Consider the following 144,179-nt stretch of genomic DNA (forward strand, 5'->3'; position numbering starts at 1 on the left):
AATATGAGAGAGTAACACCTCCAGCCCGGGCTGTGAGACTCTCATTGCAGCAGGAAGGTTATATCTGTGACTGTAATATGAGGGAGTAACACCCCCAGCCCGGGCTGTGACACTGTCTCACTGCAGCAGGAAGGTTATATCTGTGACTGTAATATGAGGGAGTAACACCCCCAGCCCGGGCTGTGAGACCGTCTCACTGCAGCAGGAAGGTTATATCTGTGACTGTAATATGAGGGAGTAACACCCCCAGCCCGGGCTGTGAGACTGTCTCACTGCAGCAGGAAGGTTATATCTGTGACTGTAATATGAGGGAGTAACACCCCCAGCCCGGGCTGTGAGACTGTCTCACTGCAGCAGGAAGGTTATATCTGTGACTGTAATATGAGGGAGTAACACCCCCAGCCCGGGCTGTGAGACTGTCTCACTGCAGCAGGAAGGTTATATCTGTGACTGTAATATGAGGGAGTAACACCCCCAGCCCGGGCTGTGAGACTGTGTCACTGCAGCAGGAAGGTTATATCTGTGACTGTAATATGAGGGAGTAACACCCCTAGCCCGGGCTGTGAGACTGTCTCACTGCAGCAGGAAGGTTATATCTGTGACTGTAATATGAGGGATTAACACCTCCATTCCGGGCTGTGAGACTGTCTCACTGCAGCAGGAAGGTTATATCTGTGACTGTAATATGAGGGAGTAACACCCCCAGCCCGGGCTGTGAGACTGTCTCACTGCAGCAGGAAGGTTATATCTGTGACTGTAATATGAGGGAGTAACACCCCCAGCCCGGGCTGTGAGACTGTCTCACTGCAGCAGGAAGGTTATACCTGTGACTGTAATATGAGGGAGTAACACCCCCAGCCCGGGCTGTGAGACCGTCTCACTGCAGCAGGAAGGTTATATCTGTGACTGTAATATGAGGGAGTAACACCCCCAGCCCTGGCTGTGAGACTCTCACTGCAGCAGGAAGGTTATATCTGTGACTGTAATATGAGGGAGTAACACCCCCAGCCCGGGCTGTGAGACCGTCTCACTGCGGCAGGAAGGTTATATCTGTGACTGTAATATGAGAGATTAACACCCCCAGCCCGGGCTGTGAGACTCTCACTGCGGCAGGAAGGTTATATCTGTGACTGTAATATGAGGGAGTAACACCCCCAGCCCGGGCTGTGAGACTGTCTCACTGCAGCAGGAAGGTTATATCTGTGACTGTAATATGAGGGAGTAACACCCCCAGCCCGGGCTGTGAGACTGTCTCACTGCAGCAGGAAGGTTATATCTGTGACTGTAATATGAGGGAGTAACACCCCCAGCCCGGGCTGTGAGACTGTCTCACTGCAGCAGGAAGGTTATACCTGTGACTGTAATATGAGGGAGTAACACCTCCAGCCCGGGCTGTGAGACTGTCTCACTGCAGCAGGAAGGTTATATCTGTGACTGTAATATGAGGGAGTAATACCCCCAGCCCGGGCTGTGAGACTCTCACTGCAGCAGGAAGGTTATATCTGTGACTGTAATATGAGGGAGTAACACCCCTAGCCCGGGCTGTGAGACTCTCACTGCAGCAGGAAGGTTATACCTGTGACTGTAATATGAGGGAGTAACACCCCCAGCCCGGGCTGTGAGACTGTCTCACTGCAGCAGGAAGGTTATACCTGTGACTGTAATATGAGGGAGTAACACCCCCAGCCCGGGCTGTGAGACTGTCTCACTGCAGCAGGAAGGTTATACCTGTGACTGTAATATGAGGGAGTAACACCTCCAGCCCGGGCTGTTAGACTCACTGCAGCAGGAAGGTTATATCTGTGACTGTAATATGAGGGAGTAACACCCCCAGCCCGGGCTGTGAGAATGTCTCACTGCAGCAGGAAGGTTATATCTGTGACTGTAATATGAGGGAGTAATACCCCCAGCCCGGGCTGTGAGACTCTCACTGCAGCAGGAAGGTTATATCTGTGACTGTAATATGAGGGAGTAACACCCCCAGCCCGGACTGTGAGACTCTCACTGCAGCAGGAAGGTTATACCTGTGACTGTAATATGAGGGAGTAACATCTCCAGCCCGGGCTGTGAGACTCTCACTGCAGCAGGAAGGTTATATCTGTGACTGTAATATGAGGGAGTAACACCCCCAGCCCGGGCTGTGAGACTGTCTCACTGCAGCAGGAAGGTTATATCTGTGACTGTAATATGAGGGAGTAACACCCCTAGCCCGGGCTGTGACACTGTCTCACTGCAGCAGGAAGGTTGTATCTGTGACTGTAATATGAGGGAGTAACACCCCCAGCCCGGGCTGTGAGACTCTCACTGCAGCAGGAAGGTTATATCTGTGACTGTAATATGAGGGATTAACACCTCCATTCCGGGCTGTGAGACTGTCTCACTGCAGCAGGAACGTTATATCTGTGACTGTAATATGAGGGAGTAACACCCCCAGCCCGGGCTGTGAGACTGTCTCACTGCAGCAGGAAGGTTATATCTGTGACTGTAATATGAGGGAGTAACACCCCTAGCCCGGGCTGTGAGACTGTCTCACTGCAGCAGGAAGGTTATATCTGTGACTGTAATATGAGGGATTAACACCCCCAGCCCGGGCTGTGAGACTGTCTCACTGCAGCAGGAAGGTTATATCTGTGACTGTAATATGAGGGAGTAACACCCCCAGCCCGGGCTGTGAGACTGTCTCACTGCAGCAGGAAGGTTATATCTGTGACTGTAATATGAGGGAGTAACACCCCCAGCCCGGGCTGTGAGACTGTCTCACTGCAGCAGGAAGGTTATATCTGTGACTGTAATATGCGAGAGTAACACCCCCAGCCCGGGCTGTGAGACTGTCTCACTGCAGCAGGAAGGTTATATCTGTGACTGTAATATGAGGGAGTAACACCCCCAGCCCGGGCTGTGAGACTGTCTCACTGCAGCAGGAAGGTTATATCTGTGACTGTAATATGAGGGAGTAACACCCCCAGCCCGGGCTGTGAGACTGTCTCACTGCAGCAGGAAGGTTATATCTGTGACTGTAATATGAGGGAGTAACACCCCCAGCCCGGGCTGTGAGACTGTCTCACTGCAGCAGGAAGGTTATACCTGTGACTGTAATATGAGGGAGTAACACCCCCAGCCCAGGCTGTGAGACTCACTGCAGCAGGAAGGTTATATCTGTGACTGTAATATGAGGGAGTAACACCCCCAGCCCGGGCTGTGACACTGTCTCACTGCAGCAGGAAGGTTATATCTGTGACTGTAATATGAGGGAGTAACACCCCCAGCCCGGGCTGTGAGACTCTCACTGCAGCAGGAAGGTTATATCTGTGACTGTAATATGAGGGAGTAACACCCCCAGCCCGGGCTGTGAGACCGTCTCACTGCGGCAGGAAGGTTATATCTGTGACTGTAATATGAGAGATTAACACCCCCAGCCCGGGCTGTGAGACTCTCACTGCGGCAGGAAGGTTATATCTGTGACTGTAATATGAGGGAGTAACACCCCCAGCCCGGGCTGTGAGACTGTCTCACTGCAGCAGGAAGGTTATATCTGTGACTGTAATATGAGGGAGTAATACCCCCAGCCCGGGCTGTGAGACTGTCTCACTGCAGCAGGAAGGTTATTTCTGTGACTGTAATATGAGGGAGTAACACCCCCAGCCCGGGCTGTGAGACTCTCACTGCAGCAGGAAGGTTATACCTGTGACTGTAATATGAGGGAGTAACACCCCCAGCCCGGGCTGTGAGACTCTCACTGCAGCAGGAAGGTTATATCTGTGACTGTAATATGAGGGAGTAACACCCCTAGCCCGGGCTGTGAGACTCTCACTGCAGCAGGAAGGTTATATCTGTGACTGTAATATGAGGGAGTAACACCCCTAGCCCGGGCTGTGAGACTCTCACTGCAGCAGGAAGGTTATACCTGTGACTGTAATATGAGGGAGTAACACCCCCAGCCCGGGCTGTGAGACTGTCTCACTGCAGCAGGAAGGTTATACCTGTGACTGTAATATGAGGGAGTAACACCCCCAGCCCGGGCTGTGAGACTGTCTCACTGCAGCAGGAAGGTTATATCTGTGACTGTAATATGAGGGAGTAACACCCCCAGCCCGGGCTGTGAGAATGTCTCACTGCAGCAGGAAGGTTATATCTGTGACTGTAATATGAGGGAGTAATACCCCCAGCCCGGGCTGTGAGACTCTCACTGCAGCAGGAAGGTTATATCTGTGACTGTAATATGAGGGAGTAACACCCCCAGCCCGGACTGTGAGACTCTCACTACAGCAGGAAGGTTATACCTGTGACTGTAATATGAGGGAGTAACATCTCCAGCCCGGGCTGTGAGACTCTCACTGCAGCAGGAAGGTTATATCTGTGACTGTAATATGAGGGAGTAACACCCCCAGCCCGGGCTGTGAGACTGTCTCACTGCAGCAGGAAGGATATATCTGTGACTGTAATATGAGGGAGTAACACCCCCAGCCCGGGCTGTGAGACTGTCTCACTGCAGCAGGAAGGTTATATCTGTGACTGTAATATGAGGGAGTAACACCCCCAGCCCGGGCTGTGAGACTGTCTCACTGCAGCAGGAAGGTTATATCTGTGACTGTAATATGAGGGATTAACACCTCCATTCCGGGCTGTGAGACTGTCTCACTGCAGCAGGAAGGTTATATCTGTGACTGTAATATGAGGGAGTAACACCCCCAGCCCGGGCTGTGAGACTGTCTCACTGCAGCAGGAAGGTTATATCTGTGACTGTAATATGAGGGAGTAACACCCCTAGCCCGGGCTGTGAGACTGTCTCACTGCAGCAGGAAGGTTATATCTGTGACTGTAATATGAGGGAGTAACACCTCCAGCCCGGGCTGTGAGACTCTCATTGCAGCAGGAAGGTTATATCTGTGACTGTAATATGAGGGAGTAACACCCCCAGCCCGGGCTGTGACACTGTCTCACTGCAGCAGGAAGGTTATATCTGTGACTGTAATATGAGGGAGTAACACCCCCAGCCCGGGCTGTGAGACCGTCTCACTGCAGCAGGAAGGTTATATCTGTGACTGTAATATGAGGGAGTAACACCCCCAGCCCGGGCTGTGAGACTGTCTCACTGCAGCAGGAAGGTTATATCTGTGACTGTAATATGAGGGAGTAACACCCCCAGCCCGGGCTGTGAGACTGTCTCACTGCAGCAGGAAGGTTATATCTGTGACTGTAATATGAGGGAGTAACACCCCCAGCCCGGGCTGTGAGACTGTCTCACTGCAGCAGGAAGGTTATATCTGTGACTGTAATATGAGGGAGTAACACCCCCAGCCCGGGCTGTGAGACTGTGTCACTGCAGCAGGAAGGTTATATCTGTGACTGTAATATGAGGGAGTAACACCCCTAGCCCGGGCTGTGAGACTGTCTCACTGCAGCAGGAAGGTTATATCTGTGACTGTAATATGAGGGATTAACACCTCCATTCCGGGCTGTGAGACTGTCTCACTGCAGCAGGAAGGTTATATCTGTGACTGTAATATGAGGGAGTAACACCCCCAGCCCGGGCTGTGAGACTGTCTCACTGCAGCAGGAAGGTTATATCTGTGACTGTAATATGAGGGAGTAACACCCCCAGCCCGGGCTGTGAGACTGTCTCACTGCAGCAGGAAGGTTATACCTGTGACTGTAATATGAGGGAGTAACACCCCCAGCCCGGGCTGTGAGACCGTCTCACTGCAGCAGGAAGGTTATATCTGTGACTGTAATATGAGGGAGTAACACCCCCAGCCCGGGCTGTGAGACTCTCACAGCAGCAGGAAGGTTATATCTGTGACTGTAATATGAGGGAGTAACACCCCCAGCCCGGGCTGTGAGACCGTCTCACTGCGGCAGGAAGGTTATATCTGTGACTGTAATATGAGAGATTAACACCCCCAGCCCGGGCTGTGAGACTCTCACTGCGGCAGGAAGGTTATATCTGTGACTGTAATATGAGGGAGTAACACCCCCAGCCCGGGCTGTGAGACTGTCTCACTGCAGCAGGAAGGTTATATCTGTGACTGTAATATGAGGGAGTAACACCCCCAGCCCGGGCTGTGAGACTGTCTCACTGCAGCAGGAAGGTTATATCTGTGACTGTAATATGAGGGAGTAACACCCCCAGCCCGGGCTGTGAGACTGTCTCACTGCAGCAGGAAGGTTATACCTGTGACTGTAATATGAGGGAGTACTGCACCGACACACTTTATTCGAGCAAATACCCGATATGTACCTGGCAGATACCTGGAATAAGCCACTACTAACCTCTGACAAGCCCCGTTGCGTTTGCCTTCCCAGCCTGGGTTCATGCCTGGCTGATGGGCGGCTGATCTGTTAAATGATAATGATTAGGATTTAATAGGCTGCAATGCTTCGCGTGTCTACCAGATGGCATAAATTCATGAATTGTAATGCAGTTTATATATATATACTGTGCAGTATTGCAGCCAGCGGGAATAAAATGCTTCAATCCCTGCTTGGAAAATAACTCAATGTACTCGGGCAGAAAACAGTCACAAACCTCAATACACCCGGGTATACCCGAATTCGTGGGACTAGCCAAACTCGAATAAAGTGTGTCGCCAGTGTAACACCTCCAGCCCGGGCTGTGAGACTGTCTCACTGCAGCAGGAAGGTTATATCTGTGACTGTAATATGAGGGAGTAATACCCCCAGCCCGGGCTGTGAGACTCTCACTGCAGCAGGAAGGTTATATCTGTGACTGTAATATGAGGGAGTAACACCCCTAGCCCGGGCTGTGAGACTCTCACTGCAGCAGGAAGGTTATACCTGTGACTGTAATATGAGGGAGTAACACCCCCAGCCCGGGCTGTGAGACTGTCTCACTGCAGCAGGAAGGTTATACCTGTGACTGTAATATGAGGGAGTAACACCCCCAGCCCGGGCTGTGAGACTGTCTCACTGCAGCAGGAAGGTTATACCTGTGACTGTAATATGAGGGAGTAACACCTCCAGCCCGGGCTGTTAGACTCACTGCAGCAGGAAGGTTATATCTGTGACTGTAATATGAGGGAGTAACACCCCCAGCCCGGACTGTGAGACTGTCTCACTGCAGCAGGAAGGTTATATCTGTGACTGTAATATGAGGGAGTAACACCCCCAGCCCGGGCTGTGAGACTGTCTCACTGCAGCAGGAAGGTTATATCTGTGACTGTAATATGAGGGAGTAACACCCCCAGCCCGGGCTGTGAGACTGTCTCACTGCAGCAGGAAGGTTATATCTGTGACTGTAATATGAGGGAGTAACACCCCCAGCCCGGGCTGTGAGACTGTGTCACTGCAGCAGGAAGGTTATATCTGTGACTGTAATATGAGGGAGTAACACCCCTAGCCCGGGCTGTGAGACTGTCTCACTGCAGCAGGAAGGTTATATCTGTGACTGTAATATGAGGGATTAACACCTCCATTCCGGGCTGTGAGACTGTCTCACTGCAGCAGGAAGGTTATATCTGTGACTGTAATATGAGGGAGTAACACCCCCAGCCCGGGCTGTGAGACTGTCTCACTGCAGCAGGAAGGTTATATCTGTGACTGTAATATGAGGGAGTAACACCCCCAGCCCGGGCTGTGAGACTGTCTCACTGCAGCAGGAAGGTTATACCTGTGACTGTAATATGAGGGAGTAACACCCCCAGCCCGGGCTGTGAGACCGTCTCACTGCAGCAGGAAGGTTATATCTGTGACTGTAATATGAGGGAGTAACACCCCCAGCCCTGGCTGTGAGACTCTCACTGCAGCAGGAAGGTTATATCTGTGACTGTAATATGAGGGAGTAACACCCCCAGCCCGGGCTGTGAGACCGTCTCACTGCGGCAGGAAGGTTATATCTGTGACTGTAATATGAGAGATTAACACCCCCAGCCCGGGCTGTGAGACTCTCACTGCGGCAGGAAGGTTATATCTGTGACTGTAATATGAGGGAGTAACACCCCCAGCCCGGGCTGTGAGACTGTCTCACTGCAGCAGGAAGGTTATATCTGTGACTGTAATATGAGGGAGTAACACCCCCAGCCCGGGCTGTGAGACTGTCTCACTGCAGCAGGAAGGTTATATCTGTGACTGTAATATGAGGGAGTAACACCCCCAGCCCGGGCTGTGAGACTGTCTCACTGCAGCAGGAAGGTTATACCTGTGACTGTAATATGAGGGAGTAACACCTCCAGCCCGGGCTGTGAGACTGTCTCACTGCAGCAGGAAGGTTATATCTGTGACTGTAATATGAGGGAGTAATACCCCCAGCCCGGGCTGTGAGACTCTCACTGCAGCAGGAAGGTTATATCTGTGACTGTAATATGAGGGAGTAACACCCCTAGCCCGGGCTGTGAGACTCTCACTGCAGCAGGAAGGTTATACCTGTGACTGTAATATGAGGGAGTAACACCCCCAGCCCGGGCTGTGAGACTGTCTCACTGCAGCAGGAAGGTTATACCTGTGACTGTAATATGAGGGAGTAACACCCCCAGCCCGGGCTGTGAGACTGTCTCACTGCAGCAGGAAGGTTATACCTGTGACTGTAATATGAGGGAGTAACACCTCCAGCCCGGGCTGTTAGACTCACTGCAGCAGGAAGGTTATATCTGTGACTGTAATATGAGGGAGTAACACCCCCAGCCCGGGCTGTGAGAATGTCTCACTGCAGCAGGAAGGTTATATCTGTGACTGTAATATGAGGGAGTAATACCCCCAGCCCGGGCTGTGAGACTCTCACTGCAGCAGGAAGGTTATATCTGTGACTGTAATATGAGGGAGTAACACCCCCAGCCCGGACTGTGAGACTCTCACTGCAGCAGGAAGGTTATACCTGTGACTGTAATATGAGGGAGTAACATCTCCAGCCCGGGCTGTGAGACTCTCACTGCAGCAGTAAGGTTATATCTGTGACTGTAATATGAGGGAGTAACACCCCCAGCCCGGGCTGTGAGACTGTCTCACTGCAGCAGGAAGGTTATATCTGTGACTGTAATATGAGGGAGTAACACCCCTAGCCCGGGCTGTGACACTGTCTCACTGCAGCAGGAAGGTTGTATCTGTGACTGTAATATGAGGGAGTAACACCCCCAGCCCGGGCTGTGAGACTCTCACTGCAGCAGGAAGGTTATATCTGTGACTGTAATATGAGGGATTAACACCTCCATTCCGGGCTGTGAGACTGTCTCACTGCAGCAGGAACGTTATATCTGTGACTGTAATATGAGGGAGTAACACCCCCAGCCCGGGCTGTGAGACTGTCTCACTGCAGCAGGAAGGTTATATCTGTGACTGTAATATGAGGGAGTAACACCCCTAGCCCGGGCTGTGAGACTGTCTCACTGCAGCAGGAAGGTTATATCTGTGACTGTAATATGAGGGATTAACACCCCCAGCCCGGGCTGTGAGACTGTCTCACTGCAGCAGGAAGGTTATATCTGTGACTGTAATATGAGGGAGTAACACCCCCAGCCCGGGCTGTGAGACTGTCTCACTGCAGCAGGAAGGTTATATCTGTGACTGTAATATGAGGGAGTAACACCCCCAGCCCGGGCTGTGAGACTGTCTCACTGCAGCAGGAAGGTTATATCTGTGACTGTAATATGCGAGAGTAACACCCCCAGCCCGGGCTGTGAGACTGTCTCACTGCAGCAGGAAGGTTATATCTGTGACTGTAATATGAGGGAGTAACACCCCCAGCCCGGGCTGTGAGACTGTCTCACTGCAGCAGGAAGGTTATATCTGTGACTGTAATATGAGGGAGTAACACCCCCAGCCCGGGCTGTGAGACTGTCTCACTGCAGCAGGAAGGTTATATCTGTGACTGTAATATGAGGGAGTAACACCCCCAGCCCGGGCTGTGAGACTGTCTCACTGCAGCAGGAAGGTTATACCTGTGACTGTAATATGAGGGAGTAACACCCCCAGCCCAGGCTGTGAGACTCACTGCAGCAGGAAGGTTATATCTGTGACTGTAATATGAGGGAGTAACACCCCCAGCCCGGGCTGTGACACTGTCTCACTGCAGCAGGAAGGTTATATCTGTGACTGTAATATGAGGGAGTAACACCCCCAGCCCGGGCTGTGAGACTCTCACTGCAGCAGGAAGGTTATATCTGTGACTGTAATATGAGGGAGTAACACCCCCAGCCCGGGCTGTGAGACCGTCTCACTGCGGCAGGAAGGTTATATCTGTGACTGTAATATGAGAGATTAACACCCCCAGCCCGGGCTGTGAGACTCTCACTGCGGCAGGAAGGTTATATCTGTGACTGTAATATGAGGGAGTAACACCCCCAGCCCGGGCTGTGAGACTGTCTCACTGCAGCAGGAAGGTTATATCTGTGACTGTAATATGAGGGAGTAATACCCCCAGCCCGGGCTGTGAGACTGTCTCACTGCAGCAGGAAGGTTATTTCTGTGACTGTAATATGAGGGAGTAACACCCCCAGCCCGGGCTGTGAGACTCTCACTGCAGCAGGAAGGTTATACCTGTGACTGTAATATGAGGGAGTAACACCCCCAGCCCGGGCTGTGAGACTCTCACTGCAGCAGGAAGGTTATATCTGTGACTGTAATATGAGGGAGTAACACCCCTAGCCCGGGCTGTGAGACTCTCACTGCAGCAGGAAGGTTATATCTGTGACTGTAATATGAGGGAGTAACACCCCTAGCCCGGGCTGTGAGACTCTCACTGCAGCAGGAAGGTTATACCTGTGACTGTAATATGAGGGAGTAACACCCCCAGCCCGGGCTGTGAGACTGTCTCACTGCAGCAGGAAGGTTATACCTGTGACTGTAATATGAGGGAGTAACACCCCCAGCCCGGGCTGTGAGACTGTCTCACTGCAGCAGGAAGGTTATATCTGTGACTGTAATATGAGGGAGTAACACCCCCAGCCCGGGCTGTGAGAATGTCTCACTGCAGCAGGAAGGTTATATCTGTGACTGTAATATGAGGGAGTAATACCCCCAGCCCGGGCTGTGAGACTCTCACTGCAGCAGGAAGGTTATATCTGTGACTGTAATATGAGGGAGTAACACCCCCAGCCCGGACTGTGAGACTCTCACTACAGCAGGAAGGTTATACCTGTGACTGTAATATGAGGGAGTAACATCTCCAGCCCGGGCTGTGAGACTCTCACTGCAGCAGGAAGGTTATATCTGTGACTGTAATATGAGGGAGTAACACCCCCAGCCCGGGCTGTGAGACTGTCTCACTGCAGCAGGAAGGATATATCTGTGACTGTAATATGAGGGAGTAACACCCCCAGCCCGGGCTGTGAGACTGTCTCACTGCAGCAGGAAGGTTATATCTGTGACTGTAATATGAGGGAGTAACACCCCCAGCCCGGGCTGTGAGACTGTCTCACTGCAGCAGGAAGGTTATATCTGTGACTGTAATATGAGGGATTAACACCTCCATTCCGGGCTGTGAGACTGTCTCACTGCAGCAGGAAGGTTATATCTGTGACTGTAATATGAGGGAGTAACACCCCCAGCCCGGGCTGTGAGACTGTCTCACTGCAGCAGGAAGGTTATATCTGTGACTGTAATATGAGGGAGTAACACCCCTAGCCCGGGCTGTGAGACTGTCTCACTGCAGCAGGAAGGTTATATCTGTGACTGTAATATGAGGGAGTAACACCTCCAGCCCGGGCTGTGAGACTCTCATTGCAGCAGGAAGGTTATATCTGTGACTGTAATATGAGGGAGTAACACCCCCAGCCCGGGCTGTGACACTGTCTCACTGCAGCAGGAAGGTTATATCTGTGACTGTAATATGAGGGAGTAACACCCCCAGCCCGGGCTGTGAGACCGTCTCACTGCAGCAGGAAGGTTATATCTGTGACTGTAATATGAGGGAGTAACACCCCCAGCCCGGGCTGTGAGACTGTCTCACTGCAGCAGGAAGGTTATATCTGTGACTGTAATATGAGGGAGTAACACCCCCAGCCCGGGCTGTGAGACTGTCTCACTGCAGCAGGAAGGTTATATCTGTGACTGTAATATGAGGGAGTAACACCCCCAGCCCGGGCTGTGAGACTGTCTCACTGCAGCAGGAAGGTTATATCTGTGACTGTAATATGAGGGAGTAACACCCCCAGCCCGGGCTGTGAGACTGTGTCACTGCAGCAGGAAGGTTATATCTGTGACTGTAATATGAGGGAGTAACACCCCTAGCCCGGGCTGTGAGACTGTCTCACTGCAGCAGGAAGGTTATATCTGTGACTGTAATATGAGGGATTAACACCTCCATTCCGGGCTGTGAGACTGTCTCACTGCAGCAGGAAGGTTATATCTGTGACTGTAATATGAGGGAGTAACACCCCCAGCCCGGGCTGTGAGACTGTCTCACTGCAGCAGGAAGGTTATATCTGTGACTGTAATATGAGGGAGTAACACCCCCAGCCCGGGCTGTGAGACTGTCTCACTGCAGCAGGAAGGTTATACCTGTGACTGTAATATGAGGGAGTAACACCCCCAGCCCGGGCTGTGAGACCGTCTCACTGCAGCAGGAAGGTTATATCTGTGACTGTAATATGAGGGAGTAACACCCCCAGCCCGGGCTGTGAGACTCTCACAGCAGCAGGAAGGTTATATCTGTGACTGTAATATGAGGGAGTAACACCCCCAGCCCGGGCTGTGAGACCGTCTCACTGCGGCAGGAAGGTTATATCTGTGACTGTAATATGAGAGATTAACACCCCCAGCCCGGGCTGTGAGACTCTCACTGCGGCAGGAAGGTTATATCTGTGACTGTAATATGAGGGAGTAACACCCCCAGCCCGGGCTGTGAGACTGTCTCACTGCAGCAGGAAGGTTATATCTGTGACTGTAATATGAGGGAGTAACACCCCCAGCCCGGGCTGTGAGACTGTCTCACTGCAGCAGGAAGGTTATATCTGTGACTGTAATATGAGGGAGTAACACCCCCAGCCCGGGCTGTGAGACTGTCTCACTGCAGCAGGAAGGTTATACCTGTGACTGTAATATGAGGGAGTAACACCTCCAGCCCGGGCTGTGAGACTGTCTCACTGCAGCAGGAAGGTTATATCTGTGACTGTAATATGAGGGAGTAATACCCCCAGCCCGGGCTGTGAGACTCTCACTGCAGCAGGAAGGTTATATCTGTGACTGTAATATGAGGGAGTAACACCCCTAGCCCGGGCTGTGAGACTCTCACTGCAGCAGGAAGGTTATACCTGTGACTGTAATATGAGGGAGTAACACCCCCAGCCCGGGCTGTGAGACTGTCTCACTGCAGCAGGAAGGTTATACCTGTGACTGTAATATGAGGGAGTAACACCCCCAGCCCGGGCTGTGAGACTGTCTCACTGCAGCAGGAAGGTTATACCTGTGACTGTAATATGAGGGAGTAACACCTCCAGCCCGGGCTGTTAGACTCACTGCAGCAGGAAGGTTATATCTGTGACTGTAATATGAGGGAGTAACACCCCCAGCCCGGGCTGTGAGAATGTCTCACTGCAGCAGGAAGGTTATACCTGTGACTGTAATATGAGGGAGTAACACCTCCAGCCCGGGCTGTGAGACTGTCTCACTGCAGCAGGAAGGTTATATCTGTGACTGTAATATGAGGGAGTAATACCCCCAGCCCGGGCTGTGAGACTCTCACTGCAGCAGGAAGGTTATATCTGTGACTGTAATATGAGGGAGTAACACCCCTAGCCCGGGCTGTGAGACTCTCACTGCAGCAGGAAGGTTATACCTGTGACTGTAATATGAGGGAGTAACACCCCCAGCCCGGGCTGTGAGACTGTCTCACTGCAGCAGGAAGGTTATATCTGTGACTGTAATATGAGGGAGTAACACCCCCAGCCCGGGCTGTGAGACTGTCTCACTGCAGCAGGAAGGTTATACCTGTGACTGTAATATGAGGGAGTAACACCCCCAGCCCAGGCTGTGAGACTCACTGCAGCAGGAAGGTTATATCTGTGACTGTAATATGAGGGAGTAACACCCCCAGCCCGGGCTGTGACACTGTCTCACTGCAGCAGGAAGGTTATATCTGTGACTGTAATATGAGGGAGTAACACCCCCAGCCCGGGCTGTGAGACTCTCACTGCAGCAGGAAGGTTATATCTGTGACTGTAATATGAGGGAGTAACACCCCCAGCCCGGGCTGTGAGACCGTCTCACTGCGGCAGGAAGGTTATATCTGTGACTGTAATATGAGAGATTAACACCCCCAGCCCGGGCTGTGAGACTCTCACTGCGGCAGGAAGGTTATATCTGTGACTGTAATATGAGGGAGTAACACCCCCAGCCCGGGCTGTGAGACTGTCTCACTGCAGCAGGAAGGTTATATCTGTGACTGTAATATGAGGGAGTAATACCCCCAGCCCGGGCTGTGAGACTGTCTCACTGCAGCAGGAAGGTTATTTCTGTGACTGTAATATGAGGGAGTAACACCCCCAGCCCGGGCTGTGAGACTCTCACTGCAGCAGGAAGGTTATACCTGTGACTGTAATATGAGGGAGTAACACCCCCAGCCCGGGCTGTGAGACTCTCACTGCAGCAGGAAGGTTATATCTGTGACTGTAATATGAGGGAGTAACACCCCTAGCCCGGGCTGTGAGACTCTCACTGCAGCAGGAAGGTTATATCTGTGACTGTAATATGAGGGAGTAACACCCCTAGCCCGGGCTGTGAGACTCTCACTGCAGCAGGAAGGTTATACCTGTGACTGTAATATGAGGGAGTAACACCCCCAGCCCGGGCTGTGAGACTGTCTCACTGCAGCAGGAAGGTTATACCTGTGACTGTAATATGAGGGAGTAACACCCCCAGCCCGGGCTGTGAGACTGTCTCACTGCAGCAGGAAGGTTATATCTGTGACTGTAATATGAGGGAGTAACACCCCCAGCCCGGGCTGTGAGAATGTCTCACTGCAGCAGGAAGGTTATATCTGTGACTGTAATATGAGGGAGTAATACCCCCAGCCCGGGCTGTGAGACTCTCACTGCAGCAGGAAGGTTATATCTGTGACTGTAATATGAGGGAGTAACACCCCCAGCCCGGACTGTGAGACTCTCACTACAGCAGGAAGGTTATACCTGTGACTGTAATATGAGGGAGTAACATCTCCAGCCCGGGCTGAGAGACTCTCACTGCAGCAGGAAGGTTATATCTGTGACTGTAATATGAGGGAGTAACACCCCCAGCCCGGGCTGTGAGACTGTCTCACTGCAGCAGGAAGGATATATCTGTGACTGTAATATGAGGGAGTAACACCCCCAGCCCGGGCTGTGAGACTGTCTCACTGCAGCAGGAAGGTTATATCTGTGACTGTAATATGAGGGAGTAACACCCCCAGCCCGGGCTGTGAGACTGTCTCACTGCAGCAGGAAGGTTATATCTGTGACTGTAATATGAGGGATTAACACCTCCATTCCGGGCTGTGAGACTGTCTCACTGCAGCAGGAAGGTTATATCTGTGACTGTAATATGAGGGAGTAACACCCCCAGCCCGGGCTGTGAGACTGTCTCACTGCAGCAGGAAGGTTATATCTGTGACTGTAATATGAGGGAGTAACACCCCTAGCCCGGGCTGTGAGACTGTCTCACTGCAGCAGGAAGGTTATATCTGTGACTGTAATATGAGGGAGTAACACCTCCAGCCCGGGCTGTGAGACTCTCATTGCAGCAGGAAGGTTATATCTGTGACTGTAATATGAGGGAGTAACACCCCCAGCCCGGGCTGTGACACTGTCTCACTGCAGCAGGAAGGTTATATCTGTGACTGTAATATGAGGGAGTAACACCCCCAGCCCGGGCTGTGAGACCGTCTCACTGCAGCAGGAAGGTTATATCTGTGACTGTAATATGAGGGAGTAACACCCCCAGCCCGGGCTGTGAGACTGTCTCACTGCAGCAGGAAGGTTATATCTGTGACTGTAATATGAGGGAGTAACACCCCCAGCCCGGGCTGTGAGACTGTCTCACTGCAGCAGGAAGGTTATATCTGTGACTGTAATATGAGGGAGTAACACCCCCAGCCCGGGCTGTGAGACTGTCTCACTGCAGCAGGAAGGTTATATCTGTGACTGTAATATGAGGGAGTAACACCCCCAGCCCGGGCTGTGAGACTGTGTCACTGCAGCAGGAAGGTTATATCTGTGACTGTAATATGAGGGAGTAACACCCCTAGCCCGGGCTGTGAGACTGTCTCACTGCAGCAGGAAGGTTATATCTGTGACTGTAATATGAGGGATTAACACCTCCATTCCGGGCTGTGAGACTGTCTCACTGCAGCAGGAAGGTTATATCTGTGACTGTAATATGAGGGAGTAACACCCCCAGCCCGGGCTGTGAGACTCTCACAGCAGCAGGAAGGTTATATCTGTGACTGTAATATGAGGGAGTAACACCCCCAGCCCGGGCTGTGAGACCGTCTCACTGCGGCAGGAAGGTTATATCTGTGACTGTAATATGAGAGATTAACACCCCCAGCCCGGGCTGTGAGACTCTCACTGCGGCAGGAAGGTTATATCTGTGACTGTAATATGAGGGAGTAACACCCCCAGCCCGGGCTGTGAGACTGTCTCACTGCAGCAGGAAGGTTATACCTGTGACTGTAATATGAGGGAGTAACACCTCCAGCCCGGGCTGTGAGACTGTCTCACTGCAGCAGGAAGGTTATATCTGTGACTGTAATATGAGGGAGTAATACCCCCAGCCCGGGCTGTGAGACTCTCACTGCAGCAGGAAGGTTATATCTGTGACTGTAATATGAGGGAGTAACACCCCTAGCCCGGGCTGTGAGACTCTCACTGCAGCAGGAAGGTTATACCTGTGACTGTAATATGAGGGAGTAACAACCCCAGCCCGGGCTGTGAGACTGTCTCACTGCAGCAGGAAGGTTATACCTGTGACTGTAATATGAGGGAGTAACACCCCCAGCCCGGGCTGTGAGACTGTCTCACTGCAGCAGGAAGGTTATACCTGTGACTGTAATATGAGGGAGTAACACCTCCAGCCCGGGCTGTTAGACTCACTGCAGCAGGAAGGTTATATCTGTGACTGTAATATGAGGGAGTAACACCCCCAGCCCGGGCTGTGAGAATGTCTCACTGCAGCAGGAAGGTTATACCTGTGACTGTAATATGAGGGAGTAACACCTCCAGCCCGGGCTGTGAGACTGTCTCACTGCAGCAGGAAGGTTATATCTGTGACTGTAATATGAGGGAGTAATACCCCCAGCCCGGGCTGTGAGACTCTCACTGCAGCAGGAAGGTTATATCTGTGACTGTAATATGAGGGAGTAACACCCCTAGCCCGGGCTGTGAGACTCTCACTGCAGCAGGAAGGTTATACCTGTGACTGTAATATGAGGGAGTAACACCCCCAGCCCGGGCTGTGAGACTGTCTCACTGCAGCAGGAAGGTTATATCTGTGACTGTAATATGAGGGAGTAACACCCCCAGCCCGGGCTGTGAGACTGTCTCACTGCAGCAGGAAGGTTATACCTGTGACTGTAATATGAGGGAGTAACACCCCCAGCCCAGGCTGTGAGACTCACTGCAGCAGGAAGGTTATATCTGTGACTGTAATATGAGGGAGTAACACCCCCAGCCCGGGCTGTGACACTGTCTCACTGCAGCAGGAAGGTTATATCTGTGACTGTAATATGAGGGAGTAACACCCCCAGCCCGGGCTGTGAGACTCTCACTGCAGCAGGAAGGTTATATCTGTGACTGTAATATGAGGGAGTAACACCCCCAGCCCGGGCTGTGAGACCGTCTCACTGCGGCAGGAAGGTTATATCTGTGACTGTAATATGAGAGATTAACACCCCCAGCCCGGGCTGTGAGACTCTCACTGCGGCAGGAAGGTTATATCTGTGACTGTAATATGAGGGAGTAACACCCCCAGCCCGGGCTGTGAGACTGTCTCACTGCAGCAGGAAGGTTATATCTGTGACTGTAATATGAGGGAGTAATACCCCCAGCCCGGGCTGTGAGACTGTCTCACTGCAGCAGGAAGGTTATTTCTGTGACTGTAATATGAGGGAGTAACACCCCCAGCCCGGGCTGTGAGACTCTCACTGCAGCAGGAAGGTTATACCTGTGACTGTAATATGAGGGAGTAACACCCCCAGCCCGGGCTGTGAGACTCTCACTGCAGCAGGAAGGTTATATCTGTGACTGTAATATGAGGGAGTAACACCCCTAGCCCGGGCTGTGAGACTCTCACTGCAGCAGGAAGGTTATATCTGTGACTGTAATATGAGGGAGTAACACCCCTAGCCCGGGCTGTGAGACTCTCACTGCAGCAGGAAGGTTATACCTGTGACTGTAATATGAGGGAGTAACACCCCCAGCCCGGGCTGTGAGACTGTCTCACTGCAGCAGGAAGGTTATACCTGTGACTGTAATATGAGGGAGTAACACCCCCAGCCCGGGCTGTGAGACTGTCTCACTGCAGCAGGAAGGTTATATCTGTGACTGTAATATGAGGGAGTAACACCCCCAGCCCGGGCTGTGAGAATGTCTCACTGCAGCAGGAAGGTTATATCTGTGACTGTAATATGAGGGAGTAATACCCCCAGCCCGGGCTGTGAGACTCTCACTGCAGCAGGAAGGTTATATCTGTGACTGTAATATGAGGGAGTAACACCCCCAGCCCGGACTGTGAGACTCTCACTACAGCAGGAAGGTTATACCTGTGACTGTAATATGAGGGAGTAACATCTCCAGCCCGGGCTGTGAGACTCTCACTGCAGCAGGAAGGTTATATCTGTGACTGTAATATGAGGGAGTAACACCCCCAGCCCGGGCTGTGAGACTGTCTCACTGCAGCAGGAAGGATATATCTGTGACTGTAATATGAGGGAGTAACACCCCCAGCCCGGGCTGTGAGACTGTCTCACTGCAGCAGGAAGGTTATATCTGTGACTGTAATATGAGGGAGTAACACCCCCAGCCCGGGCTGTGAGACTGTCTCACTGCAGCAGGAAGGTTATATCTGTGACTGTAATATGAGGGATTAACACCTCCATTCCGGGCTGTGAGACTGTCTCACTGCAGCAGGAAGGTTATATCTGTGACTGTAATATGAGGGAGTAACACCCCCAGCCCGGGCTGTGAGACTGTCTCACTGCAGCAGGAAGGTTATATCTGTGACTGTAATATGAGGGAGTAACACCCCTAGCCCGGGCTGTGAGACTGTCTCACTGCAGCAGGAAGGTTATATCTGTGACTGTAATATGAGGGAGTAACACCTCCAGCCCGGGCTGTGAGACTCTCATTGCAGCAGGAAGGTTATATCTGTGACTGTAATATGAGGGAGTAACACCCCCAGCCCGGGCTGTGACACTGTCTCACTGCAGCAGGAAGGTTATATCTGTGACTGTAATATGAGGGAGTAACACCCCCAGCCCGGGCTGTGAGACCGTCTCACTGCAGCAGGAAGGTTATATCTGTGACTGTAATATGAGGGAGTAACACCCCCAGCCCGGGCTGTGAGACTGTCTCACTGCAGCAGGAAGGTTATATCTGTGACTGTAATATGAGGGAGTAACACCCCCAGCCCGGGCTGTGAGACTGTCTCACTGCAGCAGGAAGGTTATATCTGTGACTGTAATATGAGGGAGTAACACCCCCAGCCCGGGCTGTGAGACTGTCTCACTGCAGCAGGAAGGTTATATCTGTGACTGTAATATGAGGGAGTAACACCCCCAGCCCGGGCTGTGAGACTGTGTCACTGCAGCAGGAAGGTTATATCTGTGACTGTAATATGAGGGAGTAACACCCCTAGCCCGGGCTGTGAGACTGTCTCACTGCAGCAGGAAGGTTATATCTGTGACTGTAATATGAGGGATTAACACCTCCATTCCGGGCTGTGAGACTGTCTCACTGCAGCAGGAAGGTTATATCTGTGACTGTAATATGAGGGAGTAACACCCCCAGCCCGGGCTGTGAGACTGTCTCACTGCAGCAGGAAGGTTATATCTGTGACTGTAATATGAGGGAGTAACACCCCCAGCCCGGGCTGTGAGACTGTCTCACTGCAGCAGGAAGGTTATACCTGTGACTGTAATATGAGGGAGTAACACCCCCAGCCCGGGCTGTGAGACCGTCTCACTGCAGCAGGAAGGTTATATCTGTGACTGTAATATGAGGGAGTAACACCCCCAGCCCGGGCTGTGAGACTCTCACAGCAGCAGGAAGGTTATATCTGTGACTGTAATATGAGGGAGTAACACCCCCAGCCCGGGCTGTGAGACCGTCTCACTGCGGCAGGAAGGTTATATCTGTGACTGTAATATGAGAGATTAACACCCCCAGCCCGGGCTGTGAGACTCTCACTGCGGCAGGAAGGTTATATCTGTGACTGTAATATGAGGGAGTAACACCCCCAGCCCGGGCTGTGAGACTGTCTCACTGCAGCAGGAAGGTTATATCTGTGACTGTAATATGAGGGAGTAACACCCCCAGCCCGGGCTGTGAGACTGTCTCACTGCAGCAGGAAGGTTATATCTGTGACTGTAATATGAGGGAGTAACACCCCCAGCCCGGGCTGTGAGACTGTCTCACTGCAGCAGGAAGGTTATACCTGTGACTGTAATATGAGGGAGTAACACCTCCAGCCCGGGCTGTGAGACTGTCTCACTGCAGCAGGAAGGTTATATCTGTGACTGTAATATGAGGGAGTAATACCCCCAGCCCGGGCTGTGAGACTCTCACTGCAGCAGGAAGGTTATATCTGTGACTGTAATATGAGGGAGTAACACCCCTAGCCCGGGCTGTGAGACTCTCACTGCAGCAGGAAGGTTATACCTGTGACTGTAATATGAGGGAGTAACACCCCCAGCCCGGGCTGTGAGACTGTCTCACTGCAGCAGGAAGGTTATACCTGTGACTGTAATATGAGGGAGTAACACCCCCAGCCCGGGCTGTGAGACTGTCTCACTGCAGCAGGAAGGTTATACCTGTGACTGTAATATGAGGGAGTAACACCTCCAGCCCGGGCTGTTAGACTCACTGCAGCAGGAAGGTTATATCTGTGACTGTAATATGAGGGAGTAACACCCCCAGCCCGGGCTGTGAGAATGTCTCACTGCAGCAGGAAGGTTATATCTGTGACTGTAATATGAGGGAGTAATACCCCCAGCCCGGGCTGTGAGACTCTCACTGCAGCAGGAAGGTTATATCTGTGACTGTAATATGAGGGAGTAACACCCCCAGCCCGGACTGTGAGACTCTCACTGCAGCAGGAAGGTTATACCTGTGACTGTAATATGAGGGAGTAACATCTCCAGCCCGGGCTGTGAGACTCTCACTGCAGCAGGAAGGTTATATCTGTGACTGTAATATGAGGGAGTAACACCCCCAGCCCGGGCTGTGAGACTGTCTCACTGCAGCAGGAAGGTTATATCTGTGACTGTAATATGAGGGAGTAACACCCCTAGCCCGGGCTGTGACACTGTCTCACTGCAGCAGGAAGGTTGTATCTGTGACTGTAATATGAGGGAGTAACACCCCCAGCCCGGGCTGTGAGACTGTCTCACTGCAGCAGGAAGGTTATATCTGTGACTGTAATATGAGGGAGTAACACCCCCAGCCCGGGCTGTGAGACTCTCACTGCAGCAGGAAGGTTATATCTGTGACTGTAATATGAGGGATTAACACCTCCATTCCGGGCTGTGAGACTGTCTCACTGCAGCAGGAACGTTATATCTGTGACTGTAATATGAGGGAGTAACACCCCCAGCCCGGGCTGTGAGACTGTCTCACTGCAGCAGGAAGGTTATATCTGTGACTGTAATATGAGGGAGTAACACCCCCAGCCCGGGCTGTGAGACTCACTGCAGCAGGAAGGTTATACCTGTGTCTGTAATATGAGGGAGTAACACCTCCAGCCCGGGCTGTGAGACTGTCTCACTGCAGCAGGAAGGTTATATCTGTGACTGTAATATGAGGGAGTAACACCCCCAGCCCGGGCTGTGAGACTCACTGCAGCAGGAAGGTTATAACTGTGACTGTAATATGAGGGAGTAACACCCCCAGCCCGGGCTGTGAGACTCTCACTGCAGCAGGAAGGTTATACCTGTGACTGTAATATGAGGGAGTAACACCCCCAGCCCGGGCTGTGAGACTCTCACTGCAGCAGGAAGGTTATATCTGTGACTGTAATATGAGGGAGTAACACCCCCAGCCCGGGCTGTGAGACTGTCTCACTGCAGCAGGAAGGTTATATCTGTGACTGTAATATGAGGGAGTAACACCCCCAGCCCGGGCTGTGAGACTGTCTCACTGCAGCAGGAAGGTTATATCTGTGACTGTAATATGAGGGATTAACACCCCCAGCCCGGGCTGTGAGACTGTCTCACTGCAGCAGGAAGGTTATATCTGTGACTGTAATATGAGGGAGTAACACCCCCAGCCCGGGCTGTGAGACTGTCTCACTGCAGCAGGAAGGTTATATCTGTGACTGTAATATGAGGGAGTAACACCCCCAGCCCGGGCTGTGAGACTGTCTCACTGCAGCAGGAAGGTTATATCTGTGACTGTAATATGCGAGAGTAACACCCCCAGCCCGGGCTGTGAGACTGTCTCACTGCAGCAGGAAGGTTATATCTGTGACTGTAATATGAGGGAGTAACACCCCCAGCCCGGGCTGTGAGACTGTCTCACTGCAGCAGGAAGGTTATATCTGTGACTGTAATATGAGGGAGTAACACCCCCAGCCCGGGCTGTGAGACTGTCTCACTGCAGCAGGAAGGTTATATCTGTGACTGTAATATGAGGGAGTAACACCCCCAGCCCGGGCTGTGAGACTGTCTCACTGCAGCAGGAAGGTTATACCTGTGACTGTAATATGAGGGAGTAACACCCCCAGCCCAGGCTGTGAGACTCACTGCAGCAGGAAGGTTATATCTGTGACTGTAATATGAGGGAGTAACACCCCCAGCCCGGGCTGTGAGACTCTCACTGCAGCAGGAAGGTTATATCTGTGACTGTAATATGAGGGAGTAACACCCCCAGCCCGGGCTGTGAGACCGTCTCACTGCGGCAGGAAGGTTATATCTGTGACTGTAATATGAGAGATTAACACCCCCAGCCCGGGCTGTGAGACTCTCACTGCGGCAGGAAGGTTATATCTGTGACTGTAATATGAGGGAGTAACACCCCCAGCCCGGGCTGTGAGACTGTCTCACTGCAGCAGGAAGGTTATATCTGTGACTGTAATATGAGGGAGTAATACCCCCAGCCCGGGCTGTGAGACTGTCTCACTGCAGCAGGAAGGTTATTTCTGTGACTGTAATATGAGGGAGTAACACCCCCAGCCCGGGCTGTGAGACTCTCACTGCAGCAGGAAGGTTATACCTGTGACTGTAATATGAGGGAGTAACACCCCCAGCCCGGGCTGTGAGACTCTCACTGCAGCAGGAAGGTTATATCTGTGACTGTAATATGAGGGAGTAACACCCCTAGCCCGGGCTGTGAGACTCTCACTGCAGCAGGAAGGTTATATCTGTGACTGTAATATGAGGGAGTAACACCCCTAGCCCGGGCTGTGAGACTCTCACTGCAGCAGGAAGGTTATACCTGTGACTGTAATATGAGGGAGTAACACCCCCAGCCCGGGCTGTGAGACTGTCTCACTGCAGCAGGAAGGTTATACCTGTGACTGTAATATGAGGGAGTAACACCCCCAGCCCGGGCTGTGAGACTGTCTCACTGCAGCAGGAAGGTTATATCTGTGACTGTAATATGAGGGAGTAACACCCCCAGCCCGGGCTGTGAGAATGTCTCACTGCAGCAGGAAGGTTATATCTGTGACTGTAATATGAGGGAGTAATACCCCCAGCCCGGGCTGTGAGACTCTCACTGCAGCAGGAAGGTTATATCTGTGACTGTAATATGAGGGAGTAACACCCCCAGCCCGGACTGTGAGACTCTCACTACAGCAGGAAGATTATACCTGTGACTGTAATATGAGGGAGTAACATCTCCAGCCCGGGCTGTGAGACTCTCACTGCAGCAGGAAGGTTATATCTGTGACTGTAATATGAGGGAGTAACACCCCCAGCCCGGGCTGTGAGACTGTCTCACTGCAGCAGGAAGGATATATCTGTGACTGTAATATGAGGGAGTAACACCCCCAGCCCGGGCTGTGAGACTGTCTCCCTGCAGCAGGAAGGTTATATCTGTGACTGTAATATGAGGGAGTAACACCCCCAGCCCGGGCTGTGACACTGTCTCACTGCAGCAGGAAGGTTATATCTGTGACTGTAATATGAGGGAGTAACACCCCCAGCCCGGGCTGTGAGACTCTCACTGCAGCAGGAAGGTTATATCTGTGACTGTAATATGAGGGAGTAACACCCCCAGCCCGGGCTGTGAGACCGTCTCACTGCGGCAGGAAGGTTATATCTGTGACTGTAATATGAGGGAGTAACACCCCCAGCCCGGGCTGTGAGACTGTCTCACTGCAGCAGGAAGGTTATATCTGTGACTGTAATATGAGGGAGTAACACCCCCAGCCCGGGCTGTGAGAATGTCTCACTGCAGCAGGAAGGTTATATCTGTGACTGTAATATGAGGGAGTAATACCCCCAGCCCGGGCTGTGAGACTCTCACTGCAGCAGGAAGGTTATATCTGTGACTGTAATATGAGGGAGTAACACCCCCAGCCCGGACTGTGAGACTCTCACTACAGCAGGAAGGTTATACCTGTGACTGTAATATGAGGGAGTAACATCTCCAGCCCGGGCTGTGAGACTCTCACTGCAGCAGGAAGGTTATATCTGTGACTGTAATATGAGGGAGTAACACCCCCAGCCCGGGCTGTGAGACTGTCTCACTGCAGCAGGAAGGATATATCTGTGACTGTAATATGAGGGAGTAACACCCCCAGCCCGGGCTGTGAGACTGTCTCACTGCAGCAGGAAGGTTATATCTGTGACTGTAATATGAGGGAGTAACACCCCCAGCCCGGGCTGTGAGACTGTCTCACTGCAGCAGGAAGGTTATATCTGTGACTGTAATATGAGGGATTAACACCTCCATTCCGGGCTGTGAGACTGTCTCACTGCAGCAGGAAGGTTATATCTGTGACTGTAATATGAGGGAGTAACACCCCCAGCCCGGGCTGTGAGACTGTCTCACTGCAGCAGGAAGGTTATATCTGTGACTGTAATATGAGGGAGTAACACCCCCAGCCCGGGCTGTGAGACTGTCTCACTGCAGCAGGAAGGTTATACCTGTGACTGTAATATGAGGGAGTAACACCCCCAGCCCGGGCTGTGAGACTCACTGCAGCAGGAAGGTTATATCTGTGACTGTAATATGAGGGAGTAACACCCCCAGCCCGGGCTGTGACACTGTCTCACTGCAGCAGGAAGGTTATATCTGTGACTGTAATATGAGGGAGTAACACCCCCAGCCCGGGCTGTGAGACTCTCACTGCAGCAGGAAGGTTATATCTGTGACTGTAATATGAGGGAGTAACACCCCCAGCCCGGGCTGTGAGACCGTCTCACTGCGGCAGGAAGGTTATATCTGTGACTGTAATATGAGAGATTAACACCCCCAGCCCGGGCTGTGAGACTCTCACTGCGGCAGGAAGGTTATATCTGTGACTGTAATATGAGGGAGTAACACCCCCAGCCCGGGCTGTGAGACTGTCTCACTGCAGCAGGAAGGTTATATCTGTGACTGTAATATGAGGGAGTAACACCTCCAGCCCGGGCTGTGAGACTGTCTCACTGCAGCAGGAAGGTTATATCTGTGACTGTAATATGAGGGAGTAACACCCCCAGCCCGGGCTGTGAGACTGTCTCACTGCAGCAGGAAGGTTATACCTGTGACTGTAATATGAGGGAGTAACACCCCCAGCCCAGGCTGTGAGACTCACTGCAGCAGGAAGGTTATATCTGTGACTGTAATATGAGGGAGTAACACCCCCAGCCCGGGCTGTGACACTGTCTCACTGCAGCAGGAAGGTTATATCTGTGACTGTAATATGAGGGAGTAACACCCCCAGCCCGGGCTGTGAGACTCTCACTGCAGCAGGAAGGTTATATCTGTGACTGTAATATGAGGGAGTAACACCCCCAGCCCGGGCTGTGAGACCGTCTCACTGCGGCAGGAAGGTTATATCTGTGACTGTAATATGAGAGATTAACACCCCCAGCCCGGGCTGTGAGACTCTCACTGCGGCAGGAAGGTTATATCTGTGACTGTAATATGAGGGAGTAACACCCCCAGCCCGGGCTGTGAGACTGTCTCACTGCAGCAGGAAGGTTATATCTGTGACTGTAATATGAGGGAGTAATACCCCCAGCCCGGGCTGTGAGACTGTCTCACTGCAGCAGGAAGGTTATTTCTGTGACTGTAATATGAGGGAGTAACACCCCCAGCCCGGGCTGTGAGACTCTCACTGCAGCAGGAAGGTTATACCTGTGACTGTAATATGAGGGAGTAACACCCCCAGCCCGGGCTGTGAGACTCTCACTGCAGCAGGAAGGTTATATCTGTGACTGTAATATGAGGGAGTAACACCCCTAGCCCGGGCTGTGAGACTCTCACTGCAGCAGGAAGGTTATACCTGTGACTGTAATATGAGGGAGTAACACCCCCAGCCCGGGCTGTGAGACTGTCTCACTGCAGCAGGAAGGTTATACCTGTGACTGTAATATGAGGGAGTAACACCCCCAGCCCGGGCTGTGAGACTGTCTCACTGCAGCAGGAAGGTTATATCTGTGACTGTAATATGAGGGAGTAACACCCCCAGCCCGGGCTGTGAGAATGTCTCACTGCAGCAGGAAGGTTATATCTGTGACTGTAATATGAGGGAGTAATACCCCCAGCCCGGGCTGTGAGACTCTCACTGCAGCAGGAAGGTTATATCTGTGACTGTAATATGAGGGAGTAACACCCCCAGCCCGGACTGTGAGACTCTCACTACAGCAGGAAGATTATACCTGTGACTGTAATATGAGGGAGTAACATCTCCAGACCGGGCTGTGAGACTCTCACTGCAGCAGGAAGGTTATATCTGTGACTGTAATATGAGGGAGTAACACCCCCAGCCCGGGCTGTGAGACTGTCTCACTGCAGCAGGAAGGATATATCTGTGACTGTAATATGAGGGAGTAACACCCCCAGCCCGGGCTGTGAGACTGTCTCCCTGCAGCAGGAAGGTTATATCTGTGACTGTAATATGAGGGAGTAACACCCCCAGCCCGGGCTGTGACACTGTCTCACTGCAGCAGGAAGGTTATATCTGTGACTGTAATATGAGGGAGTAACACCCCCAGCCCGGGCTGTGAGACTCTCACTGCAGCAGGAAGGTTATATCTGTGACTGTAATATGAGGGAGTAACACCCCCAGCCCGGGCTGTGAGACCGTCTCACTGCGGCAGGAAGGTTATATCTGTGACTGTAATATGAGGGAGTAACACCCCCAGCCCGGGCTGTGAGACTGTCTCACTGCAGCAGGAAGGTTATATCTGTGACTGTAATATGAGGGAGTAACACCCCCAGCCCGGGCTGTGAGAATGTCTCACTGCAGCAGGAAGGTTATATCTGTGACTGTAATATGAGGGAGTAATACCCCCAGCCCGGGCTGTGAGACTCTCACTGCAGCAGGAAGGTTATATCTGTGACTGTAATATGAGGGAGTAACACCCCCAGCCCGGACTGTGAGACTCTCACTACAGCAGGAAGGTTATACCTGTGACTGTAATATGAGGGAGTAACATCTCTAGCCCGGGCTGTGAGACTCTCACTGCAGCAGGAAGGTTATATCTGTGACTGTAATATGAGGGAGTAACACCCCCAGCCCGGGCTGTGAGACTGTCTCACTGCAGCAGGAAGGATATATCTGTGACTGTAATATGAGGGAGTAACACCCCCAGCCCGGGCTGTGAGACTGTCTCACTGCAGCAGGAAGGTTATATCTGTGACTGTAATATGAGGGAGTAACACCCCCAGCCCGGGCTGTGAGACTGTCTCACTGCAGCAGGAAGGTTATATCTGTGACTGTAATATGAGGGATTAACACCTCCATTCCGGGCTGTGAGACTGTCTCACTGCAGCAGGAAGGTTATATCTGTGACTGTAATATGAGGGAGTAACACCCCCAGCCCGGGCTGTGAGACTGTCTCACTGCAGCAGGAAGGTTATATCTGTGACTGTAATATGAGGGAGTAACACCCCCAGCCCGGGCTGTGAGACTGTCTCACTGCAGCAGGAAGGTTATACCTGTGACTGTAATATGAGGGAGTAACACCCCCAGCCCGGGCTGTGAGACTCACTGCAGCAGGAAGGTTATATCTGTGACTGTAATATGAGGGAGTAACACCCCCAGCCCGGGCTGTGACACTGTCTCACTGCAGCAGGAAGGTTATATCTGTGACTGTAATATGAGGGAGTAACACCCCCAGCCCGGGCTGTGAGACTCTCACTGCAGCAGGAAGGTTATATCTGTGACTGTAATATGAGGGAGTAACACCCCCAGCCCGGGCTGTGAGACCGTCTCACTGCGGCAGGAAGGTTATATCTGTGACTGTAATATGAGAGATTAACACCCCCAGCCCGGGCTGTGAGACTCTCACTGCGGCAGGAAGGTTATATCTGTGACTGTAATATGAGGGAGTAACACCCCCAGCCCGGGCTGTGAGACTGTCTCACTGCAGCAGGAAGGTTATATCTGTGACTGTAATATGAGGGAGTAACACCTCCAGCCCGGGCTGTGAGACTGTCTCACTGCAGCAGGAAGGTTATATCTGTGACTGTAATATGAGGGAGTAATACCCCCAGCCCGGGCTGTGAGACTGTCTCACTGCAGCAGGAAGGTTATTTCTGTGACTGTAATATGAGGGAGTAACACCCCCAGCCCGGGCTGTGAGACTCTCACTGCAGCAGGAAGGTTATACCTGTGACTGTAATATGAGGGAGTAACACCCCCAGCCCGGGCTGTGAGACTCTCACTGCAGCAGGAAGGTTATATCTGTGACTGTAATATGAGGGAGTAACACCCCTAGCCCGGGCTGTGAGACTCTCACTGCAGCAGGAAGGTTATATCTGTGACTGTAATATGAGGGAGTAACACCCCTAGCCCGGGCTGTGAGACTCTCACTGCAGCAGGAAGGTTATACCTGTGACTGTAATATGAGGGAGTAACACCCCCAGCCCGGGCTGTGAGACTGTCTCACTGCAGCAGGAAGGTTATACCTGTGACTGTAATATGAGGGAGTAACACCCCCAGCCCGGGCTGTGAGACTCTCACTGCAGCAGGAAGGTTATATCTGTGACTGTAATATGAGGGAGTAACACCCCCAGCCCGGGATGTGAGACTGTCTCACTGCAGCAGGAAGGTTATATCTGTGACTGTAATATGAGGGAGTAACACCTCCAGCCCGGGCTGTGAGACTCACTGCAGCAGGAAGGTTATATCTGTGACTGTAATATGAGGGAGTAACACCCCCAGCCCGGGCTGTGAGAATGTCTCACTGCAGCAGGAAGGTTATATCTGTGACTGTAATATGAGGGAGTAATACCCCCAGCCCGGGCTGTGAGACTCTCACTGCAGCAGGAAGGTTATATCTGTGACTGTAATATGAGGGAGTAACACCCCCAGCCCGGACTGTGAGACTCTCACTGCAGCAGGAAGGTTATACCTGTGACTGTAATATGAGGGAGTAACATCTCCAGCCCGGGCTGTGAGACTCTCACTGCAGCAGGAAGGTTATATCTGTGACTGTAATATGAGGGAGTAACACCCCCAGCCCGGGCTGTGAGACTGTCTCACTGCAGCAGGAAGGTTATATCTGTGACTGTAATATGAGGGAGTAACACCCCCAGCCCGGGCTGTGAGACTGTCTCACTGCAGCAGGAAGGTTATATCTGTGACTGTAATATGAGGGAGTAACACCCCCAGCCCGGGCTGTGAGACTCTCACTGCAGCAGGAAGGTTATATCTGTGACTGTAATATGAGGGAGTAACACCCCCAGCCCGGGCTGTGACACTGTCTCACTGCAGCAGGAAGGTTATACCTGTGACTGTAATATGAGGGAGTAACACCCCCAGCCCGGGCTGTGACACTGTCTCACTGCAGCAGGAAGGTTATATCTGTGACTGTAATATGAGGGAGTAACACCCCCAGCCCGGGCTGTGAGACTGTCTCACTGCAGCAGGAAGGTTATACCTGTGACTGTAATATGAGGGAGTAACACCCCCAGCCCGGGCTGTGAGACCGTCTCACTGCAGCAGGAAGGTTATATCTGTGACTGTAATATGAGGGAGTAACACCCCCAGCCCGGGCTGTGAGACTCTCACTGCAGCAGGAAGGTTATATCTGTGACTGTAATATGAGGGAGTAACACCCCCAGCCCGGGCTGTGAGACCGTCTCACTGCGGCAGGAAGGTTATATCTGTGACTGTAATATGAGAGATTAACACCCCCAGCCCGGGCTGTGAGACTCTCACTGCGGCAGGAAGGTTATATCTGTGACTGTAATATGAGGGAGTAACACCCCCAGCCCGGGCTGTGAGACTGTCTCACTGCAGCAGGAAGGTTATATCTGTGACTGTAATATGAGGGAGTAACACCCCCAGCCCGGGCTGTGAGACTGTCTCACTGCAGCAGGAAGGTTATATCTGTGACTGTAATATGAGGGAGTAACACCCCCAGCCCGGGCTGTGAGACTGTCTCACTGCAGCAGGAAGGTTATACCTGTGACTGTAATATGAGGGAGTAACACCTCCAGCCCGGGCTGTGAGACTGTCTCACTGCAGCAGGAAGGTTATATCTGTGACTGTAATATGAGGGAGTAACACCCCCAGCCCGGGCTGTGAGACTGTCTCACTGCAGCAGGAAGGTTATACCTGTGTCTGTAATATGAGGGAGTAACACCCCTAGTCCGGGCTGTGACACTGTCTCACTGCAGCAGGAAGGTTGTATCTGTGACTGTAATATGAGGGAGTAACACCCCCAGCCCGGACTGTGAGACTCTCACTGCAGCAGGAAGGTTATATCTGTGACTGTAATATGAGGGAGTAACACCCCCAGCCCGGGCTGTGAGACTGTCTCACTGCAGCAGGAAGGTTATATCTGTGACTGTAATATGAGGGAGTAACACCCCCAGCCCGGGCTGTGAGACTCTCACTGCAGCAGGAAGGTTATATCTGTGACTGTAATATGAGGGAGTAACACCCCCAGCCCGGGCTGTGAGACTCTCACTGCAGCAGGAAGGTTATATCTGTGACTGTAATATGAGGGAGTAACACCCCCAGCCCGGGCTGTGACACTGTCTCACTGCAGCAGGAAGGTTATACCTGTGACTGTAATATGAGGGAGTAACACCCCCAGCCCGGGCTGTGACACTGTCTCACTGCAGCAGGAAGGTTATATCTGTGACTGTAATATGAGGGAGTAACACCCCCAGCCCGGGCTGTGAGACTGTCTCACTGCAGCAGGAAGGTTATACCTGTGACTGTAATATGAGGGAGTAACACCCCCAGCCCGGGCTGTGAGACCGTCTCACTGCAGCAGGAAGGTTATATCTGTGACTGTAATATGAGGGAGTAACACCCCCAGCCCGGGCTGTGAGACTCTCACTGCAGCAGGAAGGTTATATCTGTGACTGTAATATGAGGGAGTAACACCCCCAGCCCGGGCTGTGAGACCGTCTCACTGCGGCAGGAAGGTTATATCTGTGACTGTAATATGAGAGATTAACACCCCCAGCCCGGGCTGTGAGACTCTCACTGCGGCAGGAAGGTTATATCTGTGACTGTAATATGAGGGAGTAACACCCCCAGCCCGGGCTGTGAGACTGTCTCACTGCAGCAGGAAGGTTATATCTGTGACTGTAATATGAGGGAGTAACACCCCCAGCCCGGGCTGTGAGACTGTCTCACTGCGGCAGGAAGGTTATATCTGTGACTGTAATATGAGGGAGTAACACCCCCAGCCCGGGCTGTGAGACTGTCTCACTGCAGCAGGAAGGTTATATCTGTGACTGTAATATGAGGGAGTAACACCCCCAGCCCGGGCTGTGAGACTGTCTCACTGCAGCAGGAAGGTTATATCTGTGACTGTAATATGAGGGAGTAACACCCCCAGCCCGGGCTGTGAGACTGTCTCACTGCAGCAGGAAGGTTATACCTGTGACTGTAATATGAGGGAGTAACACCTCCAGCCCGGGCTGTGAGACTGTCTCACTGCAGCAGGAAGGTTATATCTGTGACTGTAATATGAGGGAGTAATACCCCCAGCCCGGGCTGTGAGACTCTCACTGCAGCAGGAAGGTTATATCTGTGACTGTAATATGAGGGAGTAACACCCCTAGCCCGGGCTGTGAGACTCTCACTGCAGCAGGAAGGTTATACCTGTGACTGTAATATGAGGGATTAACACCCCCAGCCCGGGCTGTGAGACTGTCTCACTGCAGCAGGAAGGTTATACCTGTGACTGTAATATGAGGGAGTAACACCCCCAGCCCGGGCTGTGAGACTGTCTCACTGCAGCAGGAAGGTTATACCTGTGAATGTAATATGAGGGAGTAACACCTCCAGCCCGGGCTGTGAGACTCACTGCAGCAGGAAGGTTATATCTGTGACTGTAATATGAGGGAGTAACACCCCCAGCCCGGGCTGTGAGAATGTCTCACTGCAGCAGGAAGGTTATATCTGTGACTGTAATATGAGGGAGTAATACCCCCAGCCCGGGCTGTGAGACTCTCACTGCAGCAGGAAGGTTATATCTGTGACTGTAATATGATTGAGTAACACCCCCAGCCCGGACTGTGAGACTCTCACTGCAGCAGGAAGGTTATATCTGTGACTGTAATATGAGGGAGTAACACCCCCAGCCCGGGCTGTGAGACTGTCTCACTGCAGCAGGAAGGTTATATCTGTGACTGTAATATGAGGGAGTAACACCCCTAGCCCGGGCTGTGACACTGTCTCACTGCAGCAGGAAGGTTGTATCTGTGACTGTAATATGAGGGAGTAACACCCCCAGCCCGGGCTGTGAGACTGTCTCACTGCAGCAGGAAGGTTATATCTGTGACTGTAATATGAGGGAGTAACACCCCCAGCCCGGGCTGTGAGACTCTCACTGCAGCAGGAAGGTTATATCTGTGACTGTAATATGAGGGAGTAACACCCCCAGCCCGGGCTGTGACACTGTCTCACTGCAGCAGGAAGGTTATATCTGTGACTGTAATATGAGGGAGTAACACCCCCAGCCCGGGCTGTGAGACTGTCTCACTGCAGCAGGAAGGTTATATCTGTGACTGTAATATGAGGGAGTAACACCCCCAGCCCGGGCTGTGAGACTGTCTCACTGCAGCAGGAAGGTTATATCTGTGACTGTAATATGAGGGATTAACACCCCCAGCCCGGGCTGTGAGACCGTCTCACTGCAGCAGGAAGGTTATATCTGTGACTGTAATATGAGGGAGTAACACCCCCAGCCCGGGCTGTGAGACTGTCTCACTGCAGCAGGAAGGTTATATCTGTGACTGTAATATGAGGGAGTAACACCCCCAGCCCGGGCTGTGAGACTCTCACTGCAGCAGCAAGGTTATATCTGTGACTGTAATATGAGGGAGTAACACCCCCAGCCCGGGCTGTGAGACTCTCACTGCAGCAGGAAGGTTATATCTGTGACTGTAATATGAGGGAGTAACACCCCCAGCCCGGGCTGTGACACTGTCTCACTGCAGCAGGAAGGTTATATCTGTGACTGTAATATGAGGGAGTAACACCCCCAGCCCGGGCTGTGAGACTCACTGCAGCAGGAAGGTTATATCTGTGACTGTAATATGAGGGAGTAACACCTCCAGCCCGGGCTGTGAGACTCACTGCAGCAGGAAGGTTATACCTGTGACTGTAATATGAGGGAGTAACACCCCCAGCCCGGGCTGTGACACTGTCTCACTGCAGCAGGAAGGTTATACCTGTGACTGTAATATGAGGGAGTAACACCCCCAGCCCGGGCTGTGACACTGTCTCACTGCAGCAGGAAGGTTATATCTGTGACTGTAATATGAGGGAGTAACACCCCCAGCCCGGGCTGTGAGACTGTCTCACTGCAGCAGGAAGGTTATACCTGTGACTGTAATATGAGGGAGTAACACCCCCAGCCCGGGCTGTGAGACCGTCTCACTGCAGCAGGAAGGTTATATCTGTGACTGTAATATGAGGGAGTAACACCCCCAGCCCGGGCTGTGAGACCGTCTCACTGCGGCAGGAAGGTTATATCTGTGACTGTAATATGAGAGATTAACACCCCCAGCCCGGGCTGTGAGACTGTCTCACTGCAGCAGGAAGGTTATATCTGTGACTGTAATATGAGGGAGTAACACCCCCAGCCCGGGCTGTGAGACTGTCTCACTGCAGCAGGAAGGATATATCTGTGACTGTAATATGAGGGAGTAACACCCCCAGCCCGGGCTGTGAGACTGTCTCACTGCAGCAGGAAGGTTATATCTGTGACTGTAATATGAGGGAGTAACACCCCCAGCCCGGGCTGTGAGACTGTCTCACTGCAGCAGGAAGGTTATATCTGTGACTGTAATATGAGGGATTAACACCTCCATTCCGGGCTGTGAGACTGTCTCACTGCAGCAGGAAGGTTATATCTGTGACTGTAATATGAGGGAGTAACACCCCCAGCCCGGGCTGTGAGACTGTCTCACTGCAGCAGGAAGGTTATATCTGTGACTGTAATATGAGGGAGTAACACCCCCAGCCCGGGCTGTGAGACTGTCTCACTGCAGCAGGAAGGTTATACCTGTGACTGTAATATGAGGGAGTAACACCCCCAGCCCGGGCTGTGAGACTCACTGCAGCAGGAAGGTTATATCTGTGACTGTAATATGAGGGAGTAACACCCCCAGCCCGGGCTGTGACACTGTCTCACTGCAGCAGGAAGGTTATATCTGTGACTGTAATATGAGGGAGTAACACCCCCAGCCCGGGCTGTGAGACTCTCACTGCAGCAGGAAGGTTATATCTGTGACTGTAATATGAGGGAGTAACACCCCCAGCCCGGGCTGTGAGACCGTCTCACTGCGGCAGGAAGGTTATATCTGTGACTGTAATATGAGAGATTAACACCCCCAGCCCGGGCTGTGAGACTCTCACTGCGGCAGGAAGGTTATATCTGTGACTGTAATATGAGGGAGTAACACCCCCAGCCCGGGCTGTGAGACTGTCTCACTGCAGCAGGAAGGTTATATCTGTGACTGTAATATGAGGGAGTAACACCTCCAGCCCGGGCTGTGAGACTGTCTCACTGCAGCAGGAAGGTTATATCTGTGACTGTAATATGAGGGAGTAATACCCCCAGCCCGGGCTGTGAGACTGTCTCACTGCAGCAGGAAGGTTATTTCTGTGACTGTAATATGAGGGAGTAACACCCCCAGCCCGGGCTGTGAGACTCTCACTGCAGCAGGAAGGTTATACCTGTGACTGTAATATGAGGGAGTAACACCCCCAGCCCGGGCTGTGAGACTCTCACTGCAGCAGGAAGGTTATATCTGTGACTGTAATATGAGGGAGTAACACCCCTAGCCCGGGCTGTGAGACTCTCACTGCAGCAGGAAGGTTATATCTGTGACTGTAATATGAGGGAGTAACACCCCTAGCCCGGGCTGTGAGACTCTCACTGCAGCAGGAAGGTTATACCTGTGACTGTAATATGAGGGAGTAACACCCCCAGCCCGGGCTGTGAGACTGTCTCACTGCAGCAGGAAGGTTATACCTGTGACTGTAATATGAGGGAGTAACACCCCCAGCCCGGGCTGTGAGACTCTCACTGCAGCAGGAAGGTTATATCTGTGACTGTAATATGAGGGAGTAACACCCCCAGCCCGGGATGTGAGACTGTCTCACTGCAGCAGGAAGGTTATATCTGTGACTGTAATATGAGGGAGTAACACCTCCAGCCCGGGCTGTGAGACTCACTGCAGCAGGAAGGTTATATCTGTGACTGTAATATGAGGGAGTAACACCCCCAGCCCGGGCTGTGAGAATGTCTCACTGCAGCAGGAAGGTTATATCTGTGACTGTAATATGAGGGAGTAATACCCCCAGCCCGGGCTGTGAGACTCTCACTGCAGCAGGAAGGTTATATCTGTGACTGTAATATGAGGGAGTAACACCCCCAGCCCGGACTGTGAGACTCTCACTGCAGCAGGAAGGTTATACCTGTGACTGTAATATGAGGGAGTAACATCTCCAGCCCGGGCTGTGAGACTCTCACTGCAGCAGGAAGGTTATATCTGTGACTGTAATATGAGGGAGTAACACCCCCAGCCCGGGCTGTGAGACTGTCTCACTGCAGCAGGAAGGTTATATCTGTGACTGTAATATGAGGGAGTAACACCCCCAGCCCGGGCTGTGAGACTGTCTCACTGCAGCAGGAAGGTTATATCTGTGACTGTAATATGAGGGAGTAACACCCCCAGCCCGGGCTGTGAGACTCTCACTGCAGCAGGAAGGTTATATCTGTGACTGTAATATGAGGGAGTAACACCCCCAGCCCGGGCTGTGACACTGTCTCACTGCAGCAGGAAGGTTATACCTGTGACTGTAATATGAGGGAGTAACACCCCCAGCCCGGGCTGTGACACTGTCTCACTGCAGCAGGAAGGTTATATCTGTGACTGTAATATGAGGGAGTAACACCCCCAGCCCGGGCTGTGAGACTGTCTCACTGCAGCAGGAAGGTTATACCTGTGACTGTAATATGAGGGAGTAACACCCCCAGCCCGGGCTGTGAGACCGTCTCACTGCAGCAGGAAGGTTATATCTGTGACTGTAATATGAGGGAGTAACACCCCCAGCCCGGGCTGTGAGACTCTCACTGCAGCAGGAAGGTTATATCTGTGACTGTAATATGAGGGAGTAACACCCCCAGCCCGGGCTGTGAGACCGTCTCACTGCGGCAGGAAGGTTATATCTGTGACTGTAATATGAGAGATTAACACCCCCAGCCCGGGCTGTGAGACTCTCACTGCGGCAGGAAGGTTATATCTGTGACTGTAATATGAGGGAGTAACACCCCCAGCCCGGGCTGTGAGACTGTCTCACTGCAGCAGGAAGGTTATATCTGTGACTGTAATATGAGGGAGTAACACCCCCAGCCCGGGCTGTGAGACTGTCTCACTGCAGCAGGAAGGTTATATCTGTGACTGTAATATGAGGGAGTAACACCCCCAGCCCGGGCTGTGAGACTGTCTCACTGCAGCAGGAAGGTTATACCTGTGACTGTAATATGAGGGAGTAACACCTCCAGCCCGGGCTGTGAGACTGTCTCACTGCAGCAGGAAGGTTATATCTGTGACTGTAATATGAGGGAGTAACACCCCCAGCCCGGGCTGTGAGACTGTCTCACTGCAGCAGGAAGGTTATACCTGTGTCTGTAATATGAGGGAGTAACACCCCTAGTCCGGGCTGTGACACTGTCTCACTGCAGCAGGAAGGTTGTATCTGTGACTGTAATATGAGGGAGTAACACCCCCAGCCCGGACTGTGAGACTCTCACTGCAGCAGGAAGGTTATATCTGTGACTGTAATATGAGGGAGTAACACCCCCAGCCCGGGCTGTGAGACTGTCTCACTGCAGCAGGAAGGTTATATCTGTGACTGTAATATGAGGGAGTAACACCCCCAGCCCGGGCTGTGAGACTCTCACTGCAGCAGGAAGGTTATATCTGTGACTGTAATATGAGGGAGTAACACCCCCAGCCCGGGCTGTGAGACTCTCACTGCAGCAGGAAGGTTATATCTGTGACTGTAATATGAGGGAGTAACACCCCCAGCCCGGGCTGTGACACTGTCTCACTGCAGCAGGAAGGTTATACCTGTGACTGTAATATGAGGGAGTAACACCCCCAGCCCGGGCTGTGACACTGTCTCACTGCAGCAGGAAGGTTATATCTGTGACTGTAATATGAGGGAGTAACACCCCCAGCCCGGGCTGTGAGACTGTCTCACTGCAGCAGGAAGGTTATACCTGTGACTGTAATATGAGGGAGTAACACCCCCAGCCCGGGCTGTGAGACCGTCTCACTGCAGCAGGAAGGTTATATCTGTGACTGTAATATGAGGGAGTAACACCCCCAGCCCGGGCTGTGAGACTCTCACTGCAGCAGGAAGGTTATATCTGTGACTGTAATATGAGGGAGTAACACCCCCAGCCCGGGCTGTGAGACCGTCTCACTGCGGCAGGAAGGTTATATCTGTGACTGTAATATGAGAGATTAACACCCCCAGCCCGGGCTGTGAGACTCTCACTGCGGCAGGAAGGTTATATCTGTGACTGTAATATGAGGGAGTAACACCCCCAGCCCGGGCTGTGAGACTGTCTCACTGCAGCAGGAAGGTTATATCTGTGACTGTAATATGAGGGAGTAACACCCCCAGCCCGGGCTGTGAGACTGTCTCACTGCGGCAGGAAGGTTATATCTGTGACTGTAATATGAGGGAGTAACACCCCCAGCCCGGGCTGTGAGACTGTCTCACTGCAGCAGGAAGGTTATATCTGTGACTGTAATATGAGGGAGTAACACCCCCAGCCCGGGCTGTGAGACTGTCTCACTGCAGCAGGAAGGTTATATCTGTGACTGTAATATGAGGGAGTAACACCCCCAGCCCGGGCTGTGAGACTGTCTCACTGCAGCAGGAAGGTTATACCTGTGACTGTAATATGAGGGAGTAACACCTCCAGCCCGGGCTGTGAGACTGTCTCACTGCAGCAGGAAGGTTATATCTGTGACTGTAATATGAGGGAGTAATACCCCCAGCCCGGGCTGTGAGACTCTCACTGCAGCAGGAAGGTTATATCTGTGACTGTAATATGAGGGAGTAACACCCCTAGCCCGGGCTGTGAGACTCTCACTGCAGCAGGAAGGTTATACCTGTGACTGTAATATGAGGGATTAACACCCCCAGCCCGGGCTGTGAGACTGTCTCACTGCAGCAGGAAGGTTATACCTGTGACTGTAATATGAGGGAGTAACACCCCCAGCCCGGGCTGTGAGACTGTCTCACTGCAGCAGGAAGGTTATACCTGTGAATGTAATATGAGGGAGTAACACCTCCAGCCCGGGCTGTGAGACTCACTGCAGCAGGAAGGTTATATCTGTGACTGTAATATGAGGGAGTAACACCCCCAGCCCGGGCTGTGAGAATGTCTCACTGCAGCAGGAAGGTTATATCTGTGACTGTAATATGAGGGAGTAATACCCCCAGCCCGGGCTGTGAGACTCTCACTGCAGCAGGAAGGTTATATCTGTGACTGTAATATGATTGAGTAACACCCCCAGCCCGGACTGTGAGACTCTCACTGCAGCAGGAAGGTTATATCTGTGACTGTAATATGAGGGAGTAACACCCCCAGCCCGGGCTGTGAGACTGTCTCACTGCAGCAGGAAGGTTATATCTGTGACTGTAATATGAGGGAGTAACACCCCTAGCCCGGGCTGTGACACTGTCTCACTGCAGCAGGAAGGTTGTATCTGTGACTGTAATATGAGGGAGTAACACCCCCAGCCCGGGCTGTGAGACTGTCTCACTGCAGCAGGAAGGTTATATCTGTGACTGTAATATGAGGGAGTAACACCCCCAGCCCGGGCTGTGAGACTCTCACTGCAGCAGGAAGGTTATATCTGTGACTGTAATATGAGGGAGTAACACCCCCAGCCCGGGCTGTGACACTGTCTCACTGCAGCAGGAAGGTTATATCTGTGACTGTAATATGAGGGAGTAACACCCCCAGCCCGGGCTGTGAGACTGTCTCACTGCAGCAGGAAGGTTATATCTGTGACTGTAATATGAGGGAGTAACACCCCCAGCCCGGGCTGTGAGACTGTCTCACTGCAGCAGGAAGGTTATATCTGTGACTGTAATATGAGGGATTAACACCCCCAGCCCGGGCTGTGAGACCGTCTCACTGCAGCAGGAAGGTTATATCTGTGACTGTAATATGAGGGAGTAACACCCCCAGCCCGGGCTGTGAGACTGTCTCACTGCAGCAGGAAGGTTATATCTGTGACTGTAATATGAGGGAGTAACACCCCCAGCCCGGGCTGTGAGACTCTCACTGCAGCAGCAAGGTTATATCTGTGACTGTAATATGAGGGAGTAACACCCCCAGCCCGGGCTGTGAGACTCTCACTGCAGCAGGAAGGTTATATCTGTGACTGTAATATGAGGGAGTAACACCCCCAGCCCGGGCTGTGACACTGTCTCACTGCAGCAGGAAGGTTATATCTGTGACTGTAATATGAGGGAGTAACACCCCCAGCCCGGGCTGTGAGACTCACTGCAGCAGGAAGGTTATATCTGTGACTGTAATATGAGGGAGTAACACCTCCAGCCCGGGCTGTGAGACTCACTGCAGCAGGAAGGTTATACCTGTGACTGTAATATGAGGGAGTAACACCCCCAGCCCGGGCTGTGACACTGTCTCACTGCAGCAGGAAGGTTATACCTGTGACTGTAATATGAGGGAGTAACACCCCCAGCCCGGGCTGTGACACTGTCTCACTGCAGCAGGAAGGTTATATCTGTGACTGTAATATGAGGGAGTAACACCCCCAGCCCGGGCTGTGAGACTGTCTCACTGCAGCAGGAAGGTTATACCTGTGACTGTAATATGAGGGAGTAACACCCCCAGCCCGGGCTGTGAGACCGTCTCACTGCAGCAGGAAGGTTATATCTGTGACTGTAATATGAGGGAGTAACACCCCCAGCCCGGGCTGTGAGACCGTCTCACTGCGGCAGGAAGGTTATATCTGTGACTGTAATATGAGAGATTAACACCCCCAGCCCGGGCTGTGAGACTGTCTCACTGCAGCAGGAAGGTTATATCTGTGACTGTAATATGAGGGAGTAACACCCCCAGCCCGGGCTGTGAGACTGTCTCACTGCAGCAGGAAGGTTATATCTGTGACTGTAATATGAGGGAGTAACACCCCCAGCCCGGGCTGTGAGACTGTCTCACTGCAGCAGGAAGGTTATACCTGTGACTGTAATATGAGGGAGTAACACCTCCAGCCCGGGCTGTGAGACTGTCTCACTGCAGCAGGAAGGTTATATCTGTGACTGTAATATGAGGGAGTAATACCCCCAGCCCGGGCTGTGAGACTCTCACTGCAGCAGGAAGGTTATATCTGTGACTGTAATATGAGGGAGTAACACCCCTAGCCCGGGCTGTGAGACTCTCACTGCAGCAGGAAGGTTATACCTGTGACTGTAATATGAGGGATTAACACCCCCAGCCCGGGCTGTGAGACTGTCTCACTGCAGCAGGAAGGTTATACCTGTGACTGTAATATGAGGGAGTAACACCCCCAGCCCGGGCTGTGAGACTGTCTCACTGCAGCAGGAAGGTTATACCTGTGACTGTAATATGAGGGAGTAACACCTCCAGCCTGGGCTGTGAGACTCACTGCAGCAGGAAGGTTATATCTGTGACTGTAATATGAGGGAGTAACACCCCCAGCCCGGGCTGTGAGAATGTCTCACTGCAGCAGGAAGGTTATATCTGTGACTGTAATATGAGGGAGTAATACCCCCAGCCCGGGCTGTGAGACTCTCACTGCAGCAGGAAGGTTATATCTGTGACTGTAATATGAGGGAGTAACACCCCCAGCCCGGGCTGTGAGACTGTCTCACTGCAGCAGGAAGGTTATATCTGTGACTGTAATATGAGGGAGTAACACCCCTAGCCCGGGCTGTGACACTGTCTCACTGCAGCAGGAAGGTTGTATCTGTGACTGTAATATGAGGGAGTAACACCCCCAGCCCGGGCTGTGAGACTGTCTCACTGCAGCAGGAAGGTTATATCTGTGACTGTAATATGAGGGAGTAACACCCCCAGCCCGGGCTGTGAGACTCTCACTGCAGCAGGAAGGTTATATCTGTGACTGTAATATGAGGGAGTAACACCCCCAGCCCGGGCTGTGACACTGTCTCACTGCAGCAGGAAGGTTATATCTGTGACTGTAATATGAGGGAGTAACACCCCCAGCCCGGGCTGTGAGACTGTCTCACTGCAGCAGGAAGGTTATATCTGTGACTGTAATATGAGGGAGTAACACCCCCAGCCCGGGCTGTGAGACTGTCTCACTGCAGCAGGAAGGTTATATCTGTGACTGTAATATGAGGGATTAACACCCCCAGCCCGGGCTGTGAGACTGTCTCACTGCAGCAGGAAGGTTATATCTGTGACTGTAATATGAGGGAGTAACACCCCCAGCCCGGGCTGTGAGGCTCTCACTGCAGCAGGAAAGTTATATCTGTGACTGTAATATGAGGGAGTAACACCCCCAGCCCGGGCTGTGAGACTGTCTCACTGCAGCAGGAAGGTTATATCTGTGACTGTAATATGAGGGAGTAACACCCCCAGCCCGGGCTGTGAGACTGTCTCACTGCAGCAGGAAGGTTATATCTGTGACTGTAATATGAGGGAGTAACACCCCCAGCCCGGGCTGTGAGACTCTCACTGCAGCAGCAAGGTTATATCTGTGACTGTAATATGAGGGAGTAACACCCCCAGCCCGGGCTGTGAGACTCTCACTGCAGCAGGAAGGTTATATCTGTGACTGTAATATGAGGGAGTAACACCCCCAGCCCGGGCTGTGACACTGTCTCACTGCAGCAGGAAGGTTATATCTGTGACTGTAATATGAGGGAGTAACACCCCCAGCCCGGGCTGTGAGACTCACTGCAGCAGGAAGGTTATATCTGTGACTGTAATATGAGGGAGTAACACCTCCAGCCCGGGCTGTGAGACTGTCTCACTGCAGCAGGAAGGTTATATCTGTGACTGTAATATGAGGGAGTAACACCCCCAGCCCGGGCTGTGAGACTGTCTCACTGCAGCAGGAAGGTTATATCTGTGACTGTAATATGAGGGAGTAACACCCCCAGCCCGGGCTGTGAGACTGTCTCACTGCAGCAGGAAGGTTATATCTGTCACTGTAATATGAGGGAGTAACACCCCCAGCCCGGGCTGTGAGACTCTCACTGCAGCAGGAAGGTTATATCTGTGACTGTAATATGAGGGAGTAACACCCCCAGCCCGGGCTGTGAGACTGTCTCACTGCAGCAGGAAGGTTATATCTGTGTCTGTAATATGAGGGAGCAGCCATGCTTTTAAGCAGATATGCTTTTAAGTATATATGTTTCAAGTATTTATGAAGTTTAAAAAGGAAGTTCAAAAAGAAGTGGAAAAGTGGACATCACCTACTGCTTCTGATTCCTGCTTTTGATCTACGTTGGAAAAGAGGATATCATCTATCTAAGACTGCACATCTCAACACTTAACTATTGCTGTGATGCCGCCTTTATTTTTTATATTTGCTGCAACCGCACTTATTTTCAAATTATGCACTTCCTTCCACCAGTCTCCTTATGTCTCTAACTCTATTCATATATCTCCATCTCTCCTTTCTTCCCCACTTCTCAGTTCACATGAACTCCTTTCTTACCTGCGTCCTCTGTCACCACACAGCTATACCTCCTGCACTAAAACACACCCCTACAAATCATCCTCACACATCCTCTTTCTATCCATGCTTCTCCTCCTTGCTTCTGGGGATATCTCTCCCAATCCTGGTCCCTGCCTTATTTCTACTTGCTCTTGTCCTCGCCTCCCACATACAACTTCTACTCCTTCTGGTGTTAACCCCTCCAACCTCATACCCATCCCCTGCCACCCTCCCTCCTCTCTCCCTTTCTCCTGTGCCCTTTGGAATGCTCGCTCCCTTTCTAACAAGTTCCTCTCTGTACATGACTTCTTTCTCTCTCACTCCCTGCTTCTCTTTGCTATAACTGAGACCTGGCTCACTCAGTCTGACTCTGCTCTGGAAGCTGCCCTCTCTTATGGTGGCCTTTCCTTCTCCCACACTCCGCGCCTTGATGGCAGGGGTGGAGGTGTGGGGCTCCTGCTCTCCTCTCTCTGCCGTTAATGAACTATTCCTATTCCCCCCTCTCTTGCCTTTCCCTCCTTTGAGGTTCACACTGTCCAGATCTTCTCTCCTCTCCCTGTTCATGTGGCGGTCATGTATCGCCCACCTACCTCTACTCATCCCCCTTCTGCCTTTCTCTCTCACTTTGAATCCTGGCTCTCTTTCTTTCTCTCCTCAGACTCCCCTGTTCTTCTCCTTGGGGACTTCAATTGCCACATTGATGACCCCTCTCTCCCTTGGGCTTCCCGCTTTCTTTCTCTAACCTCTTCTTTTGGCCTTCAACAGTGGACTGCAGCCAGCACCCACAAGGATGGCCACTACTTAGACCTGGTTTTCACTAAAAATTTCTCTCTCTCTGATTTCTCCATTTCCCCTTTTCCTCTCTCTGACCATCACCTCATCTCATTCTCTCTATCTCGCTTCTCCCCTTCTCCACCTCCATCTACACCCCGGTTCTGCAGAAACCTGCGCTCTATTCACTTACCTGACTTTGAGTCCACGTTACACTCCTCCCTCTCCTCTCTCAGATCTGCTACAGACCCTGACAAACTGGTCAGGAACTACAACTCTGCCTTGTCCTCCTCTCTTGATCTACATGCCCCGCTTTCTCTCTGCCGCACTCGCCCTTTTAACCCTAGACCCTGGTTAAATTCCCACACGCGCATGCTGCGTTCCTCCACTCGTTCCTCTGAACGCCTCTGGAGGAAATCTCATACTCTCGCAGACTTCCTTCACTACAAATTTATGCTATCCTGTTTCAACTCTGCCCTCTCGCAAGCTAAACAAGCCTACTTTTCTTCACTAATCAACATGCACAAGTCTAACCCACGCCGACTGTTCTCTGTCTTTGATACTCTACTCAAACCACCCTCCGCTGCCTCTCCTTCCTCCATCTCCGCTCAGGACTTTGCTGACTATTTTAAGGAAAAGGTGGAATCCATACGTCAGAACATCCCCTCTGTTTCTTCCTCCCATCCTACACCTCTTCCTAACTCTCCTCCTGCCTTCCTTGACTCTTTTTCCACTGTCTCAGAGGAGGATGTGTCGCTGTTGATCGCCTCTTCTCCCTCTACCACTTGCCCTCTTGACCCCATTCCCTCCCATCTCCTAAAACCTCTTGCTCCTACTATAATCCCTACGCTCACGCACATTTTTAACTCCTCCCTCTGCTCTGGAACCTTTCCATCCTCCTTCAAACATGCAACAGTCATACCATTACTCAAAAACAGCAAGCTTGACCCTACCTGTCTTTCTAACTATCGGCCTGTCTCCCTCCTGCCTTTTGCCTCCAAACTCCTTGAACGTCTTGTATTCGCTCGCTTGCTCCATTTTCTCAACACCTATTCTCTCCTAGACCCTCTACAATCTGGCTTCCGTACTGCTCACTCCACGGAAACAGCCCTCACTAAAATAACTGACGACCTCCATGCTGCCAAAGACAGAGGTCATTACACTCTGCTCATATTACTCGACCTCTCTGCAGCATTTGACACCGTGGACCACCCTCTTCTCCTTCACATTCTCCATACTCTTGGCATTCGGAACAAAGCTCTATCCTGGATCTCATCCTACCTCTCCCATCGTACTTTCAGTGTCTCTTCTGCTAATACCTCCTCCTCCTCTATTGATCTCTCTGTGGGGGTACCCCAGGGCTCTGTCCTGGGACCTCTTCTCTTTTCTCTGTATACACTCTCTCTAGGTGACCTAATAACATCTTTTGGGTTTAATTATCACCTCTATGCTGACGACACACAAATATATTTCTCAACACCCGACCTTACACCTACTGTACAAACCAAAGTTTCTGAATGTCTCTCTGCTATATCATCCTGGATGGCCCTCCGCCGCCTTAAACTCAACATGGCTAAAACAGAGCTCCTCATACTTCCTCCCAAATCTGGCCCTACTACCTCCTTCCACATTACTGTTGGAACTACGATCATTCACCCAGTAGCCCAAGCACGCTGCCTTGGGGTCACACTCGACTCCTCTCTCACATTTGCCCCTCACATTCAAAACATTTCTAAAACCTGTCGCTTTTTCCTCCGCAATATAACAAAGATACGCCCTTTCCTCTGTTGCTCGACTGCTAAAACTCTGACTCAGGCCCTCATTCTCTCCCGTCTTGATTACTGTAACCTCCTGCTGTCCGGCCTTCCTGCCTCTCACCTGTCTCCCCTACAATCTATCCTTAACGCTGCTGCCAGAATCACTCTACTCTTTCCTAGATCTGTCTCAGCATCTCCCCTCATGAAATCCCTCTCCTGGCTTCCGATCAAATCCCGCATCTCACACTTCTTCTCCTCACTTTTAAAGCTTTACACTCTTCTGCCCATCCTTACATCTCAGCCCTAATTTCTCGTTATGCACCATCCAGACTCTTGCGTTCTTCTCAAGGATGTCTTCTTTCTACCCCCTTTGTATCTAAAGCCCTCTCCCGCCTTAAACCTTTTTCATTGACTGCCCCTCACCTCTGGAATGCCCTTCCCCTCAGTACCCGACTAGCACCCTCTCTATCCACCTTTAAGACCCACCTTAAGACACACTTGCTTAAAGAAGCATATGAATAGGACTGTGGCTATTCTGAACACATGGCACATAAAGCTTGGCCCCCTGCAGATGCACTTACCAGAACTCCCTCCTCCTGTCTCTGTACGTTCTCCCTACCTACCAATTAGACTGTAAGCTCCTCGGAGCAGGGACTCCTCTTCCTTAATGTCTAAAGCACTTATTCCCATGATCTGTTATTTATATTATCTGTTATTTATTGGATTACCACATGTATTACTGCTGTGAAGCGCTATGTACATTAATGGCGCTATATAAATAAAGACATACAATACAATACAATACAACACCCCCAGCCCAGGCTGTGAGACTGTCTCACTGCAGCAGGAAGGTTATATCTGTGACTGTAATATGAGGGAGTAACACCCCCAGCCCGGGCTGTGAGACTCACTGCAGCAGGAAGGTTATATCTGTGACTATAATATGAGGGAGTAACACCCCCAGCCCGGGCTGTGAGACTCTCACTGCAGCAGGAAGGTTATATCTGTGACTGTAATATGAGGAAGTAACACCCCCAGCCCGGGCTGTGAGACTCACTGCAGCAGGAAGGTTATATCTGTGACTATAATATGAGGGAGTAACACCCCCAGCCCGGGCTGTGAGACTGTCTCACTGCAGCAGGAAGGTTATATCTGTGACTGTAATATGAGGGAGTAATACCCCCAGCCCGGGCTGTGAGACTGTCTCACTGCAGCAGGAAGGTTATATCTGTGACTGTAATATGAGGGAGTAACACCCCCAGCCCGGGCTGTGAGACCGTCTCACTGCAGCAGGAAGGTTATATCTGTGACTGTAATATGAGGGAGTAACACCCCCAGCCCAGGCTGTGAGACTCTCACTGCAGCAGGAAGGTTATACCTGTGACTGTAATATGAGGGAGTAACACCCCCAGCCCGGGCTGTGAGACTGTCTCACTGCAGCAGGAAGGTTATATCTGTGACTGTAATATGAGGGAGTAACACCCCCAGCCCGGGCTGTGAGACTGTCTCACTGCAGCAGGAAGGTTATATCTGTGACTGTAATATGAGGGAGTAACACCTCCAGCCCGGGCTGTGAGACTGTCTCACTGCAGCAGGAAGGTTATATCTGTGACTGTAATATGAGGGAGTAACACCCCCAGCCCGGGCTGTGAGACTCTCACTGCAGCAGGAAGGTTATATCTGTGACTGTAATATGAGGGAGTAACACCCCCAGCCCGGGCTGTGAGACTGTCTCACTGCAGCAGGAAGGTTATATCTGTGACTATAATATGAGGGAGTAACACCCCCAGCCCGGGCTGTGAGACTGTCTCACTGCAGCAGGAAGGTTATATTTGTGACTGTAATATGAGGGAGTAACACCTCCAGCCCGGGCTACACACACACACGGGCACAGAGTATATCACCAGATCTCACTACACACAGCACAGAGTATATCACCAGACCGCACTATATACGGTGGGAGATGGTGGTGAGATTGTTACTATGTTTCTCACCAGACCACAGCCAGCACCATGTGCAGCTCTCACCGCACCATGCTTGGGAGCCCACCAGGGGTCACTGTTCCATATGAGCTCAGGAGAAGCTGGTTAGAGGCGCTCTGGCCTCTCCTCTTCCCTCTCTATGGTCACTGCTGCAGCCGGATGTCCTGGTGTTTGAGATTTGATTCCGACAGGAAACACTGATCCTGAGCACAGACTGTCCCACATCCTGAGGCGGGAAACCAGGTCACTCCCACAGGGAAGGACTGAGAGATCACAGGGGCTCCCCCCACCCTCCATAGGAAGTACACACACAGTGAGGAGGGGATAAAGTGCACATCTCAGGCACTGAGGGGGGGACACACTGAGGAATAGGCTCTGAAGCCTCTAAGTCCCTTTTCCTGTGTCCCCCTCACATTGCCCACCCCCTGCTGCACAGAGATCTTCAGCCTGTGTTATTGGGTAAGTGCTTTCCTCCTCCTCCCTTCCCCTCCCTTGTGTGACCTGTGCACATTATCCCAGTGCTGTTCTGAGCTTCCTTACACACAGGAGCCTGAGAGGCTGAGCCTCTGATAGTGAGGGGGAGCCTCTGGCACTGGGGGGGTTACTCCTCCTGTATCACAGGGACTGGGAGATAATGGGGGTTATTTCACATTGGGAATTAACATTAGGAATCAGTGAGAATAAGATTGGGAAAGTTATTAAATAGAGTTAGAAAGTAATTAGATTGAGGGAGTATTGGTTGGAGTTTAACTCCTTCATTACCACAGGGGCCAGCATCATGTGTGTTATGGGCTGTAGCTTCTCTGTGTGAGGCTGACCCGTTTGCCCGGGGACAGTCCTGGTCTGACAGTATGTTCTGATGTCCCAAATATCTGCTGCATTCTCTCCATGTCCAAGTTTTAAATCATGTGTCTGGGACAGTGGGGAGAGAGGGAGGGTCTGTGCAGAGGAGAGAGGAGGGTGAGGTCTGTGCAGAACTGGAGATGTAGAAGGGAGACACAGCTTCTCTTCCCTCCCCCAATCTGCAGTGCAGAACTACAGCTGAGGAAGAGCAGGGTGACCCCAGGCATAGAGGTGGGTGCTTTGTCTGGGTCTCTGTGTATGCGCCGCCATATAGAACCCCAAGCATGTGGTAGCCTCACGTCTGTATTAGGCTTGTAATATAGTGCGCGTGGCTCGTTTGTAGAGGGTAAGTGGTGACGCGCGTGGGCTATGATTGGTTCATAGCATCACGTGGCACTGTGACAGCGCGAAAATACAATTCTCTTGTTCGTTCTTTGGTCTGCCGCGTCACCGCTTGCGGCCGTGCACGATTCTCGACTGTAACAAAATCAGCCTCCCACCGTCAGTTGTAATTGACGCGCGCACGGGAGCGCAACAGCGCGCTCTATATTACAGGCCTTAGAATAAATTTAAATGCTGCACCCCAACCATAAAAAAATCCAAAAAGGTGATAGAATTACCGGTGCTCCTACGAATGTATGATACCCTGCAGCATACCCAGGAACGCAAGAAATCGCACAGCACTGACGGATTTGCTAAACTCTAATTTATTGATGCAAGGAACATAACGTTTCGACCATGCGGTGTTCCCCACGCACCTCATGTGCGCCCCCCACGCACCTCATGTGCGCCCCCCACGCACCTCATGTGCGCCCTCCGCGCACACCTTATGCGCGCTGCGCATGCTCCCCCTGCGGCTTTATGCACTACCCTTCCTTTTGTAACGCTAAACCAAATAACTTGAGACCACACATAATGTTGGAAAAGGTCACAGATTTATTTTAACATCCTATGTTAAAACCTACCAGCCTGCCTGCCAGCCCAGGATGCTCCATGCGAATGGGGGGTGGGAGATCCTTGCCCAGCGGCTGCACTACACTTTGGTGTTGGCTAGGTGGTTCCCCCCCCCCAACCCCCCCCCCCCCCCCGAGGTGTAGCAAAATAACACCCGGTTTCACCTGAAATTCTGCTAGCGCCTTGTCCAGAGCCGGTTGCAGGTCAACCAAGCACATTCCTTTCTTCCCAAGCCAACGCAAATACATCTTCTCCGTAAAACCGAGCTGCTGGCCGCATCTGCTGATCCTTCGCCCGTTCGTGCGCCAATGAATGAAGGAATGACTCCTGATCTCTACTTCTAGGGTTCTTGCGCAGCTACCTACTGAGAGGGAGAAACGTGTTCATATTGTTGCGTCTGCACATTGCTGTGCCATTTAGCCCTGATGTAACCCCTATAGGCACTAGACTTCCACCTCGCCAGCTTCTTTATTTGCTCCGGCGTACAGCAGTTCTCAGCTGCCGCTGTATCGATGCCGATTCTGAAGGAAGGGGTGCCAAATACACTAGGACTCATCCCCCCAGCAGCAAGGCATCGCCCACAAATGCTTTGAAACTGGTACCTTGCAAGTGGCGTTGCGTCCTGATGGATGAGGAAATTGCCCCTACCTTTGGCCTATACCTTGCGTAGCACTTAATCAACGCCACTGGGCACACTTTCATTACGGTTCCCCGTGAGCTGTACCCACGCCCCCCTTCCCGCTTGGTCGGTTTTAGACCTGTGAATCTTGCATGCCCCTGACATAGCATTGATAATCACGTTCGCGTGAAACAAACCCACACCCTGGCTTGCTTTAGATGCTGCCACTAGATCGCCGACCCTGTAGGCGCAAAAGAAAGCCACAGCAAATGAACAGTTTCGCTTCCGCTGCATTGAAACATACCTCTTTTGCTGCCATAATCAATTCCTCAAGCCTGTCTGGCGTCACCGGCTCCCTACCGTCAGTTCTCCTGGCTTCGCCCCTATTCCAGCCTATGAGGATTCTCCTTACTATGAAATCCTTAGTTATGTCCTTGCGGTTGGGGAGCTTCCAGAAGAAAGCCAAACCTGCCAACATGGCCCCAACACTGGCCTGCCTCGCCCCAGCCGTCTTCTGAGCCTGTAGGAAACGCCTGTAGGAAATGATCCGCGCGCTGCTACCTCGCTTACCCTCACTCTGTCCTTTTCCTTTAATACTAGCCATGTGTGCCAAGCCCGGAGGTAGGTTTTCCAGGTGCGAGGGGCTAGTGACTTCTGGACCAGGTCCATTAGTTCAATATCCCTATCTGCCAAAGGCGACGAGGGCACGTTAGACCTATGGCACTTTGCCGCTGGCGCTGCTCGCCTAAACACTGTCCAATTGAGCCGTGATAATGTGTCCGCTATCACGTTTAATCTCCCCGGGACATGCTTGGCTTTAATGTTGATGTTGCTGCGCATGCAAAGCAGCACCAGCCCCTGGAAGAGCCGGATCACTGGGCTTGATGTTGCAGAGAGGCTGTTTACTGCTCCCACCACCCCCAGGTTGTCGGACCAGAATATGATGTGTTTGTTACTGAGCTCCTTAGCCCAAAGCTCTACCGCCACTATGATGGGGAAAAGCTCCAGGTTAAGCCTGTGTCTAACCGTGCCTGGGACCATGGTTATGCTCACCATTCCCCTTCGAGGTAAGCGCCGACGCCTAGCGACCCCGCCGCGTATGTGACCAGCTCTAGCTCATGGTTACTACTGCCCCCTTCTATTCAAGCTTTTTGCCATTAAAGTCCTGGAGGAAAGCTTCCCAGACACCCAGGTCGGCTCTAAGTTCCCTAGCGACCCTGATGCGGTGCAGCGGACGGGATACCCCCGCCGTCGACTTCTCTAATCTCCTGCTGAAAATTCTGCCCCTACATGGGGGGGGGGGGAGGGGGGGTTGCCCTTTTTTATACCAGGACATGGTGGTCATCTGGTCTCTCATAACCCAGGACTCGGAAATCCCACAGTTCATATACAGGTTACAAGCATATATACATATTAAATATATTCCTTTAATAAAATACACTTTTACACTGTACCTTGTGCTAAAATTGTCTAAGTCCGCCTTTAGAATAAGATATACTCTCTACCCTTACTAGCCTTATCCCTGTCACACTGTAGAAACCTGACTTTACATTTGGCACACAAATAAAAACCTCACAGCTTTATCACATAGCTGGGGTACCCCGTGAACCCCTATACCCGGGTCAGGGTAACTTGGGCATGATCTGGGCATCCCCCTTTATACTAGGGACCCCTGTACCATCCTGGGGATACCTAGATCCCCTATGCCCCTTTTTACCTTTCCCGTTTGTGCTGAAACAGGGAATCCTGGCGGTGAGTCGCAAAAACGTTTCCAGGGTAGGATTTTGACCGGAACGCTGTGCTTCGACGTATCCGGGAATCTTACCTGATTTCCAGGTACATCTTTAGGGTATCCAGTAACTCGGAAAACCCGCTACATAGCCAAAATCTGGCAAGACTTTCCCTGCAAAACCCACCCTGAAACTCCTAACCTAGCAACCTCTGCTTGCTGGCACTCCTGGGAAGGCAAAAACACAAACATTCTTTATTGTCGCATAATTTACACACAGTCACAGTAATGCATATACGACAGCCAGGTCCAAGAACTGACACTCTAGGACCCTAAAACATGGATCAGGGGTAACCAAGTAGGCTTAACCTTTCTTATTGAGCCTGGTTAACCGCTCACCGTCACAATTACCCACTTCTCACCGTATCAAATAGGAAAGTGAGCCAATTTTATTAAAGTGAAGAAAACCAACGTTTTGGCTGGACACAGCAGCCTTCATCAAAATGGGGCCCTCGCCTTGTTCTGTGGAATTGCAGGATATTCCTGCCTGGTACAAAGGCGCTGAATGTGAGAAACTGGAGCTGATTGAGAAGGAAGAAAAGAATGAGGGTGTGAGGGATCAAACCCCCTATTTAATATGGTTAGAAGTGGGGACAGGTGAGGGGAAGTCACTGCACTGGTTCCTCTGCATTACTGTCACGTGTGCTCACCACAAACAGGACTAGACCGCGGGGCTGAGGTGGGGACAACCACAACCCTACAACCACAGAGCAAGGTCCGGAGTGCGGAGTCAGTCGTGTAGCCAGGTCAGGAGAGTTCGGGTATGTCGTGGTACTTGCCGTGGTCCGGGGTTGGAGAGAGGAGAGCAGTCAGTATCGGTAAGCCGTGGTCGAGGAGAGAGCGGGGGTCCAATAACAAGCCGAAGTCCAGGGGTAGAGAAGAGACAGGTCCAGGTACGAGCAGGGGTCACAACACGGTTCAGGCAAGAAACACAGAAACAGACAAGATCCAGGAAGTAGCAAGCACATAAACAAGGGTTTATGCTCAGCAATGTGCAGAGAGACAGACAAGACATAATTAGGCAGGGAAGGCCAATCAGGAACCAGCAGCTGATGACCTCACATATAAGACACTAGCCGATAGGATGATGCTGGATTGGCTGCAGGAGTAACAGAGCTGATGCTGCTAGACTTGGTTGCCGCGCGCGTGCATGAGAAGCCCGGCGCGTTGTGAGAGATAGTAGAGGCTGTGGTGATGCGGCGGGAACGCGCCTCCACGGATGGAGCATCGCGTTTGTGCGCACATACAGATAGCGGTCCGTGAGCGCCAGAGGTACCTCCGCGTGACGTGTGCTGGGGGCGGAGCCTAGCAGCAATCCTGACAATTACCCACTTCTCGCCGTATGAAATAGGAAAGTGAGACTGTGTCAGTATGGAACAAAAAGAGATACGGCGCCTAATAAGTCCAATTAGGAATAGTCATTGATGTCCAGTGGAAGTGATTCAAGTCCCAAAGTGATCCGCTGTCTCTTAATCTTGGGGTGACCTGATCAGACTTTGTTCATGGGATTTGAAACATGGAATAAAAAGAGAGATGATTAGTGCAACGCTGTTATGAATATTCACACAGACATGAATTCACAGACTTACTAACAAGACAGACAAACACAAACACAAAAGCAAAGCTAATAGTAAAAAGTAGTTTAATATAACTAGATTGAGTAAAATGCTGGACAAAAACGGGAACGCCAATCCAGTTGGGTAAAACCTGAGTGACACTCACAGGACGGCAGACGGTTACTGACATAAGACGGTAAGATGGCAGCTCCACGTGTAGAGAGTCCTCAGAATGCCAAGAACGCCGTGTGCTCCTCTGTGTATCCTGGTTCGTACCGGAAGTGACGTCTCCGATGTATGCCGGGACCGGTAGTGACGTCACCGGACGTGACGTCAAGGCCTGGCAAACCCGTCCGACGAAGCTGAAGGAAGCGGCGATATTCACTCCTCTTGTCCTCCACAACGAGCTGCAATACTCAGCAGTAAACCTGCTTGTCCTGCTTGTCCCTTACTGTCCAGCAAAAATAAAAGATAGCCCTATGCGTTTCGTGTGTCTAAGCACACTTCCTCAGGGGATATGTGTCAGTATGGAGCAAAACTGCTGGACCTGACAGAGTATCGGGAGCATTTGTCAAAGTCTCACTCATGTACTGTATCTGCTCTTTATTCATACTATAGAACGGTCCAGTATGTGACTATGTTACACTGAGAGGACATTGCTGGTCTTGTGGCTGTTTATCTCCGACTCTATGCGGTTTGTTTTACTAGATGGTTATGTTGTGACACAACCATTGATGTATTTTGCAGTGTTTGACATGAAGTTACTGTTTGAGGAGGGACCATAACTTTTTTGGGTTTTTTTTTTTTTGGTGCCCCTGTCTTCTCCGACTCTTTTGGGGATAATAATCTTAGGTTTGAAAGCTCATATATACAAAATTGTGTATATTTGTCCAAAAAAACAGGTCATTCCTATTCTGTTTTCTCTTTTATACAAGCACAGCTGTCATCCAATAAATATAGATCAAGGAACCTCTGCCAGCACCTCCAGAGCAGCACTGCCCACTGCCAGCACCTCCAGAGCAGCACTGCCCACTGCCAGCACCTCCAGAGCAGCACTGCCCACTGCCAGCATGGATCCACACTTAAGTGAGTAGAGGAGATATTTTGGTGTCTTTGAGATCTGCGAGGTGGGAATATCTGATTATTTTGCCATTACACTCAACTCCAAGTCATTTTCTGCCAGAAGTGCTAGTAATAAATTTCTTTACAAGAGGTATTATACCAATGAAGCCCTCTTTCTGACACTCTAAAGAGACTACGGGTACCGCACACACCTGTGGCTCCAGGAGATCTGAGCCTCCGCTAGCTGGGAGCCTGAGGTAACACTTATTTAGCGCAGCGCCTCCACTTACCCAGGATCCCCATCATGTAAGATTCCCCTGGGCAAGAAACATAACAACACACATGCTTGAACTGGGTTTACTGTAACGCAATAATAACCTTATCACTTAGCACTTGCAACCATACATAACACACACTAATAACTGGCAATGTCCTTATAACGTTAGTGGCTCGGCCACGCTCCTAATGAGTAATGTCTCTATCCCGTCACCGCGTGCCCCACACCGTGTCCATATACTAAATAGTTATCTAGGCTCAGTCCTTTGGCCACTCCACTTAGTGTCCCCAAAGAGTGTTCCCTAAGGTGGGATCAGCGCCTGTTGACCGGTGTTGGTGCACTTGTAGTAAATACCTTCCGGTCACTGCGGTGACCGGTAACAGCTTCAAAAAGGATCCGTCGATCCAACGCTTTGCTTCCTGATGTCACGATGCTCAGCTACCTGGTCCCAGATGACTGCGGCAACCGCAACTCTGTACTTTGTCCCTTAAGATATACAGTAATGGGAAACGTCGCTACCACTATAGGGCGTCCCTGCAGCAACTTTACTCTACTGTGGCTCAGGGATACTCTTAGGGTCCTGCGGGGAAGATCTGTCCTATGCAGGTGGGTCACGGACCCCCTGCACCCACACTACCTCTTCCTTCGCCCTCCGGTTCCCCTCTGCCTAGCGTGGTCTCTCCCTCACGCTTCCCTTTCCTCCTCCCGCAATTCCAACCCCCTGATTGGTTCCCAGACGTCAGGTGACTGTGTTAGAGCTCATGGGAGTTGTAGTCCGCCAACGGAGCCTTTTCCTTATTGGCCCGTCGTTCGCGCGCTTGCATTGCGCATGCGCGACCTCTCTGCTCTGCCAGTGCCCTCTGAATGTTGTGCAATAAACATGGCGGCGCCCTATACTATCGGGCCGCCGCGGAACCTTACCACTCTCTCCGGGCACGCACTGCAACAGCATAAGGTGCCTGACACACACACCCCTACATTCTCCCCCTCGCAGAATCCAACGTCCCCGCTTGGGAACGTACTGTAACCATAACATATCTACATTTCCGTACACCTTACTCTGTATGCTCTACATGAGATTATACATTTCACTGAACATGCCAATTACAGATCTCGCTTTATGGCGAGCCCACTGCTGAGCCTCATAATGGGGTGCCCCGAATTGATCATAAGCCATCCTCATTGGAGGTTGCATCTGCGAAGCTGTTCTTCGGTTACTTCCTCGGGAGAGGAGCAAGTTTCATTTGACATTTCAAACTCTGCTCTTTACCCGTAGCTCCTTCGGGAGATGCCCCCGCGGTCGGAAGGCCCCTTTGAGAGGTTCCTTCCATAGGATTCTCAGAGGTGGCATTTATTACAGTCTCTGGGCCATCCTCTGTACTATCAGCTTCTCCATCAAGTGAAACAGTGGCCATTTCCAAGTCATTGTCCCCTACTTGAGGTATAGGAAGGAGATGGTTCCTATGCCATACCTTTACCCGGCCTTCGGAGTCCTTGATGCGGTATACCGGGAGGCCAGGCATCTGAGATTCCACTTTATACACCCCATCTCTCCACCGATCGGCCAGTTTGTGCTTCCCGGGGATGCCCAGGTTACGGAGGAGAACTGCATCCTCCGGGCGAATTTCTTTATGCCGCACCTTGTGATCGTATCTCCTTTTGTTACTCGCATTTAATTGCGCCGCCGCCTTTTCAGCCAATTTGTAGGCCTGGTGCAAGCTGTTTTGTAACCTTTGTACATATCGAAAATGCGTCCTGTTGGATACCCCATCGGTAGATATCCGTAGTCGCACATCCACGTGCAGTCTAGCTTTTCGTCCAAACATCAAGAAGTACGGCATATACCCTGTAGACTCATGTCGGGTACAGTTATAGGCATGCACCAACGTCTCTACATGCTTGCTCCATTCAGTCTTCTGAGCGCCTTTCAATGTGCCCAGCATGTCAAGTAGCGTTCGGTTGAAACGCTCGGGCATGGCATCCCCTTCCGTATGGTACGGGGTAGTCCGGGACTTGGTGATGTTCAACAACTTCAATAGTTCCCGAATGAGAGTACTCTCAAAATCCCTGCCCTGATCAGAATGCAGTTGGTTCGGCAATCCGTAGTGAAGAAAGTATCTCTCCCATAACACCTTAGCCACTGTCACTGGTAGGAAAAGCTTGAGCATATCTCGTACAGGGCACTTACACTACCTCTTCCTTTGCCCTCCGGTTCCCCTCTGCTAGCGTGGTCTCTCCCCCACGCTTCCCTTTCCTGCCTCCCGAGAATCCAGCCCTCCTATTGGCTCCCTGGCGTCAGGTGACTGCTAAGGCTCCTGGAAGTTGTAGTTACTGGCTAAGCCTATACCTTATTGGCCAGCCGTTCGCGCGCTTTCTCTGCGCATGCGCGACCTCTCTCCACTCTGACCTCGCTCCCCACTATTGCGCAACACTACATTTGGGAACTTGCTGCAGCAAAGGGAACATATAACACATCCCTACACCAATACCAGGAGGTGATATCACAAGAAGCGCCCCCACTCCCAGCTTTACATGATGGATTTCCCTTTTCTTATTGCCAGGTTTCCCAGTGGTTGTACTGGAGAGTTTAGATATTAAGTCAGAGAAAGAAGAGGCGAACACTGAGGAATATCTGATCACAATAAAGAGTGAAACTGTTCCATTTCCTGTCTCTGGTGAGTACCTTTCCCCCTTTGTCTGCACAAAGGGATGTTATCTTGTTACACGGAGCATGGTCACATTTAGCGAGTATTCATGGTTAATTGCCTCTCATAGGAAGTCCACAGGCCTGCTGGGTGTTCTGGGACAAGCCACATGCAGCAGAGTTAGAAGTGCAATATGGCTCTCAAACACATATAAAGGTTGGAAATGCAGAGTTATGGGTATCTGACCATCAATAGATGCGATAAAACGCATTTGGAAAAACATAATCAAGGGAACCTTCCCCTGTCTGACCATTATATTCTGCCTGTTCATGTATGGATGTGAAACTGAGACCCTAACTGCGAAGATAATTCAGAAGCTTCAGACCGCTATAAGAAATAAGGTGAGATGTATGCTGGGTATTACCCAGAGAGACCGGGAAAGAATGGGTGAGTTCAAACACAAACAAAACTCTGTCCCTTTATCACATGGTGAAAATGTAAAATAACTAATGCACCTGTATGCGAATGACAGAATGTTATATACACACAGCCCTAGCCTCTCTGACCTTGGACACACACTTTAATCTTATTTTTCTAGACTTGAATACATGATTTTTCAAAACAAACTGACAAAACTGTAACGATGGTATTTGAGACTAAAGCTACATTTCTAAAACTACCAAAAGATCTACAGATCAGATCCAACTCTAACACCGTTCTATCCCCTGTCATTAGTTGTTGTTATTATACAGAGTACACTATGTTCTGTTTTTATCTCTCCTGTGCGCTTTAGTTCTGATTTTATTCCTTTATGTCTTTTCTCTTCGGGTGGGAGACTCAACCAGCTGCAGGGAGAGATTTATTATCATAGGACACTGTTGTTAGTTATCTACTTGGTTACTGTTTAATATTTGTGTAGTTCTGTATATTTTTCCCAGCTTTACATGATGGATTTTCCTTTCCTTATTGCCATGTTTCCCAGTGGTTGTACCGGAGAGCTTAGAGATTAAGTCAGAGAAAGAAGAGCCAGAAACTGAGGAACATCTAACCCCAATAAAGGAAGAAATAGATGCATTTCCTGTTTGTGGTAAGTGCCCTTACATCCTCATTTGTCTTTATTCAGTGTAACCCTGTTTCCTCCCTCCCCCCCAATCTCATGTCGGGTACCCTAGGGTAAATGGTGTACTTGTTAGGTAAGGTATAGTGTGGTGCGCCTGCTGCCTTACAGGACTCCTGAGTCTCCCGCGGTGGTATGGGGGATATCATCAGGACTGGCTTTCGAGGTATGGCTCAGTCATACTCACTATTGGTACAGCGCCTCTATCTCTCCCAGATCCCCAGTAGGAGTCTCTGAAAGAGAACCTCTGGGTGCAGCTTCTCCCTGAATGACTCCAGGCTCAGGCGAGAAGAGTTCTTTATCAAAGATATACTTTATTTCCTTAAGTACTGGCAGACTGCCCATCATGCAGCCGGTCTCTCAGCCGCTCATCATACAGGTTGTCACCCGAAGGAAGTCCCTGGACACCACTCCTAGTCAGGGCCCTTGAAGATGTCCTTGTTCTTCCCTTACTCCCTGATGGAGTAAGAGGAATAGTCTCCCACACCACCCCCAGGGGAAGGGCCACAAAACCTGCCCGCGCCCTGGCAGTTTGCTAGGATAGATTCACCTCTCTTAAGGGGGAGAGGAACTCACTAAATACAGGAAATGCTATGCAATAAGTAGCTCCAATAGGCACACCCCTGTGTCACTGTAATTGGACACACAGCCTGATGACACTACCTTCACTGTCTTACTGCACAGCACATGTGTGTGGAGGAATACCACATGATTACTCCTGGCACCCTGCCCTTACCAGGGATTATTGCACAGGAGGAGAAAGAACTATAACCCCAAAACTACACAGGGTTACACTAGTAGGTTTAAAAAATGGACTGAAATTACTGCAATATTTTGGGAAATAATATTAAACGACAATATAGAATTACATGATTTGTCAAAATTTATATGTAGAATATTGTTATTGAGGTTTGAACATTGTTAGCTCAAATGTTTTCAGCACCCAGGGGTAAAAACTCCCTCAGCAGTCAAAGGGTTAATAAAATAAAATCAATCACTTCACCCCTCCCCCATAAGAATCAGTATAGAGTATTTGTGTATACTGATATCACAAGAAGCGCCCCCACTCCCAGCTTTACATGATGGATTTCCCTTTTCTTGTTGCCAGGTTTCCCAGTGGTTGTGCTGGAGAGGTTAGAGATTAAGTCGGAGAAAGAAGAGCCGAACACTGAGGAACATCTGACCCCAATTAAGAGTGAAACTGTTCCATTTCCTGTCTCTGGTGAGTACCTTTTCACCTTTGTCTGCACAAAGGGATATTATCTTGTTACAAGGCACATGGTCACATTTAGTGAATATTCATGGTTAATTGCCTCTCATAGGAAGTCCCCAGGCCTGCAGGGTGTTCTGGGACAAGCCACGTGCAGCAGAGTTAGAAGTGCAATATGGCTCTCAAACACGTATAAAGGTTGGAAATGCAGAGTTATGGGTATCTGACCGTCAATAGATGCGATAAAACGCATTTGGAAAAACAAATTCAAGAGACCCTTCCCCTGTCTGACCAGTGTATTCTGCCTGTGCTCATGTATGGGTGTGAAACTGAGACCCTAACTGCGAAGATATTTATTATAGCGGTCTGAAGCTTCTGAATTAAGGTGAGATGTATGCTGGGTATTACCCAGAGAGACCGGGAAAGAATGGATGAGTTCAAACACAAACAAAACTCTGTCCCTTTATCACATGGGAGAAAATGTAAAATAACTGTGGGCCGGACATGTCACACACAGAAATTACTGTCCTCTGGCCAATATGGATCCAAAAGATATTAAAGGCCAAGACAATGACCAAAAGCTGTACGTGTGTGTGTGTGTGTGGGTGTGTGTGTGTGTACGTGTGTGTGTGTACGTGTGTGTGTGTACGTGTGTGTGTGTGTTTGTACACACGTGTACGTGTGTGTGTGTGTGTTTGTACACACGTGTACGTGTGTGTGTGTGTGTGTGTGTGTGTGTGTGTGTGTGTGTGTGTGTGTGTGTGTGTTATAGGATGGCTGCTATCTGGACCTGGTTTTAACTAAATCTGAATCAAATAGGACAACAGGACATTTTAATTTTTTTACTGAAGTAAATACACTGTTACTAGCTGATATACCCTGCATTGCTTGGGATGTAATGTTCCTGCTCCACTCTCTGTCTCCCTTCTCCCCCCTCTCTCCCCTCCCCCCCTCTATCTCTCTCTTCCCCTGTCTCCACCCTCTCTCTTTGTCCCCCGTTCACACCAATCTGTTTCTTCCCACCCTTTACAGCTCCCCCCCCCCCCTTTACTGCTTCATGCAGTGTGTCTGTGTGTTTGGGCGCGTCGGGCAGTATGTGTGTGCTCGCGGCAGTCGGTGTGTGTCAGTCAGTGTGTGTGTCAGTCAGTGTGTGTGTCAGTCAGTGTGTGTGTCAGTCAGTGTGTGTGTCAGTCAGTCTGTGTGTCAGTCAGTCTGTGTGTCAGTCAGTGTGTGTGTGCGCGCGGCAGTCGGTGTGTGTGTGTGTGGCAGTCAGTATGGTGTTGCTCCCCCCTCTCTCTTGAGTCCCTGTTCTTCCCCCCCCCCCCCCCCGGCAGAGGTGCGGAGGAAGGGTGAGACGGGGAGGCTGTGTTTGTCCTGAGTCTTCAGAGCTGCAGATTGGGGGGGGGGGGTGCTACCCGCTCGCATGACCACTGGCTTCTTCTTCCCCTCCCCACCCGGCGCTAATACGGGGCACGCGGTGTGAGAAGAGCCGAGTGTGCGGGCGGAAGGCAGCGGCGTGATATGAGAGGCGGCGGCCGGTGGCGTGCCGCCGAGGAGTGGGTGCCCGTTAGCGGTGCCTGCGGCGCAGGTGAGGCTTGGACTTGCTGTGACCGGGGAGGGGGGAGAGGGAGAGAGGTGAGGCGGTGGCACCGAGGAGTGAGGGTAGCGGTGGCGCCGTGGTTAGCGGTGTGAGGGGGGGAGCGAGAGAGGGGAGCGAGAGAGGGATAAGAGGAGGACCGTGGTTAGCATTGTCATGGTTGTGGTCCTGCCAAGCGAGCTTCCAACTCCAAGTGAGGCCAAGAGGTGCACGCAATGTGAGGGGGGTACGCCCTGCTGTGACATTCAGGCCAATGAGCTGTGGCCGTCCGTGGGCACAGCTCACATAGGGGGAACAAATACACACACAAACATTTTTTTCAGTCTTGTATATATAGATATCACTGTTCACAATTAAATTACAAGTTATTTAGTTGTTATTCTTATTTGTTAATTAACTTTACATTGTACGCCTAACTTTACTGTCCATTCAATTCACACACCAGTCCACGGACTAGTGACTCCGCCACATCCGTGCTGCCACTAGTTATTAATAATAATATACAATCTTATTAGGGTACACTCCTCTAAATATAACTCCCATTGTAATTGGGTTGGTGCACGCTTGTAGAACTGCCTAGTTACATGCTTGTAGAACTGCCTGGTTACACGCTTGTAGAACTGCCTGGTTACACGCTTGTAGAACTGCCTGGTTACACGCTTGTAGAACTGCCTGGTTACACGCTTGTAGAACTGCCTGGTTACACGCTTGTAGAACTGCCTGGTTACACGCTTGTAGAACTGCCTGGTTACACGCTTGTAGAACTGCCTGGTTACACGCTTGTAGAACTGCCTGGTTACACGCTTGTAGAACTGCCTGGTTACACGCTTGTAGAACTGCCTGGTTACACGCTTGTAGAACTGCCTGCTGGCTGTACAGTTGTTTTGTTATAGTTATAGCCAGGGCTCGACAAGTGCACGCGCCCGCTCACCACGGGCGTGTGCATTTTGGCCGTTGTTGAGAGCTTACCTGTGGCGGCGACCCCCCGGCGTCTCCCGGCCATCTCTGCCTTGCTCTGTGAATTAATCTTTTTCTCCTGCAGCTCCAGTCGAAATGGCTGCACGGCGTTAAATGACGCTGCGTTGCCATGGCAACGTGACGTCGACCATGGCAACGCTGCGTCATTTGACGTCACGCGCCCATTTTACCTGCTGCTGCAGGGGGGAAATATAAATTTGAAGGGGAGAAGACAGGAGAAGGCCGCACTATGCCATCAGGACCCTGCTGCAGGTAAGTGTGGTGGGGGAGAGAGGGAGTGTTTTTTTGGAGGGTGAGTGACTTTTGATGGGGGGAGGGAGGGAGAGTGAGTTTTTGCCCAGTGTGTCAGGCCCTGGTTATAGCCATTAACCAGGTCAAACACTTCTTGCATTTACTTAATAAAACCTGCAGTACTATTTAACTGTGACTGACTGAACTGACCCCTGTCTGTGTGTGTCCAGTGTCTGTCCTCTCGCCTGGTCTCAGTAGCCCTGTTTTTGCTTAATCTAGTGTGTGTGTGTGTGTGTGTGTGTGTGTGTGTGTGTGTGTGTGTGTGTGTGTGTGTGTGTGTGTGTGTGTGTGTGTGTGTCTACCACAACTAGTAATATAATTATAAAGTAGATGTATTTGATTCCAACTAGTGGAGCGGCTGGCTTGGGGTAGTGACTGGTAGGTGTGGGGACGGAGGAGAACTGTGTGCTAGTGCCAGGCAAGTAATTAGGGCTTGTGTATGTATGTACAGATGTAGCATCTTGTATCTATCAGCAGCCATAGAGCATGTGCTGGTGTGCAAAGCGTTGATCGCACTGCGACACAGTGCATAGCAGTCGTAATGGCCCATCAGGATTAACACTGCGGGGGTCCCTGCATCTGAATGGGACTCATGCTGTGTGAATCCTACAGGGCTGCTCCTGTCATACACAGCCCCCTTATTTCAGGGGCTCAAATGTAATTGGACAAATTAACACAATCATAAATAAAATATTCATTTTTAATACTTTGTCGAGAATCCTTTGCAGGCAATAACTGCTTGAAATCTGGAACGCATGGACATCACCAAACCCTGTTTTTTCTCCTTTGTGATGCTTTGCCAGGCCTTTACTGCAGCTGTCTTCAGTTGTTTGTTCGTGGGTCTTTCTGCCTTAAGTTTTGTCTTCAGCAAGTGAAATGTGTGCTTGATCGGGTTGAGATCAGGTGATTGACTCGGCCATTGCAGAATATTCCACTTCTTAGCCTTAAACTCCTGGGTTGCTTTTGCGGTATGTTTTGGGTCAATGTCCATCTGTAAAGTGAAGCGCCGTCCAATCAACTTCGCTGAATTTGGCAGAATCTGAGCAGACAATATATCCCTATACACTTCAGAATTCATCCGGCTGCTTCTGTCACATCATCAATAAACACTAGTGACCTACTGCCATTGAAAGCCATGCATGCCCATGCCATCAAACGGCCTCCACCGTGTTTTACAGATGAAGTGGTGTGCTTCGGATCATGAGCCGTTCCAAGCCTTCACCATACTTTTTTCTTCCCATCATTCTGGTACAGGTTGTTCTTAGTTTCATTTGTCCAAAGAATGCTGTTCCAGAATTGGGCTGCCTTTTTTAGATATTGTTTGGCAAAGTCTAATCTGTCCTTTCTATTCTTGAGGCTTATGAATCGTTTGCACATTGTGGTGAACCCTCTGTATTTGCTCTCGTGAAGTCTTCTCTTTATGGTAGACTTGGATAATGATATGCCTACCTCCTTGAGTGTGTTCTTCACTTGGCTGGATGTTGTGAAGGGATTTTTCTTTACCATGGAAAGGATCCTACGATCATCCACCACTGTTGTCTTCCGTGGATGTCCAGGCCTTTTTGTGTTACAGAGCTCACCACTGCGTTGTTTTTTTCTCAGAATGTACCAAACTGTTGATTTGGCCGCTCCTAATGTTCCTGCTACCTCTCTGATAGATTTTTTTTTTTTTTTTTTTTTTTTTGCAGCCTAAGGATGCCCTGTTTCACTTGCATTGTGAGCTCCTTTGACCGCATGTTGTAGGTTCACAGCAACAGCTTCAAAATGTGGATGCCACGCCTGGAATCAACTACAGACCTTTTACCTGCTTAATTGATGGTGAAATAATGAAGGAACAGCCCACACCTGTCCATGAAACAGCTTTTGAGTCAATTGTCCAATTACTTTTGGTCCCTTGAAAAAGAGGGGGCTACATATTAAAGAGACTCACATGGGGGGCGTGCCGATGACGTCATCCGGGACGGAAGGGTAAGAGGAGAGCTCCTGAGACCCTCACGGATAAACTTAATTTTAAGCAGATTTACCCCGGAATTTAAGACCCCAAATTACACTGATCAGACCCCTGAATACACAAGGATGTCCCATAAAGCAAAAAACCAAAACGGACAGGGAGTCTCAAAGTATTTTACCCCGTCTAAACAGAGATTCGACACGGGCACAAAAAAACAAGATGGCGCCTCCCCGCCCGGAGCACGAGGGTCACGCCCACAGCAACAGACCGAGATCGCCCTGCCGAAATGCTGGTCACAGAGTAGGGGATCACTAAGTCATATCTGTAGGCACTCCACAGTAAACTATACCGATCCCTGCAGGCCGACCTGAGAGAAGCGGTCGATGAGTTAAAACTGGACATATAAGGCCTCACCAAACGAACCACGACATTGGAGGCCAGGCTGGAGGAGGCCCTAACAAACCAGAAAGAAGCTGATGAGGAAATAGCCCGGCTGGGTGCAGAGGTGAGCTCCCTGAGGGATGGTCTCGAGGACCAAGAGAACCGGGACCGCCGCCAGAACATCAGGATACGCGGCATCCCTGAAGCGGTCCTCCCTAGCCACCTCCGAGAATACCTCAAAGATTTCTTTACAACCATGTGTGATGACCTGGAGGAGAGGGAGCTGGAAATTGATAGGGCTCATCGCGCCCTAGGCCCGAGGTCGGATGACACCAACAGGAGAAGGGACATGATCGTCCGCCTACATAGCTATATGGCCAAAGAGAAGATCGTGAGCGCCTGCCGTGAGAAGGACCCTATACAGTTCCAGGAAGAACCCCTCCAAGTCTTTAATGACTTGTCAAAAACAACGATCATCCGACGCAAGGGACTGCGCCCTCTAACTCTATTGTTACGTGATAACGGAGTAAAATATAAATGGGGGATCCCTTTTAAACTGACCATACATCACAAAGGGAAATTCTACACTATACGATACCCTGAAGACATGACTCCACTGGCCCGAGCTCTTGGACTAACTCCCCCTGCTTCCTGGGCTGCCGAAGAACACCACCCCCAGAGCCAGAAGCCTGAAGACCCCCCTGTGCGAGCATCGGAGAGACTCGCGGGGCAGAAGCAGACGAAACCGAAGTAACAGCCCCGGAGAAGCGCTACATCCCCGCAGACTTGGAGGTGCCGGCCGCTTCCGCCTAGCTTTGGACTGCATCCCCCTGCGGTAAGAAAACCCCTGGAGGTACTCACCTAAGACGGACTTACCGCAACCCAGAGGGATACTGCGACGTGGGCTACAATACACCAACACCGGCAGACAGCAAGACTCCCGCGAGAACGCGACCCCCCCCCCCCCCCCCCCTCCCCCTTTTTTTTTTTTTTTTTACCGGAGCGCCTTACCTTCCCGCGACTGAGGGAGGGAGGCCGCTTTGCCCCCTGATTCCGACGCCTGGGATTCGGGTTGGGTATGTGGCTTGTTGCTGTGACAGCGACGCGATCACGTGTCACACATGGCCCGTGGAATACACGGAAACAGCTGCCTCTCTCCCGAACTCTGAACCCCCCGGGACCCAGGCTGAGGGACATCCATCAGACGGGTCTGTAACCTAGAGTAGTAAAACACAAAAGCGCACCAAGGGTCAAGATTTAATAAAACAATGTAGTAAAATAACAAGTAAAAACTTACATATAAGAATATATAAGTCCAGTAGAGCAGTGCATGGGCAGCAGTCCTGGTGGAATCCTAGGTGTAGGGGGCAGGTGCTGAGGCTTACGGATCAGTCCCGCGCGCTGGGGCTGGTTTGCTCGGCACCACGTTGTTGTAACTTCTGGGTTGCGGCTTCTCGCAGGACCCGTTTATGGTAGCCCACCACGATCGCCGGTTCTCCAGCATGAAATTCACTCAGGCAGACCGAAAGAGTCTCTAGCTGTTTGTAGGAGTGCTGGGGCTTATTCCACCAATTGACTGTATACCGATAGCACTGTGTGAGCTCCGCAACGCGTTTCACATGATACTGTGCTTCATCAGGCAGTGCTTCACCCCCTAAAACACCTTATCAGATAATAACCGCAAAGGTAATTAAGGGGTTAAGCCACACTGGCCCGATAATCTTGGATTAATCCCTTTTCTCCAGATTTTACACCAAATGATCACTGTAATTTGCTCGCTCATACTAGAGAAGATTGTGCCATACTGTATATACACTAAGCAGTCTTGTACCATGAGAAATCTTGCAGTGCTAGAAGTCACCTTCCAGCTCCTTCATGTAAATCTCCTGTATGGTGTCTTCCAGCTCCGCATACACAGGTGTGTGTGTGTATATATATTTTTTTTTGCATAGCCTCACCAAGGTATCCGCTGCTTTACAGAATTAGCAAGACAATACAGGGAGTTAATATACAAAGTTTCACAAGTGCATTACACTGGAGGTTAAACACTGGGGACTAGAGAATCCCTGACCTACAGAGATTACAATCTAAATGGAATAAAGGGAGATTTACAGAATACAATAAGAGTAAGTGCAATATAAAACAAAGTCGGGGAAGCCTCATAATGGGGTGCCCCGAATTGATCATAAGCCATCCTCATTGGAGGTTGCATCTGCGAAGCTGTTCTTCGGCTACTTCCTCGGGAGAGGAGCAAGTTTCATTTGACATTTCAAACTCTGCTCTTTACCCGTAGCTCCTTCGGGAGATGCCCCCGCGGTCGGAAGGCCCCTTTGAGAGGTTCCTTCCATAGGATTCTCAGAGGTGGCATTTATTACAGTCTCTGGGCCATCCTCTGTACTATCAGCTTCTCCATCAAGTGAAACAGTGGCCATTTCCAAGTCATTGTCACCTACTTGAGGTATAGGAAGGAGATGGTTCCTATGCCATACCTTTACCCGGCCTTCGGAGTCCTTGATGCGGTATACCGGGAGGCCAGGCATCTGAGATTCCACTTTATACACCCCATCTCTCCACCGATCGGCCAGTTTGTGCTTCCCGGGGATGCCCAGGTTACGGAGGAGAACTGCATCCTCCGGGCGAATTTCTTTATGCCGCACCTTGTGATCGTATCTCCTTTTGTTACTCGCATTTAATTGCGCCGCCGCCTTTTCAGCCAATTTGTAGGCCTGGTGCAAGCTGTTTTGTAACCTTTGTACATATCGAAAATGCGTCCTGTTGGATACCCCATCGGTAGATATCCGTAGTCGCACATCCACGTGCAGTCTAGCTTTTCGTCCAAACATCAAGAAGTACGGCGTATACCCTGTAGACTCATGTCGGGTACAGTTATAGGCATGCACCAACGTCTCTACATGCTTGCTCCATTCAGTCTTCTGAGCGCCTTTCAATGTGCCCAGCATGTCAAGTAGCGTTCGGTTGAAACGCTCGGGCATGGCATCCCCTTCCGTATGGTACGGGGTAGTCCGGGACTTGGTGATGTTCAACAACTTCAATAGTTCCCGAATGAGAGTACTCTCAAAATCCCTGCCCTGATCAGAATGCAGTTGGTTCGGCAATCCGTAGTGAAGAAAGTATCTCTCCCATAACACCTTAGCCACTGTCACTGGTAGGAAAAGCTTGAGCATATCTCGTACAGGGCACTTACACTACCTCTTCCTTTGCCCTCCGGTTCCCCTCTGCTAGCGTGGTCTCTCCCCCACGCTTCCCTTTTCTGCCTCCCGAGAATCCAGCCCTCCTATTGGCTCCCTGGCGTCAGGTGACTGCTAAGGCTCCTGGAAGTTGTAGTTACTGGCTAAGCCTATACCTTATTGGCCAGCCGTTCGCGCGCTTTCTCTGCGCATGCGCGACCTCTCTCCACTCTGACCTCGCTCCCCACTATTGCGCAACACTACATTTGGGAACTTGCTGCAGCAAAGGGAACATATAACACATCCCTACACCAATACCAGGAGGTGATATCACAAGAAGCGCCCCCACTCCCAGCTTTACATGATGGATTTCCCTTTTCTTATTGCCAGGTTTCCCAGTGGTTGTACTGGAGAGTTTAGATATTAAGTCAGAGAAAGAAGAGGCGAACACTGAGGAATATCTGATCACAATAAAGAGTGAAACTGTTCCATTTCCTGTCTCTGGTGAGTACCTTTCCCCCTTTGTCTGCACAAAGGGATGTTATCTTGTTACACGGAGCATGGTCACATTTAGCGAGTATTCATGGTTAATTGCCTCTCATAGGAAGTCCACAGGCCTGCTGGGTGTTCTGGGACAAGCCACATGCAGCAGAGTTAGAAGTGCAATATGGCTCTCAAACACATATAAAGGTTGGAAATGCAGAGTTATGGGTATCTGACCATCAATAGATGCGATAAAACGCATTTGGAAAAACATAATCAAGGGAACCTTCCCCTGTCTGACCATTATATTCTGCCTGTTCATGTATGGATGTGAAACTGAGACCCTAACTGCGAAGATAATTCAGAAGCTTCAGACCGCTATAAGAAATAAGGTGAGATGTATGCTGGGTATTACCCAGAGAGACCGGGAAAGAATGGGTGAGTTCAAACACAAACAAAACTCTGTCCCTTTATCACATGGTGAAAATGTAAAATAACTAATGCACCTGTATGCGAATGACAGAATGTTATATACACACAGCCCTAGCCTCTCTGACCTTGGACACACACTTTAATCTTATTTTTCTAGACTTGAATACATGATTTTTCAAAACAAACTGACAAAACTGTAACGATGGTATTTGAGACTAAAGCTACATTTCTAAAACTACCAAAAGATCTACAGATCAGATCCAACTCTAACACCGTTCTATCCCCTGTCATTAGTTGTTGTTATTATACAGAGTACACTATGTTCTGTTTTTATCTCTCCTGTGCGCTTTAGTTCTGATTTTATTCCTTTATGTCTTTTCTCTTCGGGTGGGAGACTCAACCAGCTGCAGGGAGAGATTTATTATCATAGGACACTGTTGTTAGTTATCTACTTGGTTACTGTTTAATATTTGTGTAGTTCTGTATATTTTTCCCAGCTTTACATGATGGATTTTCCTTTCCTTATTGCCATGTTTCCCAGTGGTTGTACCGGAGAGCTTAGAGATTAAGTCAGAGAAAGAAGAGCCAGAAACTGAGGAACATCTAACCCCAATAAAGGAAGAAATAGATGCATTTCCTGTTTGTGGTAAGTGCCCTTACATCCTCATTTGTCTTTATTCAGTGTAACCCTGTTTCCTCCCTCCCCCCCAATCTCATGTCGGGTACCCTAGGGTAAATGGTGTACTTGTTAGGTAAGGTATAGTGTGGTGCGCCTGCTGCCTTACAGGACTCCTGAGTCTCCCGCGGTGGTATGGGGGATATCATCAGGACTGGCTTTCGAGGTATGGCTGAGTCATACTCACTATTGGTACAGCGCCTCTATCTCTCCCAGATCCCTAGTGTTGTAGGGAGGAGTCTCTGAAAGAGAACCTCTGGGTGCAGCTTCTCCCTGAATGACTCCAGGCTCAGGCGAGAAGAGTTCTTTATCAAAGATATACTTTATTTCCTTAAGTACTGGCAGACTGCCCATCATGCAGCCGGTCTCTCAGCCGCTCATCATACAGGTTGTCACCCGAAGGAAGTCCCTGGACACCACTTCTAGTCAGGGCCCTAGAAGATGTCCTTGTTCTTCCCTTACTCCCTGATGGAGTAAGAGGAATAGTCTCCCACACCACCCCCAGGGGAAGGGCCACAAAACCTGCCCGCGCCCTGGCAGTTTGCTAGGATAGATTCACCTCTCTTAAGGGGGAGAGGAACTCACTAAATACAGGAAATGCTATGCAATAAGTAGCTCCAATAGGAAGACCCCTGTGTCACTGTAATTGGACACACAGCCTGATGACACTACCTTCACTGTCTTACTGCACAGCACATGTGTGTGGAGGAATACCACATGATTACTCCTGGCACCCTGCCCTTACCAGGGATTATTGCACAGGAGGAGAAAGAACTATAACCCCAAAACTACACAGGGTTACACTAGTAGGTTTAAAAAATGGACTGAAATTACTGCAATATTTTGGGAAATAATATTAAACGACAATATAGAATTACATGATTTGTCAAAATTTATATGTAGAATATTGTTATTGAGGTTTGAACATTGTTAGCTCAAATGTTTTCAGCACCCAGGGGTAAAAACTCCCTCAGCAGTCAAAGGGTTAATAAAATAAAATCAATCACTTCACCCCTCCCCCATAAGAATCAGTATAGAGTATTTGTGTATACTGATATCACAAGAAGCGCCCCCACTCCCAGCTTTACATGATGGATTTCCCTTTTCTTGTTGCCAGGTTTCCCAGTGGTTGTGCTGGAGAGGTTAGAGATTAAGTCGGAGAAAGAAGAGCCGAACACTGAGGAACATCTGACCCCAATTAAGAGTGAAACTGTTCCATTTCCTGTCTCTGGTGAGTACCTTTTCACCTTTGTCTGCACAAAGGGATATTATCTTGTTACAAGGCACATGGTCACATTTAGTGAATATTCATGGTTAATTGCCTCTCATAGGAAGTCCCCAGGCCTGCTGAGTGTTCTGGGACAAGCCACGTGCAGCAGAGTTAGAAGTGCAATATGGCTCTCAAACACGTATAAAGGTTGGAAATGCAGAGTTATGGGTATCTGACCGTCAATAGATGCGATAAAACGCATTTGGAAAAACAAATTCAAGAGACCCTTCCCCTGTCTGACCAGTGTATTCTGCCTGTGCTCATGTATGGGTGTGAAACTGAGACCCTAACTGCGAAGATATTTATTATAGCGGTCTGAAGCTTCTGAATTAAGGTGAGATGTATGCTGGGTATTACCCAGAGAGACCGGGAAAGAATGGATGAGTTCAAACACAAACAAAACTCTGTCCCTTTATCACATGGGAGAAAATGTAAAATAACTGTGGGCCGGACATGTCACACACAGAAATTACTGTCCTCTGGCCAATATGGATCCAAAAGATATTAAAGGCCAAGACAATGACCAAAAGCTGTACGTGTGTGTGTGTGGGTGTGTGTGTGTGTACGTGTGTGTGTGTACGTGTGTGTGTGTACGTGTGTGTGTTTGTACGTACGTGTGTGTGTACGTGTGTGTGTACGTGTGTGTGTGTGTGTGTGTGTGTGTGTGTGTGTGTGTGTGTGTGTGTGTGTGTGTGTGTGTTATAGGATGGCTGCTATCTGGACCTGGTTTTAACTAAATCTGAATCAAATAGGACAACAGGACATTTTAATTTTTTTACTGAAGTAAATACACTGTTACTAGCTGATATACCCTGCATTGCTTGGGATGTAATGTTCCTGCTCCACTCTCTGTCTCCCTTCTCCCCCCTCTCTCCCCTCCCCCCCTCTATCTCTCTCTTCCCCTGTCTCCACCCTCTCTCTTTGTCCCCCGTTCACACCAATCCGTTTCTTCCCACCCTTTACAGCTCCCCCCCCCCCCCATTTACTGCTTCATGCAGTGTGTCTGTGTGTTTGGGCGCGTCGGGCAGTATGTGTGTGCTCGCGGCAGTCGGTGTGTGTCAGTCAGTGTGTGTGTCAGTCAGTGTGTGTGTCAGTCAGTGTGTGTGTCAGTCAGTGTGTGTGTCAGTCAGTGTGTGTGTCAGTCAGTGTGTGTGTCAGTCAGTCAGTGTGTGTGTCAGTCAGTGTGTGTGTCAGTCAGTGTGTGTGCGCGCGGCAGTCGGTGTGTGTGTGTGTGTGTGTGTGGCAGTCAGTATGGTGTTGCCCCCCCCCCCTCTCTCTTGAGTCCCTGTTCTTCCCCCCCCCCCCCCCCCCGGCAGAGGTGCGGAGGAAGGGTGAGACGGGGAGGCTGTGTTTGTCCTGAGTCTTCAGAGCTGCAGATTGGGGGGGGGGGTGCTACCCGCTCGCATGACCACTGGCTTCTTCTTCCCCTCCCCACCCGGCGCTAATACGGGGCACGCGGTGTGAGAAGAGCCGAGTGTGCGGGCGGAAGGCAGCGGCGTGATATGAGAGGCGGCGGCCGGTGGCGTGCCGCCGAGGAGTGGGTGCCCGTTAGCGGTGCCTGCGGCGCAGGTGAGGCTTGGACTTGCTGTGACCGGGGAGGGGGGAGAGGGAGAGAGGTGAGGCGGTGGCACCGAGGAGTGAGGGTAGCGGTGGCGCCGAGGGCCGTGGTTAGCGGTGTGGGGGGGAGCGAGAGAGGGGATAAGAGGAGGACCGTGGTTAGCATTGTCATGGTTGTGGTCCTGCCAAGCGAGCTTCCAACTCCAAGTGAGGCCAAGAGGTGCACGCAATGTGAGGGGGGTACGCCCTGCTGTGACATTCAGGCCAATGAGCTGTGGCCGTCCGTGGGCACAGCTCACATAGGGGGAACAAATACACACACAAACATTTTTTTCAGTCTTGTATATATAGATATCACTGTTCACAATTAAATTACAAGTTATTTAGTTGTTATTCTTATTTGTTAATTAACTTTACATTGTACGCCTAACTTTACTGTCCATTCAATTCACACACCAGTCCACGGACTAGTGACTCCGCCACATCCGTGCTGCCACTAGTTATTAATAATAATATACAATCTTATTAGGGTACACTCCTCTAAATATAACTCCCATTGTAATTGGGTTGGTGCACGCTTGTAGAACTGCCTAGTTACATGCTTGTAGAACTGCCTGGTTACACGCTTGTAGAACTGCCTGGTTACACGCTTGTAGAACTGCCTGGTTACACGCTTGTAGAACTGCCTGGTTACACGCTTGTAGAACTGCCTGGTTACACGCTTGTAGAACTGCCTGGTTACACGCTTGTAGAACTGCCTGGTTACACGCTTGTAGAACTGCCTGGTTACACGCTTGTAGAACTGCCTGGTTACACGCTTGTAGAACTGCCTGGTTACACGCTTGTAGAACTGCCTGGTTACACGCTTGTAGAACTGCCTGCTGGCTGTACAGTTGTTTTGTTATAGTTATAGCCAGGGCTCGACAAGTGCACGCGCCCGCTCACCACGGGCGTGTGCATTTTGGCCGTTGTTGAGAGCTTACCTGTGGCGGCGACCCCCCGGCGTCTCCCGGCCATCTCTGCCTTGCTCTGTGAATTAATCTTTTTCTCCTGCAGCTCCAGTCGAAATGGCTGCACGGCGTTAAATGACGCTGCGTTGCCATGGCAACGTGACGTCGACCATGGCAACGCTGCGTCATTTGACGTCACGCGCCCATTTTACCTGCTGCTGCAGGGGGAAAATATAAATTTGAAGGGGAGAAGACAGGAGAAGGCCGCACTATGCCATCAGGACCCTGCTGCAGGTAAGTGTGGTGGGGGAGAGAGGGAGTGTTTTTTTGGAGGGTGAGTGACTTTTGATGGGGGGAGGGAGGGAGAGTGAGTTTTTGCCCAGTGTGTCAGGCCCTGGTTATAGCCATTAACCAGGTCAAACACTTCTTGCATTTACTTAATAAAACCTGCAGTACTATTTAACTGTGACTGACTGAACTGACCCCTGTCTGTGTGTGTCCAGTGCCTGTCCTCTCGCCTGGTCTCAGTAGCCCTGTTTTTGCTTAATCTAGTGTGTGTGTGTGTGTGTGTGTGTGTGTGTGTGTGTGTGTGTGTGTGTGTGTGTGTGTGTGTGTGTGTGTGTGTGTGTGTGTGTGTGTACCACAACTAGTAATATAATTATAAAGTAGATGTATTTGATTCCAACTAGTGGAGTGGCTGGCTTGGGGTAGTGACTGGTGGGTGTGTGGGCGGGGACGGAGGAGAACTGTGTGCTAGTGCCAGGCAAGTAATTAGGGCTTGTGTATGTATGTACAGATGTAGCATCTTGTATCTATCAGCAGCCATAGAGCATGTGCTGGTGTGCAAAGCGTTGATCGCACTGCGACACAGTGCATAGCAGTCGTAATGGCCCATCAGGATTAACACTGCGGGGGTCCCTGCATCTGAATGGGACTCATGCTGTGTGAATCCTACAGGGCTGCTCCTGTCATACACAGCCCCCTTATTTCAGGGGCTCAAATGTAATTGGACAAATTAACACAATCATAAATAAAATATTCATTTTTAATACTTTGTCGAGAATCCTTTGCAGGCAATAACTGCTTGAAATCTGGAACGCATGGACATCACCAAACCCTGTTTTTTCTCCTTTGTGATGCTTTGCCAGGCCTTTACTGCAGCTGTCTTCAGTTGTTTGTTCGTGGGTCTTTCTGCCTTAAGTTTTGTCTTCAGCAAGTGAAATGTGTGCTTGATCGGGTTGAGATCAGGTGATTGACTCGGCCATTGCAGAATATTCCACTTCTTAGCCTTAAACTCCTGGGTTGCTTTTGCGGTATGTTTTGGGTCAATGTCCATCTGTAAAGTGAAGCGCCGTCCAATCAACTTCGCTGAATTTGGCAGAATCTGAGCAGACAATATATCCCTATACACTTCAGAATTCATCCGGCTGCTTCTGTCACATCATCAATAAACACTAGTGACCTACTGCCATTGAAAGCCATGCATGCCCATGCCATCAAACGGCCTCCACCGTGTTTTACAGATGAAGTGGTGTGCTTCGGATCATGAGCCGTTCCAAGCCTTCACCATACTTTTTTCTTCCCATCATTCTGGTACAGGTTGTTCTTAGTTTCATTTGTCCAAAGAATGCTGTTCCAGAATTGGGCTGCCTTTTTTAGATATTGTTTGGCAAAGTCTAATCTGTCCTTTCTATTCTTGAGGCTTATGAATCGTTTGCACATTGTGGTGAACCCTCTGTATTTGCTCTCGTGAAGTCTTCTCTTTATGGTAGACTTGGATAATGATATGCCTACCTCCTTGAGAGTGTTCTTCACTTGGCTGGATGTTGTGAAGGGATTTTTCTTTACCATGGAAAGGATCCTACGATCATCCACCACTGTTGTCTTCCGTGGATGTCCAGGCCTTTTTGTGTTACAGAGCTCACCACTGCGTTGTTTTTTTCTCAGAATGTACCAAACTGTTGATTTGGCCACTCCTAATGTTCCTGCTACCTCTCTGATAGATTTTTTTTTTTTTGCAGCCTAAGGATGCCCTGTTTCACTTGCATTGTGAGCTCCTTTGACCGCATGTTGTAGGTTCACAGCAACAGCTTCAAAATGTGGATGCCACGCCTGGAATCAACTACAGACCTTTTACCTGCTTAATTGATGGTGAAATAATGAAGGAACAGCCCACACCTGTCCATGAAACAGCTTTTGAGTCAATTGTCCAATTACTTTTGGTCCCTTGAAAAAGAGGGGGCTACATATTAAAGAGACTCACATGGGGGGCGTGCCGATGACGTCATCCGGGACGGAAGGGTAAGAGGAGAGCTCCTGAGACCCTCACGGATAAACTTAATTTTAAGCAGATTTACCCCGGAATTTAAGACCCCAAATTACACTGATCAGACCCCTGAATACACAAGGATGTCCCATAAAGCAAAAAACCAAAACGGACAGGGAGTCTCAAAGTATTTTACCCCGTCTAAACAGAGATGCGACACGGGCACAAAAAAACAAGATGGCGCCTCCCCGCCCGGAGCACGAGGGTCACGCCCACAGCAACAGACCGAGATCGCCCTGCCGAAATGCTGGTCACAGAGTAGGGGATCACTAAGTCATATCTGTAGGCACTCCACAGTAAACTATACCGATCCCTGCAGGCCGACCTGAGAGAAGCGGTCGATGAGTTAAAACTGGACATATAAGGCCTCACCAAACGAACCACGACATTGGAGGCCAGGCTGGAGGAGGCCCTAACAAACCAGAAAGAAGCTGATGAGGAAATAGCCCGGCTGGGTGCAGAGGTGAGCTCCCTGAGGGATGGTCTCGAGGACCAAGAGAACCGGGACCGCCGCCAGAACATCAGGATACGCGGCATCCCTGAAGCGGTCCTCCCTAGCCACCTCCGAGAATACCTCAAAGATTTCTTTACAACCATGTGTGATGACCTGGAGGAGAGGGAGCTGGAAATTGATAGGGCTCATCGCGCCCTAGGCCCGAGGTCGGATGACACCAACAGGAGAAGGGACATGATCGTCCGCCTACATAGCTATATGGCCAAAGAGAAGATCGTGAGCGCCTGCCGTGAGAAGGACCCTATACAGTTCCAGGAAGAACCCCTCCAAGTCTTTAATGACTTGTCAAAAACAACGATCATCCGACGCAAGGGACTGCGCCCTCTAACTCTATTGTTACATGATAACGGAGTAAAATATAAATGGGGGATCCCTTTTAAACTGACCATACATCACAAAGGGAAATTCTACACTATACGATACCCTGAAGACATGACTCCACTGGCCCGAGCTCTTGGACTAACTCCCCCTGCTTCCTGGGCTGCCGAAGAACACCACCCCCAGAGCCAGAAGCCTGAAGACCCCCCTGTGCGAGCATCGGAGAGACTCGCGGGGCAGAAGCAGACGAAACCGAAGTAACAGCCCCGGAGAAGCGCTACATCCCCGCAGACTTGGAGGTGCCGGCCGCTTCCGCCTAGCTTTGGACTGCATCCCCCTGCGGTAAGAAAACCCCTGGAGGTACTCACCTAAGACGGACTTACCGCAACCCAGAGGGATACTGCGACGTGGGCTACAATACACCAACACCGGCAGACAGCAAGACTCCCGCGAGAACCCTACCCCCCCCCCCCCCCCCCCCCTTCACCTTTTTTTTTTTTTTTTTTTACCGGAGCGCCTTACCTTCCCGCGACTGAGGGAGGGAGGCCGCTTTGCCCCCTGATTCCGACGCCTGGGATTCGGGTTGGGTATGTGGCTTGTTGCTGTGACAGCAACGCGATCACGTGTCACACATGGCCCGTGGAATACACGGAAACAGCTGCCTCTCTCCCGAACTCTGAACCCCCCGGGACCCAGGCTGAGGGACATCCACCAGACGGGTCTGTAACCTAGAGTAGTAAAACACAAAAGCGCACCAAGGGTCAAGATTTAATAAAACAATGTAGTAAAATAACAAGTAAAAACTTACATATAAGAATATATAAGTCCAGTAGAGCAGTGCATGGGCAGCAGTCCTGGTGGAATCCTAGGCGTAGGGGGCAGGTGCTGAGGCTTACGGATCAGTCCCGCGCGCTGGGGCTGGTTTGCTCGGCACCACGTTGTTGTAACTTCTGGGTTGCGGCTTCTCGCAGGACCCGTTTATGGTAGCCCACCACGATCGCCGGTTCTCCAGCATGAAATTCACTCAGGCAGACCGAAAGAGTCTCTAGCTGTTTGTAGGAGTGCTGGGGCTTATTCCACCAATTGACTGTATACCGATAGCACTGTGTGAGCTCCGCAACGCGTTTCACATGATACTGTGCTTCATCAGGCAGTGCTTCACCCCCTAAAACACCTTACAGATAATAACCGCAAAGGTAATTAAGGGGTTAAGCCACACTGGCCCGATAATCTTGGATTAATCCCTTTTCTCCAGATTTTACACCAAATGATCACTGTAATTTGCTCGCTCATACTAGAGAAGATTGTGCCATACTGTATATACACTAAGCAGTCTTGTACCATGAGAAATCTTGCAGTGCTAGAAGTCACCTTCCAGCTCCTTCATGTAAATCTCCTGTATGGTGTCTTCCAGCTCCGCATACACAGGTGTGTGTGTGTATATATATTTTTTTTTGCATAGCCTCACCAAGGTATCCGCTGCTTTACAGAATTAGCAAGACAATACAGGGAGTTAATATACAAAGTTTCACAAGTGCATTACACTGGAGGTTAAACACTGGGGACTAGAGAATCCCTGACCTACAGAGATTACAATCTAAATGGAATAAAGGGAGATTTACAGAATACAATAAGAGTAAGTGCAATATAAAACAAAGTCAGGGAAGACGAAAGTGCATCAGAAGTGCAAGGACTAGCCAGGGGCCCAAACTAAGCAATTAATTGAAGAGATGAGATTTCAGGCATTGCTTGAAGATTGGTAGGGATGTGGATTGGTGAAGGCTGAGGTGGAGGGAGTTGCACAGCAAGGAGACAGGTTTTAGATGTGAGAGTACTGTAGAGACATATGGAACAGAGAGGAGACAGCCCTAAGCAGAGCTAGAAGGGGTATAGAAGGAGGTGAGAGCTAAGATGTAAGATGGGAAAGTAGAATCTCGTTCTCTCTACTGTATATTCTACTAAGTACACAGTGTTTGATGGGGAGAAACTTAAAGGATCTCATGAGAAGAGGACTAGAGACAGACCAAAAATTTAGTGAGAGAATTCTAGTAACGGCATTTTGAATAGTTTGTAGAGTATGGCATTTGGGAGATGGGAAGGCCAGAGAGGAGAACGTTTCCATAGTTGGAAGATGAGGGTATGCAGGAGAGTTTTAGGAGAGGGCAGACTGTGGAAACATTGCAGAGGGAAAATCTGCCAGATTCATCAACAGCCTGAATGTGAGAGGAGAAGGAAAGAGAGGAGTCAAATATTACACCAAGGGTGCTTGGGAAATAATATGAATAGTATTTGTGACTGACAAAATATGACACAAAATGGAGCAGTTTAGTTTATGTGGGTCTTACGGCAGAAGATTACATGGGCAGTGTAGTCACTGCATCACTTAGATTGTAAGCTCTCCAGGGCAGGGATTTCCATTCATATTGTCTGATTGTGTTTGTTGCACTTATTGTATTATAATTCCCTGTACTGTACTGTTTCTGCTGTAAAGCGCTGAGTACACTGTGGCGTTATATAAAGACATACATGGGCAATTCCCTGTATGGTTTAGTTTATATTATTATTTTACTTTTTTTAAATGGTTATTTTATTGGGTAGTTGATATTATTAACGCACTAATATGATAAGGCACTCCTGGTCTAACTTTACATCTCATGGACATTTTCAATGTTAATAATCTTTTGGAAGATAGTACATGTACCCTTAAATAATGAAGGGACTCCTCTTCCTTAATGTTACTTTTATGTCTAAAGCACTTATTCCCATGATCTGTTATTTATATTATCTGTTATTTATTTAATTACCACATGTATTACTACTGTGAAGCGCTATGTACACTAATGGCGCTATATAAATAAAGACATACAATACAATATAGTAATGAATACAAGTTATATATGTATCAAAATTATTTCACTTGAGAGCTGCTATAAATAAATTTCAAGTCTTCGGGGACTGTAACGAAAATGGGCTAATCAGCGCATTCATAAAGGCAGTATGCTCGGCTGGTTACCCCTATTTCGTATTGGGGATGAAGGGGATAATTTTATATGCACCATACATGTACTATTTTTCCCTCTGTCCCTTATGGTCCCCATTTTGCAGGACTGTATATGTCTGCGGTAATGTATTACATGGTATACAGGCATTACTGGGTTTTGGACACAAGATGTCGCTGCGAGCGCCAAACCGCAAGTTAATTGGAGGAGCGTGGCGCAGTCTCTTTGTTCCATTGAGAGGTATAGGTATCCATTAGTGAGGCTGGAAATCGTAACCGCAAGGTCAATTGAATCAAAGGGTTGTGGTTTTCAGTCTCAAGTGGTTATCAGATACAATGTATCCCCGTCCCGGTTAGTAGCGTAACTTGCAAGGCAGCCGGCAATTGACATGGGAACTCAGTTAACCGCAAGTCAATTGACGCGAGAAGCCCATACCCCAGCATTGCCAGTCCAAGGAGAAGCCCCAACCCGGGAACGGTTAGCACTCTGAAATTTGGTGTGCAGCCCCAGAGTAACACCCCAAGCACACACACATTAAAATTATAAATTTGGGATAAGTAAAACATATATTTTTAATAAAGTGTATTTTTGGTTGCAGTTTTAAAAGTACATGCAGGGTACATTTTTTCTGTTTGCCTTTGATATGCAACTATTGACCAAATGCTTTTACATACATGAGCTGGGGGCACTTCCTTCTCAAACTTCATAGACCCCCCCCGTCCCCCCCCCCCGTTGAGGCAGCGCTTATGGGTCTAGGGAAGATTTGCAGTTGAAAGCCCCCAGAGCTGCAAAGTGTGAAATAGCCGGGATGGTTGCTGAATGAGAGATCCTGGGCTAGTTCACACCTTGCGGGCAACTCCTAGCCTGGGAGACGCCAGGTAAAAAAGGGAGTACACATTTGTTAAGCAGCCAAGGTGTCCATGTCGCACAGGCGCTGTATTAACCGGAAATCCCTATAGTGCCCACTCTGCAAACTGTGGGCAAGTTGGGGATTGGTGAATGGGAAAATTCCCATGAGAGGGATTGGGTGGGTATGATAGAGATGTTCTCAGACCCTATATACATGCCTCCCGAGCTATCCCCGTTGTCTTTCGTCTTTGTTCTACAATGTGAACGAATTTCCACTTTGCTTCTACAAGCGGATGAGAGCAGCAGCAACGATTTCTGAACGCAATGAGTTAATTACAACGGAACCAAGGACACAACTCTGCTTCAGAATTTCGTTAATGTTGGGGGTTATCTAACGAACCTTAACGCACCAGAACGAACTTTGCAATATTCACGGACTTATTGGGTTGGCAAAGTGTGCCCCTTGCAACAGGACTGCATTTTAAAAGACAATATTCGGGTGCATTGTTTTACTTCTAGACATTCTATCCCGTTCTCTCCCTCAGTGTTTTGTCAAGTATATTCTAAGGTTGTCGTGCGTCTGTCTATTAAGGAAATAAATGTCAGTTTATTTTGCTCAACTTGTGTGCTCAATCTCGTACCCCAAAATATAAAATTGTTGATCAGGTCAGTCCTCCGTGACAGGGACCACCACCAAAGTCATTAGGGACCACAATTTTAAAACCCTGGGTACAAAGAAAATTAACAAAATAAAGTATTGGTAAAGTACGTTCTTCAGTTTTTTGGATTTGTAATTTGCTTTCAGTTATTTGATTTACAGATTGAAAACATTTGTTCTGTGTTTTTTGTTTACTTCTGTTAGAGAACGGCCTGAATGGGGAACAGAACTTGAGCTCTGATACATCCAGAAGCTGTCTGACTCCTCGCAGCCCAGAAGTGCCAAAAAACAATGATTCCTGCCACATTTTGGACACGTACAAGGAACAAGTGCCACACGATGGTGAATTTACAGACCGTGTACAGCACACAGCGGAAACGGACTCTAAATATGGGTCCAGCAAAAGGAATGAGAGGGATTTAAGAAGCCGTGGTGCTCAGCCTTTTCTCTGTTGTGAGTGTGGCAAAAGCTTCTCACTGAACAAGGACCTGCTCACACACGTTTGTGTCCCCAGTAGAGAGCAAACCTTTACATGTACAGATAGTGGGAGCAGTTTCTCACTGAAGGGGAAACTTCTTTCACAGCAGATTATTCAGACAGCAGTGACTCCTTTTACTTGTACAGTGTGTGGGAAACAGTTAAGTACTATGAATGCCCTCCTCAATCACCAGAGGATTATTCATTCAGGAGAGAAACCATTCACATGTACAGAGTGTGGGAAACAATTCAGTAAGAAGGGCAACCTCCTCATGCACCAGAGGACTCATACAGGGGAAAAACCATTCATATGTACAGAGTGTAGTAAAAGCTTTTCTCGGAAGGATAGCCTCCTCAAACATGTGTTGATTCATACAGGGGAGAAACCATTCACATGTACAGTGTGTGGGAAAAGCTTTTCTCGGAAGGATAGCCTCCTTAAACATGTGTTGATTCATACAGGGGAGAAACCATTCACATGTACAGAGTGTGGGAAACAATTCACTGCTCAGAGCAGCCTCGTCACACACCAGAGGATTCATACAGGGGAGAAACTATTCAAATGTACAAAGTGTCGGAAACAATTCCATGAAAAGAGCAACCTCCTCAGGCACCAGAGGATTCATACAGGAGAGAAACCATTCACATGTACATACTGTGAGAAACATTTTAGTTTTAAGGGCAGCCTCCTCTTGCACCAGAGGATTCATACAGGAGATAAACAATTCACCTGTACAGAGTGTAGTAAAAGCTTTTCTCGGAAGGCGCACCTCCTCCAACATGTGTTGATTCATACAGGGGAGAAACCATTCACATGTACAGAGTGTGGGAAAAGCTTTTCTCAAGAGATCCACCTCCTCAAACACCACAGGATACATACACTGGAGAAACCATGTCCATGTACATAGTGTGGGGAAAGCTCCTTACACATGAGAGGATTCATACATGAGATAAAACATTTGATTGTTCAGAGGAGGATTGGGCAATATACCAGTAGCATAGTAATAAAAATGGCCGGTAACTCAATACTTACCATTCCTTATTAACATGGCATTCCTATCTGTGGCTGCAGAGTGGAGGTGGGTCTGAAAGAGAGGCGTTTGGGATAGGGACTGTGTCAGAGAGATGACTGAGTGTGGTTCTAGTAGAGACTGGAGCGGGTCTGGAAGCTCCATGACTTTCACATACTGTAGCTATAAGGAATCCTGCTGGTAATCTCACTCTCCCCCCTCCCCCCTTAATAACCCCATTCTCCCTCTCTTCTCCGCATCTCTCACCCATGCCTCTTGACCCCTCCTTCCCCATACCCATTAACCCACGCCTCCCCATGCCCTATTAGTGTACAGGAGAAGGGGGTAGGGGTGCAATTATAAATGGTGAAGAAAAGGCCTTAGTGGGAGTGTAGTTTTTATGCAACATTTTTATTAAACAATGTTTCATTCTTAAAATTAAAATAATCTAAAATATATTTGCTTTTTCACAATTTATTAAAAATTAAATGCATTTGTAGAAGAAATGTTTTGCAATAAATTACCTTAAATATTTTGACGATATTTTGTTTTCTATTGGATGTTAATATCTTGATGAATATTTGTATCACGATAAATTACTTAATATTGTTGTATTGTATGTCTTTATTTATATAGCTATGAAAAGGAAGGATCCAGTGCTCCACGGATTTAGCAAAAGTTCAAATTTATTGCACCATACACAACGACCGCTTTTACCTTAGTAGGTCTTTCTCAAGGGAAAAGGCATAATGCTAAAGACAAAAACAAGAGTATATATACCCCCCACAATCACTAATAAAGTGATAAACACCAGACAGCTGAACAAATAGCAATCAGCACAAAGTTCAAATTGACAGTCTTATCTTTAGGCTTCAGATTGGCTGTAACATCATCCCTCGGCTGTTTCTTGAAATCCCCACTGCTGCTTCTGATCCTCATTGATTCTGGATGATACTGGAAGTGCGTCACGCGCATGCGCTGTCGTGCGTTCCACGCATCCATTTCCGCGTTCCAGCGTCGTCACTCCTCATCCGGTTTGGTCCTTCAGCCGAAATCCTGCGAGGTTACGGCCCTCCTTCACATCCTGGTATCTTTTGCATTTGCATGCCGATCTCCACAGGTCTGTCCAGCAGTGGGATTCAGCCGGTTCGCACCGGTTCGTGCGAACCTGTACCTAAATTTTCCTCAGTTCGCTGAACCGGTGCGAGAAGGGAGAGAGCAGAGCTTCTGCTAAGGGGCTGGGCAGCTTGCTCCATCCTGATTGGCTGTTGCTGTGTATTGCAGCCAATCAGGAGAAGGTGGCAGGAGCCTGGGGGTGGGGCCAAAGAGCAGTGAAAAAACGTGCAGCAGACAGAGGTGAGTCTGTGTCCTGCGTGTCTCCTGTGTGCTGTGTCTCCTGCTTGTGACTGTGTGCTGTCTCGTGACTGTGTACTGTGTCTCCTGCCTGTGTCCGTTTGCACTGGTTGCAGGCTGCACTTATTTGCAGGGGTGTGAGGAGGGTGGCTGGGGGAGGTGTGAGGGGGGGGATGGGGGAGATGTGAGTGGGGGCTGGGGGAGATGTGAGGGGGCTATGTGAGATGTGTCTGGGTGAGATGTGAGGGTTATGTGAGATGTGTCTGGGTGAGATGTGAGGGGGCTGGGAGAGATGTAAACGGGGGCTGGGGGAGATGTGAGGGGGGGTTGCGGGAGATGTGAGAGGGCTGGAAGACGTGTGGGGGGCTGGAAGACATGTGAGGGGAGCTGGAAGACATGTTTGGGGGAGATGTGAGGGGGGCTGTGTTTTGTGTGTGGCCTGCCTGTGTCCTGTGCAGTTTGCCTGCTTGTGTAGTTTGCATGTGTCCATTTGTATTTGCACTGGTTCCCCGTGGTCTCTAACACCCCCCACCCCCATGTCTCTTTCCCCCTGGTCCCTCTCCCTCCCTGGTCTCTCTCTTCCCCCCGTCTTTCTCCCCCCTTCTCTCTTTCTCCCCTTTTCTCTCTCTCCCTCCCCCCTTCTCTCTCTCCCCGTCTTTCTCTCCCCCGTCTCTCCCCGTCTCTCTCTCCCCCGTCTCTCTCTCCCCCTCTTCTCCCCCCCTCTTCTTCCCCCCTGCCCCCCTCCGTGAGAGTGAACCTGTTGCTAAACATTTTGAATCCCACCACTGGGTCTGTCCTCCACAGGGGCTGTCGTCTTTATGAATCCATCGCCATCCTCTTCTTAATGAGTGGGGATTATATCAGAAACGGTCCATTTCTTTTATTCAAAGAAATAAAAAGCACAATCTCGTTCAGCCTTGGTGGAAAAAGAAATAAAGATGTCAGGAATATGTTGTTTCATGCTAATGATTACTCCCATGTGTAATAAAATCTTTAAACATGGAATCCTTGAGCAAATATTTATATATGCGTTTTTTACACATATTATATATTAACAGAGGTCAACTGGCAGCAACAACCACCACATCACACGACAAGTCACCTTTTAGACAAATAACAACCAAATGAGATCTAATCATTTAATCCCTTAGGTTGTACTGTGTCTAACGTGAACGTCCAAAAGGTTTCACGTTGTAACAGTAGAGTGTCTCTATCCTGACCTGTATTTGCTATCTTAATGTGTTCAATGCCCATTATTCTCAATGATGAGGTAGTGTGTCTATGCTCTATACAGTGGGTAATCAATACCGTGTCATCCGACCTGTCTTTTATGCTCAATGTACCTCGTCTTGAGCATCCTATTGGTTTTGCCGACGTACATTAGCCCACATGGACATTTAATTGTGAACACGACATGGGTAGTAGTGCAGGTGATTCTATTGCATATCCTGTATTTTTTGCCACTTCTAGGATGGACAAATTCACTACCTACAATCAAGCTGTTACAGACTGAGCAGCTATAACACCTAAAGCAGTCCGGCCTAGGTTCACTCATAAAATGTGGTATAACATAATGCTCACTTCTATCTGCTTTAATTAAAATATCAATACCTTTTGAACCAGCAGCACCGGTAATACTGTTATGTATATAATATTCATGGTGTGCAGCATATCATTGTTTTTTAACCATTGTTTTTTGTTTATTTATATAGCGCCATTCATGTACATAGCGCTTCACAGCAGTAATACATGTGACAATCATATAAATAACTCAAAGGGAAGAAGTGCTTTAGACATAAAAGTAACATTTAGGAAAAGAAGTCCCTGTTCCAAAGAGCTTACAATCTAATTGGTTGGTAAGAACAACGTACAGAGACAGTAGGAGGGCGTTCTGGTAAGTGCATCTGCAAGGGGCCAAGGTTTATGAATGAGGTGAACAAAATATATTGTGCGCAGCTAATAAACCTCTAGTGATAACAGTGATCAGATGTGTAATAACATATACCCTTCTAATTTAAACCATAAGATAAAACCACAGTGTGATAAATAAAGAATTTTTTACATAACCGTGCAATGTGGAAAATAAAGCGTCTGCTGCTATGAAACAAGGGGTGGCTCGGCACCCCCCAAACACTAAGGATATGGAGACAAAAAAACAGCGCACAACGCAAATAGTGAAGTATGAAAATAACAAGTGTATATTCGTAAAAGGGATAAATATTCTGCGTACATCAAGGTACTAGGACATAAGCGTTGAGTGTGTACAACACACAAGTTACCAATCAGCAGCTGATAGTACAGGAGTCAGGAGCTTGTTTCCTTCAGCAAGAGTCTGGGGCAGCAGCTGTGATGTTTTCCTTCTCAGGGACACCTCTGCACTCGATCACCGCCTCATAGGAGATCTCCCCTCTAGTCAGCTGGGCTCCAGGTAAGTCAAGCGATCTGCGGCTTACAGTCACACTCAGAAGGTCCTCAGATTGATTAATAAGGACTTAGAAGATTCATACAGTTCTCCAGTCAGTGCAGCCACAGACGGAGACAAGTCAGCTGGCTGGGAGCACAACTGCAGTATGCCACGCTGTCGCTCCGTGCGGGGGCGCTGCGGAGTGACGTCACAGTCACGATTCCAAGGTTTATACAACAAGAGTGGAAAATCGTCCTGAAAGTGCCCAATATGCACAAAAATAATAAAATAGCAAAAAAACACATAGACCAAGGTATATCCTACGCATTTCGGAGTAAAAACTACTTCCCTGTTGTGCTCCCAGCCAGCTGACTTGTCTCCGTCTGTGGCTGCACTGACTCTTGCTGCAGGAAACAAGCTCCTGACTCCTGTACTATCAGCTGCTGATTGGTAACTTGTGTGTTGTACACACTCAACGCTTATGTCCTAGTACCTTGATGTACGCAGAATATTTATCCCTTTTACGAATATACACTTGTTACTTTCATACTTCACTATTTGCGTTGTGCGCTGTTTTTTTGTCTCCATATCCTTATGAATGAGGTGTAAATGTTATGGTGGGAAGTTTTTTTTGTTATTAACCAAACTTAGTTCAGAGTGTTGGAAACAATTCAGTACAAAGTGTAACTTCCTGACACACCAGGGAATTCACACAGGAGAGAAACCATATGCTTGTTCAGAAACATTTCAGTAATAGGGGAGACTGCCTGTCACACCCAAGTATTTACACAGGAGAAACCATTTGCTATTTCAGTGTGGGGAACAATTCAGTGTTGAGGGTCACCGCTTCAGAAACCAATGAATTCATGCAGGGGAGAGGCCTTTCACATGTACAGAGTATTTGAAAAACTTTTCTTGGATGAATGACACCTCACATTTTTTAAAGGGGCACCCTTGTTACACCAGCAGATTTACACAAGGGAGCACATTTTTAATTGTACAGAATGTGAGAACATGTCAGTACTGAGAGGCACCTCAACACACACCAGACAATTCATAGAAGTGGATTATATCGTAATCAATTCCATAAAAGGAAGCCAGACCTTAGTCACCAGAACATTTACACAGGGGAGAAACCTTTCACATGTGCAGAGTGGATAAAAATTTTCTCAGTAAGGAAACCTTCTCACCCAAGTGTTTACACAGGTAACATTAACAAGCATCTTGTGTGTACAGAGTAGAAAAAAATTATACAGTATGTATCCTTATTGGTCCTTTGCTCTGTCAAAAAATAAATTATGTGATAGGATATTTTAATTGGACTAAATGTGTACAGTATACAACTTTTCAAACCTCACAAGATTTGTCTTACACCGTCACACCTAAAGATACCCTGTAAAGTTCAAAAGTTTGTGTATTGTAAACCATCCTTGTTACAATAAAAGTATCATACAACCTAATATTTTATTCTCCTTTCCCCCCTGTATGTGTGGACATTGGGGGGAAATACTTTAAGATGAAGTGGAGCCTCCCAATGCACTATATGTCTACATAGGGGAGAATCCTATGTGGGAACAAAAAGATTACCTTACCAGGTACTAGCATTAGCACACACAAGAGAAGCGTTTTGTATGTGTAGCCCTTTTTCTGAACACTCCCAAAGGGACTACTGGTCACTGTACACAGCCTGTGGCTCCAGGAGAACTGAGCCTCCGCTAGCTGGGAGCCTGGGGTAATACTTATAGCGCAGCGCCTCCACTTACCCAGGATCCACGTCATGTAGGATTCCCCTGATCAAGAAACATACCAACACGATGCGTGCAACCAAATTTTACTTTGTGCAATAATAACCTTATACTTTATAGGAACCGTGGCAATAACACAAAACGCATACACCTATAATACACTACTATACTTGTACTCTAACGCCGCTAACTGATAATGTCCTTATAGCATAAGTGGCTCGGCCACACCCCTAGGGAATATTGTCCTGTACAATAGTGGCTCAGCCACGCTCTTATGAGTATGTCTCTGTCCCGTCACCGCGTGCCCCACACACCGTGTCCATGCAATAATGATAGAACGATAGCTTTGTCTACTTAGGCCTTTAGCCACTCGCTTAGTGTCCCTAAAGAGTTACGCCTAAGGCAGGATCAGCGCCTGTTGACCGGTGTTGGTGCACTTGATGTAAATTGTACCTTCCGGTCACGGCAGTGACCGGCACTACTTCACAAAGGATCAGACGCATCCGACCCTTGACCTCCAGATGTCGCGGTGTCCAGCCGTCTGGTCCCAGATGACTGCAACCGCCGCAACTCTGTGCTGTGTCCCTAACCAGTATACAGTAAGGTGACACTCCCTTCCACTATAGGACGTCCCTGCAGCACAGCAGCCTACTGTGACTCAGGGGATACTCCTAAGGGCCTGCGGGGATAGCTGTCCTATGCAGGCGGGTCACAGACCCCCTGCACTCACACTATCTCCTTCAGCTCCTTCCAGATCTCCTCTGACTAGCGTGGTCTCTCCCCCACGCTTCCCTTTCCTTTTTCCGTAATACTAGCCTTCCGATTGGTTCCTCCCGTCAGGTGACCCCTCTAGGGCTCATGGGAGTTGAAGTTCCTCCACGGATCCTTTTCCTTACAGGCCTGTCATTTGCGCGCTTCCATTGCGCATGCGCGACCTTTCCACTCTATCAGTGCCCTCTGCAAGGTTGCGCAACAACATGGCGGCGCCCTGTACTAACGTGCCGCCGCGGAACCTGCCACACTCCCTCCAAGCACACATATGGTTCCTAACACACCCTTACATATGTATACGCTGTGGGAAAAGCTTCTAACATAATGGGAGCATCTACACACTCACTGGTTCATACAAAGTAGAAGCCTTTGTCTTCAGAGACTATGGAAATAAATTTAGCCAGAAGGTAAGACTCCCCCTACATCAGAAAACTCACAAAGGGTAGAAGCCATTTGTCTCTTGGGACAAAGTGTATGGATAACTTCTAAGAGACCATGGAACACATGCATCACCTTAACACAGCAAATGTTGCATTTCTCCTTCCTTGAATAAAACATAATAGATGACTGCATATACTGATGTCTCAGTACTGGACCACAGAGGAAAAACAGAAAACTTGTTTTAACAATTATATTTTCAATATTTAACCCCCTGAGTGTGGCCCCATACAAGATCTACATGAGTTTGCAGACCCACTGGAATGAGGACTCACATACAGTAGCACCTATGTCACAAGGGGTAAAAGCACTCCTGTGTCTTGTGGGGCTCAGAGGGGGGTGACATTGTAAGGAATCTGCTCCTGGGTTTGGTGGAAACCCTTTCCTTACAGAACTGTGCTGTTTACAGACAACCTCCTCTTACATCCTCCTGTGCTGGCAATTACTGCAGTCCTGCCTCGGTGCTCTCTCACTGGAGGAATGCCCTCACACCTCTCTCCAGGGATTGGCCCGCTGGCCTTTATATACTGTTCTCCCCTCAATGCTTCACTGCCGAGCATAGTCCTTTGTCATAGGATGTAACTGTGTTTGCCACATGCTACCTGTTTGGTCGTCCTGTTCTTGTTCCCTGTACCTGGTTCCTAGGGCCCTGCTGTGTATCTCCTTTGCAGAGGCCGTGTCCTGGTTCCTGTGCTGAAGCGGTGGATCCCCAGTGTATCCTTTAGCTCCCTGTTCCGAGGCCTGCTGCCTTTCTCATAGCAGAGGCCTGCGGCCTGCTGCTCTCTCTCTTCGCAGAGGCCTGCTTTGGACTCCTGTGCTGAAGCACTGGTCTGCCAGTGCTGCCCTGCGGTGTGCCTAGTCCAACCTGCATCCTCCCTTTGCTGTGACCGGTACCATGGGCCCTTCCCGCTCCCCGCACAGAGGCCACTCCCCCGCTGCTGCAGCACCTTCGCTGAAGCGGAGCTCACCTGACTTCCCGTTGCCGAACCCCTGCCTGGTTATCGATGTTTCTACTGTCTCCAACCCTGACCTTGCTATGAACGACTACGAACTGCGCAATCCTGAACCGTCTGCGTGGTATAAGGTCGGTGTATTCACATCCCCACCTCAGCCCCGCGGTCCGGTCCCGGTTTGTGGCGAGCAAGTCCGTTACAGACATCCCCCACGATCAAAAGATGGGAGTACCCTAGGAGGAGGAGCTACAGTTAGGTTTGTGGCAGAACTAATGTTATAACGGGGTAAAAAACCTAGAATTAGGTTTAGAGTCACACATGAATTAAGAGTTAGAAACTAAGTTAGAATTGGAAATGTGGTTAGGGATAGAATTAATGTTACAGCTAGAACTAGAGTTATGCTTTATAATAGAAATTTTGAACAGAACAGGAGCGCAGGTCTCAAGATATGTAAGAGAAATAACACAATAGTGCAACACAGATATTCACAATATTCAGAGAGACCTGTAACTAGTGTCAGATGCACTCACAAATTTGTATCCCTTTTCAGCATATTTAAATCAGAATAGATGGTAGTTGTTCACGTGATGGTATATGAGAAATCATGATATTTCTCCAACGTATTTAAACATGCAAGAGATGAGACACAGTACCAACATAGTATAATTACATCAAATACTTTATGTGAGAGCGTAAAATAAAATCGATGCACTCACAAATTGTGCATGGATTACCTCACATTAAAGCTAATAGACTGCACTTTAAGCCCATATTCAGTATTTAACTGTAACTTGAATGTATTTTGGTACACAGCCGAAATAACAAAACTTGTATCAGTGTCCAATTATTTCCAGACCTAACTGTATTAACAGTTTACTGGATGTAGCCAGGTCCCCCTTGCGTACTCACCCCTCCTTTTGGAACGCGAGCCGCGCGTTGTCGTTGTTGCGGCCGGTTGCCGGGGACGCGGTCGGGCCGGTTGCCGGGAACGCGAGCGGGCCGGTTGCCGGGGACGCGATCGGGCCGGTTGCCGAGGCCGCGATCGCGTTGCTGGGGCCGCGGCGGTACGCGGAGCAGGGCGCCGCCATTGCTGGATGCGCTGCGCATGCGCAGGGCGTAGGGGCGTCGGGAGGACTCCAGGGAGATCGCGCATGCGCGAGGAGGGGAGGAAAAAGCCCGCAAAGCCCTAGCCTATGAGAGGAGGGCTCTGCAAGAGGACTTCAAGTCCCATGAGCCTCTGGAGCGGCCCCATGACGCCAGGGAGCCAATAGGGCTGCAGTAACTGCTTGCAACATAGTGATACATTTGGCGGGCTTAGAGCACACTAGTTAGTTGGTGACTGGAGCAGCTAGGGGAAGGAGGTAGGGTGCAGGGGTCTGTGACTCTCTGCACTAGGCCAGCAAATCCCCTAGGCCCCAGATAGCCCTGAGTCATCCTAGCTGAGTCTTGTAGGGACAGGCCCTAGGTTAGGGACCCTGCCCCATTATCTGTTGGCTAGTAGTGTACCACGAACATTGATCGGTTGCTGGGAAAGAGTTGGACTGTTACCAGAAGGGGATCGCCCTTACTGACCCCTCCAGTAGTGGATCCGGGTATCGTGCCAAAGATCGCCTGGATCCTTTGAGAAGTTGCGGCAGGTCCGAGCACTGGAGTGCTCGGCAGGTAAACCACATCCCCACGTGCACCAACAAGGCCTATCACCAGACATAGTGGCTGCGCAGTCACACACACATATTGGTACATGACTTGGGTGTGCGAGACATTTGGGTTGGGTGTACTGGACACGGGGTGGGATCACTCTGGGGAGGTGGTAGCGTCCACCGTGACACCTAGAGGTGGTAGCGTCCGCCGTGGCGCATAGAGGTTAGCGTCCTGCGCGACGCAGTAAGTGGCTCCTCTAGAGAGGGGCACCGGTTATGTAATGTTGTTGTGGTTATAGGTTGTTATGCATGTTAGTAAAGTCGTTAGTAAATATACATGCTGTCTATGTGGTTATTGTGTATTGTCCTGCGAGGAACCCCTCCCCCTCTGGTGGGAGCCATCGCAGGTGGAGGCGCTGCATCATTGTAAGTAATATCCATAGTATAATTGCCCCAGGTTCCCCGTGGCGGAAGCTCAGCCCTCCTGTGAGCCAACAGGTTACGCACCACACTGAGTAACATTGTATGTTCCCTTGCACCCCACATTCTATATGCGATTGGGGGGGGGAAAACCCGTTACATTTGGAGGCGCTGCTGAGATCTTGGCCTGGGGTGCCCTGTTTCTTTTTTTTGGTAGTCCAATTCAACCACCATCATGCCCGTACCGTCAAAGCAAGACGTCCATGAATGGGCCTTAGCGCGCTGCGTGTCCCCAAGGCGCGTGGTTGCAGTGGCGGGAGTACCCACCGACACGGACTGTTACATTGTACGCACCCAAGTGCGGAACTGCCCAGGACTAGCCACTGCCCGGCTGATAGACTTCAAACTAGAGGTCTGTGGCAGAACCACCACCTACCTTATGGCCACCACCCATGACATATGTTCAGAGACTGTCCCGCAGGTATTGAACCTACCTGAACCCTCTACAGAGGACTGTATCCTGATCTATCCTAGCACCCAGGCTCCTGATGACGCGCCCGCGCCCACTGGACCTAGCTCGAGCCACTGGGCCGCCAGTACTCCTCAATGGACTGGCCCCCTCAAGGTCTCCTTCACCCCGAGTGGTATCGGGGGGAACAGCAGCTGGGCGAACAGCCCACCCACTTCACCTACTTCTGATAGGCGATCCGGTGGCGGGCCTTCAAACATGCCTAGTGTAGGAGCGGGACATGGCAGTGGAGATTCTTCCTTGAATCTGATCGCCTCCCAGCTAGTAGAAGCTGTCACCATCTCGACCCAAGCCCAGAACTACCGGAAACTAAAAGCTTTTTCTGGGATTCTACCAACCCCAGCGGGAGAAGAAGGGATCGAGGCCCTGGTCGAATGTCTCCGAGGCCCCGCCGCCCGGCTGGTACGGACTCACCGCAGCGTGGAGGGAGAAGTTACTGCCCAGGTGCTAGTAGAAATGCTCATCCAGTCTTTTGCCCGAAAAGACGACGAGGATGAATTAATGGCTCAGTTCAAAGCTCTTCGCCAAAAGGAAGGACAGGATTTATCGGCCTTCGTTTGCGATCTACAGCTATCCCTGGGGACGCTTCTGGACAAACATATCATTTCCGCGGCCGAGGCAGATCGATACCGCCTCAAACAGTTGCTCAAGGGATCGCTACCGGATCACAACATAGCTATAATGATGCGGGCTGCACCGGCCGCTGTAATACCCCCCAAGTACGGAGAATTAATGGAGTACATCCGAGGACATGAAGTGCAGCAACATTTTCACGAATCAAAGAAACCCAAAGCTACCATCAAGGGTGACCCCGCGGTTCCCGCTGCCCCGAAGGTTAAGAAATCTTCTGCCCCCGAGGAGGAATCGACTCATAAGCCGCCTGCCAAGGAAAGTCGTACCCCTGAGAGGTCATCCTCTGGGTCCAAGGGACGTCCTGAGCATCGCGAAGTAGTTTGCTACAACTGCGGGAAAAAGGGTCACTTCTCTTACAACTGTCCGGAGGGAGAGGACTCTCCGGAAGAAAAACCCCCCGACAGAAGAAACCCAGCCTGGTCGATGGTATGCATAGTACAAACTGCCGAGTCGGGTCCGGAAACCCCATCGGAAACCACAGATGCCCCTGCTGACGCCGGCCCCGGGGATGATGCCTCCCCCCGGGAAGCTCTTAGTCAAGTAGGCCCCGCAGCTATAGTACGGGTGTTACTGGAAGGGATCTATGCGGCGGCACTACTGGACACGGGATCACAAGTGACTATCATATACCGCCCGTTCTATGACCAGCACCTCAGACACTGCCCCCTGAGAGCGGCCGACCATGTAAAGGTACGGGGGCTAAGCAACGAAGACTACCCTATCGATGGGATTGTAAAGGTTGAAATAGAAATACCACAGCTCAATACCGGCAAGAGACACCCCATGCGTGTAGAGGCCCTGGTATGTCCGAAGCCCCAAGACCAGTACAAGTACCCGATCATCTTGGGCACCAACGCGGATATAGTACAAGCGGTGATCCGAGCATATCTGAAAGAGACTAACGAGTTGCCGCTAGCCACCTCTCTCTTAGATCCGGTCCTACGAGAGGAGTGCAACCGGGTATATGCCCTGGAACGCCACGGGGATCTCTACTGCCGCCAATGCGGACTGACGACCATATTACCAGGGGGAGTACAAAAGATGGCCGTCTGGTGTTGTTATCCCGAACGAGATAAGATCGACCAGCTGTTCTCCCTGGAGAGTACACCTGAAGACGAAGAGTTTCAGAGAGGGTATAGGGTACTACCTGAAGTGAGGGAGTGGACGGCTAAGATCCCTCTCCGAACCCACGTGTATGTGCAGAATCTCTCCCCCTTCCCGATGGAATTTGATGCCGACCAGAAGTTAGGGTGCATATACCCAGTCAGTCCTGTAGATACCACGCCTCAGGAGAAGGCGGCAGAAGTGAAGGACCGGTTAGCCGATCTGGAGTTCGACTTCGGTGAGTCGACGCTGTCCAGCAAGTGGAAAGAACGGCTGACAACCCAGCTGCTCCAACGACGACATGTGTTCTCCACGAGCAAGATGGATGTGGGGTGCAGTCGCAGTGCCCAACATACCATTCGACTGAGCGATACCACTCCGTTTCGGGAACGCTCGCGTCGTATTGCCCCGCGTGATGTGGACGATGTGAGGAACGCCATACAAGACATGGAGACCGCTGGGATTGTAACGGGGTCCCGGGGACCCTACGCGTCCCCCATAGTGGTGGTGCGGAAAAAGAACGGGTCCGTGCGACTGTGTGTCGACTATCGAACCCTGAACAACCGTACGACACCAGATCAATACAACCTCCCGCGCATTGAAGAGATCCTGAACGCGCTGAATGGAAGCCAATGGTTTAGCGTGCTCGACCTCCGATCCGGGTACTATCAGGTGCCCATGACTGCGGAAGACCAGGAAAAAACAGCTTTTGTCTGCCCCTTGGGATTCTACCAGTTTACACGTATGCCCCAAGGCATATGTGGGGCGCCTGCTACATTCCAAAGACTGATGGAGAAGACTATCGGAGACATGAGCCCGCGGGAGTGTCTCGTATACCTGGATGACATTATTGTCTTCGGAAGAACTCTAGAAGAGCACGAAGAGCGGTTACTTAAAGTGATAGACCGTCTGGGAAATGAAGGGCTGAAATTGTCACTAGACAAGTGTCGATTTTGCCATACTTCAGTGACCTACGTGGGACACATCGTGTCCGCCCAAGGGATCGCCACCGACCCCGCCAAGGTGGAAGCAGTCGTGAACTGGCCTCGTCCCGAGAATGTCGCGGAGCTGCGATCCTTCCTGGGATTCTGCGGGTACTACCGTCGGTTCGTGGAAGGATACTCTAGTAAGGCGAAACTCCTGAACAACCTGCTGAAGATATACCCCGAAGAAACAGGGAGGAAGACTGTATCTGCTCGCCAACCGTTTGGCGATAAATGGACGTCTGAGTGCGAACAGGCCTTCTCGAAATTGAAGAAATGTCTGACCAAAGCACCGGTGCTGGCGTATGCTGATCCCGAACAACCATACGTTCTGCATGTGGATGCCAGTCTCAATGGACTGGGCGCCGTCCTGCAAAAGAAGCACCCCGAGGGCCTTCGGCCGGTCACCTACATAAGTCGCAGTCTGACCCCCAGTGAACAGAAGTACCCTGTCCACAAGTTGGAGTTTCTGGCTCTCAAGTGGGCTATCACCGAGAAGCTCCATGATTACCTGTACGGTGTTGCCTTCGAGGTAAGGACGGATAACAATCCCCTCACATACGTCAACACCTCGGCCAAATTGGACGCCGCCGGACACCGCTGGCTGGCCGCCCTAAGCAACTACAGTTTCTCCATGAAGTATAAACCGGGACCTTTGAATATAGGGGCTGACGCTCTATCCAGACGACCCGGGCTAAGTGCTATTCCGGACGATGAGGAATGGGAGGAACTCCCAGGACCCGGAGTACGAGCTATGTGTAGCATGGCCGCCATCGTCCACGACCGAGTGGCTTTTTCAGAATTAAGAGTTGCCGACTCATTGGGATGCTGGTCGCAGGCTGTCCCAGCCGCCTACTGCGACCCAAAAGGGATGAACATCTCGCCTGACAAGGTGTTACGGTGGAAGGATCTGGTAGACTATCAAATACGAGATCCTGTTGTCAGTATCATCCGACAGGCCGTTGCCCAACGGAATCCAACCCTTCTGAAGCGGGCACCCAATGATTTAGTGGCCTTGCTCATGCGAGAATGGGACAAGTTCGAAATAGACAATGGCTTACTATATCGGGTGGTGCAATACCACAATCACCCGGATAGGCGACAACTAGTTCTCCCTAAGAATTTACAATACCTGGTGTTGAGGTCCCTACATGATGATCATGGACATCTTGGGATAGAGAAGACCTTTGGGTTGGTCCGAGATCGCTTTTTCTGGCCCAATATGCGAGAGGCTGTTGAACGACACTGTCGCTGTTGTACCAGGTGTATACAGCGCAAGACCCTGCCTACTCAAGCAGCCCCCATGGGCCACCTAAAGAGTTCTGGTCCCATGGACTTGGTGTGTATGGGCTTTCTATGCATTGAGCCGGATAGCCGGGGAATATGCAACGTGTTGGTCATCACGGATCATTACACCCGTTATGCCCAAGCCTTCCCCACGAAAGATCAGAAAGCAATCACTGTTGCAAAAATATTATGGGAAAAGTATTTCATGCACTATGGTCTTCCCAACCGCCTTCATTCCGATCAAGGGCGGGACTTTGAGAGCACATTGATCAGAGAACTGCTCAAAATGCTGAACATTGCAAAATCAAGAACGACCCCGTATCACCCCGAAGGTGATGCGCTGCCAGAACGATTCAATCGAACCTTACTGGACATGCTCGGAACTCTACAGAGCGCGCAAAAATCTGAATGGAGTCGACATGTGGAGGGCCTAGTGCATGCGTATAATTGCACCAGACACGAGTCAACGGGATTCTCCCCTTACTTCCTCATGTTTGGGCGGGAGGCCAGACTGCCAGTGGATGTGCGTCTTAGAGTCTCGACAGATGGGATACATAATGCTACTCATTTCAAATACGTACAAAGACTTAAAGACAGTTTACAGCAGGCCTATCAACAAGCTGAAAAGTCCACAGCTAAGCTGAATGCCGGAAACAAACGACGATATGATCATAAGGTCAAATATCGGGAACTTCGTCCTGGGGATGCTGTGTTGCTTCGCAACCTCTGAGTCCCGGGAAAACACAAATTGGCCGACCGATGGAGAGACGGAGTGTATGAAATTGAATCCCAGATGCCTGGCCTCCCGGTCTATCGCATCAAAGACACTGACGGCCGGGTAAAGGTATGGCACCGCAATCATCTTCTCCCCATTCCACAAGTGGAAGATGACGATACAGAGATACTGGCCACACTGCTCAACGTTGAGCCCGATTTATCAGAGCTGGGTCAAGAGACTGTTAGTAATGAGACCTACTCTGAAACTCCTGAAGATCCTATGGAAGGACCCTCTCAAAGGGACTGCTCCACAGAAGGGGCATCTCCCGGAGGAGCTACGGGTAAAGGGCCCCGTAGGCCAACGCCTACTAAGGTGGCACCAACAGGCAGAGACAATTCTCCCCTCAAGGGAAGAGGCTGAGCCTCAGGACTGTGTGTACTACTCCCCCGAGGGAGTCGCAGAAGAACAGCTCCGTAGGAGCCAAAGAGTCAGGTACCCTCCAAATCGGGTAACCTATGATCAAGTTGGGGCATCCCATTATGAGGCTCAGCAGTGGGCTCGCAGCAGAGTACAGTCAGTTATTGTGATGTTCAGTGAAATGTACAATCTGATTTAGAGCTGATAATAGTGAAATCACGGTTGGTTGTTGGAATTTTCATTATATAAGTATGTTATGCATTTTAATTATATAACTTCTGTATATAGTTACATTGAATGCTGTCCCAAGCGAGGACGTTGGGGATTTTACCAGGGGGAGGATGTAGCCAGGTCCCCCTTGCGTACTCACCCCTCCTTTTGGAACGCGAGCCGCGCGTTGTCATTGTTGCGGCCGGTTGCCGGGGACGCGGTCGGGCCGGTTGCCGGGAACGCGAGCGGGCCGGTTGCCGGGGACGCGATCGGGCCGGTTGCCGAGGCCGGGATCGCGTTGCTGGGGCCGCGGCGGTACGCGGAGCAGGGCGCCGCCATTGCTGGATGCGCTGCGCATGCGCAGGGCGTAGGAGCGTCGGGAGGACTCCAGGGAGATCACGCATGCGCGAGGAGGGGAGGAAAAAGCCCGCGAAGCCCTAGCCTATGAGAGGAGGGCTCTGCAAGAGGACTTCAAGTCCCATGAGCCTCTGGAGTGGCCCCATGACGCCAGGGAGCCAATAGGGCTGCAGTAACTGCTTGCAACATAGTGATACATTTGGCGGGCTTAGAGCACACTAGTTAGTTGGTGACTGGAGCAGCTAGGGGAAGGAGGTAGGGTGCAGGGGTCTGTGACTCTCTGCACTAGGCCAGCAAATCCCCTAGGCCCCAGATAGCCCTGAGTCATCCTAGCTGAGTCTTGTAGGGACAGGCCCTAGGTTAGGGACCCTGCCCCATTATCTATTGGCTAGTAGTGTACCACGAACATTGATCGGTTGCTGGGAAAGAGTTGGACTGTTACCAGAAGGGGATCGCCCTTACTGACCCCTCCAGTAGTGGATCCGGGTATCGTGCCAAAGATCACCTGGATCCTTTGAGAAGTTGCGGCAGATCCGAGCACTGGAGTGCTCGGCAGGTAAACCACATCCCCACGTGCACCAACAAGGCCTATCACCAGACATAGTGGCTGCGCAGTCACACACACATATTGGTACATGACTTGGGTGTGCGAGACATTTGGGTTGGGTGTACTGGACACGGGGTGGGATCACTCTGGGGAGGTGGTAGCGTCCACCGTGACGCCTAGAGGTGGTAGCGTCCGCCGTGGCGCATAGAGGTTAGCGTCCTGCGCGACGCAGTAAGTGGCTCCTCTAGAGAGGGGCACCGGTTATGTAATGTTGTTGTGGTTATAGGTTGTTATGCATGTTAGTAAAGTCGTTAGTAAATATACATGCTGTCTATGTGGTTATTGTGTATTGTCCTGCGAGGAACCCCTCCCCCTCTGGTGGGAGCCATCGCAGGTGGAGGCGCTGCATCATTGTAAGTAATATCCATAGTATAATTGCCCCAGGTTCCCCGTGGCGGAAGCTCAGCCCTCCTGTGAGCCAACAGGTTACGCACCACACTGAGTAACATTGTATGTTCCCTTGCACCCCACATTCTATATGCGATTGGGGGGGGGAAACCCGTTACATTTGGAGGCGCTGCTGAGATCTTGGCCTGGGGTGCCCTGTTTCTTTTTTTTGGTAGTCCAATTCAACCACCATCATGCCCGTACCGTCAAAGCAAGACGTCCATGAATGGGCCTTAGCGCGCTGCGTGTCCCCAAGGCGCGTGGTTGCAGTGGCGGGAGTACCCACCGACACGGACTGTTACATTGTACGCACCCAAGTGCGGAACTGCCCAGGACTAGCCACTGCCCGGCTGATAGACTTCAAACTAGAGGTCTGTGGCAGAACCACCACCTACCTTATGGCCACCACCCATGACATATGTTCAGAGACTGTCCCGCAGGTATTGAACCTACCTGAACCCTCTACAGAGGACTGTATCCTGATCTATCCTAGCACCCAGGCTCCTGATGACGCGCCCGCGCCCACTGGACCTAGCTCGAGCCACTGGGCCGCCAGTACTCCTCAATGGACTGGCCCCCTCAAGGTCTCCTTCACCCCGAGTGGTATCGGGGGGAACAGCAGCTGGGCGAACAGCCCACCCACTTCACCTACTTCTGATAGGCGATCCGGTGGCGGGCCTTCAAACATGCCTAGTGTAGGAGCGGGACATGGCAGTGGAGATTCTTCCTTGAATCTGATCGCCTCCCAGCTAGTAGAAGCTGTCACCATCTCGACCCAAGCCCAGAACTACCGGAAACTAAAAGCTTTTTCTGGGATTCTACCAACCCCAGCGGGAGAAGAAGGGATCGAGGCCTGGAGGGAACATACGCTCCCCGCCATAGCGGAGTGGTCGTGTTCTGAAGCCAGCAAAAGACAAAGGCTGGTCGAATGTCTCCGAGGCCCCGCCGCCCGGCTGGTACGGACTCACCGCAGCGTGGAGGGAGAAGTTACTGCCCAGGCGCTAGTAGAAATGCTCATCCAGTCTTTTGCCCGAAAAGACGACGAGGATGAATTAATGGCTCAGTTCAAAGCTCTTCGCCAAAAGGAAGGACAGGATTTATCGGCCTTCGTTTGCGATCTACAGCTATCCCTGGGGACGCTTCTGGACAAACATATCATTTCCGCGGCCGAGGCAGATCGATACCGCCTCAAACAGTTGCTCAAGGGATCGCTACCGGATCACAACATAGCTATAATGATGCGGGCTGCACCGGCCGCTGTAATACCCCCCAAGTACGGAGAATTAATGGAGTACATCCGAGGACATGAAGTGCAGCAACATTTTCACGAATCAAAGAAACCCAAAGCTACCATCAAGGGTGACCCCGCGGTTCCCGCTGCCCCGAAGGGTAAGAAATCTTCTGCCCCCGAGGAGGAATCGACTCATAAACCGCCTGCCAAGGAAAGTCGTACCCCTGAGAGGTCATCCTCTGGGTCCAAGGGACGTCCTGAGCGTCGCGAAGTAGTTTGCTACAACTGCGGGAAAAAGGGTCACTTCTCTTACAACTGTCCGGAGGGAGAGGACTCTCCAGAAGAAAAACCCTCCGACAGAAGAAACCCAGCCCGGTCGATGGTATGCATAGTACAAACTGCCGAGTCGGGTCCGGAAACCCCATCGGAAACCACAGATGCCCCTGCTGACGCCGGCCCCGGGGATGATGCCTCCCCCCGGGAAGCTCTTAGTCAAGTAGGCCCCGCAGCTATAGTACGGGTGTTACTGGAAGGGATCTATGCGGCGGCACTACTGGACATGGGATCACAAGTGACTATCATATACCGCCCGTTCTATGACCAGCACCTCAGACACTGCCCCCTGAGAGCGGCCGACCATGTAAAGGTACGGGGGCTAAGCAACGAAGACTACCCTATCGATGGGATTGTAAAGGTTGAAATAGAAATACCACAGCTCAATACCGGCAAGAGACACCCCATGCGTGTAGAGGCCCTGGTATGTCCGAAGCCCCAAGACCAGTACAAGTACCCGATCATCTTGGGCACCAACGCGGATATAGTACAAGCGGTGATCCGAGCATATCTGAAAGAGACTAACGAGTTGCCGCTAGCCACCTCTCTCTTAGATCCGGTCCTACGAGAGGAGTGCAACCGGGTATATGCCCTGGAACGCCACGGGGATCTCTACTGCCGCCAATGCGGACTGACGACCATATTACCAGGGGGAGTACAAAAGATGGCCGTCTGGTGTTGTTATCCCGAACGAGATAAGATCGACCAGCTGTTCTCCCTGGAGAGTACACCTGAAGACGAAGAGTTTCAGAGAGGGTATAGGGTACTACCTGAAGTGAGGGAGTGGACGGCTAAGATCCCTCTCCGAACCCACGTGTATGTGCAGAATCTCTCCCCCTTCCCGATGGAATTTGATGCCGACCAGAAGTTAGGGTGCATATACCCAGTCAGTCCTGTAGATACCACGCCTCAGGTGAAGGCAGCGGCAGTGAAGGACCGGTTAGCCGATCTGGAGTTCTACTTCGGTGAGTCGACGCTGTCCAGCAAGTGGAAAGAACGGCTGACAACCCAGCTGCTCTAACGACGACATGTGTTCTCCACGAGCAAGATGGATGTGGGGTGCAGTCGCAGTGCCCAACATACCATTCGATAAAGCGATGCCACTCCGTTTCGGGAACGCTCGCGTCGTATTGCCCCGCGTGATGTGGACGATGTGAGGAACGCCATACAAGACATGGAGACCGCTGGGATTGTAACGGGGTCCCGGGGACCCTACGCGTCCCCCATAGTGGTGGTGCGGAAAAAGAACGGGTCCGTGCGACTGTGTGTCGACTATCGAACCCTGAACAACCGTACGATACCAGATCAATACAACCTCCCGCGCATTGAAGAGATCCTGAACGCGCTGAATGGAAGCCAATGGTTTAGCGTGTTCGACCTCCGATCCGGGTACTATCAGGTGCCCATGACTGCGGAAGACCAGGAAAAAACAGCTTTTGTCTGCCCCTTGGGATTCTACCAGTTTACACGTATGCCCCAAGGCATATGTGGGGCGCCTGCTACATTCCAAAGACTGATGGAGAAGACTATCGGAGACATGAGCCCGCGGGAGTGTCTCGTATACCTGGATGACATTATTGTCTTCGGAAGAACTCTAGAAGAGCACGAAGAGCGGTTACTTAAAGTGATAGACCGTCTGGGAAATGAAGGGCTGAAATTGTCACTAGACAAGTGTCGATTTTGCCATACTTCAGTGACCTACGTGGGACACATCGTGTCCGCCCAAGGGATCGCCACCGACCCCGCCAAGGTGGAAGCAGTCGTGAACTGGCCTCGTCCCGAGAATGTCGCGGAGCTGCGATCCTTCCTGGGATTCTGCGGGTACTACCGTCGGTTCGTGGAAGGATACTCTAGTAAGGCGAAACCCCTGAACAACCTGCTGAAGATATACCCCGAAGAAACAGGGAGGAAGACTGTATCTGCTCGCCAACCGTTTGGCGATAAATGGACGTCTGAGTGCGAACAGGCCTTCTCGAAATTGAAGAAATGTCTGACCAAAGCACCGGTGCTGGCGTATGCTGATCCCGAACAACCATACGTTCTGCATGTGGATGCCAGTCTCAATGGACTGGGCGCCGTCCTGCACCAGAAGCACCCCGAGGGCCTTCGGCCGGTCACCTACATAAGTCGCAGTCTGACCCCCAGTGAACAGAAGTACCCTGTCCACAAGTTGGAGTTTCTGGCTCTCAAGTGGGCTATCACCGAGAAGCTCCATGATTACCTGTACGGTGTTGCCTTCGAGGTAAGGACGGATAACAATCCCCTCACATACGTCAACACCTCGGCCAAATTGGACGCCGCCGGACACCGCTGGCTGGCCGCCCTAAGCAACTACAGTTTCTCCATGAAGTATAAACCGGGACCTTTGAATATAGGGGCTGACGCTCTATCCAGACGACCCGGGCTAAGTGCTATTCTGGACGATGAGGAATGGGAGGAACTCCCAGGACCCGGAGTACGAGCTATGTGTAGCATGGCCGCCATCGTCCACGACCGAGTGGCTTTTTCAGAATTAAGAGTTGCCGACTCATTGGGATGCCGGTCGCAGGCTGTCCCAGCCGCCTACTGCGACCCAAAAGGGATGAACATCTCGCCTGACAAGGTGTTACGGTGGAAGGATCTGGTAGACTATCAAATACGAGATCCTGTTGTCAGTATCATCCGACAGGCCGTTGCCCGACGGAATCCAACCCTTCTGAAGCGGGCACCCAATGATTTAGTGGCCTTGCTCATGCGAGAATGGGACAAGTTCGAAATAGACAATGGCTTACTATATCGGGTGGTGCAATACCACAATCACCCGGATAGGCGACAACTAGTTCTCCCTAAGAATTTACAATACCTGGTGTTGAGGTCCCTACATGATGATCATGGACATCTTGGGATAGAGAAGACCTTTGGGTTGGTCCGAGATCGCTTTTTCTGGCCCAATATGTGAGAGGCTGTTGAACGACACTGTCGCTGTTGTACCAGGTGTATACAGCGCAAGACCCTGCCTACTCAAGCAGCCCCCATGGGCCACCTAAAGAGTTCTGGTCCCATGGACTTGGTGTGTATGGGCTTTCTATGCATTGAGCCGGATAGCCGGGGAATATGCAACGTGTTGGTCATCACGGATCATTACACCCGTTATGCCCAAGCCTTCCCCATGAAAGATCAGAAAGCAATCACTGTTGCAAAAATATTATGGGAAAAGTATTTCATGCACTATGGTCTTCCCAACCGCCTTCATTCCGATCAAGGGCGGGACTTTGAGAGCACATTGATCAGAGAACTGCTCAAAATGCTGAACATTGCAAAATCAAGAACGACCCCGTATCACCCCGAAGGTGATGCGCTGCCAGAACGATTCAATCGAACCTTACTGGACATGCTCGGAACTCTACAGAGCGCGCAAAAATCTGAATGGAGTCGACATGTGGAGGGCCTAGTGCATGCGTATAATTGCACCAGACACGAGTCAACGGGATTCTCCCCTTACTTCCTCATGTTTGGGCGGGAGGCCAGACTGCCAGTGGATGTGCGTCTTAGAGTCTCGACAGATGGGATACATAATGCTACTCATTTCAAATACGTACAAAGACTTAAAGACAGTTTACAGCAGGCCTATCAACAAGCTGAAAAGTCCACAGCTAAGCTGAATGCCGGAAACAAACGACGATATGATCATAAGGTCAAATATCGGGAACTTCGTCCTGGGGATGCTGTGTTGCTTCGCAACCTCTGAGTCCCGGGAAAACACAAATTGGCCGACCGATGGAGAGACGGAGTGTATGAAATTGAATCCCAGATGCCTGGCCTCCCGGTCTATCGCATCAAAGACACTGACGGCCGGGTAAAGGTATGGCACCGCAATCATCTTCTCCCCATTCCACAAGTGGAAGATGACGAGACAGAGATACTGGCCACACCGCTCAACGTTGAGCCCGATTTATCAGAGCTGGGTCAAGAGACTGTTAGTAATGAGACCTACTCTGAAACTCCTGAAGATCCTATGGAAGGACCCTCTCAAAGGGACTGCTCCACAGAAGGGGCATCTCCCGGAGGAGCTACGGGTAAAGGGCCCCGTAGGCCAACGCCTACTAAGGTGGCACCAACAGGCAGAGACAATTCTCCCCTCAAGGGAAGAGGCTGAGCCTCAGGACTGTGTGTACTACTCCCCCGAGGGAGTCGCAGAAGAACAGCTCCGTAGGAGCCAAAGAGTCAGGTACCCTCCAAATCGGGTAACCTATGATCAAGTTGGGGCATCCCATTATGAGGCTCAGCAGTGGGCTCGCAGCAGAGTACAGTCAGTTATTGTGATGTTCAGTGAAATGTACAATCTGATTTAGAGCTGATAATAGTGAAATCACGGTTGGTTGTTGGAATTTTCATTATATAAGTATGTTATGCATTTTAATTATATAACTTCTGTATATAGTTACATTGAATGCTGTCCCAAGCGAGGACGTTGGGGATTTTACCAGGGGGAGGATGTAGCCAGGTCCCCCTTGCGTACTCACCCCTCCTTTTGGAACGCGAGCCGCGCGTTGTCATTGTTGCGGCCGGTTGCCGGGGACGCGGTCGGGTCGGTTGCCGGGAACGCGAGCGGGCCGGTTGCCGGGGACGCGATCGGGCCGGTTGCCGAGGCCGGGATCGCGTTGCTGGGGCCGTGGCGGTACGCGGAGCAGGGCGCCGCCATTGCTGGATGCGCTGCGCATGCGCAGGGCGTAGGAGCGTCGGGAGGACTCCAGGGAGATCACGCATGCGCGAGGAGGGGAGGAAAAAGCCCGCGAAGCCCTAGCCTATGAGAGGAGGGCTCTGCAAGAGGACTTCAAGTCCCATGAGCCTCTGGAGTGGCCCCATGACGCCAGGGAGCCAATAGAGCTGCAGTAACTGCTTGCAACATAGTGATACATTTGGCGGGCTTAGAGCACACTAGTTAGTTGGTGACTGGAGCAGCTAGGGGAAGGAGGTAGGGTGCAGGGGTCTGTGACTCTCTGCACTAGGCCAGCAAATCCCCTAGGCCCCAGATAGCCCTGAGTCATCCTAGCTGAGTCTTGTAGGGACAGGCCCTAGGTTAGGGACCCTGCCCCATTATCTATTGGCTAGTAGTGTACCACGAACATTGATCGGTTGCTGGGAAAGAGTTGGACTGTTACCAGAAGGGGATCGCCCTTACTGACCCCTCCAGTAGTGGATCTGGGTATCGTGCCAAAGATCGCCTGGATCCTTTGAGAAGTTGCGGCAGGTCCGAGCACTGGAGTGCTCGGCATTAAACCACATCCCCACGTGCACCAACAAGGCCTATCACCAGACATAGCGGCTGCGCAGTCACACACACATATTGGTACATGACTTGGGTGTGCGAGACATTTGGGTTGGGTGTACTGGACACGGGGTGGGATCACTCTGGGGAGGTGGTAGCGTCCGCCGTGACGCCTAGAGGTGGTAGCGTCCGCCGTGACGCCTAGAGGTGTTATCGTCCGCCGTGGCGCATAGAGGTTAGCGTCCTGCGCGACGCAGTAAGTGGCTCCTCTAGAGAGGGGCACCAGTTATGTAATGTTGTTGTGGTTATAGGTTGTTATGCATGTTAGTAAAGTCGTTAGTAAATATACATGCTGTCTATGTGGTTATTGTGTATTGTCCTGCGAGGAACCCCTCCCCCTCTGGTGGGAGCCATCGCAGGTGGAGGCGCTGCATCATTGTAAGTAATATCCATAGTATAATTGCCCCAGGTTCCCCGTGGCGGAAGGTCAGCCCTCCTGTGAGCCAACAGGTTACGCACCACACTGAGTAACATTGTATGTTCCCTTGCACCCCACATTCTATATGCGACTGGGGGGGGGGAAACCCGTTACATGTATATGCAGAACAGAACCATAACATATCATCAACAGTACATTAGTGTCACCCTGTAATACTGACCTCCTAGGGCGGTAACCCCATACCAGGTACCGAAGAGTCCCACAATCCCACCCCTTAAGGGTGATCAGCGCCGTACCAGATGAGGTGTAAAGTTGGTGCACTTGGTGACTTATACCTGGCCGGGGCTCCTGCACCCGGGTACAGCAGAACAGGAAGAGGATCCGTCTGCGTCCAGCGCCGAAGCATCCGCGATGGCATCCTCCTCCAAATAGGGTGGTCTCCCTCTGGATGATTTCACCATACAGATAGACTCTTATCTGTAGTGAGATAGGTCTGGTCCCAGACCTCACTTGTCAGGGCCGTGCAGCTGTTTCCCTGAACTAACCCACTGCTAAAGGGGCAAAGTCCCTAACTGAAGGGGCTTTCCCTAAAGAAGCCACAAGCTAGGATGAGTCGGGATCTAGCTGGGGCCTAGGGGGTAACATGGTCTAGTGCAGGAGCCACTTGCTCCCTGCACACACAACCTCCCCTACCTTGTCCCAGCACCGACTGACTTCCCCTTCCCTGTGCGCGAAATGTACCTCCAGCAGCAGGAGAATCTGTCTATTCCATTGGCTCCCTGGCGTCAACTTGGCTCCAGCCTCTGGGGCTGCTGGGAGTTGTAGTTCCCCATAGAGCCTTGTATCATTGGGGTCGTGTGAGCGATCTGCACTGCGCATGCGCGTCCTTGTAATGGCCGCCACTGCTCTTCTCTGCGCAGGCTCTATCTGTAATGGCCAACGCACAACCTCTTGCGCATGCTCCTGCGCGAACACTTGTGCAAACCCTAATATGGCTACCGGAACTCCTGGGGTTATACTGCGCATGCGCGAGCTCCCGCGCATGTGCAAACTCAGCAAACCTGGCGACGCACTCGCCCCCGCAGCAGCCCTCACTGTGTCGGAGGTAAGGGAGGGAGGAACAGGGGTCCAGGGAGCCAGAGGGGACCTGGCTACATACATATGCAGGGCTTCACAAGTTACCCAAAAAGCTACTCGCCCAATCAAAAAAGCTACTCGCCCCCTGGCCCCACCCCCATTAAAAAAATTATTACCTGTTACAATAATAGAAGCCTCACTTTATATTACGTATCCCAGTAGTAATAGGGTTGAGGGGGAGCTCAGGTTCAGGGTCCATGTCACACAGGGAGTTGGAGATCCTTGGCAGAGAAGCCAGATTGCCGGGGAACTGGGCTTAGGGCATAGTTTGCCCCTTCTTAGTAATACCGAGACTAGTACCGTACACTGGGCCCTAGTGTGGGGGTAGCTGCCACCCGGTCATCAAAAAAATTATTATCACCAGACGGCAGTACACACACACGGGCACAGAGTATATCACCAGATGGCACTACACACACGGGCACAGAGTATATCACCAGATGGCACTACACACACGGGCACAGAGTATATCACCAGACGGCAGTACACACACGGGCACAGAGTATATCACCAGATGGCACTACGCACACGGGCACAGAGTATATCACCAGACGGCAGTACACACACACGGGCACAAAGTATATCACCAGACAGCACTACGCACACGGGCACAGAGTATATCACCAGATGGCACTACGCACACGGGCACAGAGTATATCACCAGATGGCACTACGCACACGGGCACAGAGTATATCACCAGATGGCACTACACACACGGGCACAGAGTATATCACCAGACCTCAATGCACACACAGCACAGGGTATATCACCAGTCCTCACTACACACGCGGGCACAGAGTATATCACCAGACCACACTATATACGGTGGGAGATGGGGGTGAGATTGTCACTATGTTTCTCACCAGCCCACAGCCAGCACCACGTGCAGCTCTCACCAGGGGGCGCTCACCGCACCATGCTTGGGAGCCCACCAGGGGTCACTGTTCCATATAACCTCAGGAGGAGCTGGTTAGAGGCGCTCTGGCCTCCCCTCTTCCCTCTCTATGGTCCCTCTGCTGCAGCCGGATGTCCTGGTGTGTGAGGTTTGATTCCGGCAGGAAACACTGATCCTGAGCACAGACTGTCCCACATCCTGAGGGGGGAATCCAGGTCACTCCCACAGGGAAGGACTGAGAGATCACAGGGGCTCCCCCCACCCTCCATAGGAAGTACACACACAGTGAGGGGGGGATAAAGTGCACATCTCAGGCACTGAGGGGGGGACACACTGAGGAATAGGCTCTGAAGCCTCTAAGTCCATTTTCCTGTGTCCCCCTCACATTGCCCACCCCCTGCTGCACAGAGATCTTCAGCCTGTGTTATTGGGTAAGTGCTTTCCTCCTCCTCCCTTCCCCTCCCTTGTGTGACCTGTGCACATTATCCCAGTGCTGCTCTGAGCTTCCTTACACACAGGAGCCTGAGAGGCTGAGCCTCTGATAGTGAGGGGGAGCCTCTGGCACTGGGGGGGTTACTCCTCCTGTATCACAGGGACTGGGAGATAATGGGGGTTATTTTACATTGGGAATTAACATTAGGAATCAGTGAGGATAAGATTGGGAAAGTTATTAAATAGAGTTAGAAAGTAATTGGATTGAGGGAGTATTGGTTGGAGTTTAACTCCTTCATTACCACAGGGGCCAGCATCATGTGTGTGTTATGGGCTATAGCTTCTCTGTGTGAGGCTGACCCGTTTGCCCGGGGACAGTCCTGGTCTGACAGTATGTTCTGATGTCCCAAATATCTGCTGCATTCTCATGTCCTAGTTTTAAATCATGTGTCTGGGACACTGGGGAGATAGGGAGGGTCTGTGCAGAGGAGGAGGGTGAGGTCTGTGCAGAGCTGGAGATGTAGAAGTGAGACACAGAGCCCTCTTCCCTCCCCCAATCTGCAGTGCAGAAATACAGCTGAGGGAGAGCAGGGTGACCCCAGGCACAGAGGTGGGTGCTGTGTCTGGGTCTCTGTGTATGCGCCGCCATATAGAAACCCAAGCATGTGGTGCCTCACGTCTGTATTATGCTTGTAATATAGTGCGCGCGGGGCTCGTTTGTAGAGGGTAAGTGGTGACGCGCGTGGACTATGATGTCACAGCGCTAGGCCGTGCTTTGATTGGTTCATAGCATCACGTGGCACGGTGACAGCGCGAAATACAATTCTCTTGTTCGTTCTTTGGTCTGCCGCGTCACCGCTCGCGGCCGTGCGCGATTCTCGACTGTAACAACGTCAGCCTCCCACCGTCAGTTGTAATTGGTGATAGAATTACCGGTGCTCCTATGAATGGATGATATCCTGCAGCATACCCAGGAACGCAAGAAATCGCACAGCACTGACGGATTTGCTCAACTCTAATTTATTGATGCAAGGAACACAACGTTTCGACCATGCGGTCTCCCCCACGCACCTCATGCGTGCCCTCCGCGCACCTCATGCGCGCCCCCACGCGCGCACACCTTATGCGCGCCGCGCATGCACATGCTCCCCCTGCGGCTTTATGCACTACCCTTCCTTTTGTAACGCTAAACCAAATAACTTGAGACCACACATAATGTTGGAAAAGGTCACAGATTTATTTTAACATCCTATGTTAAAACCTACCAGCCTGCCCGCCAGCCCAGGATGCTCCATGCGAATGGGGGTGGGGGAGATCCTTGCCCAGCGGCCACACTCCCTCCCCCCCGCCCAAAGCACTGCAAAATGGGAGTGGGAGATCCTTATCAGCCGATGTTGGGCTGCATTCCCTGCCCCTCCCACCCCTAGGGTCAGTTTAGGCTCAGCCCTAAAGCTGGCGCCCAGCCTTTTACCAGCGTTGATTGGGCATAGCCCGGCCCTAAAGCTGGCGCCTCCAGCCTGCTGAGCTGTTCTAGGGGCTTCAGCTGAAAGGCAGACCCTAAAGTCCACACCCGTTCTGAGCTTGGCAGCCGCGGCAGCTCTGCCACCCGGAGGCTCCTCTGCCGTGCACTGGCTCCTCTGGGCCCGACACCCACCCAAAGCTGCGACCTCTGACCTTAATTCTTCTGGCAAAAATCCCCTTGATGTTACTTAGGAACACCTCCAAACCCTTTGGCGATAGATGCACGCCATCCCTTCTGGGCCAGCTACCGTCCATCTCTCTGTGCTTAAGAGTTTTATCGCCGCAAGAGAGGATGAATTTGCCCATGGCCTCATATTACCTTCTACCTAGCTTTCTCTTCCCGATCCCTTTCCTCGGCCCCTTCCAAATCCGCTTTGGAATTATTTCGGACCAGTTGCCTATAACTTTCACTCCACAGCGCCCTCAAGCGGACGCATTCCTGTTGTAACTCATAAATCACCTCCAGTGTTTTGGTGTTGGCTAGGTGGTTCCCCCCCGAGGTGTAGCAAAATAACACCCGGTTTCACCTGAAATTCTGCTAGCGCCATGTCCAGAGCCGGTTGCAGGTCAACCAAGCACATTCCTTTCTTCCCAAGCCAACGCAAATACATCTTCTCCTCCGTAAAACCGAGCTGCTGGCCGCATCTGCTGATCCTTCGCCCGTTCGTGCGCCAATGAATGAAGGAATGACTCCTGATCTCTACTTCTAGGGTTCTTGCGCAGCTACCTACTGAGAGGGAGAAACATGTTCATATTCTTGCGTCTGCTCATTGCTGTGCCATTTAGCCCTGATGTAACCCCTATAGGCACTGGACTTCCACCTCGCCAGCTTCTTTATTTGCTCCGGCGTACAGCAGTTCTTAGCTGCCGCTGTATCGATGCCGATTCTGAAGGAATGGGTGCCAAATACACTAGGACCCATCCCCCCCAGCAGCAAGGCACCGCCCACAAATGCTTTGAAACTGGTACCTTGCAAGTGGCGTTGCGTCCTGATGGATGAGGAAATTGCCCCCTACTTTTGGCCTATACCTTGCGTAGCACTTAATCAACGCCACTGGGCACACTTTCATTACGGTTCCCCGTGAGCTGTACCCACGCTCCCCTTCCCGCTTGGTCGGATTTAGACCTGTGAATCTTGCATGCCCCTGACATAGCATTGATAATCACGTTCGCGTGAAACAAACCCACACCCTGGCTTGCTTTAGATGCTGCCACTAGATCGCCGACCCTGTAGGCGCAAAAGAAAGCCACAGCAAATGAACAGTTTCCCTTGCGCTGCATTGAAACATACCTCTTTTGCTGCCATAATCAATCCCTCAAGCCTGTCTGGCGTCACCGGCTCTATACCGTCAGTTCTCCTGGCTTCGCCCCTATTCCAGCCTATGAGGATTCTCCTTACTATGAAATCCTTAGTTATGTCCTTGCGGTTGGGGAGCTTCCAGAAGAAAGCCAAACCTGCCAACATGGCCCCAACACTGGCCAGCCTCGCCCCAGCTGTCTTCTGAGCCTGTAGGAAACGCCTGTAGGAAATGATCCGCGCGCTGCTACCTCGCTTACCCTCACTCTGTCCTTTTCCTTTAATACTAGCCATGTGTGCCAAGCCCGGAGGTAGGTTTTCCAGGTGCGAGGGGCTAGTGACTTCTGGACCAGGTCCATTAGTTCAATATCCCTATCTGCCAAAGGCGACGAGGGCACGTTAGACCTATGGCACTTTGCCGCTGGCGCTGCTCGCCTAAACACTGTCCAATTGAGCCGTGATAATGTGTCCGCTATCACGTTTAATCTCCCCGGGACATGCTTGGCTTTAATGTTGATGTTGCTGCGCATGCAAAGCAGCACCAGCCCCTGGAAGAGCCGGATCACTGGGCTTGATGTTGCAGAGAGGCTGTTTACTGCTCCCACCACCCCCAGGTTGTCGGACCAGAATATGATGTGTTTGTTACTGAGCTCCTTAGCCCAAAGCTCTACCGCCACTATGATGGGGAAAAGCTCCAGGTTAAGCCTGTGTCTAACCGTGCCTGGGACCATGGTTATGCTCACCATTCCCCTTCGAGGTAAGCGCCGACGCCTAGCGACCCCGCCGCGTATGTGACCAGCTCTAGCTCATGGTTACTACTGCCCCCTTCTATTCAAGCTTTTTGCCATTAAAGTCCTGGAGGAAAGCTTCCCAGACACCCAGGTCGGCTCTAAGTTCCCTAGCGACCCTGATGCGGTGCAGCGGACGGGATACCCCCGCCGTCGACTTCTCTAATCTCCTGCTGAAAATTCTGCCCCTACATGGGGGGGGGGGGAGGGGGGGTTGCCCTTTTTTATACCAGGACATGGTGGTCATCTGGTCTCTCATAACCCAGGACTCGGAAATCCCACAGTTCATATACAGGTTACAAGCATATATACATATTAAATATATTCCTTTAATAAAATACACTTTTACACTGTACCTTGTGCTAAAATTGTCTAAGTCCGCCTTTAGAATAAGATATACTCTCTACCCTTACTAGCCTTATCCCTGTCACACTGTAGAAACCTGACTTTACATTTGGCACACAAATAAAAACTTCACAGCTTTATCACATAGCTGGGGTACCCCGTGAACCCCTATACCCGGGTCAGGGTAACTTGGGCATGATCTGGGCATCCCCCTTTATACTAGGGACCCCTGTACCATCCTGGGGATACCTAGATCCCCTATGCCCCTTTTTACCTTTCCCGTTTGTGCTGAAACAGGGAATCCTGGCGGTGAGTCGCAAAAACGTTTCCAGGGTAGGATTTTGACCGGAACGCTGTGCTTCGACGTATCCGGGAATCTTACCTGATTTCCAGGTACATCTTTAGGGTATCCAGTAACTCGGAAAACCCGCTACATAGCCAAAATCTGGCAAGACTTTCCCTGCAAAACCCACCCTGAAACTCCTAACCTAGCAACCTCTGCTTGCTGGCACTCCTGGGAAGGCAAAAACACAAACATTCTTTATTGTCGCATAATTTACACACAGTCACAGTAATGCATATACGACAGCCAGGTCCAAGAACTGACACTCTAGGACCCTAAAACATGGATCAGGGGTAACCAAGTAGGCTTAACCTTTCTTATTGAGCCTGGTTAACCGCTCACCGTCACAATTACCCACTTCTCACCGTATCAAATAGGAAAGTGAGCCAATTTTATTAAAGTGAAGAAAACCAACGTTTTGGCTGGACACAGCAGCCTTCATCAAAATGGGGCCCTCGCCTTGTTCTGTGGAATTGCAGGATATTCCTGCCTGGTACAAAGGCGCTGAATGTGAGAAACTGGAGCTGATTGAGAAGGAAGAAAAGAATGAGGGTGTGAGGGATCAAACCCCCTATTTAATATGGTTAGAAGTGGGGACAGGTGAGGGGAAGTCACTGCACTGGTTCCTCTGCATTACTGTCACGTGTGCTCACCACAAACAGGACTAGACCGCGGGGCTGAGGTGGGGACAACCACAACCCTACAACCACAGAGCAAGGTCCGGAGTGCGGAGTCAGTCGTGTAGCCAGGTCAGGAGAGTTCGGGTATGTCGTGGTACTTGCCGTGGGCCGGGGTTGGAGAGAGGAGAGCAGTCCGTATCGGTAAGCCGTGGTCGAGGAGAGAGCGGGGGTCCAATAACAAGCCGAAGTCCAGGGGTAGAGAAGAGACAGGTCCAGGTACGAGCAGGGGTCACAACACGGTTCAGGCAAGAAACACAGAAACAGACAAGATCCAGGAAGTAGCAAGCACATAAACAAGGGTTTATGCTCAGCAATGTGCAGAGAGACAGACAAGACATAATTAGGCAGGGAAGGCCAATCAGGAACCAGCAGCTGATGACCTCACATATAAGACACTAGCCGATAGGATGATGCTGGATTGGCTGCAGGAGTAACAGAGCTGATGCTGCTAGACTTGGTTGCCGCGCGCGTGCATGAGAAGCCCGGCGCGTTGTGAGAGATAGTAGAGGCTGTGGTGATGCGGCGGGAACGCGCCTCCACGGATGGAGCATCGCGTTTGTGCGCACATACAGATAGCGGTCCGTGAGCGCCAGAGGTACCTCCGCGTGACGTGTGCTGGGGGCGGAGCCTAGCAGCAATCCTGACAATTACCCACTTCTCGCCGTATGAAATAGGAAAGTGAGACTGTGTCAGTATGGAACAAAAAGAGATACGGCGCCTAATAAGTCCAATTAGGAATAGTCATTGATGTCCAGTGGAAGTGATTCAAGTCCCAAAGTGATCCGCTGTCTCTTAATCTTGGGGTGACCTGATCAGACTTTGTTCATGGGATTTGAAACATGGAATAAAAAGAGAGATGATTAGTGCAACGCTGTTATGAATATTCACACAGACATGAATTCACAGACTTACTAACAAGACAGACAAACACAAACACAAAAGCAAAGCTAATAGTAAAAAGTAGTTTAATATAACTAGATTGAGTAAAATGCTGGACAAAAACGGGAACGCCAATCCAGTTGGGTAAAACCTGAGTGACACTCACAGGACGGCAGACGGTTACTGACATAAGACGGTAAGATGGCAGCTCCACGTGTAGAGAGTCCTCAGAATGCCAAGAACGCCGTGTGCTCCTCTGTGTATCCTGGTTCGTACCGGAAGTGACGTCTCCGATGTATGCCGGGACCGGTAGTGACGTCACCGGACGTGACGTCAAGGCCTGGCAAACCCGTCCGACGAAGCTGAAGGAAGCGGCGATATTCACTCCTCTTGTCCTCCACAACGAGCTGCAATACTCAGCAGTAAACCTGCTTGTCCTGCTTGTCCCTTACTGTCCAGCAAAAATAAAAGATAGCCCTATGCGTTTCGTGTGTCTAAGCACACTTCCTCAGGGGATATGTGTCAGTATGGAGCAAAACTGCTGGACCTGACAGAGTATCGGGAGCATTTGTCAAAGTCTCACTCATGTACTGTATCTGCTCTTTATTCATACTATAGAACGGTCCAGTATGTGACTATGTTACACTGAGAGGACATTGCTGGTCTTGTGGCTGTTTATCTCCGACTCTATGCGGTTTGTTTTACTAGATGGTTATGTTGTGACACAACCATTGATGTATTTTGCAGTGTTTGACATGAAGTTACTGTTTGAGGAGGGACCATAACTTTTTTGGGGTTTTTTTTTTTTGGTGCCCCTGTCTTCTCCGACTCTTTTGGGGATAATAATCTTAGGTTTGAAAGCTCATATATACAAAATTGTGTATATTTGTCCAAAAAAACAGGTCATTCCTATTCTGTTTTCTCTTTTATACAAGCACAGCTGTCATCCAATAAATATAGATCAAGGAACCTCTGCCAGCACCTCCAGAGCAGCACTGCCCACTGCCAGCACCTCCAGAGCAGCACTGCCCACTGCCAGCACCTCCAGAGCAGCACTGCCCACTGCCAGCATGGATCCACACTTAAGTGAGTAGAGGAGATATTTTGGTGTCTTTGAGATCTGCGAGGTGGGAATATCTGATTATTTTGCCATTACACTCAACTCCAAGTCATTTTCTGCCAGAAGTGCTAGTAATAAATTTCTTTACAAGAGGTATTATACCAATGAAGCCCTCTTTCTGACACTCTAAAGAGACTACGGGTACCGCACACACCTGTGGCTCCAGGAGATCTGAGCCTCCGCTAGCTGGGAGCCTGAGGTAACACTTATTTAGCGCAGCGCCTCCACTTACCCAGGATCCCCATCATGTAAGATTCCCCTGGGCAAGAAACATAACAACACACATGCTTGAACTGGGTTTACTGTAACGCAATAATAACCTTATCACTTAGCACTTGCAACCATACATAACACACACTAATAACTGGCAATGTCCTTATAACGTTAGTGGCTCGGCCACGCTCCTAATGAGTAATGTCTCTATCCCGTCACCGCGTGCCCCACACCGTGTCCATATACTAAATAGTTATCTAGGCTCAGTCCTTTGGCCACTCCACTTAGTGTCCCCAAAGAGTGTTCCCTAAGGTGGGATCAGCGCCTGTTGACCGGTGTTGGTGCACTTGTAGTAAATACCTTCCGGTCACTGCGGTGACCGGTAACAGCTTCAAAAAGGATCCGTCGATCCAACGCTTTGCTTCCTGATGTCACGATGCTCAGCTACCTGGTCCCAGATGACTGCGGCAACCGCAACTCTGTACTTTGTCCCTTAAGATATACAGTAATGGGAAACGTCGCTACCACTATAGGGCGTCCCTGCAGCAACTTTACTCTACTGTGGCTCAGGGATACTCTTAGGGTCCTGCGGGGAAGATCTGTCCTATGCAGGTGGGTCACGGACCCCCTGCACCCACACTACCTCTTCCTTCGCCCTCCGGTTCCCCTCTGCCTAGCGTGGTCTCTCCCTCACGCTTCCCTTTCCTCCTCCCGCAATTCCAACCCCCTGATTGGTTCCCAGACGTCAGGTGACTGTGTTAGAGCTCATGGGAGTTGTAGTCCGCCAACGGAGCCTTTTCCTTATTGGCCCGTCGTTCGCGCGCTTGCATTGCGCATGCGCGACCTCTCTGCTCTGCCAGTGCCCTCTGAATGTTGTGCAATAAACATGGCGGCGCCCTATACTATCGGGCCGCCGCGGAACCTTACCACTCTCTCCGGGCACGCACTGCAACAGCATAAGGTGCCTGACACACACACCCCTACATTCTCCCCCTCGCAGAATCCAACGTCCCCGCTTGGGAACGTACTGTAACCATAACATATCTACATTTCCGTACACCTTACTCTGTATGCTCTACATGAGATTATACATTTCACTGAACATGCCAATTACAGATCTCACTTTATGGCGAGCCCACTGCTGAGCCTCATAATGGGGTGCCCCGAATTGATCATAAGCCATCCTCATTGGAGGTTGCATCTGCGAAGCTGTTCTTCGGTTACTTCCTCGGGAGAGGAGCAAGTTTCATTTGACATTTCAAACTCTGCTCTTTACCCGTAGCTCCTTCGGGAGATGCCCCCGCGGTCGGAAGGCCCCTTTGAGAGGTTCCTTCCATAGGATTCTCAGAGGTGGCATTTATTACAGTCTCTGGGCCATCCTCTGTACTATCAGCTTCTCCATCAAGTGAAACAGTGGCCATTTCCAAGTCATTGTCCCCTACTTGAGGTATAGGAAGGAGATGGTTCCTATGCCATACCTTTACCCGGCCTTCGGAGTCCTTGATGCGGTATACCGGGAGGCCAGGCATCTGAGATTCCACTTTATACACCCCATCTCTCCACCGATCGGCCAGTTTGTGCTTCCCGGGGATGCCCAGGTTACGGAGGAGAACTGCATCCTCCGGGCGAATTTCTTTATGCCGCACCTTGTGATCGTATCTCCTTTTGTTACTCGCATTTAATTGCGCCGCCGCCTTTTCAGCCAATTTGTAGGCCTGGTGCAAGCTGTTTTGTAACCTTTGTACATATCGAAAATGCGTCCTGTTGGATACCCCATCGGTAGATATCCGTAGTCGCACATCCACGTGCAGTCTAGCTTTTCGTCCAAACATCAAGAAGTACGGCGTATACCCTGTAGACTCATGTCGGGTACAGTTATAGGCATGCACCAACGTCTCTACATGCTTGCTCCATTCAGTCTTCTGAGCGCCTTTCAATGTGCCCAGCATGTCAAGTAGCATTCGGTTGAAACGCTCGGGCATGGCATCCCCTTCCGTATGGTACGGGGTAGTCCGGGACTTGGTGATGTTCAACAACTTCAATAGTTCCCGAATGAGAGTACTCTCAAAATCCCTGCCCTGATCAGAATGCAGTTGGTTCGGCAATCCGTAGTGAAGAAAGTATCTCTCCCATAACACCTTAGCCACTGTCACTGGTAGGAAAAGCTTGAGCATATCTCGTACAGGGCACTTACACTACCTCTTCCTTTGCCCTCCGGTTCCCCTCTGCTAGCGTGGTCTCTCCCCCACGCTTCCCTTTCCTGCCTCCCGAGAATCCAGCCCTCCTATTGGCTCCCTGGCGTCAGGTGACTGCTAAGGCTCCTGGAAGTTGTAGTTACTGGCTAAGCCTATACCTTATTGGCCAGCCGTTCGCGCGCTTTCTCTGCGCATGCGCGACCTCTCTCCACTCTGACCTCGCTCCCCACTATTGCGCAACACTACATTTGGGAACTTGCTGCAGCAAAGGGAACATATAACACATCCCTACACCAATACCAGGAGGTGATATCACAAGAAGCGCCCCCACTCCCAGCTTTACATGATGGATTTCCCTTTTCTTATTGCCAGGTTTCCCAGTGGTTGTACTGGAGAGTTTAGATATTAAGTCAGAGAAAGAAGAGGCGAACACTGAGGAATATCTGATCACAATAAAGAGTGAAACTGTTCCATTTCCTGTCTCTGGTGAGTACCTTCCCCCCTTTGTCTGCACAAAGGGATGTTATCTTGTTACACGGAGCATGGTCACATTTAGCGAGTATTCATGGTTAATTGCCTCTCATAGGAAGTCCACAGGCCTGCTGGGTGTTCTGGGACAAGCCACATGCAGCAGAGTTAGAAGTGCAATATGGCTCTCAAACACATATAAAGGTTGGAAATGCAGAGTTATGGGTATCTGACCATCAATAGATGCGATAAAACGCATTTGGAAAAACATAATCAAGGGAACCTTCCCCTGTCTGACCATTATATTCTGCCTGTTCATGTATGGATGTGAAACTGAGACCCTAACTGCGAAGATAATTCAGAAGCTTCAGACCGCTATAAGAAATAAGGTGAGATGTATGCTGGGTATTACCCAGAGAGACCGGGAAAGAATGGGTGAGTTCAAACACAAACAAAACTCTGTCCCTTTATCACATGGTGAAAATGTAAAATAACTAATGCACCTGTATGCGAATGACAGAATGTTATATACACACAGCCCTAGCCTCTCTGACCTTGGACACACACTTTAATCTTATTTTTCTAGACTTGAATACATGATTTTTCAAAACAAACTGACAAAACTGTAACGATGGTATTTGAGACTAAAGCTACATTTCTAAAACTACCAAAAGATCTACAGATCAGATCCAACTCTAACACCGTTCTATCCCCTGTCATTAGTTGTTGTTATTATACAGAGTACACTATGTTCTGTTTTTATCTCTCCTGTGCGCTTTAGTTCTGATTTTATTCCTTTATGTCTTTTCTCTTCGGGTGGGAGACTCAACCAGCTGCAGGGAGAGATTTATTATCATAGGACACTGTTGTTAGTTATCTACTTGGTTACTGTTTAATATTTGTGTAGTTCTGTATATTTTTCCCAGCTTTACATGATGGATTTTCCTTTCCTTATTGCCATGTTTCCCAGTGGTTGTACCGGAGAGCTTAGAGATTAAGTCAGAGAAAGAAGAGCCAGAAACTGAGGAACATCTAACCCCAATAAAGGAAGAAATAGATGCATTTCCTGTTTGTGGTAAGTGCCCTTACATCCTCATTTGTCTTTATTCAGTGTAACCCTGTTTCCTCCCTCCCCCCCAATCTCATGTCGGGTACCCTAGGGTAAATGGTGTACTTGTTAGGTAAGGTATAGTGTGGTGCGCCTGCTGCCTTACAGGACTCCTGAGTCTCCCGCGGTGGTATGGGGGATATCATCAGGACTGGCTTTCGAGGTATGGCTCAGTCATACTCACTATTGGTACAGCGCCTCTATCTCTCCCAGATCCCCAGTAGGAGTCTCTGAAAGAGAACCTCTGGGTGCAGCTTCTCCCTGAAGGACTCCAGGCTCAGGCGAGAAGAGTTCTTTATCAAAGATATACTTTATTTCCTTAAGTACTGGCAGACTGCCCATCATGCAGCCGGTCTCTCAGCCGCTCATCATACAGGTTGTCACCCGAAGGAAGTCCCTGGACACCACTCCTAGTCAGGGCCCTCGAAGATGTCCTTGTTCTTCCCTTACTCCCTGATGGAGTAAGAGGAATAGTCTCCCACACCACCCCCAGGGGAAGGGCCACAAAACCTGCCCGCGCCCTGGCAGTTTGCTAGGATAGATTCACCTCTCTCAAGGGGGAGAGGAACTCACTAAATACAGGAAATGCTATGCAATAAGTAGCTCCAATAGGCACACCCCTGTGTCACTGTAATTGGACACGTAGCCTGATGACACTACCTTCACTGTCTTACTGCACAGCACATGTGTGTGGAGGAATACCACATGATTACTCCTGGCACCCTGCCCTTACCAGGGATTATTGCACAGGAGGAGAAAGAACTATAACCCCAAAACTACACAGGGTTACACTAGTAGGTTTAAAAAATGGACTGAAATTACTGCAATATTTTGGGAAATAATATTAAACGACAATATAGAATTACATGATTTGTCAAAATTTATATGTAGAATATTGTTATTGAGGTTTGAACATTGTTAGCTCAAATGTTTTCAGCACCCAGGGGTAAAAACTCCCTCAGCAGTCAAAGGGTTAATAAAATAAAATCAATCACTTCACCCCTCCCCCATAAGAATCAGTATAGAGTATTTGTGTATACTGATATCACAAGAAGCGCCCCCACTCCCAGCTTTACATGATGGATTTCCCTTTTCTTGTTGCCAGGTTTCCCAGTGGTTGTGCTGGAGAGGTTAGAGATTAAGTCGGAGAAAGAAGAGCCGAACACTGAGGAACATCTGACCCCAATTAAGAGTGAAACTGTTCCATTTCCTGTCTCTGGTGAGTACCTTTTCACCTTTGTCTGCACAAAGGGATATTATCTTGTTACAAGGCACATGGTCACATTTAGTGAATATTCATGGTTAATTGCCTCTCATAGGAAGTCCCCAGGCCTGCAGGGTGTTCTGGGACAAGCCACGTGCAGCAGAGTTAGAAGTGCAATATGGCTCTCAAACACGTATAAAGGTTGGAAATGCAGAGTTATGGGTATCTGACCGTCAATAGATGCGATAAAACGCATTTGGAAAAACAAATTCAAGAGACCCTTCCCCTGTCTGACCAGTGTATTCTGCCTGTGCTCATGTATGGGTGTGAAACTGAGACCCTAACTGCGAAGATATTTATTATAGCGGTCTGAAGCTTCTGAATTAAGGTGAGATGTATGCTGGGTATTACCCAGAGAGACCGGGAAAGAATGGATGAGTTCAAACACAAACAAAACTCTGTCCCTTTACACATGGGAGAAAATGTAAAATAACTGTGGGCCGGACATGTCACACACAGAAATTACTGTCCTCTGGCCAATATGGATCCAAAAGATATTAAAGGCCAAGACAATGACCAAAAGCTGTGGGTGTGTGTGTGTGTACGTGTGTGTGTGTACGTGTGTGTGTGTGTTTGTACACACGTGTACGTGTGTGTGTGTGTTTGTACACACGTGTACGTGTGTGTGTGTGTGTGTGTGTGTGTGTGTGTGTGTGTGTGTGTGTGTGTGTGTGTTATAGGATGGCTGCTATCTGGACCTGGTTTTAACTAAATCTGAATCAAATAGGACAACAGGACATTTTAATTTTTTTACTGAAGTAAATACACTGTTACTAGCTGATATACCCTGCATTGCTTGGGATGTAATGTTCCTGCTCCACTCTCTGTCTCCCTTCTCCCCCCTCTCTCCCCTCCCCCCCTCTATCTCTCTCTTCCCCTGTCTCCACCCTCTCTCTTTGTCCCCCGTTCACACCAATCTGTTTCTTCCCACCCTTTACAGCTCCCCCCCCCCCCTTTACTGCTTCATGCAGTGTGTCTGTGTGTTTGGGCGCGTCGGGCAGTATGTGTGTGCTCGCGGCAGTCGGTGTGTGTCAGTCAGTGTGTGTGTCAGTCAGTGTGTGTGTCAGTCAGTGTGTGTGTCAGTCAGTCTGTGTGTCAGTCAGTCTGTGTGTCAGTCAGTGTGTGTGTGCGCGCGGCAGTCGGTGTGTGTGTGTGTGGCAGTCAGTATGGTGTTGCTCCCCCCTCTCTCTTGAGTCCCTGTTCTTCCCCCCCCCCCCCCCGGCAGAGGTGCGGAGGAAGGGTGAGACGGGGAGGCTGTGTTTGTCCTGAGTCTTCAGAGCTGCAGATTGGGGGGGGGGGGTGCTACCCGCTCGCATGACCACTGGCTTCTTCTTCCCCTCCCCACCCGGCGCTAATACGGGGCACGCGGTGTGAGAAGAGCCGAGTGTGCGGGCGGAAGGCAGCGGCGTGATATGAGAGGCGGCGGCCGGTGGCGTGCCGCCGAGGAGTGGGTGCCCGTTAGCGGTGCCTGCGGCGCAGGTGAGGCTTGGACTTGCTGTGACCGGGGAGGGGGGAGAGGGAGAGAGGTGAGGCGGTGGCACCGAGGAGTGAGGGTAGCGGTGGCGCCGTGGTTAGCGGTGTGAGGGGGGGAACGAGAGAGGGGAGCGAGAGAGGGATAAGAGGAGGACCGTGGTTAGCATTGTCATGGTTGTGGTCCTGCCAAGCGAGCTTCCAACTCCAAGTGAGGCCAAGAGGTGCACGCAATGTGAGGGGGGTACGCCCTGCTGTGACATTCAGGCCAATGAGCTGTGGCCGTCCGTGGGCACAGCTCACATAGGGGGAACAAATACACACACAAACATTTTTTTCAGTCTTGTATATATAGATATCACTGTTCACAATTAAATTACAAGTTATTTAGTTGTTATTCTTATTTGTTAATTAACTTTACATTGTACGCCTAACTTTACTGTCCATTCAATTCACACACCAGTCCACGGACTAGTGACTCCGCCACATCCGTGCTGCCACTAGTTATTAATAATAATATACAATCTTATTAGGGTACACTCCTCTAAATATAACTCCCATTGTAATTGGGTTGGTGCACGCTTGTAGAACTGCCTGGTTACACGCTTGTAGAACTGCCTAGTTACACGCTTGTAGAACTGCCTGGTTACACGCTTGTAGAACTGCCTGGTTACACGCTTGTAGAACTGCCTGGTTACACGCTTGTAGAACTGCCTGGTTACACGCTTGTAGAACTGCCTGGTTACACGCTTGTAGAACTGCCTGGTTACACGCTTGTAGAACTGCCTGGTTACACGCTTGTAGAACTGCCTGGTTACACGCTTGTAGAACTGCCTGGTTACACGCTTGTAGAACTGCCTGCTGGCTGTACAGTTGTTTTGTTATAGTTATAGCCAGGGCTCGACAAGTGCACGCGCCCGCTCACCACGGGCGTGTGCATTTTGGCCGTTGTTGAGAGCTTACCTGTGGCGGCGACCCCCCGGCGTCTCCCGGCCATCTCTGCCTTGCTCTGTGAATTAATCTTTTTCTCCTGCAGCTCCAGTCGAAATGGCTGCACGGCGTTAAATGACGCTGCGTTGCCATGGCAACGTGACGTCGACCATGGCAACGCTGCGTCATTTGACGTCACGCGCCCATTTTACCTGCTGCTGCAGGGGGAAAATATAAATTTGAAGGGGAGAAGACAGGAGAAGGCCGCACTATGCCATCAGGACCCTGCTGCAGGTAAGTGTGGTGGGGGAGAGAGGGAGTGTTTTTTTGGAGGGTGAGTGACTTTTGATGGGGGGAGGGAGGGAGAGTGAGTTTTTGCCCAGTGTGTCAGGCCCTGGTTATAGCCATTAACCAGGTCAAACACTTCTTGCATTTACTTAATAAAACCTGCAGTACTATTTAACTGTGACTGACTGAACTGACCCCTGTCTGTGTGTGTCCAGTGCCTGTCCTCTCGCCTGGTCTCAGTAGCCCTGTTTTTGCTTAATCTAGTGTGTGTGTGTGTGTGTGTGTGTGTGTGTGTGTGTGTGTGTGTGTGTTTACCACAACTAGTAATATAATTATAAAGTAGATGTATTTGATTCCAACTAGTGGAGCGGCTGGCTTGGGGTAGTGACTGGTAGGTGTGTGGGCGGGGACGGAGGAGAACTGTGTGCTAGTGCCAGGCAAGTAATTAGGGCTTGTGTATGTATGTACAGATGTAGCATCTTGTATCTATCAGCAGCCATAGAGCATGTGCTGGTGTGCAAAGCATTGATCGCACTGCGACACAGTGCATAGCAGTCGTAATGGCCCATCAGGATTAACACTGCGGGGGTCCCTGCATCTGAATGGGACTCATGCTGTGTGAATCCTACAGGGCTGCTCCTGTCATACACAGCCCCCTTATTTCAGGGGCTCAAATGTAATTGGACAAATTAACACAATCATAAATAAAATATTCATTTTTAATACTTTGTCGAGAATCCTTTGCAGGCAATAACTGCTTGAAGTCTGGAACGCATGGACATCACCAAAACCTGTTTTTTCTCCTTTGTGATGCTTTGCCAGGCCTTTACTGCAGCTGTCTTCAGTTGTTTGTTCGTGGGTCTTTCTGCCTTAAGTTTTGTCTTCAGCAAGTGAAATGTGTGCTTGATCGGGTTGAGATCAGGTGATTGACTCGGCCATTGCAGAATATTCCACTTCTTAGCCTTAAACTCCTGGGTTGCTTTTGCGGTATGTTTTGGGTCAATGTCCATCTGTAAAGTGAAGCGCCGTCCAATCAACTTCGCTGAATTTGGCAGAATCTGAGCAGACAATATATCCCTATACACTTCAGAATTCATCCGGCTGCTTCTGTCACATCATCAATAAACACTAGTGACCTACTGCCATTGAAAGCCATGCATGCCCATGCCATCAAACGGCCTCCACCGTGTTTTACAGATGAAGTGGTGTGCTTCGGATCATGAGCCGTTCCAAGCCTTCACCATACTTTTTTCTTCCCATCATTCTGGTACAGGTTGTTCTTAGTTTCATTTGTCCAAAGAATGCTGTTCCAGAATTGGGCTGCCTTTTTTAGATATTGTTTGGCAAAGTCTAATCTGTCCTTTCTATTCTTGAGGCTTATGAATCGTTTGCACATTGTGGTGAACCCTCTGTATTTGCTCTCGTGAAGTCTTCTCTTTATGGTAGACTTGGATAATGATATGCCTACCTCCTTGAGAGTGTTCTTCACTTGGCTGGATGTTGTGAAGGGATTTTTCTTTACCATGGAAAGGATCCTACGATCATCCACCACTGTTGTCTTCCGTGGATGTCCAGGCCTTTTTGTGTTACAGAGCTCACCAGTGCGTTCTTTTTTTCTCAGAATGTACCAAACTGTTGATTTGGCCACTCCTAATGTTCCTGCTACCTCTCTGATAGATTTTTTTTTTTTTTTTTTTTTGCAGCCTAAGGATGCCCTGTTTCACTTGCATTGTGAGCTCCTTTGACCGCATGTTGTAGGTTCACAGCAACAGCTTCAAAATGTGGATGCCACGCCTGGAATCAACTACAGACCTTTTACCTGCTTAATTGATGGTGAAATAATGAAGGAACAGCCCACACCTGTCCATGAAACAGCTTTTGAGTCAATTGTCCAATTACTTTTGGTCCCTTGAAAAAGAGGGGGCTACATATTAAAGAGACTCTCACATGGGGGGCGTGCCGATGACGTCATCCGGGACGGAAGGGTAAGAGGAGAGCTCCTGAGACCCTCACGGATAAACTTAATTTTAAGCAGATTTACCCCGGAATTTAAGACCCCAAATTACACTGATCAGACCCCTGAATACACAAGGATGTCCCATAAAGCAAAAAAACAAAACGGACAGGGAGTCTCAAAGTATTTTACCCCGTCTAAACAGAGATTCGACACGGGCACAAAAAAACAAGATGGCGCCTCCCCGCCCGGAGCACGAGGGTCACGCCCACAGCAACAGACCGAGATCGCCCTGCCGAAATGCTGGTCACAGAGTAGGGGATCACTAAGTCATATCTGTAGGCACTCCACAGTAAACTATACCGATCCCTGCAGGCCGACCTGAGAGAAGCGGTCGATGAGTTAAAACTGGACATATAAGGCCTCACCAAACGAACCACGACATTGGAGGCCAGGCTGGAGGAGGCCCTAACAAACCAGAAAGAAGCTGATGAGGAAATAGCCCGGCTGGGTGCAGAGGTGAGCTCCCTGAGGGATGGTCTCGAGGACCAAGAGAACCGGGACCGCCGCCAGAACATCAGGATACGCGGCATCCCTGAAGCGGTCCTCCCTAGCCACCTCCGAGAATACCTCAAAGATTTCTTTACAACCATGTGTGATGACCTGGAGGAGAGGGAGCTGGAAATTGATAGGGCTCATCGCGCCCTAGGCCCGAGGTCGGATGACACCAACAGGAGAAGGGACATGATCGTCCGCCTACATAGCTATACGGCCAAAGAGAAGATCGTGAGCGCCTGCCGTGAGAAGGACCCTATACAGTTCCAGGAAGAACCCCTCCAAGTCTTTAATGACTTGTCAAAAACAACGATCATCCGACGCAAGGGACTGCGCCCTCTAACTCTATTGTTACGTGATAACGGAGTAAAATATAAATGGGGGATCCCTTTTAAACTGACCATACATCACAAAGGGAAATTCTACACTATACGATACCCTGAAGACATGACTCCACTGGCCCGAGCTCTTGGACTAACTCCCCCTGCTTCCTGGGCTGCCGAAGAACACCACCCCCAGAGCCAGAAGCCTGAAGACCCCCCTGTGCGAGCATCGGAGAGACTCGCGGGGCAGAAGCAGACGAAACCGAAGTAACAGCCCCGGAGAAGCGCTACATCCCCGCAGACTTGGAGGTGCCGGCCGCTTCCGCCTAGCTTTGGACTGCATCCCCCTGCGGTAAGAAAACCCCTGGAGGTACTCACCTAAGACGGACTTACCGCAACCCAGAGGGATACTGCGACGTGGGCTACAATACACCAACACCGGCAGACAGCAAGACTCCCGCGAGAACGCGACCCCCCCCCCCCCCCCCCCCTCCCCCTTTTTTTTTTTTTTTTACCGGAGCGCCTTACCTTCCCGCGACTGAGGGAGGGAGGCCACTTTGCCCCCTGATTCCGACGCCTGGGATTCGGGTTGGGTATGTGGCTTGTTGCTGTGACAGCGACGCGATCACGTGTCACACATGGCCCGTGGAATACACGGAAACAGCTGCCTCTCTCCCGAACTCTGAACCCCCCGGGACCCAGGCTGAGGGACATCCATCAGACGGGTCTGTAACCTAGAGTAGTAAAACACAAAAGCGCACCAAGGGTCAAGATTTAATAAAACAATGTAGTAAAATAACAAGTAAAAACTTACATATAAGAATATATAAGTCCAGTAGAGCAGTGCATGGGCAGCAGTCCTGGTGGAATCCTAGGTGTAGGGGGCAGGTGCTGAGGCTTACGGATCAGTCCCGCGCGCTGGGGCTGGTTTGCTCGGCACCACGTTGTTGTAACTTCTGGGTTGCGGCTTCTCGCAGGACCCGTTTATGGTAGCCCACCACGATCGCCGGTTCTCCAGCATGAAATTCACTCAGGCAGACCGAAAGAGTCTCTAGCTGTTTGTAGGAGTGCTGGGGCTTATTCCACCAATTGACTGTATACCGATAGCACTGTGTGAGCTCCGCAACGCGTTTCACATGATACTGTGCTTCATCAGGCAGTGCTTCACCCCCTAAAACACCTTATCAGATAATAACCGCAAAGGTAATTAAGGGGTTAAGCCACACTGGCCCGATAATCTTGGATTAATCCCTTTTCTCCAGATTTTACACCAAATGATCACTGTAATTTGCTCGCTCATACTAGAGAAGATTGTGCCATACTGTATATACACTAAGCAGTCTTGTACCATGAGAAATCTTGCAGTGCTAGAAGTCACCTTCCAGCTCCTTCATGTAAATCTCCTGTATGGTGTCTTCCAGCTCCGCATACACAGGTGTGTGTGTATATATATTTTTTTTTGCATAGCCTCACCAAGGTATCCGCTGCTTTACAGAATTAGCAAGACAATACAGGGAGTTAATATACAAAGTTTCACAAGTGCATTACACTGGAGGTTAAACAATGGGGACTAGAGAATCCCTGACCTACAGAGATTACAATCTAAATGGAATAAAGGGAGATTTACAGAATACAATAAGAGTAAGTGCAATATAAAACAAAGTCAGGGAAGACGAAAGTGCATCAGAAGTGCAAGGACTAGCCAGGGGCCCAAACTAAGCAATTAATTGAAGAGATGAGATTTCAGGCATTGCTTGAAGATTGGTAGGGATGTGGATTGGTGAAGGCTGAGGTGGAGGGAGTTGCACAGCAAGGAGACAGGTTTTAGATGTGAGAGTACTGTAGAGACATATGGAACAGAGAGGAGACAGCCCTAAGCAGAGCTAGAAGGGGTATAGAAGGAGGTGAGAGCTAAGATGTAAGATGGGAAAGTAGAATCTCGTTCTCTCTACTGTATATTCTACTAAGTACACAGTGTTTGATGGGGAGAAACTTAAAGGATCTCATGAGAAGAGGACTAGAGACAGACCAAAAATTTAGTGAGAGAATTCTAGTAACGGCATTTTGAATAGTTTGTAGAGTATGGCATTTGGGAGATGGGAAGGCCAGAGAGGAGAACGTTTCCATAGTTGGAAGATGAGGGTATGCAGGAGAGTTTTAGGAGAGGGCAGACTGTGGAAACATTGCAGAGGGAAAATCTGCCAGATTTATCAACAGCCTGAATGTGAGAGGAGAAGGAAAGAGAGGAGTCAAATATTACACCAAGGGTGCTTGGGAAATAATATGAATAGTATTTGTGACTGACAAAATATGACACAAAATGGAGCAGTTTAGTTTATGTGGGTCTTACGGCAGAAGATTACATGGGCAGTGTAGTCACTGCATCACTTAGATTGTAAGCTCTCCAGGGCAGGGATTTCCATTCATATTGTCTGATTGTGTTTGTTGCACTTATTGTATTATAATTCCCTGTACTGTATTGTTTCTGCTGTAAAGCGCTGAGTACACTGTGGCGTTATATAAAGACATACATGGGCAATTCCCTGTATGGTTTAGTTTATATTATTATTTTACTTTTTTTAAATGGTTATTTTATTGGGTAGTTGATATTATTAACGCACTAATATGATAAGGCACTCCTGGTCTAACTTTACATCTCATGGACATTTTCAATGTTAATAATCTTTTGGAAGATAGTACATGTACCCTTAAATAATGAAGGGACTCCTCTTCCTTAATGTTACTTTTATGTCTAAAGCACTTATTCCCATGATCTGTTATTTATATTATCTGTTATTTATTTGATTACCACATGTATTACTACTGTGAAGCGCTATGTACACTAATGGCGCTATATAAATAAAGACATACAATACAATATAGTAATGAATACAAGTTATATATGTATCAAAATTATTTCACTTGAGAGCTGCTATAAATAAATTTCAAGTCTTCGGGGACTGTAACGAAAATGGGCTAATCAGCGCATTCATAAAGGCAGTATGCTCGGCTGGTTACCCCTATTTCGTATTGGGGATGAAGGGGATAATTTTATATGCACCATACATGTACTATTTTTCCCTCTGTCCCTTATGGTCCCCATTTTGCAGGACTGTATATGTCTGCGGTAATGTATTACATGGTATACAGGCATTACTGGGTTTTGGACACAAGATGTCGCTGCGAGCGCCAAACCGCAAGTTAATTGGAGGAGCGTGGCGCAGTCTCTTTGTTCCATTGAGAGGTATAGGTATCCATTACTGAGGCTGGAAATCGTAACCGCAAGGTCAATTGAATCAAAGGGTTGTGGTTTTCAGTCTCAAGTGGTTATCAGATACAATGTATCCCCGTCCCGGTTAGTAGCGTAACTTGCAAGGCAGCCGGCAATTGACATGGGAACTCAGTTAACCGCAAGTCAATTGACGCGAGAAGCCCATACCCCAGCATTGCCAGTCCAAGGAGAAGCCCCAACCCGGGAACGGTTAGCACTCTGAAATTTGGTGTGCAGCCCCAGAGTAACACCCCCCAAGCACACACACATTAAAATTATAAATTTGGGATAAGTAAAACATATATTTTTAATAAAGTGTATTTTTGGTTGCAGTTTTAAAAGTACATGCAGGGTACATTTTTTCTGTTTGCCTTTGATATGCAACTATTGACCAAATGCTTTTACATACATGAGCTGGGGGCACTTCCTTCTCAAACTTCATAGACCCCCCCCCCCCCCCCCCCGTTGAGGCAGCGCTTATGGGTCTAGGGAAGATTTGCAGTTGAAAGCCCCCAGAGCTGCAAAGTGTGAAATAGCCGGGATGGTTACTGAATGAGAGATCCTGGGCTAGTTCACACCTTGCGGGCAACTCCTAGCCTGGGAGACGCCAGGTAAAAAGGGGAGTACACATTTGTTAAGCAGCCAAGGTGTCCATGTCGCACAGGCGCTGTATTAACCGGAAATCCCTATAGTGCCCACTCTGCAAACTGTGGGTAAGTTGGGGATTGGTGAATGGGAAAATTCCCACGAGAGGGATTGGGTGGGTATGTTGGAGATGTTCTCAGACCCTATATACATGCCTCCCGAGCTATCTCTGTTGTCTTTCGTCTTTGTTCTACAATGTGAACGAATTTCCACTTTGCTTCTACAAGCGGATGAGAGCAGCAGCAACGATTCCTGAATGCAACGAGTTAATTACAACGGAACCAAGGACACAACTCTGCTTCAGGATTTCGTTAGTGCTGGGGGTTATCTAACGAACCTCAACGGACCAGAACGAACTTTGCAATATTCACGGACTTATTGGGTTGGCAAAGTGTGCCCCTTGCAACAGGACTGCATTTTAAAAGACAATATTCGGGTGCATTGTTTTACTTCTAGACATTCTATCCCGTTCTCTCCCTCAGTGTTTTGTCAAGTATATTCTAAGGTTGTCGTGCGTCTGTCTATTAAGGAAATAAATGTCAGTTTATTTTGCTCAACTTGTGTGCTCAATCTCGTACCCCAAAATATAAAATTGTTGATCAGGTCAGTCCTCCGTGACAGGGACCACCACCAAAGTCATTAGGGACCACAATTTTAAAACCCTGGGTACAAAGAAAATTAACAAAATAAAGTATTGGTAAAGTACGTTCTTCAGTTTTTTGGATTTGTAATTTGCTTTCAGTAATTTGATTTACAGATTGAAAACATTTGTTCTGTGTTTTTTGTTTACTTCTGTTAGAGAACGGCCTGAATGGGGAACAGAACTTGAGCTCTGATACATCCAGAAGCTGTCTGACTCCTCGCAGCCCAGAAGTGCCAAAAAACAATGATTCCTGCCACATTTTGGACACGTACAAGGAACCAGTGCCACACGATGGTGAATTTACAGACCGTGTACAGCACACAGCGGAAACGGACTCTAAATATGGGTCCAGCAAAAGGAATGAGAGGGATTTAAGAAGCTGTGGTGCTCAGCCTTTTCTCTGTTGTGAGTGTGGCAAAAGCTTCTCACTGAACAAGGACCTGCTCACACACGTTTGTGTCCCCAGTAGAGAGCAAACCTTTACATGTACAGATAGTGGGAGCAGTTTCTCACTGAAGGGGAAACTTCTTTCACAGCAGATTATTCAGACAGCAGTGACTCCTTTTACTTGTACAGTGTGTGGGAAACAGTTAAGTACTATGAATGCCCTCCTCAATCACCAGAGGATTATTCATTCAGGAGAGAAACCATTCACATGTACAGAGTGTGGGAAACAATTCAGTAAGAAGGGCAACCTCCTCATGCACCAGAGGACTCATACAGGGGAAAAACCATTCATATGTACAGAGTGTAGTAAAAGCTTTTCTCGGAAGGATAGCCTCCTCAAACATGTGTTGATTCATACAGGGGAGAAACCATTCACATGTACAGTGTGTGGGAAAAGCTTTTCTCGGAAGGATAGCCTCCTTAAACATGTGTTGATTCATACAGGGGAGAAACCATTCACATGTACAGAGTGTGGGAAACAATTCACTGCTCAGAGCAGCCTCGTCACACACCAGAGGATTCATACAGGGGAGGAACTATTCAAATGTACAAAGTGTCGGAAACAATTCCATGAAAAGAGCAACCTCCTCAGGCACCAGAGGATTCATACAGGAGAGAAACCATTCACATGTACATACTGTGAGAAACATTTTGGTTTTAAGGGCAGCCTCCTCTTGCACCAGAGGATTCATACAGGAGATAAACAATTCACCTGTACAGAGTGTAGTAAAAGCTTTTCTCGGAAGGCGCACCTCCTCCAACATGTGTTGATTCATACAGGGGAGAAACCATTCACATGTACAGAGTGTGGGAAAAGCTTTTCTCAAGAGATCCACCTCCTCAAACACCACAGGATACATACACTGGAGAAACCATGTCCATGTACATAGTGTGGGGAAAGCTTACACATGAGAGGATTCATACATGAGATAAAACATTTGATTGTTCAGAGGAGGATTGGGCAATATACCAGTAGCATAGTAATAAAAATGGCCGGTAACTCAATACTTACCATTCCTTATTAACATGGCATTCCTATCTGTGGCTGCAGAGTGGAGGTGGGTCTGAAAGAGAGGCGTTTGGGATAGGGACTGTGTCAGAGAGATGACTGAGTGTGGTTAAAGTAGAGACTGGAGCGGGTCTGGAAGCTCCATGACTTTCACATACTGTAGCTATAAGGAATCCTGCTGGTAATCTCACTCTCCCCCCTCCCCCCTTAATAACCCCATTCTCCCTTTCTTCTCCGCATCTCTCACCCATGCCTCTTGACCCCTCCTTCCCCATACCCATTAACCCACGCCTCCCCATGCCCTATTAGTGTACAGGAGAAGGGGGTAGGGGTGCAATTATAAATGGTGAAGAAAAGGCCTTAGTGGGAGTGTAGTTTTTGTGCAACATTTTTATTAAACAATGTTTCATTCTTAAAATTAAAATAATCTAAAATATATTTGCTTTTTCACAATTTATTAAAAATTAAATGCATTTGTAGAAGAAATGTTTTGCAATAAATTACCTTAAATATTTTGACGATATTTTGTTTTCTATTGGATGTTAATATCTTGATGAATATTTGTATCACGATAAATTACTTAATATTGTTGTATTGTATGTCTTTATTTATATAGCTATGAAAAGGAAGGATCCAGTGCTCCACGGATTTAGCAAAAGTTCAAATTTATTGCACCATACACAACGACCGTTTTTACCTTAGTAGGTCTTTCTCAAGGGAAAAGGCATAATGCTAAAGACAAAAACAAGAGTATATATACCCCCCACAATCACTAATAAAGTGATAAACACCAGACAGCTGAACAAATAGCAATCAGCACAAAGTTCAAATTGACAGTCTTATCTTTAGGCTTCAGATTGGCTGTAACATCATCCCTCGGCTGTTTCTTGAAATCCCCACTGCTGCTTCTGATCCTCATTGATTCTGGATGATACTGGAAGTGCGTCACGCGCATGCGCTGTCGTGCGTTCCACGCATCCATTTCCGCGTTCCAGCGTCGTCACTCCTCATCCGGTTTGGTCCTTCAGCCGAAATCCCGCGAGGTTACGGCCCTCCTTCACATCCTGGTATCTTTTGCATTTGCATGCCGATCTCCACAGGTCTGTCCAGCAGTGGGATTCAGCCGGTTCGCACCGGTTCGTGCAAACCTGTACCTAAATTTTCCTCAGTTCGCTGAACCGGTGCGAGAAGGGAGAGAGCAGAGCTTCTGCTAAGGGGCTGGGCAGCTTGCTCCATCCTGATTGGCTGTTGCTGTGTAATGCAGCCAATCAGGAGAAGGTGGCAGGAGCCTGGGGGTGGGGCCAAAGAGCAGCGAAAAAACGTGCAGCAGACAGAGGTGAGTCTGTGTCCTGCGTGTCTCCTGTGTGCTGTGTCTCCTGCTTGTGACTGTGTGCTGTCTCGTGACTGTGTACTGTGTCTCCTGCCTGTGTCCGTTTGCACTGGTTGCAGGCTGCACTTATTTGCAGGGGTGTGAGGAGGGTGGCTGGGGGAGGTGTGAGGGGGGGGATGGGGGAGGTGTGAGGGGGGGGATGGGGGAGATGTGAGTGGGGGCTGGGGGAGATGTGAGGGGGCTATGTGAGATGTGTCTGGGTGAGATGTGAGGGGGTTATGTGAGATGTGTCTGGGTGAGATGTGAGGGGGCTGGGAGAGATGTAAACGGGGGCTGGGGGAGATGTGAGGGGGGGTTGCGGGAGATGTGAGAGGGCTGGAAGACGTGTGGGGGGCTGGAAGACATGTGAGGGGAGCTGGAAGACATGTTTGGGGGAGATGTGAGGGGGGCTGTGTTTTGTGTGTGGCCTGCCTGTGTCCTGTGCAGTTTGCCTGCTTGTGTAGTTTGCATGTGTCCATTTGTATTTGCACTGGTTCCCCGTGGTCTCTAACACCCCCCACCCCCATGTCTCTTTCCCCCTGGTCCCTCTCCCTCCCTGGTCTCTCTCTTCCCCCCGTCTTTCTCCCCCCTTCTCTCTTTCTCCCCTTTTCTCTCTCTCCCTCCCCCCTTCTCTCTCCCCGTCTTTCTCTCCCCCGTCTCTCCCCGTCTCTCTCTCCCCCGTCTCTCTCTCCCCCTCTTCTCCCCCCCTCTTCTTCCCCCCTGCCCCCCTCCGTGAGAGTGAACCTGTTGCTAAACATTTTGAATCCCACCACTGGGTCTGTCCTCCACAGGGGCTGTCGTCTTTATGAATCCATCGCCATCCTCTTCTTAATGAGTGGGGATTATATCAGAAACGGTCCATTTCTTTTATTCAAAGAAATAAAAAGCACAATCTCGTTCAGCCTTGGTGGAAAAAGAAATAAAGATGTCAGGAATATGTTGTTTCATGCTAATGATTACTCCCATGTGTAATAAAATCTTTAAACATGGAATCCTTGAGCAAATATTTATATATGCGTTTTTTACACATATTATATATTAACAGAGGTCAACTGGCAGCAACAACCACCACATCACACGACAAGTCACCTTTTAGACAAATAACAACCAAATGAGATCTAATCATTTAATCCCTTAGGTTGTACTGTGTCTAACGTGAACGTCCAAAAGGTTTCACGTTGTAACAGTAGAGTGTCTCTATCCTGACCTGTATTTGCTATCTTAATGTGTTCAATGCCCATTATTCTCAATGATGAGGTAGTGTGTCTATGCTCTATACAGTGGGTAATCAATACCGTGTCATCCGACCTGTCTTTTATGCTCAATGTACCTCGTCTTGAGCATCCTATTGGTTTTGCCGACGTACATTAGCCCACATGGACATTTAATTGTGAACACGACATGGGTAGTAGTGCAGGTGATTCTATTGCATATCCTGTATTTTTTGCCACTTCTAGGATGGACAAATTCACTACCTACAATCAAGCTGTTACAGACTGAGCAGCTATAACACCTAAAGCAGTCCGGCCTAGGTTCACTCATAAAATGTGGTATAACATAATGCTCACTTCTATCTGCTTTAATTAAAATATCAATACCTTTTGAACCAGCAGCACCGGTAATACTGTTATGTATATAATATTCATGGTGTGCAGCATATCATTGTTTTTTAACCATTGTTTTTTGTTTATTTATATAGCGCCATTCATGTACATAGCGCTTCACAGCAGTAATACATGTGACAATCATATAAATAACTCAAAGGGAAGAAGTGCTTTAGACATAAAAGTAACATTTAGGAAAAGAAGTCCCTGTTCCAAAGAGCTTACAATCTAATTGGTTGGTAAGAACAACGTACAGAGACAGTAGGAGGGCGTTCTGGTAAGTGCGTCTGCAAGGGGCCAAGGTTTATGAATGAGGTGAACAAAATATATTGTGCGCAGCTAATAAACCTCTAGTGATAACAGTGATCAGATGTGTAATAACATATACCCTTCTAATTTAAACCATAAGATAAAACCACAGTGTGATAAATAAAGAATTTTTTACATAACCGTGCAATGTGGAAAATAAAGCGTCTGCTGCTATGAAACAAGGGGTGGCTCGGCACCCCCCAAACACTAAGGATATGGAGACAAAAAAACAGCGCACAACGCAAATAGTGAAGTATGAAAATAACAAGTGTATATTCGTAAAAGGGATAAATATTCTGCGTACATCAAGGTACTAGGACATAAGCGTTGAGTGTGTACAACACACAAGTTACCAATCAGCAGCTGATAGTACAGGAGTCAGGAGCTTGTTTCCTTCAGCAAGAGTCTGGGGCAGCAGCTGTGATGTTTTCCTTCTCAGGGACACCTCTGCACTCGATCACCGCCTCATAGGAGATCTCCCCTCTAGTCAGCTGGGCTCCAGGTAAGTCAAGCGATCTGCGGCTTACAGTCACACTCAGAAGGTCCTCAGATTGATTAATAAGGACTTAGAAGATTCATACAGTTCTCCAGTCAGTGCAGCCACAGACGGAGACAAGTCAGCTGGCTGGGAGCACAACTGCAGTATGCCACGCTGTCGCTCCGTGCGGGGGCGCTGCGGAGTGACGTCACAGTCACGATTCCAAGGTTTATACAACAAGAGTGGAAAATCGTCCTGAAAGTGCCCAATATGCACAAAAATAATAAAATAGCAAAAAAACACATAGACCAAGGTATATCCTACGCATTTCGGAGTAAAAACTACTTCCCTGTTGTGCTCCCAGCCAGCTGACTTGTCTCCGTCTGTGGCTGCACTGACTCTTGCTGCAGGAAACAAGCTCCTGACTCCTGTACTATCAGCTGCTGATTGGTAACTTGTGTGTTGTACACACTCAACGCTTATGTCCTAGTACCTTGATGTACGCAGAATATTTATCCCTTTTACGAATATACACTTGTTACTTTCATACTTCACTATTTGCGTTGTGCGCTGTTTTTTTGTCTCCATATCCTTATGAATGAGGTGTAAATGTTATGGTGGGAAGTTTTTTTTGTTATTAACCAAACTTAGTTCAGAGTGTTGGAAACAATTCAGTACAAAGTGTAACTTCCTGACACACCAGGGAATTCACACAGGAGAGAAACCATATGCTTGTTCAGAAACATTTCAGTAATAGGGGAGACTGCCTGTCACACCCAAGTATTTACACAGGAGAAACCATTTGCTATTTCAGTGTGGGAAACAATTCAGTGTTGAGGGTCACCGCTTCAGAAACCAATGAATTCATGCAGGGGAGAGGCCTTTCACATGTACAGAGTATTTGAAAAACTTTTCTTGGATGAATGACACCTCACATTTTTTAAAGGGGCACCCTTGTTACACCAGCAGATTTACACAAGGGAGCACATTTTTAATTGTACAGAATGTGAGAACATGTCAGTACTGAGAGGCACCTCAACACACACCAGACAATTCATAGAAGTGGATTATATCGTAATCAATTCCATAAAAGGAAGCCAGACCTTAGTCACCAGAACATTTACACAGGGGAGAAACCTTTCACATGTGCAGAGTGGATAAAAATTTTCTCAGTAAGGAAACCTTCTCACCCAAGTGTTTACACAGGTAACATTAACAAGCATCTTGTGTGTACAGAGTAGAAAAAAATTATATGTATCCTTATTGGTCCTTTGCTCTGTCAAAAAATAAATTATGTGATAGGATATTTTAATTGGACTAAATGTGTACAGTATACAACTTTTCAAACCTCACAAGATTTGTCTTACACCGTCACACCTAAAGATACCCTGTAAAGTTCAAAAGTTTGTGTATTGTAAACCATCCTTGTTACAATAAAAGTATCATACAACCTAAAATTTTATTCTCCTTTCCCCCCTGTATGTGTGGACATTGGGGGGAAATACTTTAAGATGAAGTGGAGCCTCCCAATGCACTATATGTCTACATAGGGGAGAATCCTATGTGGGAACAAAAAGATTACCTTACCAGGTACTAGCATTAGCACACACAAGAGAAGCGTTTTGTATGTGCAGCCCTTTTTCTGAACACTCCCAAAGGGACTACTGGTCACTGTACACAGCCTGTGGCTCCAGGAGAACTGAGCCTCCGCTAGCTGGGAGCCTGGGGTAATACTTATAGCGCAGCGCCTCCACTTACCCAGGATCCACGTCATGTAGGATTCCCCTGATCAAGAAACATACCAACACGATGCGTGCAACCAAATTTTACTTTGTGCAATAATAACCTTATACTTTATAGGAACCGTGGCAATAACACAAAACGCATACACCTATAATACACTACTATACTTGTACTCTAACGCCGCTAACTGATAATGTCCTTATAGCATAAGTGGCTCGGCCACACCACTAGGGAATATTGTCCTGTACAATAGTGGCTCAGCCACGCTCTTATGAGTATGTCTCTGTCCCGTCACCGCGTGCCCCACACACCGTGTCCATGCAATAATGATAGAACGATAGCTTTGTCTACTTAGGCCTTTAGCCACTCGCTTAGTGTCCCTAAAGAGTTACGCCTAAGGCAGGATCAGCGCCTGTTGACCGGTGTTGGTGCACTTGATGTAAATTGTACCTTCCGGTCACGGCAGTGACCGGCACTACTTCACAAAGGATCAGACGCATCCGACCCTTGACCTCCAGATGTCGCGGTGTCCAGCCGTCTGGTCCCAGATGACTGCAACCGCCGCAACTCTGTGCTGTGTCCCTAACCAGTATACAGTAAGGTGACACTCCCTTCCACTATAGGACGTCCCTGCAGCACAGCAGCCTACTGTGACTCAGGGGATACTCCTAAGGGCCTGCGGGGATAGCTGTCCTATGCAGGCGGGTCACAGACCCCCTGCACTCACACTATCTCCTTCAGCTCCTTCCAGATCTCCTCTGACTAGCGTGGTCTCTCCCCCACGCTTCCCTTTCCTTTTTCCGTAATACTAGCCTTCCGATTGGTTCCTCCCGTCAGGTGACCCCTCTAGGGCTCATGGGAGTTGAAGTTCCTCCACGGATCCTTTTCCTTACAGGCCTGTCATTTGCGCGCTTCCATTGCGCATGCGCGACCTTTCCACTCTATCAGTGCCCTCTGCAAGGTTGCGCAACAACATGGCGGCGCCCTGTACTAACGTGCCGCCGCGGAACCTGCCACACTCCCTCCAAGCACACATATGGTTCCTAACACACCCTTACATATGTATACGCTGTGGGAAAAGCTTCTAACATAATGGGAGCATCTACACACTCACTGGTTCATACAAAGTAGAAGCCTTTGTCTTCAGAGACTATGGAAATAAATTTAGCCAGAAGGTAAGACTCCCCCTACATCAGAAAACTCACAAAGGGTAGAAGCCATTTGTCTCTTGGGACAAAGTGTATGGATAACTTCTAAGAGACCATGGAACACATGCATCACCTTAACACAGCAAATGTTGCATTTCTCCTTCCTTGAATAAAACATAATAGATGACTGCATATACTGATGTCTCAGTACTGGACCACAGAGGAAAAACAGAAAACTTGTTTTAACAATTATATTTTCAATATTTAACCCCCTGAGTGTGGCCCCATACAAGATCTACATGAGTTTGCAGACCCACTGGAATGAGGACTCACATACAGTAGCACCTATGTCACAAGGGGTAAAAGCACTCCTGTGTCTTGTGGGGCTCAGAGGGGGGTGACATTGTAAGGAATCTGCTCCTGGGTTTGGTGGAAACCCTTTCCTTACAGAACTGTGCTGTTTACAGACAACCTCCTCTTACATCCTCCTGTGCTGGCAATTACTGCAGTCCTGCCTCGGTGCTCTCTCACTGGAGGAATGCCCTCACACCTCTCTCCAGGGATTGGCCCGCTGGCCTTTATATACTGTTCTCCCCTCAATGCTTCACTGCCGAGCATAGTCCTTTGTCATAGGATGTAACTGTGTTTGCCACATGCTACCTGTTTGGTCGTCCTGTTCTTGTTCCCTGTACCTGGTTCCTAGGGCCCTGCTGTGTATCTCCTTTGCAGAGGCCGTGTCCTGGTTCCTGTGCTGAAGCGGTGGATCCCCAGTGTATCCTTTAGCTCCCTGTTCCGAGGCCTGCTGCCTTTCTCATAGCAGAGGCCTGCGGCCTGCTGCTCTCTCTCTTCGCAGAGGCCTGCTTTGGACTCCTGTGCTGAAGCACTGGTCTGCCAGTGCTGCCCTGCGGTGTGCCTAGTCCAACCTGCATCCTCCCTTTGCTGTGACCGGTACCATGGGCCCTTCCCGCTCCCCGCACAGAGGCCACTCCCCCGCTGCTGCAGCACCTTCGCTGAAGCGGAGCTCACCTGACTTCCCGTTGCCGAACCCCTTCCTGGTTATCGATGTTTCTACTGTCTCCAACCCTGACCTTGCTATGAACGACTACGAACTGCGCAATCCTGAACCGTCTGCGTGGTATAAGGTCGGTGTATTCACATCCCCACCTCAGCCCCGCGGTCTGGTCCCGGTTTGTGGCGAGCAAGTCCGTTACAGACATCCCCCACGATCAAAAGATGGGAGTACCCTAGGAGGAGGAGCTACAGTTAGGTTTGTGGCAGAACTAATGTTATAACGGGGTAAAAAACCTAGAATTAGGTTTAGAGTCACACATGAATTAAGAGTTAGAAACTAAGTTAGAATGGGAAATGTGGTTAGGGATAGAATTAATGTTACAGCTAGAACTAGAGTTATGCTTTATAATAGAAATTTTGAACAGAACAGGAGCGCAGGTCTCAAGATATGTAAGAGAAATAACACAATAGTGCAACACAGATATTCACAATATTCAGAGAGACCTGTAACTAGTGTCAGATGCACTCACAAATTTGTATCCCTTTTCAGCATATTTAAATCAGAATAGATGGTAGTTGTTCACGTGATGGTATATGAGAAATCATGATATTTCTCCAACGTATTTAAACATGCAAGAGATGAGACACATTACCAACATAGTATAATTACATCAAATACTTTATGTGAGAGCGTAAAATAAAATCGATGCACTCACAAATTGTGCATGGATTACCTCACATTAAAGCTAATAGACTGCACTTTAAGCCCATATTCAGTATTTAACTGTAACTTGAATGTATTTTGGTACACAGCCGAAATAACAAAACTTGTATCAGTGTCCAATTATTTCCAGACCTAACTGTATTAACAGTTTACTGGATGTAGCCAGGTCCCCCCTGCGTACTCACCCCTCCTTTTGGAACGCGAGCCGCGCGTTGTCGTTGTTGCGGCCGGTTGCCGGGGACGCGGTCGGGCCGGTTGCCGGGAACGCGAGCGGGCCGGTTGCCGGGGACGCGATCGGGCCGGTTGCCGAGGCCGCGATCGCGTTGCTGGGGCCGCGGCGGTACGCGGAGCAGGGCGCCGCCATTGCTGGATGCGCTGCGCATGCGCAGGGCGTAGGGGCGTCGGGAGGACTTCAGGGAGATCGCGCATGCGCGAGGAGGGGAGGAAAAAGCCCGCAAAGCCCTAGCCTATGAGAGGAGGGCTCTGCAAGAGGACTTCAAGTCCCATGAGCCTCTGGAGCGGCCCCATGACGCCAGGGAGCCAATAGGGCTGCAGTAACTGCTTGCAACATAGTGATACATTTGGCGGGCTTAGAGCACACTAGTTAGTTGGTGACTGGAGCAGCTAGGGGAAGGAGGTAGGGTGCAGGGGTCTGTGACTCTCTGCACTAGGCCAGCAAATCCCCTAGGCCCCAGATAGCCCTGAGTCATCCTAGCTGAGTCTTGTAGGGACAGGCCCTAGGTTAGGGACCCTGCCCCATTATCTGTTGGCTAGTAGTGTACCACGAACATTGATCGGTTGCTGGGAAAGAGTTGGACTGTTACCAGAAGGGGATCGCCCTTACTGACCCCTCCAGTAGTGGATCCGGGTATCGTGCCAAAGATCGCCTGGATCCTTTGAGAAGTTGCGGCAGGTCCGAGCACTGGAGTGCTCGGCAGGTAAACCACATCCCCACGTGCACCAACAAGGCCTATCACCAGACATAGTGGCTGCGCAGTCACACACACATATTGGTACATGACTTGGGTGTGCGAGACATTTGGGTTGGGTGTACTGGACACGGGGTGGGATCACTCTGGGGAGGTGGTAGCGTCCACCGTGACGCCTAGAGGTGGTAGCGTCCGCCGTGGCGCATAGAGGTTAGCGTCCTGCGTGACGCAGTAAGTGGCTCCTCTAGAGAGGGGCACCGGTTATGTAATGTTGTTGTGGTTATAGGTTGTTATGCATGTTAGTAAAGTCGTTAGTAAATATACATGCTGTCTATGTGGTTATTGTGTATTGTCCTGCGAGGAACCCCTCCCCCTCTGGTGGGAGCCATCGCAGGTGGAGGCGCTGCATCATTGTAAGTAATATCCATAGTATAATTGCCCCAGGTTCCCCGTGGCGGAAGCTCAGCCCTCCTGTGAGCCAACAGGTTACGCACCACACTGAGTAACATTGTATGTTCCCTTGCACCCCACATTCTATATGCGATTGGGGGGGGGAAAACCCGTTACATTTGGAGGCGCTGCTGAGATCTTGGCCTGGGGTGCCCTGTTTCTTTTTTTTGGTAGTCCAATTCAACCACCATCATGCCCGTACCGTCAAAGCAAGACGTCCATGAATGGGCCTTAGCGCGCTGCGTGTCCCCAAGGCGCGTGGTTGCAGTGGCGGGAGTACCCACCGACACGGACTGTTACATTGTACGCACCCAAGTGCGGAACTGCCCAGGACTAGCCACTGCCCGGCTGATAGACTTCAAACTAGAGGTCTGTGGCAGAACCACCACCTACCTTATGGCCACCACCCATGACATATGTTCAGAGACTGTCCCGCAGGTATTGAACCTACCTGAACCCTCTACAGAGGACTGTATCCTGATCTATCCTAGCACCCAGGCTCCTGATGACGCGCCCGCGCCCACTGGACCTAGCTCGAGCCACTGGGCCGCCAGTACTCCTCAATGGACTGGCCCCCTCAAGGTCTCCTTCACCCCGAGTGGTATCGGGGGGAACAGCAGCTGGGCGAACAGCCCACCCACTTCACCTACTTCTGATAGGCGATCCGGTGGCGGGCCTTCAAACATGCCTAGTGTAGGAGCGGGACATGCCAGTGGAGATTCTTCCTTGAATCTGATCGCCTCCCAGCTAGTAGAAGCTGTCACCATCTCGACCCAAGCCCAGAACTACCGGAAACTAAAAGCTTTTTCTGGGATTCTACCAACCCCAGCGGGAGAAGAAGGGATCGAGGCCTGGAGGGAACATACGCTCCCCGCCATAGCGGAGTGGTCGTGTTCTGAAGCCAGCAAAAGACAAAGGCTGGTCGAATGTCTCCGAGGCCCCGCCGCCCGGCTGGTACGGACTCACCGCAGCGTGGAGGGAGAAGTTACTGCCCAGGCGCTAGTAGAAATGCTCATCC

The 144,179-nt window shown here is 50.0% G+C and overlaps 2 protein-coding genes across 9 annotated transcripts; both read left to right on the forward strand.

Moving 5' to 3' along the window:
• Window positions 1–48,182: 48,182 nt before the first annotated feature.
• LOC142488005 (uncharacterized) lies at window positions 48,183–82,984 on the forward strand. 4 transcript variants are annotated; one of them, XM_075588311.1, is made up of 9 exons: window positions 48,183–48,450; window positions 54,688–54,838; window positions 57,653–57,766; window positions 58,710–58,823; window positions 59,962–60,075; window positions 68,840–68,953; window positions 69,897–70,010; window positions 71,158–71,271; window positions 81,686–82,984. In XM_075588311.1, the coding sequence occupies exons 2-9, from the start codon at window positions 54,823–54,825 to the stop codon at window positions 82,864–82,866; spliced, it is 1,881 nt and encodes a 626-aa protein (XP_075444426.1). In that variant the 5' UTR covers window positions 48,183–48,450; window positions 54,688–54,822; the 3' UTR covers window positions 82,867–82,984. The 4 variants fall into 4 exon arrangements, with proteins under 4 accessions (XP_075444426.1, XP_075444424.1, XP_075444427.1 ...); XM_075588309.1 differs by having other exon boundaries at window positions 54,693–54,838; XM_075588312.1 differs by having other exon boundaries at window positions 54,693–54,838; window positions 58,719–58,823.
• A 26,367-nt stretch (window positions 82,985–109,351) lies between these two features.
• LOC142488008 (uncharacterized) lies at window positions 109,352–133,834 on the forward strand. 5 transcript variants are annotated; one of them, XM_075588315.1, is made up of 6 exons: window positions 109,352–109,639; window positions 116,434–116,579; window positions 119,394–119,507; window positions 120,451–120,564; window positions 121,703–121,816; window positions 132,097–133,834. In XM_075588315.1, the coding sequence occupies exons 2-6, from the start codon at window positions 116,564–116,566 to the stop codon at window positions 133,275–133,277; spliced, it is 1,539 nt and encodes a 512-aa protein (XP_075444430.1). In that variant the 5' UTR covers window positions 109,352–109,639; window positions 116,434–116,563; the 3' UTR covers window positions 133,278–133,834. The 5 variants fall into 5 exon arrangements, with proteins under 5 accessions (XP_075444430.1, XP_075444431.1, XP_075444433.1 ...); XM_075588316.1 differs by having other exon boundaries at window positions 116,454–116,579; XM_075588317.1 differs by lacking the exon at window positions 109,352–109,639 and having other exon boundaries at window positions 116,322–116,579; window positions 120,460–120,564.
• Window positions 133,835–144,179: the final 10,345 nt, after the last annotated feature.

The sequence above is a fragment of the Ascaphus truei genome, chromosome 2 (assembly GCF_040206685.1).
Source record: "Ascaphus truei isolate aAscTru1 chromosome 2, aAscTru1.hap1, whole genome shotgun sequence".
NCBI classification, from domain to species: Eukaryota; Metazoa; Chordata; class Amphibia; order Anura; family Ascaphidae; genus Ascaphus; species Ascaphus truei.

Coding starts and splice junctions, on each gene's coding strand:
- LOC142488005 (XM_075588311.1), top strand. Junction 57,767..58,709: donor TGTTCCATTTCCTGTCTCTG/GTGAGTACCTTT, acceptor CCTTATTGCCAT/GTTTCCCAGTGGTTGTACCG. Junction 70,011..71,157: donor AGATGCATTTCCTGTTTGTG/GTAAGTGCCCTT, acceptor TCTTGTTGCCAG/GTTTCCCAGTGGTTGTGCTG.
- LOC142488008 (XM_075588315.1), top strand. Junction 120,565..121,702: donor AGATGCATTTCCTGTTTGTG/GTAAGTGCCCTT, acceptor TCTTGTTGCCAG/GTTTCCCAGTGGTTGTGCTG. Junction 121,817..132,096: donor TGTTCCATTTCCTGTCTCTG/GTGAGTACCTTT, acceptor TACTTCTGTTAG/AGAACGGCCTGAATGGGGAA.